The 121,896-nt window shown below is 37.5% G+C and overlaps 10 protein-coding genes across 16 annotated transcripts in view; 4 read left to right on the top strand and 6 right to left on the bottom strand.

Annotated features, from left to right (window-relative positions):
* Positions 1 to 4,794: 4,794 nt before the first annotated feature.
* mrpl18 (mitochondrial ribosomal protein L18) lies at positions 4,795 to 6,242 on the top strand. The gene is made up of 4 exons (XM_079892860.1): positions 4,795 to 5,087; positions 5,422 to 5,590; positions 5,758 to 5,992; positions 6,100 to 6,242. Exons 1-4 carry the CDS (start codon positions 4,991 to 4,993, stop codon positions 6,169 to 6,171), a joined length of 573 nt encoding a protein of 190 aa, XP_079748986.1. The 5' UTR covers positions 4,795 to 4,990; the 3' UTR covers positions 6,172 to 6,242.
* Positions 6,243 to 7,514: 1,272 nt separating this feature from the next.
* Positions 7,515 to 23,421, bottom strand: LOC307171303 (protein phosphatase Slingshot homolog 3). Its single transcript, XM_079892839.1, has 16 exons — positions 23,233 to 23,421; positions 19,489 to 19,604; positions 18,434 to 18,471; positions 18,146 to 18,329; positions 17,346 to 17,461; positions 16,759 to 16,827; positions 16,251 to 16,316; positions 15,672 to 15,948; positions 12,244 to 12,372; positions 12,105 to 12,151; positions 11,843 to 11,989; positions 11,417 to 11,617; positions 10,323 to 10,479; positions 10,119 to 10,211; positions 9,885 to 9,983; positions 7,515 to 9,776 (listed from the first exon to the last, which is right to left on the bottom strand). Exons 2-16 carry the CDS (start codon positions 19,534 to 19,536, stop codon positions 9,642 to 9,644), a joined length of 1,806 nt encoding a protein of 601 aa, XP_079748965.1. The 5' UTR covers positions 19,537 to 19,604; positions 23,233 to 23,421; the 3' UTR covers positions 7,515 to 9,641.
* Positions 23,422 to 25,853: 2,432 nt separating this feature from the next.
* srpx2 (sushi-repeat containing protein X-linked 2) lies at positions 25,854 to 33,644 on the top strand. Its single transcript, XM_079892843.1, has 10 exons — positions 25,854 to 26,079; positions 29,399 to 29,479; positions 29,552 to 29,743; positions 29,892 to 30,068; positions 30,206 to 30,329; positions 30,424 to 30,545; positions 30,889 to 31,068; positions 31,319 to 31,452; positions 31,540 to 31,661; positions 32,629 to 33,644. Exons 1-10 carry the CDS (start codon positions 26,010 to 26,012, stop codon positions 32,807 to 32,809), a joined length of 1,383 nt encoding a protein of 460 aa, XP_079748969.1. The 5' UTR covers positions 25,854 to 26,009; the 3' UTR covers positions 32,810 to 33,644.
* On the bottom strand, positions 33,111 to 41,541 carry sytl4 (synaptotagmin-like 4). Of its 3 annotated transcripts, XM_079892837.1 has the most exons (18): positions 41,315 to 41,541; positions 40,069 to 40,133; positions 39,636 to 39,773; positions 39,095 to 39,310; positions 38,638 to 38,747; positions 38,293 to 38,407; positions 37,359 to 37,493; positions 37,184 to 37,280; positions 36,975 to 37,071; positions 36,478 to 36,578; positions 36,275 to 36,370; positions 35,907 to 36,085; positions 35,641 to 35,731; positions 35,040 to 35,201; positions 34,825 to 34,936; positions 34,633 to 34,741; positions 34,332 to 34,543; positions 33,111 to 33,727 (listed from the first exon to the last, which is right to left on the bottom strand). In XM_079892837.1, exons 3-18 carry the CDS (start codon positions 39,749 to 39,751, stop codon positions 33,585 to 33,587), a joined length of 2,091 nt encoding a protein of 696 aa, XP_079748963.1. In that variant the 5' UTR covers positions 39,752 to 39,773; positions 40,069 to 40,133; positions 41,315 to 41,541; the 3' UTR covers positions 33,111 to 33,584. The 3 variants fall into 3 exon arrangements, with proteins under 3 accessions (XP_079748963.1, XP_079748962.1, XP_079748964.1); XM_079892836.1 differs by lacking the exon at positions 40,069 to 40,133 and having other exon boundaries at positions 41,315 to 41,527; XM_079892838.1 differs by lacking the exon at positions 40,069 to 40,133 and having other exon boundaries at positions 33,580 to 33,727; positions 36,332 to 36,370; positions 41,315 to 41,527.
* A 538-nt stretch (positions 41,542 to 42,079) lies between these two features.
* Positions 42,080 to 45,211, bottom strand: trmt12 (tRNA methyltransferase 12 homolog). Of its 2 annotated transcripts, none has more exons than XM_079893157.1 (7): positions 45,027 to 45,211; positions 44,626 to 44,794; positions 44,330 to 44,528; positions 43,996 to 44,146; positions 43,812 to 43,921; positions 43,565 to 43,722; positions 42,080 to 43,329 (listed from the first exon to the last, which is right to left on the bottom strand). In XM_079893157.1, exons 1-7 carry the CDS (start codon positions 45,077 to 45,079, stop codon positions 42,952 to 42,954), a joined length of 1,218 nt encoding a protein of 405 aa, XP_079749283.1. In that variant the 5' UTR covers positions 45,080 to 45,211; the 3' UTR covers positions 42,080 to 42,951. The 2 variants fall into 2 exon arrangements, with proteins under 2 accessions (XP_079749283.1, XP_079749284.1); XM_079893158.1 differs by lacking the exon at positions 45,027 to 45,211 and adding an exon at positions 44,866 to 45,018 and having other exon boundaries at positions 42,086 to 43,329.
* A 23-nt stretch (positions 45,212 to 45,234) lies between these two features.
* Positions 45,235 to 47,064, top strand: rnaseh2c (ribonuclease H2, subunit C). 3 transcript variants are annotated; one of them, XM_079893161.1, is made up of 6 exons: positions 45,235 to 45,315; positions 45,408 to 45,572; positions 46,158 to 46,311; positions 46,394 to 46,506; positions 46,599 to 46,718; positions 46,842 to 47,064. In XM_079893161.1, the coding sequence occupies exons 3-6, from the start codon at positions 46,158 to 46,160 to the stop codon at positions 46,863 to 46,865; spliced, it is 411 nt and encodes a 136-aa protein (XP_079749287.1). In that variant the 5' UTR covers positions 45,235 to 45,315; positions 45,408 to 45,572; the 3' UTR covers positions 46,866 to 47,064. The 3 variants fall into 3 exon arrangements, with proteins under 3 accessions (XP_079749287.1, XP_079749286.1, XP_079749288.1); XM_079893160.1 differs by lacking the exons at positions 45,235 to 45,315; positions 45,408 to 45,572 and adding an exon at positions 45,598 to 45,695; XM_079893162.1 differs by lacking the exons at positions 45,235 to 45,315; positions 45,408 to 45,572 and adding an exon at positions 45,786 to 45,925.
* Positions 46,878 to 51,174, bottom strand: zbtb3 (zinc finger and BTB domain containing 3). Its single transcript, XM_079893156.1, has 2 exons — positions 50,742 to 51,174; positions 46,878 to 50,576 (listed from the first exon to the last, which is right to left on the bottom strand). Exon 2 carries the CDS (start codon positions 50,561 to 50,563, stop codon positions 48,839 to 48,841), a length of 1,725 nt encoding a protein of 574 aa, XP_079749282.1. The 5' UTR covers positions 50,564 to 50,576; positions 50,742 to 51,174; the 3' UTR covers positions 46,878 to 48,838.
* Positions 51,175 to 51,890: 716 nt separating this feature from the next.
* Positions 51,891 to 54,694, top strand: lsm11 (LSM11, U7 small nuclear RNA associated). The gene is made up of 4 exons (XM_079892903.1): positions 51,891 to 52,379; positions 52,520 to 52,659; positions 52,745 to 52,828; positions 53,004 to 54,694. Exons 1-4 carry the CDS (start codon positions 51,926 to 51,928, stop codon positions 53,301 to 53,303), a joined length of 978 nt encoding a protein of 325 aa, XP_079749029.1. The 5' UTR covers positions 51,891 to 51,925; the 3' UTR covers positions 53,304 to 54,694.
* Positions 54,507 to 70,307, bottom strand: clint1a (clathrin interactor 1a). Of its 2 annotated transcripts, none has more exons than XM_079892901.1 (12): positions 70,086 to 70,307; positions 66,024 to 66,128; positions 65,779 to 65,875; positions 65,592 to 65,700; positions 65,313 to 65,477; positions 64,085 to 64,268; positions 63,618 to 63,834; positions 63,301 to 63,385; positions 61,189 to 61,266; positions 59,168 to 59,439; positions 57,200 to 57,380; positions 54,507 to 56,182 (listed from the first exon to the last, which is right to left on the bottom strand). In XM_079892901.1, exons 1-12 carry the CDS (start codon positions 70,124 to 70,126, stop codon positions 55,845 to 55,847), a joined length of 1,872 nt encoding a protein of 623 aa, XP_079749027.1. In that variant the 5' UTR covers positions 70,127 to 70,307; the 3' UTR covers positions 54,507 to 55,844. The 2 variants fall into 2 exon arrangements, with proteins under 2 accessions (XP_079749027.1, XP_079749028.1); XM_079892902.1 differs by having other exon boundaries at positions 57,200 to 57,371.
* A 44,932-nt stretch (positions 70,308 to 115,239) lies between these two features.
* The window catches only part of ebf1a (EBF transcription factor 1a), a 126,627-nt gene continuing 119,970 nt past the window's right edge, over positions 115,240 to 121,896 (bottom strand). Inside the window, exons 13-16 of the mRNA XM_079893025.1 lie at positions 121,286 to 121,465; positions 119,926 to 120,120; positions 118,841 to 118,909; positions 115,240 to 115,735 (exon numbers count right to left, since the gene is read on the bottom strand). Of these exons, the coding sequence (XP_079749151.1) occupies positions 118,842 to 118,909; positions 119,926 to 120,120; positions 121,286 to 121,465 (443 nt within the window). The 3' untranslated portion in view covers positions 115,240 to 115,735; position 118,841. The remainder of the gene's footprint in view (positions 115,736 to 118,840; positions 118,910 to 119,925; positions 120,121 to 121,285; positions 121,466 to 121,896) is intronic.

Here is a 121,896-nt window from a genome sequence, read left to right as displayed (position 1 = left end):
TCAGTGGTTTCTGAACTCTATGCTTAGTGTAAAGCCAGTCCAGATTTTTTTCTTGACCCTTGTGGCCATTCCATGTACTGCAACAGCAATATTTATCAACACTATTTGTAGGTAACAAATGATCAACTTCTGTCTTTTTAAAGAACATTCAAATAACTGGAAACAATGCTGTAATAATAAGATAACAAATATTATCTGTGGTATCTGTCAGAAGCTAAGTAGCAATAAAGCACATGAGACAGGAGTAGCAAACTTCATCCATCTTGTTTAGGCCTACTCTTCAATTCCGTTCTCACAAACATATATTCACGATATAATTCACTTACGAACACATTATCATTCCTATCCATTGTGTTATAATTCTACTAATTGGAGAGGAGATAATTGGAAAGAGCTGGAAAGTGCTTGAATCACTCAGGTTAGTATAACATTTTAAGCAACAAAGTCTACTTTTCAGTTTCTGATTTTAGTAGGCTATCTGCTATGTGAACAGTATCAAATTTTGTTGTTTAAACTTGGGTAAAAAATTACGCTTATTTATTTTAGAATAATGAGAATAATTTCATAAAAATGAAAAGTATTTTAAGTATTTAAGTTTATTTTTTTTAAATATTAGTTCACCCCCAAGAGACAATTAGCCTACATTTAAATTCTAGAAGAGGACATCTATTTAAAACTCCCTCTTTTCACCCTAAATCTTATTCGTAGCAGATTTCTGTATTTAAGTTTCTAAACTTAAAAAGTGTGAGGAAAACATCACAGCTTTGTTCAAAGAGAAAGAGAAAGAAATCCTCAAACAGGTGGTCTAACTTGAAGGCACTCAGTGAGACATACTGCCACTCAGAGGACATGGGCAAAACTGGGCTTTGTTCATCTATTGATCGCAGGGGCGTTGCTAGAATGTTCACAAGAGTCAGTTGAATGTTGTCTTTTAAAGGTTGTTATTGATCGTTGAACACCACTAGATTTATTATCCACATTATACGATAGGACATATGTTTACATTGTTTGACAGGTTGCGGAGTGTATGTGCATGCTGATGGCTGAATATGCAGAGGTTAACCTCCATTTTTTAAATCTTCATGTTTTCTCTTGTAAGCAGAATATGAATCACATTTTTCCTGAAGTGACACTGTGTTTTGTGTGTGTAGGTGTGCGCTCTGACATTTCAAACAGAGCTGAGGATGTGTGGTGATGTGGGAGGCTGTGTCACTTTTTTTTTTTTCTTCACCCACACCATCATCTACACAGTCGAACCATGTCTGGGTAACCATTGTGGAATCCCTGTTGCATAGCAACACATCTCCAACACATTCCAGACAAGTGTTACTTCTGTTTTGCAGCTGCCATATTCAAGTCTCTCCTCGGTATCGCTCGTTCTTTCACTGTAGGCATGATGAAATGCTGAGCACTTTAACAAGAAAACATTAAGACCTTGGTTCACCACAAATTTCATATGTCAATCAAATATTATGAATGGCATTTAAGGCACATTGATTGCACTTGCAAGTGTGGTAAGTGACCTTGTTGTGAATAACTGTGTTATTTATCTCATTCTTCCTAGTACTGACTGAAGTTGATTTATATCAAGATAGGCATGTGTTCTCATAGGGAGACTGTCAATCAGTTTGAGAGAGCCAGAGAGTGCTCATCAGATATCATCATGGTGAAGAAGAAAGATCTATCTGTCTGTCTATCTGTCTGTCTGTCTGTCTGTCTGTCTGTCTGTCTATCTGTCTATTTAGCATGTGTTTTTAATTTCTTACTGTGGGTGATTTGAAAGTGGTTATATTATAATTGTTTCTGTCAGGACCACTACCGTCAAATATGATTGACAATTAGCATACAGTTTGGATTGGCGGTATGGTTCCGTTCTGAGCGAGAACTCCCTGCGCATCCATGCAGCCGCATGGATAAGAGCAGGGAGAGCAGCAATAACCCCCCTTGGGGTAAACAGAACAGAACCAACATGAAAATTTGCAAATATATTTAATTCAAGATTTTAAAAGTACAACATATTCGATAATTGTTCTGATTCAAGGGGAATCAGAATGTCAAATCCTGACTGGAGGAGGGTAATTAGCTCCTGAGAACGCGATCGCTGCTGATAACACTGAAGGAGCTTATTATGTATACGGTGATAGGTGTCGTATTCCTATAGGTAGATGTGGATCAGCTGATGCGAGCTTGACTAACGTGACCTGCCAGAACTAACGCTACGCTTGATTTATTCAAATTTTGAATTATTTTTTATTTTATTGTAAAGCATTAGTAATTCTGATGTGTTATTTGTCAATTGTTTTTCTCAGACACTTTGGTACATATATTTATATATCTTTATATATATCTTTATATATATATATATATATATATATATATATATATATATATATATATAGTTTTTATCTTTTTTTTATTTTATTTGAAATGGAAGTGCTTTCTCCAGCTCTGCTCGCAAATTGTCTGTGGGTTTGCTGTCAGATTTGATATTAAATCCCCCATCCTTAAATAACAGCCTCTTAGCAAAGCGTGCATTACACTGTGACACAATCAAAACAATCCAAGCTGAAATGTGCCACGCAAACTATAGGGATCAAACTGGAATGATCAGGTGCCTTAGAATGATCAGGTGATACAGGTGATGTCTCTCTTTTAAGTCGCTCGTTTTGTAGTCACAGTAACTGAGCAAACCAGTTTTCTGATCATCATCATTGACTTGGATGGTCATGTTGATGCATTCATTTAACATAAAAAAATTGTGGAAGATTAGATGTTTTTAAAAGGTTTTTTTTTTTTTTTTTACGTTTTTTTGTACAGTGATGGGGATGTGAGTGAGTTTTTAAAGTTAATGTATGTTTTTAAAGTACACTATAGAAATTAATACTTGTATTCAGCAAGGATGCATTAAATTGATAAAATATGACAGTAAAGACTTTTCCATGATTACAAAACATATAGTTCAAATAAATACGTTCTTATAAGCATATTAGAGTGATGTGACACTGAAGAATGGCTGCTGAAAATTCAGCTTTGCCATTACAGGAATAAAGTACATTTTTTTAAATATATTAAAATAGAAAAGAGTTTTAAATTGTAATATAGTTCACAATATGATACCGTATTTTGATTAAATAAATGCAGCCTTGTTGAGCAGAAGAGACTTTAAAGAAACCAAACATTAAAAAATCTTACCAACCCCAAGCTTTTGAATGGTAGTGTACATGTACATCAAGTACTTTTATCTTAAAGAAAATGTGATTTCTCATGATGTGGCAACTTTAATTCTAAGGTATGTTCTAAAACATTTTTTGGTAAAAAATATAAATATTTTAAATCCTATAATAAAATGTGTTGTCACGTTGCTTTCAATTTTGCTCAAAAGCACAGTTTGTATTCAACAATCTTTCTTTAGTTCTGCACCAACCTTGACATTTTTGTATCTAATGAGTCCATTGACTTTCATTTTAGTTCTGTCAATATGAAGCAGTGGAGCAGGTAGCAGACAAGGTTTGTGCTTGTGTGAATAATAGCCTTCTGGATATGGATACACACATCACATCCAGGTTACTGACTTGGGCTGTGTTTCCCAAAAGCATTGTGAGCCCAAGTGGATCGTGAGGCCATTGCCACCCAAGCTCTTTACAATCGACTGAGCTCACAATGCTTTTGGGAAACCCAGCCCTGAATGCAGGAATATTTCATTCTATTCTTTTATTTCCAGTTTAGGCTCTCAACATTATTACAATAGTGAGTTATATTTTATTTTGCTTTGAATGTGCAGTAGTAAAGTGTTTGTGTTTGGTCCTTTGGGTTGGATATTCACATAGGTTTAATTTATATGGGACAGAGAAATATTATTTCATTAACAATCTCTATTGGTGTATGAAAAGGGGATGCATTTTAATAAAAAAAAAAAAACTATTTAGAGGAGTGTAAAGTCGTGATTTGCACACCTGCGCATACCCCTCCCCAAAAAGGATTCTAATGGCCTGAAGGAGAATATGGGCAAAGAAGTGCTCATTGCTGAGAGCAAGAATTTGGGTTACAGGAACATTCTTGTTCAATTAGCTAGAGAACCATTTATTTTATGTTGGGGCACAGTCTCTTTACAGCATGCTAAAAGTGCAGCACAAACAAATTGGCCAAATTAAAATGGCAAGCCATGCAGAAAATCCCTTAATGTCCGGAGGTGAGACCACCACTGCCTGAAAATGTAGGAGGGGGCTACAAGAAGCTGTGTTGATCGGAGGCGAAAAATAGTTTAATTTGACCTATATTCTTTAAATAATCTTCACCAACAGGTGTAAGAGTAACGTTATGTTGATTCACACGGTTCATCACAAATTATTATTAATCAAAATTAATGAATAAACATTTTATTTATCATTTATTAAATGAGACGTGTGAATGTAGGCCTACTTAACCTTGATTTCAACTTAATTTGCTATGTCAAATACAGTACATGTTTAACATGTATATTTAATATACGCAATAGTAGCCTACCTGTACCCCAGACAGGAATACCATGATATTACCATAATACATGGCCAAAAAAACATGATGGCACGGTAGACGTCGGATGAAGGTTTATTTTCCAGGATAAAGTGTACTAGTGCCATCTTGTGGACAGCATGATCTGAATACCCTCCCATTTTTTTTTATAAATTGTGGTTTAGGACATGAAAGAACTTTTCATTGTAATACATTAACTTTCCTTCTTATGTAAAAATAAAAATAAAAAATGGTTTCATTGTTATTTTCATTCATTTAAGGGTTTCTAAGCGGAACCCATGTGAAGCCCAAAGTTTTTTTTCCCGGAAACACGGAACATTTTTCGTGTGACATCAAAATGGCTGCGTACTAGAGAGTGGTTAAATTCTATTAATACAAAAACTAAGGGTCATGGTATCTCCGTTTGTATAGAAACAACTATAATTTGTCACCACAATTTAAGTTATTTTTTTTATTGTTACTTTTTTGCAGTTGTCAAATGGCTTTGTTCACTGATGTCTGTCGTAGTGTTCGCACGCTGTTAGGTCAATGTCAGAGATCTGCGACTGCAGCGGCGTGGATTCGTTGTCAGTTGTGTAAGTAACTGTAATTATCTTGACCCTTAAAATAATTCATTATTTACTCTCTGCTGGATGTGTATGTTAAACTATACTGGCGACAAAATGGCAGTAGATGTGGAGATACGCAATCTGCTCTCTAAAAACTGAGTATCGTTTGTGTTTGGGATCAGAAGCAAATAAAATAACAACTAAAGGAAACAGCTGGAGATTCGATATGTGTGATACAGACGGAAATGTAACCTTCTGTATCACATATTGATTGCTTGAATTAGAAGAATGGCTGGAACCTCTCAAGGGATCTGAAGATTTATTTAAAAAATGATGCTCATGATGTGTCTCTTTCCACCAGCTCGGAAATACAGTCAGGCGGCACCTGATCCAGAACCAGTGGTTAGTGATAATGAAGCCATCAATAAAACATTTGTTAACCGAAACCCAAGAAACCTGGAACAGATGGCCCTTGCAGTAAAGGATCGAGGCTGGGCAACAGTGTGGCCCTCTAGAGAGTATTATCACAGGTTTGTAAGCATCCCAATTGTTTGAAATGGTTTAAAAGAATAGGCCTAGATGTAATTAGTAAAACATGCTGAGCACACCCTTCTAACAGCATCGTAATAGTATCTTCCAGATACAAACATAGTTGTACACTGACATGTATATTTAACGTATGCCTTACCTTTCTCAGGTTGGTGTTCAGGCGCACGCAGCATCACATCACAGCTGAGGTGTTCTCAAGTGACTCAATAGTTCCTGTGCTGTCTTGCTCCACGAAGGAGTGGGCATTGAAGCGCGAGCTGGGCTCCACACGGTCTGTAGCGGCTTGCCGTGCCGTAGGTGATGTGCTTGCTCAGCGGTGTCGCGAAGCAGGCATCACACGTATTGTTTATCGTGAGATACCGTGGAAGTTTCGTTCGGAGGCGGTGAGTCATTGAATGCACTTCTGCTTTGAGTCTTCAAATATTATACATTGATGGCTAGTTATTGATTTAAGTGCATATACTGATATATGCCTTTTCTCCCTCTTCAGAATCAGACGTTCTGGACCGCCATGAAAGAGGGTGGTGTCGCGCTTGGTGAACCAAGGCGAAAATTCATTTAATTTTTTTTTATTATTATTACTATCCTGAATAGTGGCTTCTTCTGTAAATATAAATACTCTCATCTTTCAAACTGTGTGTTCATTGAGTCAATTACAGTTCCATGCAGCAATTAGACTATTTGGATAGTCGAGTAATTGATTTTTAGTTTGATTCAAATCTATTGAAAAATTATTCAGTTGCATTTTAATTTTCCAAATGTATTTTAGGCAAGCAAAAGAATGGCATACTGTTTAGTAGTGTCATTTGTACACTACCATGAAAAATTTGGGGTCAGTAACATTTTCTTTTTCTTATATATATATATATATATAAAATACATTTTTCTTTTATTTGACAAGAATGTATTAAACTGATCTAAAATGATAGGAAAGCCATTTATAATGGGACGAAAATGTATTTAAAATAAAATAATCATAGCACGATTTCCACAAAAATATTAAAGCTGTGTTAGGCAACTGTTTTCAACTACCAATAAGAAAATGTTTCTTGAGCATCAAATCAGCATATTAGAATGATTTCTGAAGGATCATGTGACACTGAAGACTGAAGGAGTAATAATGCTGAAAATTCAACTTTTCCATGACAGAAATAAATTCTATTCATAAAAATAGAAAACAGTTAAATTGTAAAAATATTTCCACAACATTGCTGCTTTAACTGTATTTTTGCTCAAATAAATGCAGCCTTAGTGAGCAAAAGACTTATTTCAAAAAAAACATTAAATTACATATTTTAAAATAATGTGTGGAACTATAAATCTGCACTCCATTTGACCAACACAAACAGTTAATTATTTGTTATATTTTAAGATGGATGTGCAGATGTACTTGCTAGATTGTGATCAATCCACCACCTCAGATTTTTGCCTGGATGCAATATGTGTCCAAGTAACAAAACAAAAAAAGTTTTTTGCACAGTTTACAGCTTAGTTCTATTGTTTCTGTCACATTCTCTTGATTGCTGATCTTTCACTCAGTGCACGTGTCATTTGGATTAAAACTAAAAACATTAACTATTACGTGATTTATGTATAACGAGTGGTTTCTACATTATTACAGGAAGGCAGTACAGTAATCATGTTTTCTGTGCGCAAATATCTGAAGTGCACACCCAGAAAGCTATACCTCCCAGGCAGTGCACAACTAGCCTATTAAATTGAGTTCTCTTTCATGTCTTGCGCTTGAACTGACAAATTCACACATATGTTCTATTGTTTGAATCAAAGATATTTCCAGTAATATCTGTAAAACACTAGTTTATATATACTTTTACAGTAGCATTATGAAGAATAGAAATCTCTTAAAACCTGAAACACAAATTGATGCAAAAACAATGACATTGTCAATTAGATGTCTCAAGCTCCCGTTATAAATTCAATTTAATTTTTAAAGCACAGACAACCTTGTATATCAAATCAAAAAGATACATGTTAAAGTCATAAATAGAAAAAAAGCAACAGCAACTTTGACTTGATATTTAACGCCATCTGATACCAACAATGGAACTGAGTTGCATTAGAATAAAATTATCACTGTTTTTGATGTTGATAAGGCATGGCACATTATACATTAGGTGAGGAAAATCAGCACTTTGAAGGCTGTGGGTTATCATTGATCACGAACACACAATTTAAGACATTCTTGTGGAAAATAACTGCAAAACCAGTGGTGTCTCAATACTAAGAACATTCCACAACATAACTTTGGTTTCACAACATTGGCACTTTGTGCAATGACTATACACATTTCAACAAATGTTTTACAGCAGATTGTATATATACTTTATACATACAGGACTCGTGCTTCACAAAGACAGGCTTACATAAAGAACAAACAGCATGCATACAGTCATGAGACATCATGCAAAGACACAAATCAACCACCCCTATAGCTAAAGACACGTGTTATGTAGGAGTTAGTTGTGTTAGTTTTAACTGCATGAATATTAAAACCAACAAAAGTAGTTATTTTTATAAACTAAAGGCAATGAACCATCATGCAGAATGAATAAACAAATCAAATAAGTGTGGCACATTAACATTTTTAAGGAAAATACTCAGGTCTCTTCTCAGGTTTTGTTTCCTGCATACTATACAGGTTAAAAAACAAATATTAGACAACATCCGTTTAATTGAAAAAGACGTGAAAAATAGCTCCAAATTTTAAAAATATGCCAGACACCTTAATGATATAACAACATCTGTCTAGTAACTCAAAAGCTTGGGGTCAGTAAGATCTTTTTTTTCTTTTCTGAATGAAGTCTCTCATCAAGCCTGCAATTATTTGATCAAAAATACAATAAAAACAGTAATATTGAGCAATATATTATTATGATCTAAAGTAATATTTTAAATAATATTTTTATATACGTTTTAAAATGTAATGCATTCCGGTGATGACAAGTTGAATTTTCAGCCCCATTACTCAACTCTTAAGTGTCACATGTTCCTTCAGAAATCATTCTAATATGCTGATTTGCTGCTCAATAAACATTTATTTTTATTATCAATGTTTAAAACAAGTTATGTTGCGTTTATGGAAACCATGGAATACATATATATATATATATATATATATATATATATATATATATATAGTAACATTATGTCTTTAGTGTCACTTTCAAATTATTTAATAAAAAGCTACTAATTTCTTAAAAACGAAAAAAATCTTACTGACCCAAAACTTTTGAACGGTAGTTTACATGGAATACTAAAAGGTTTAATCCTTGATTGCTTTCTCAACACTTTTTCAACTACTGATCTCCACAGAGGCAATATAAAGCTTCACATTCATTGAGAGGAAACAGCTATAAAGTGGATTATTGCATAGGACTCCTAAAATGAGTGAGATCACACTCTTATTAAGAACAACATGAAACGATATAAGAGGATTGTTCGTGTTTCTGTATAATGAGAAATAACAGCAAAAAAAAAAAAAAAAAAAGTCCACTCAATCTATAATTCCATATTAAAATGTGAAGTAAACTGAATTTTATGGCTCAGTATGAAGGTGCAAAGGATACAGAAATATCAAAAGGCACAACGTGACAATTAGAATGATAATGCTCTGAGGAAAACGGTTCCTTTATCAATACTCACTTGACAATGGGTGGCTGACAGAGACCAGCTGTTGTAGATATTTAACAATCCAACTGAAACTGACCACAGATTAAGAGTTTTGGGATAGATGGGCAGGTATGGGAAAATTGGTAAGATATCTATTGATATGTAACCATGTGCTTTTGTATGTGTTGCCTCCAAGCGAAGTTATTTAAAAATACAGCAACTATATGAACAGATTCCCTCTGAGTCTTCAAAGAACTTGGAATGATACAATCAGAAGGCTAAGACTTGTGTGCAAGAGTGTCCTTTATATTAGCATCACTATTTGTGATCCTTTTCCTCACCTTATCACTTTTTTATTCCTGCCTCTCCATATTTCTTAACACGACCCCTTTTTTAAGCGCTTCAGAGACCGGCTTCATCCTGATTTGTGTTCTGTGACTGTCTGCAGCTTGGTCCAGGGGAAACATCAACATGTGTTTTCTGATGAGTCAAGCCCCTTCTTCCGTGACTCCGCCTTCGTTGCGCAGGAGAATATCTCTGACAAACAGGAATTCTTTAGTTAATGATTGCTTGCATGAGATTTGACTTGTTTGTTTTCACATATCGATATCAATAAATGCTGCATTCCAGACCTTTTCCTCTCACCTCTTTTTCGATCCTGTCTCTGTCTTCATCGTCAAGCTGAATAGACTGCATAAGAGAAAACAAATCCATCCTGCCACTTCTGCTGGGGCTGGATGACACCTAGGAAATTAAGATTTGCAGACATTTAAAAAAAAAAAAAAACATTATTTATAATATTAAATAAATCCACATTTAAAACTCTTTAAAATGGTCAAATGTAATAAATGTAACTTGTCTGCCTCTGTCGGGTCTAACCTTATCACTTTCTTGAATGGTAATAAGTGGGTTGGATATGGCTGTCTCTGCCCCATGTGTATCAGGAACACTCTCGTCAAATTGCTCAAAGACCTGAGAATGGGACAGCCATAGAAATAAACATACCCCTGATTAAACCGATTTGAAAACTAAAGAGATACTGAAAAGCATCAAAAGTCACTGTTATAAAACACATCTCCTTACATCCGTCTCCTCTTCACTGCTTTGCTCTTCTTCTGGGCTGTCTGATTCTTCCTCTTTCTGTTCATGTTCACTCCCTGTGGCTGTTTCGTTGTGGACAGACGGCTGACGCACATCTGACTTGGACTTCCTCCTCCAGAGGGCACTGTGGCGCTGTTTACTGTAAAGCACATTGCAATGTTTGGAATTAAATATAGTACTGCTAACTATATAAAAAAAAAAAGACTGCAGTTGACATTACTGCCATTTCATTCTACACATTGGAAATTGAAGGTCAAATTAAATGCACTAAATTGTCGCATAATATGCTGCAAAAAAGCCTCTACAAATGTGTCTATGGATGGGTATATTAAACACTTGTAGGAAATCTATTGTGTAAATATATAGTCATGTAGTCATCCGTTTATGCTTCAGTATGTTTCAGGATCCAGTATCTAGAGAGTCGTGTAATATATGCACTACCATTCAAAAGTTTGGGGTCAGTAAGAGTTTTTTTTTTTTTTTTTAAAGAAATAATTATGCAGGAATGCAATTAAATTGAATAAATAAAAAGTGACAGTAAAGACATGTTACAAAAGATTCCTATTTCAAATAAAAAGCTGTTCTTATGAACTTTCTATTTATCCATCACTGGTTCCACAAAATTATTAAGCATCATAACTGTTTTCAACATAGATAATAAAATTTCTGAAGGATCATGTGACACACTGGGGAGTGAAGTATTAGCTGCTGAAAATTCAGCTTAGTAGTCACAGGCATAAATTACATTTTAAAATATATTTAAATAGAAAACCGTTATTTTAAATTGTAACAATATATAATGTATTTTTGATCAAATAAATGCAACCTTGGTGAGTGAGAGACTTCTTTCAAGACCTCAAACTTACTTTTTGAGAGGAGTGTGTATCTGCACTATTCAGTTCCCTTATTTACACACATGGTTGAACAACAATAAACCAGACTTGATTTGACTTGTCTGTAACTGAACATCCATTGAGAAACTACACAAGTGGGAAAGTGTCTGTATTTGTGTGTGAATGCTTGTTTGCATGAATGCACCAATCTCAGTACAGCACCATAATGAAAGCGTAAGTCACCTGGCACTGAGGATGCCACTATACGTATGCAGCTGTTTGAGGAAACCTTCGTTGGGCTGCACTATAGGCCGTCTTTCTCTCACGTGGATGAGGGCTTGGTCTAAAGTCCAGCCCTGCTGCTTCATCAGGAAAGCAATTACTGTGGAGGCAGAGCGAGAGACGCCCATCTTACAATGCACCAGTACGGCCTGTCCACTCTTCCTGTATCATCATCAGTACGAAACAATGACATAAAACGTTAGTGTGAGAGAGAGAGCGCACAAAGACATACTCTTAATAATTTTCATAGGGGGTTAAGTATACCATACTGCACGTGTGTCTAAATATAATTTTAAGAGAAGTATCAGTGTAGGAGGTCTGCACACAGAAAAAAACTAAATGCAAGCCAACCATAAACAAAAATAAGGAAGTGTGTGTGTTGAGCACCTTGCTTCATTGATGAACGTGTATGTGTTTTTCCAGTGTGAGAGTAGGTCAGTCGCCTCCACATCGTAAACTCTAATATTCATATAGGTGAAGCATTCTGGGAAAAAGTTGTCAATCTCCATAGTAACATTCAGGATGTAGCCCACACTACCGAAAAGAAAAAAAGGTATTTTTATTCATCCGCTGCAGAAAATCTTAATTTAATAAGAATAACTAAACTATTTTAAAGTATTTTAATCATATTTAAATGTAATCTGTATACTTGTTCTTCTGTAGTTCTTCAGAGTTGGCAGCATTCCATTCTGAACCCTTTTTGGGGGAAAAACAAAACAAATAAATGACAGTGTATGTTTGAAACAACAGTATAATGGATTAGACAGAAGACAAATGTCATCACTCACCAAGTAAAGGTAGTCCAATATTCTGGAAGGTTTGTCCATCTGTGCCATCGTGACCATCATCTCGTTGTCAATATACTCCTTGTAGTCCTTCATGTCTATGCCTATTCTGGACTCCAGGGCTGTTCGTACCTACAAACACACAGAAAAAGTGTCTGTAGCTCACCGGCTATTGTTGGACGCAAGCAACCCTAAAGTCATGGGTTTATGTTATACATTATTTTAAAAGGCAAGTCACATGACATACTGTACAATGCTTACAAACATCAAATCAAGCTGCTCACTAAAAGATGCCTGAATGTTATATGTTCATACCACGAAGATTCTCTGGATAAGACAGCAAGCCCAGACACATTAACCTTGAGTAAGTTCTAGAATAAGAGAGTCTTTAAAAGGTGTGTCTTCAGGCTTACACTACCGTTCTAATGTTTGTGGTCGGTGAGATTCTTTTTGCTTCTTTGAAAGAAATTAATAGTTTTATTCAGCATTGACACATTCAATTTACTTAAACTTTCTATTTATTCAAAGAATCCTGAAAAATATAAAATGTACAAAAATTGAGAAGCATATCTGTTTCTAGCATTGATATAAGAAACGTTCCTTTAGCAAAAAAAGAGGATGATGATTTCTGAAGAATCATGACACTGAAGACTGGAGTAATGGCTGCTTAAAAAAAAAAAAAAAAAAAAAAAAAAAAAAATCCAGCTTTTGGCATCACAAGAATATATCGCACACGCACGCACACTATTTTATTATTACATATAACTTTTTTTTTTATTGTAATATTTCACAATATTACTGTTTTTTGACTGCACTTATGGTCAAATAAATGCAGCCTTGGTGAGCATAAGAGACTTCTTTGAAAAACAATTTAAAAAAAATCTTAACGGGTTTTGAACAATAGTGTACTTTGATTAACTTTAAAGAGGCCATATTAAACATAGTCCAAGCAGACAAAAACAAAAGTGTCGTTCAGAAATCATCATGTTTGTGACGTCACTATTTTACCAAGGTCTCTGGTCATTTCAGTACAGCTTACATACTGTGTGGCACATTTCAATGTAATATGGCTCACAATGTCACAATGAAATCCTGGCTTTGCAAAGCAGCAGTTGTTGAAGGATGGACAGCAAACCCACAACTCCGTAAAGTAAACATTGTTGCATACATATGCAAAGAGGTTAAGCAATAGGTTAACCAATCATAACAGATGTCATTTTCATACATAAGATCTTAAAGTAAACATTTACAACCCATTTGACTTGTATTGTATGTAGTGCTGTCAATCGATAAAAAAAATAAAAAAATAAAAATAAAATAAATTAAAATCGTTTTTAAAATATACAACAAAGACAGTATATTTTAAATAATTGTTTACCGGCATCTTTTTATGAAAGAAGGCCATTATCACTAATACTAATACAGCTACTAATGTCTCGATGAAAATAATTCCCCCCCCCCCCCCCATGTAAAATGTATTTTTTTACATTTATTAAAGGAGAACTCCGGTCAATTTTAACATTGAGCTCATTTTTTTGTACATTTGGAGTGCTGTCAATACAGAGAACAACGACAAAAATCGGTGTTGCCTACACCGAGTTATTCTATTTTTAAAATTTGCACCCTGTTGACTTCAATAGGGCAAGTAGTAAGCCTGCTTTTTAGCCTCTTAACATCCTTTAAGTGTCATTACAAGTGCACAGAAAATGTGAGTGATTCCTTCCGAGTGAACACGGGTGGATCTGACTGCAGTAGATGTTAGAGATATTAATAAAAACGAAGTTAATTCAGCCAGCGCTCATACCTTTGTTTACATCCTGTTTTCGGTGGAAGGCCATAGTAATCGATTGTCGAGTTCACGCGCATAGGTTTAGTTACCAATGATCACGCGCGTGAACTCGACAATCGATTACTATGGCGTTCCACCGAAAACAGGATGTAAACAAAGGTATGAGCGCTGGCTGAATTAACTTCGTTTTTATTAATATCTCTAACATCTACTGCAGTCAGATCCACCCGTGTTCACTCGGAAGGAATCACTCACATTTTCTGTGCACTTGTAATGACACTTAAAGGATGTTAAGAGGCTAAAAAGCAGGCTTACTACTTGCCCTATTGAAGTCAACAGGGTGCAAATTTTAAAAATAGAATAACTCGGTGTAGGCAACACCGTTTTTTGTCGTTGTTCTCTGTATTGACAGCACTCCAAATGTACAAAAAAATGAGCTCAATGTTAAAATTGACCGGAGTTCTCCTTTAAGTTCCAAAAAATATATCAACTTTTAATTTAAAGGAACTGTATGTAAGATTGTGGCCAAAACTGGTACTGCAATCACTTTCAAATTACTGTAGAGCGGTGTATCCCCTCCCCCTCCCCCTGACTCGAGGTTGCCAGATAGGCTGCAGGATCCAGCAGGAACGTTTGTAGCTGCACTGCAGCTATGGTAACTAGAGCAGAGCTGGCAACCCGGATGCTGAAACACAACTGACTTCATGATTGGTAGATAGGTGGAGGGTGGGGCATCAGGCCAAAACACAACATGACAACATCAACATCAGTTGAGGGCTGCAACTAACACTTTTAAATGACAATATCCTGGCCGGACTACTGTTGTCAGTGATATAAGTATTTGAAATGAACATGATTTCTTAATGTCTAGTGACATATCAGGGCCATTTTATGATTAATTGAAATACATTTTTTACATACAGCTCCTTTAAATTAACTTAAAACAATCCTCACATAAACCAATAATAAACGTCATATTTACCTTTGAAGTTATCAAACAGTCTGCGCTGCATAAATTATAAATTAAATCCTTATTAAAGCTACAAAAGTTCTTTAGTCGAGAGCAGGGAGTCATTTTTTCTGTTCACTTTGTTCTTTGATTAACTTTACTGACAGACAGCATTTGTGGCTGCTGTCACTTTAAGACCTGCCGCTGCTGCACGGATCTCACACGCGTCTCATTCCCTCACAACTCTTTACGTTGATTTAAGACTTTATTTAACCCATTTAAGACTGCTCTTTTGAGGATACTCGACAAAGCGGACATTTTGGCATAAATGTGTGTGTTATTGTTCGTTCAAGAGCGAAAGAGAACTTGATTCTGGCGTGCGCATTCTCTTTTGTCTTATCGCTTGAATGGTTTAAAAGCATCTGCATGAATAAGAGCGTGATCATATAATGTAACGCTAGCCAAAGGATGGCAGAAAATACGGATGCTGCGTTAAATATTTTAACGTGTTAAACTGGACAAAGATTTAAATCGCATGCGTTAACGTTGACAGCACTAGTTATATGACATAATACAATCGAAATATAGGGTGGAACTGATTGGATCATAAAAATGGGTCTATAGGTGATTGGAGGGAGATCATCATGGGATGATGTTTCAAAGGCAGAGAACAGATGCTCTCTTTCATTTTACCTGCTTTGAGGTAATGTTTTCCAAGTCCTCAGTTCTCATGATATCTCGTAGTTGGGCTTTGATCTCCCTCTCCACTGACTCCCGATTGGACGCTGAATTTCTTACGGTGTACTTCCTGACTGACTCCAGGCCAGTCATAGCCCCCCATTCATTAAGGCAGTGCTGGTCAGATTCCACATGTTCTCTGTAATGTTGTGCCCACTCCAGCCCGCAGCCAGGTATGACAGCTCCACGCACAGCCCGTTCACAGCAGCCATGCAGCGCCTGCAACACTGACCTAGTGCAAAGTGAGAGTATCACAGGACAGAGAGTTGTGAACAAGCAATCGACAAACCACAGACACATTTTTAACGTTCACAGAGCAAATTGGGAGACTTTATAAAGTTGTCTAGCAGGGCGCATGTGTTGACTGACTAATAGCCAGAAGAGAGACAGTTAAAGCAATAGAATATAAAATAGCATTATAATTGACAACAAAGAATTAAGTGCGTGTAGGCTGCAAGACCAAAGTTGCATTGCATATTGTTGTTAGTTGAGGAAATTGGTAGTTTCCTCAGCACTTCCTGCTTTAAAACTTACCACATCGTCTGAATGGACACAGGCTTAAAGATTCGTGTCACTTCTGCAGACGTCACACTGAAACCTCTGTAACAGAACAAGTGAAGCAAACTGTCAGAAAAGCAGAACCCTGAGGCTCAGGCTTTAACTGTGTATACAGTTCTGCTGAACTGTGCAGATAAAATATAAAGTGAACTTTTGATTGAAAACATTGTTTACATTTTATGATTTTATATCTATTTACATTGCTAATAACAGCCATGCTTCAATGTCTGAAATGTCGACAGTTTCCTAATTTTCGAAAGAAACAAAACCTTTGTCCTTGAGCTCAATTCACTTTACAAACCAACCGCATGAAACGTGAAACTTGAGATTGATGATAAGATAATGATTTCAAGATTACTCTTTCATAGTACTATAATTCAACTTTTAAAATCCCATACAGTAAATGTCATGTTATGCCTTTATTATCATATGTTTGCACTTATGGTTTCTGTCTGGTCAGAATGATTCAGTTTTATGGTCTTACCCATCTCCATCTAGGTAAACCTGTGTGTCACTCCATATTGGCAAGACAAGACCAATAGTGCACTCATCACTAAGGAAGAGTAAAAAAACAACAAAAAAAAACAATGAGTGAGACACATATCTTAACAGCCTTGCTGAAATATAATGTAAATTTTAATGTAAAACAGTTTATATTTAACGGGATAGTTCAGCCAAACTGAAAACTCTCATTATTTACTCGTCCTGATGTTGATGCAAAACAATTTTACTTTCTTTTGTGAGACACAAAAGAAATGTCTAACTGTTTTTGTCCATACAGGTTTGGAATGTCATGAGGGTGAGTAAATGATGACAGAATAAAATTTTTGGGGGTGAACTATCCCATTAAAACGGCAACATTTGTAAAAAATCTGCACATTCCCATTCCAGCCTACTTGAATCATTTGTGTTTGTGAACTGAGGTTATCAAAAATGCAATAATATTTAGGCTGTAAATCTGAGATATACAAATATTTAACATGTCACACATACAATTGAATATTTATGGATTTATCTCTAATGAAATAAAAGCTTCTGATGATGACTTGATAATATGGTTTATAAACCTACCTGTTTGAGCCTGGAAAGTCCATACCAAGTACTAGGCTCTCCTGTTTTTTGTCAAGTGTGCCTACTATAAGCAAATATCTCAATCTGACTGGGCTCGACGACTCCAAACGCACAGCCTGAGGCAGGGAAAAAGAGAACTTCAGGGTTAATGTATTTAAATGAGACACAGAAGTCTGAGCTGGATTCATTAGAAACATTTTAAATTACACAGCAATTAAAAAGAGATTTTTTTGCATCATTACAATTCAAGCACAGCACTCATGCATGGCTATATAAGACATGCTGTTTTTTAATAAACAGATTTACTCAGTAAATTGTATTGTGTAACCGTGTTCAAAAACAAAGTCAAAGCAAAGCGGTTTATTGTCATTTCTGCATAACAGAAAATGTAACAAACAGAAGTGTCTCCAGAAACCACATTGCAGAACATGTGACGTTACTTATGTTAAACATAGTGTCTAATAGACACGGACAGTAAGAACAAGCACTTCTATAAATTAGTCTGAAACAGACAATAACTAGAGTAAATGCATAAGGTAGCAATATATCTACATGCTTTGATCAACACATTTCCATTATTTTCCAGTCATTTGTGATTATAAAAATCATTTTATAGAGGTTATGCTTACAAAGAGCAATTTCTAGTTGATGATATAAAGAAATTCATATTCTATATAGATTTTTTTATTTTCTATTAATTCCAATCACTTTTATAGGCCTCAAAATTACAATTTTGAAAACTTTTCCATGACCATAGAAAGGCAGTGTAGTAAAACAAGTGTGGTTTGGGGGATCCTAACCAGTTTGACTGTGTCCTCTGGTCGTAGTAACGAAATCATTGCATGCAAATGTCTGCGCTGAGTGTCAGAGGCTCGGCCTCCTTGCCTAGGACCAAGTAGAGGGGGTACGGTTTCTTCGTGTAATCCCTCCCTCTCCCCCTCTTCCACCAGGAGCACTGCCCCCTTGACCAGGGCGAAACTTTCTCTGGTGTACGGAAATGAAAAATTAATCAGCAACGCATTTCTAGAGGAAACACTATATACACTAAAATACACATGAATGATTAAAGCTGTATCAGGAACCTTCACCTTTTCTGAAGTCTTCCTTGTCTTGGGATAGGCTCATCCTTGAAAATAAAATTAAGTGGATTACAATATATTAAACTAGAAGTAAAGTAACATCATAACTCTAAGATTTAGCCTACCCAGGGAACGGTCGGTGATGTTAAAAATGGGTGGTGGGTGAATTGATTATGTAATGCACTTAATTGCAAACAGAGACCGGTAGATTCTGCTTGACTCCTTTGGATCATCTGACACAGTAAGTGCTATTTGCCAAAATGGCTAAATAAAAACTTGCACTTTTAAGCCTTTTTTCTCACCCATAACTCATTCTGAGATGAGCGACTGGGGGAAAATAGAAAAAAAGGAAAACACAATGACAAGGCGTTTTGACAAAAATTGTAATGCAGTGAGAGTATGATAAGACACTGAGGAAGCTCATTCTAAAGATGATTAAGGGAGAAACAGATAGAGTGTGAGAAGACAGAGAGAAGGACACCAAAGAGGCTGTTATCAGTGTTTCTATGGAATGAAAGAGGAGACAGTAACATTACCTGTTATGTGACTGACGTGTCCAGACAGAGACAAGTAGAAAAAGAAGAGAGGGGGTGGAAAGGAGGAGCAATGAGGTTGTACATTAAAAATCCGGTGAGACTTTACTCTAAATAGACTGAACATAGGGTGTTATAGAAGAAGATACATAGTATGCACGGGTTATGGGTGAAAAAGGAATCTTATGTTAGATAATAAATACAACGCCTAACACACAATCAAAAGAGACAGAATGATTAATGGACAGCAATAAAAGTTATCAGGCACTTGGTTCTTGGCTCTTTAGCAGAATCCTCACATAATTCTGGGGCTTTTTTTGGAACAGTGTGAAATGGATTTTCAGATTCACAGGAAGTTTGGGAAGAGTTTGGAATGCTACCAAGAAGACATTCTTCCTAAATATACATCAATTTGTGTGCAGAAAAAGGTGTAGAGTAACTAGACACACATGGAGGGAGTGGGAGTACGGTTAAAGAACATGTGGAGAACTGCAACTGAAAATTTCTGTTTTTAGACGCAATAAAACTCACCGGTGTCGTGCAAATGGATGGCGTTCTGTGCAAGGTCAGCAAAGCCATTCCACAGCCAGGTATCCTGCTTTAACACCAGCAGACGAGTCAGAGCAGCTCAACAGAATGAAGGTTTACTGGGTTGAGTAGAAAGAAAAAAAAACAAATGACACAATGTATGATGCACGGTACCAAGTGCAAAGATGTGATACTGAATCAAGACTGTTTAAAGTGCAACTAGACTGAATTACTATAAAGTAGGGCCGATACTGATTTTAATAAACAACTATTGGCTGATTCTGATACCGATATTTGTCACTTGCTCTCTTATTTTAACTTTTAAATTCACTTAATATTCAATAATATTATTGATCTGACTGCACTGACGCTGTTGTATGAGAACTGAACTGAGCCAGACGATGACATCTTTTTTTTTTTTTTTGCAGAACTGCTTTATAGATGAAATGAACTAATTTAATAATTCATGACCTTTACACTGGAACTGAATCAACACTGAACTGACTTCAGCTGAACAAGAGCCGAAATGCATTATTTTTCTGTTATCACTGTAACGCCTCGTTCACACGGGGCATCAGCGTCAACGCTGCCCATTGACTTTGAATGGGTGACGTCAAGCGTTGCCGAAAAGAATTGTGGATCCGTCGGCGGCGCTTCACTGGCGTTGCTCGCGGCAGAAGTTGAGAATTTTTCATCTTCTGCCGCGAGCAACGCCAGTGAAGCGCCGCCGACGGAAGCGTCAGCCAATCAGATCGCTCTATGCAAATACAGTAGCCAGGCGGCAGCCAATCACGTTCATCCTGTTCAAGAGCAGCAAACTGAGGATACATTTTCAAATGGAGGAGAAACGAATTATTGCGGTGGGCAATCACCCGGTCCTTTATGACCATTGAATGACAATGAAGCTTGTTGTTGAGTTCCTGTCTAATTTCATTGGCTGACGCTGCTATGACCATGGCGTCAGTGCCAAACTTCAGCCACGCCTTCCGTCAAGCGTTGACGCTGACGCCCCGTGTGAACTCACCGTAAAGCTGCTTTGAAACTATCTGTATTGTATAAAGCGCTATATAAATAAAGGTTACTTGACTTGAGTCATTAAGATTATTATTTTGATCATGCTTTAAATTAGCAAAGTTCAAAAATGCATGCATTAGGTATAGCCTACTAGTTTGGATTGGATTGGATCCATTTAACATTCAACAGGCCAACACAAATAAATAAATACAACAGAACAAAGAAGCATATAAAATAAACAGTGTTTTTCAGGCAGGTCTAACAGTAGTTTTCAGGTACAGAAATAGAGTAAGCACATGTAAAATATATTCTTCATATACATGAATCCTTATTAAAGTTACAAAAGTAATTTAGTCAAGAGCAAAGATGTTTGATTAACATTAAAACAGACAGCAGTGCAACTGAAATATTAGGCTGCAGTCACTTTAAAGGGATACTCCACTTTTTTTGGAAATAGGCTCATTTTACAACTCCCCCAGAGTTAAACAGTTGAGTTTTACCATTTTCGAATCCCTCCGGGTCTGGCGGTACCACTTTTAGCATAGCTTAGCATAGATCATTGAATCGGACAAGACCATTAGCATCTCTCTCAAAAAAAGGCGTAATGATATGACGCAGCGCCTGAAAATAGTCGACCCTATAGTCTACCGAGCTGGGGACTATTTTCAGGCACTGCGTCATATCATTACGCCTGCTGGACCCATGGTACGGCAGCAAAGTTTCTTGATTATTACGCAGGAATGAGAGTATAGTTCCTAGCCATATCAGCCTAGAAAATCGCTACTTTTCATTTTCCGTCGGTCTTAGTACACGATGTAACTATAGAAGAGTCAAGTTTTAAATAGGAAAAATATCGAAACTCTTTGGTCATTTTTTTTTTGAGAGATGCTAATAGTCTTGTCCGATTCAATGATCTATGCTAAGCTATGCTAAAAGTGGTACCGCCAGACCCGGAGTTCGGCTGAATGGATTCGAAAACGGTAAAACTCAACTGTTTAACTCTGGGGGAGTTGTAAAATGAGCCTATTTCCAAAAAAAGTGGAGTATCCCTTTAAGAGCTGCACGGATTCAGTATACTGTTACACATGCGTTTTATTTCTCAACTATTTACATTAATTTAAGACATAATGACATTAAGACATACAATTTTGTGTGAATTGGAAGTAGTGAAAGAGAACTCAATTCAGTATTTGCGTACTGTCTAAAAATAATTGATTTTTTTTATTTATTTTTTTGCGCTTGAACATTTAAATTTGCATGTCTTAAAAACATGTGCAAAGAATAAACTTTCGTGAAGATGCAGCACTGGCCCAATTGGGACAGTGACAGTTCCGTCAATTGTCCCGAGCATTGTTCACGTTGTTCACGCTGGTCACCAGGCAGTCCTTATTGTCAAGCCCAACTGTTTTTTGTGCAGATGTGATTTTCTTAGCAAGTATTTAATTATTTTACCCAGAGAAAATTTTTTGCTTACGCAAAAGATCGGCCGATAAATATTGAAGGTCGATGCATTTTTACTATAAAGCAGACTCAGAATCTGTTAAAATCCACATGTGGGTTTTGGCCTCTTATATGCAGTAATTTATAATTCAAGTCAGAGAAAGGAGATGGTTAACCTTCAGAAAGTGTTTATTATCAACCGAAGGGAATTTTATTTGAGCTGTGTATTTAGTGTTTGCAGTTATGTACATGGTTACAAATTCAGATGTCAATAAAGATGTCGCTTAGAGGGGCTAGCTAGTTTGGATTCAAATACTGGTTTGTGGATACTGATATGATGACAAATTTCTCACAAATGTAGCACTGCAACTTGAAAATGAAAATAACTTTATTATTATTATTCATCGAATGAAAATTTTGAAACGCAAAATGTGGGACACAGCTAGATAAGTTCATAAATTAAAATTATAATTAATCAAAACAATTTTAGAATTTAAGTTGAAAGTTTTTACTAAAATTAATTGAATGTAAATTAAATTGACTGTGGAAATAATGACATTGTAGTATTTAATTGTTAGACTGTTTCAGATTGTTAATGTGAGAATTGAGAAGGTCAAGACATCTAAAGTGGAACAGGCCAAAATCACCATAGAATTTTGATAGGCTATAAAATGTCTTAAAGTCTTAAAACTAAATAAACAAATGGGATTTGTGCTTCTAATGTTTAAAAAAAATTCGAGGGACTCACAAGTGTAACGTATTCGTTGAATGTGCCATAAATTCCCAACACATAACTAAATCATGTAATTTAACAGATAACCGAAATTAAACAGCCAAATGGTTCTGCGGTCTAAGATGGAGACATGCCGTGAAATTGTTTTTGCCATATCCTTGACACATCACAAAAAAGCTCATGTAAACCCACACACTCTGAAATATCACAAGATATCAAAATATCTGCTCGAAGTGTTGAATATGTGTATGAAGCTGTAATTATAGCGTAATGTGCGCGTCATATTGATACAGTCGGCAATGCTCACGCATTTAACATACTGTTTTACGAGGCAAACTTAGAATCTCTGCATGATAGATATTTCAGTTTCACCGCTGCCTTGAAAAATGAATCGATAAATTATGCCACATACCTAATATACCGCTGATTTGTCGGTCTGTAGACTAATGCTTATGCTTATGGAGCTCCAACACAGCTGTTTTAAACAACAAGACTCGAGGCTTGTCATTGTCAGTTCCTTAAGAAAAGCAAAGGAGGGCGGACATGAAGAGTTCGCTTACCTGCCGCGTTGAAACGCTTCGGAATTACAAGGATTCCCTCTTATATGAATCTTCCTCAATAAATCGTGTTAGTTATTTTAATCCCATGACCACAACTTTTACATTGGTCCAAAATACATTTAAAGGGGAAGGCAGAGCACTGTTTCACGAAACCAGGAAGACATATTCTCGGCCGAGAAAAGTAAATGTGCCCTTAAATGGAGAGGCGGATCGGGAGTAATTCGTCTATTAAAGAGACAGTGACATTTCTTGAAAACTAAAAAAAAAAAAAAAAAAAAGATGAACTGATTCAACCTTTAATTTGGTTGGTAAATAAGAGATACAAATCTATATGTTCAAGTCTTGTTTTGGTTAGCCTGCAGAAGGGTTTTGCAGCAGTAGCCTACAAGATCTGCATATTAAATAAAAATACGTTGTTGACTAAAGATTCTGTTAAGAAATAAAATTGCAGCTAATTATTTCTTCGCCATTCCCACATTAAAATGTATAAATCCACCATTGGCTAAGTAGCCTAAATGTTGAAAGCTTGCTTTTCTATTCTCTTTTTTAAAATCTATAGAACATTTGTCACATCGCACAGCAGTTTTTACATAAATGCAACATATTGTGAAATGTAATTGCTGGGAGAAACACTAACAAGAAGTGTTTACATAATATGTTTATTGTTAACACAGCACCCTCCTCATCTTGCAATTGCCGTCATTTTGCTGCCAACATCTCTATTGTGTAAATGTCATAAATTCTCTATTGCATAGCAGAGTGTATACTACTTTATACAACAGTTATTTTCAGACATTGAATTTTATTGGCAGATAAAGAATGTCAAGAATGTCAGTTTGTGCGCTAGTGGTGGGGATTTCTACAGTTTACATGTGCCAGTAGGTGGCGCGTGATTTTAGCTGAAATTATGTAACGTTAGCCTAATACACTCTAGTGACAAATATTCAAAGTGTATTGTGACAAATCGAACACTTCCAAACTTCTGCTTGAAATATGACCTCAGCATTCACAAATAGACACACACAACGAATGATGATGAAAGTACTGAATTTACATTTTGTTATTTTCTCTAATTCAAGAAGTGTTGGTCAGCCAGTTTTCTGTTCTTTGAACTAGCTATGCTCAACCTAAGGATGAACAACTGCTGTGATATGGAGAGATTTGTTAATGTTCCTTTTTGTTTGTGTTGTTGAAGCATAATAATAAAAAAAAGAAGAAAAAAAAAGAAAAAAGAAGTGTTGGTCAGCCAGGTAACTCCGCCCCTTCCGATACACAGCAAATGGGTGGAGCTTACGTCTAGCTCCTCCTCGCTAGACGTCCAGCGAGGAGGAGCGAATGCAATTTGGGCCTAATGGGATAACCCAGACCAGAGCAGTTGAAATTTTGTTAAACAGCTCTGACCAAATCCACAACTCTATCCCTCCACCCCATTAGACGTCCAGAGAGGAGCTGAAAGTCATTTGACTCTGCAGTGAGTATAACACTTAAAATTCCACACTTCTTCTGGGTTTTTTCCCCCAGTTAAATGGGTTTCTCAGAAGCGGAAGCTTCATGGGTAAACTTCTAGCGTTGAATGAGAGACTACATTAAATATATTTTTTTGTGTTCCCAATTTCTCAAATAGCAAAAGAAAAACTCCACAAGCGTGTTTTCACAACTTTCAAAAGGAGTAAAAAATAAAATAAAAAAAGAGATATAACAGCAGTAAGAAGAGAGAAAGATGTCAAATTTACCATCACTCCCACAGCCGTTGTAAACACCCTCATAGCAGCGTTAACTGACTAACTTTTTGTGATTTAATGCAAAGGTAATATAATACTAAGTTTAGTGTTATAAATGTATATATACATACATTACAAAAAATATATATATATAAAAAACTTTGCAGGATTTAGGATGCTGACGTTAAAATGGCATCATGAATCGCAGTCTGTGAAAAGATTTTATTTTTTACAGTCTATGGAAAAGGTCTGCAAACATCCGAGTGGAATTCTTGTTGCGCTTTTCACTGATTATTAACATTATTTATACTACAAAAAAATTATGTGATATCTTCTAAGTAGTTTCACTTATTCAACCGATTCGTTCAAAACACTGATTCATCCAGGAATGACGCCACTCACTGTACTCTACTGAACTGAATTCAGGCGTGAATAGTTGATTACTGTCAAATAGACTGCATGAGTAGGCTAATGAGATTGAAATGTAGGCCTATCCAGTTCATGAAATTAGTAAATAATAACTCCGTGAATTATTAAATTCGATCATGAAAACACCATGAAACATGCCACTGGGGGCCTTTTGTCTCAGTTCAAGGGTCTCATTTTATTTATTTATTTTCTAAATAAAAACGATATATTTTACCCTACATTTAAATGAATTACTTTACCTTACCAACACTGAGGTATGTTTGTTTATTTTTCTGTCACTACAGCGTGGAAAACACATTTTTCAATTAAGAAATTAGCAAACATTCACAGATCTAAAGTAATATTTTGGTAATACCAACCTCAAGAAATAAGATCATTGAACAGCAGCGCCACCGTCCGTCCAAATGCTTAATACACAGAAGAGTTGCAAGTCCGACTAGTGGAAGAAATTTGCGCTGAGCTGTAGATACGCCAGTCTCTGGAAGGCTGCGTGGGATTCACTGCTTGAGACTAAACTCTGTCAAGAGTTAGTTATCCGAACGATTTCTTTGGAAATAGCAGAATTTTTCTCAAGTAAAGATCTACTTTCAACATTTGTATTCATATTTCCATCTGACATCCAATGCAATGATCAAATTTATTACTCTTTTTGTTGAATTGTGCATCATTTATCAGACTCTGGGTGATATCACTGAAGGTGAGAGATCTTTATTTTCTCTTTCTATACGAAACAATAATCTTCACTGGATGAGTTATTTTTGTACATAACTTGTGCTTTCTCAACCTGTATTTCGTTCGTTAAGCAGCAATAGGGTTCAAATGAAGAACAGCTGTGATTTTGTTTACCTTTACATTTGACTTTACGGACTATCAGGTCTTAGTTGAAAAATGGAGATTTTATTTTAGTTTGTAGGAACGAATTAATTGGATAGTATGTAGGCTAAATTGTCAAACTAAATAACTTTTTAAAAGTTATTTGTGTGTTGTGGCCGTGCTCGTTTTCCCAAGCCATTGATTATCAAAGCTCAAATGCCATTCAGTTGCGCACTAGATTTCTTGAATGATTCAGAATCATAAATGATTCAGACTCCAGGGTGAATGAAATTTTGACGTACTTGGTCAACTGAGCTGTTTGAACAAAACATAGACACAAACATACTTTGTTACATCCATTAAGCGTTTAATGTAGCCAGAAACATATGATTAACATGTTCACTATTTGATGTATGATGTCCATACTGTCTAAGCAGTTGTAGGCTAATTATAACTCAGTGACCCAGTAAATGACTGAGTGTGAGCTCACCATCTGTGACAGGGCCCTAATTTGACCTATTAAAGGAAGAACTTTAACTATATGTCAACTATATGGGTTGATTGTCCCACTGTGGGGGCATAAATAAAATAAAACATAAATAAATCAAAGTCTTGCCATGTATGCTATGCATGCATGTGAACTTATTAACCGAAACAAATAACATGCTCATAAATATGTATCGTCATTTTGCATATTTACGTTATTTTATGTGATTAAAAGTGGGTAATGTGAGTAAAGTGGTTTGGCTTTCTGCACAGTTCCAAATAGTTTGTGAAAATGAGAACAACATTTTCCTCACAAATTAGGAAAGCCACTACATAATGTTTTCCAGGTAGGGTAAGGCAGACTGGGTATTGACAAATGCTGAGTCACAGTCTTGGTATGATACAACGATGTAGACAGCTGCAGTCAGTCTCCATGAGTATGAATTCTACATTTATATATTTAACATAATTTAGTCCATCATAAGTCTGGCCATCTGTCCAGGACTCCAGGGTGTTTTCACTATGGCCCAGGACTCTGGGATAAGCTCCAGCATCCCGGCAACATAGGACAAGCAGTTTGGAAATTGGATGGATGGATATTTGAAATGAGATCCCTCTAGGCCTGGCAACAACTTTGCATACTGTTATCCTCTTTCCATACACATCATTGGCTTAGATTCAGTTTTTCTTTTGCTCAGACATGTCTCAATTTTTACCACGAAGAAGAAAACAGTGATTTGTTGGGATCAGGGAGAGTACATTGAACTACTTATTGAGTACTTTTTATTGGTTGCAAGAATACATACCATAACTCAATAATTATCCATCCATTTTCTATATTTGCTTGTCCTAGGTATGGTCACTGTTAGTCTTTCCTGGCCAAAGGCAGGGAAACACCCTAGGGTGGCCAGCTCAATAATTGAATATTACACTTAAAAAGTAATAACTACCTTCTTGCAGAGTTCTCACAGTCATGGGTAACCTGGAAATATGTGGGAATTTTAGGCCTAAAACTTTTTCATACATGGTAGGGCTCGACATTCAGCCTGTACATCAGTCATTTACTTGTCTGAATAAAAAAAGTTACTTTTCTGGGAAAACAAAAAGGATTTGTCTGTGTGTGTGGTGTAAATGTAATTTTATTCTGAAGCAATATTCTTATCAGTGTTCTATCAGCTCTTACTTAGCCTACTTAAATCAGTATATTTGTGATATTTGCCCCCATAAATTGGTTTACAGGGCATATTTTACCTTTTTAAAGGGATTTTCTTTCCTAAACTTATTGATTGTGTCACCTTTTATATAAAGTTCTTACATTTTATTGATAAATTCAATTAATAAAACCAAATAGAATCAGTATAAAGAATATCCATATTTCCCTGCAGAGGAAACACAAAAGCTGGTTAGTAGCAAAAGCAAAATACTGCAGTATGTTTCAGTTTCTGTGAGTTTCTTTGCATGTGTGCTTCCATTCATTTGTTTTGGTTTCTCCTCTCATACAGATACAGCTTGCGCAAGCTTCAACTGGTGCAAACTTGTTAGCGTCAATACATTATCTATTACCAATCGCATTGAATGTAATAAAATTAGAATCATTCTTGCCCAAAAAGGGGGCAAAAATATTCTTGGAAATATTTCCATACAGTGCTCGACATTAACACTTGTCTGCTAGGGAACCACCAAAACTTTTTGGGCAAGAATGATTCTAATTTTATTACATTCAATGTGTAAACGCGATTGGTAATAGATAATAGAAACCAAAACAAATGAATTCAAGCACACATGCAAAGAAACTCACAGAAACAGAACAGATATATATATATATATAATATATATATATATACACACACACACTCAGCCACTCCAGTGTTTACTAAAACTTTGGTATTTGGAATATAGCTGAAATAAAATAATAAATTAAAAACTTAAACTAAAATAAAAAATAAATTAAAGGTAAACAGGGATATTTTTAATAAAAATGATAAACAACAAAATTACTAAAAGTAAATTTAAAATGAAAGTTGAAAATATAAAAACAAAAGCTAATTTGAAACATTAACAAATACTGTAATAGTATACATGTAAATACTAAAGTTCTAAAATAACACTGAGCTCCTCCAAAATATTTTTGTCATAATAACTCCTCCCAGTAAGACAATCTTTATAAAATGACTTTCAAAGATCCTAATCCAGTAAACAGACTTGGAAACCATGAATTGGCTGAATCTTCAGTTTTCTGTGTGCAGGGTGCAGCAACTTTTGGCAAACATGTTTTTGGCATTGGTTGAAACAGTTCTGTCCTAGATTTCAGTTGATGCTGATACATACTGTACAGTATTGAACTTTGGTTGCTTCTCAGAATATTTTTTTTCCTGTAATAAGCTTATTTTTAGGGAATGCTCACAGTTATAGACTAAAAAAAAAAAGTTCCCCCAAAGAGTTTTAAAGGTTTATGTATGTGAAACCGGAAAAAAAGTGTGTGAGAGGAAAGAATGATGATGGTGGATGTGGTGCATGGAAACAAAAACAGGGGTGGTCGGGGATCTTTTTCTGTAGCGCTGGGACTGCAGGATACTGATGATGCAGCTGATTTGCTGCTGTGATGTGCCGGCCAATATTTTGACTCAATCTTTTGGAAGGTGACTTTTTGAAAATGTTTAGAGATCAAAGCCCAAAATCTAGTTTTACTTCAGGTTTTATTTTATGTTTCCTGTCAGGCTCAGCGTCTGCCTACCATGACACCAATGAAGTTGTGCATGAGGACGAGACTTACTACCCCCCTCAGCTGGACTACAAACGTAAGCACTTTCACAAATGAAACAGTATGACTAATAGTGAAATGCTACAGTTAATTTTTTTTTTGCCATCAGATCCACAGTGGTGCCATACACTTAAGCTATCCAACGGGGAAGTGTCCTGTTCTTCCCCTCGAGGCGGGCGCTACCAGAGCACGCTTGGAACTCGCTGTCAGCTCTCCTGTGATCGAGGATATAAACGGCTGGGGCGATCATCTGTGCAATGCATGCCCAGTCGCCGCTGGTCTGGAACCGCTGTCTGTCGAAGTAAGTACTTAAAAGGTGTCAAAATAATTGTACCACAGAAACTAGTCCTTTGATTAAGAAAAAAACATGTATTAGGCAGCTGCTGCAGAGTACTTGACAATCTGTCCTTACTTGAACCATGTGTTTATATTATGTCTGAATCTCTCAGAGGTGCGTTGTCATGTTCTGCCTCTGATTGACCACGGTATGTACAGTTGCACCCGTGGTTTTGTGGTAGACTCCAGGTGTGACTATACCTGCTATGAAGGCTACCAGATTGAGGGAGATCGCTACCGTATGTGCCAGGAAGAGGGGAAATGGAGCGGCACAGAACCGACGTGTGCAGGTACAGCAAAGTCATCTATTTGGAAATCTAGTCTAATGTATTTAGTTTCCAAATGCCATTATTTTGGCCAATTTCTCCAGTTCTCCCAAATCAGAGAGAAGACGTTGTAATATTTAATAAAAATTGCATTGTTTCAGATCATGACCCCCCCAAACTGAAATGTCCTTTGTCCAGAGTGAAGGTAGCAGAACCAGGAAAACTAACTGTCGTGGTTTCCTGGGAGCGTCCTGTTGCTAAGGATACAGCTGACAGAACACTGCAGTATGTGTATCACATTTTATGAAAGCCATCCAACTTCCTCTACTGTATGTTAAATAGGCTACCTATAAATGACCTTTTTGTCATCCCTCATCAGGGTCTTGCGAAATGGACAGGAGTCTGGGTCCGACTTTCCAGAAGGAATACATGTGATTCGATATAAAGCCTACGACCAGGCTCGCAACGCAGCGACTTGCAAGTTTACTGTGCATGTTGAAGGTAAAGCCAGCATAGAACTTTGATTTGCTTCTGTTTCACAGTGTTAAAGGGACAGTTCACTTAAAAATTAAAATTGTGTCATCATTTAATCACCCTCATGTTGTTGTTTTTCTTCCGTGGAACAAAAATAATGGACCTCACTGACTTTCATTATATGGGCAAAAAGCACCGAGACATTTTTCTAAATTTTGTGTTCCACAGAGGAAAAAGTCATGAGAAATGATGACAGAATTTTTATTTTTGGGTGAACTATCCATTTAACTATAATCAATATTATTAAAATATGACTAGAAAAAGTAAAAACAGTGGTAAATTCCCTAAAGTGAAATATTCTTTCCTTCAGTGAGAAGGTGTCCAAAGCTAAAGCCGCCTATGCATGGCTACCTGATATGCTCATCTGATGGCAATAATTATGGGGCTATATGTGAATACCATTGTGATCCTGGCTTTGAAAGGACAGGTTTTGCGACACGTGTTTGTCAGCTCAACCGCAGCTGGTCCGATGAGGCTGCCCAGTGTGTATGTGAGTATGTGGTTTAGCTTAAGTGTGTTTTTAAGTGAAATGCATATATAAATTCAAATAGTAAAATAGAACATACATGCATACACACACACATATATACCAACCCCAAACATTTGAACGGTAGTTTAGAAATAATTTATATAAAAATTATATAAATTATTTCATTACATAGTGATTGAAATTGCATATAAAATATTTGATTGTAAAACATTTTTCTCCAAGTATGTGAAATGTTTGCTTTTTCTTGTAGTAATGGCGATAAAAACAGATGTCAGGTCTGCTGGTGCTCTGCTTGACCAGTTTTATGAAAAGAGAAAGCTTCTTGTTGTATCTACTCCAGATAATGCTAACCAGAACTACAGGCTTCAGAACATTATGCTACAGGTAATATGGATACTTCTTTCACTCTAACAAACAATCAGAGGAAAGAAGAGTGTTCAACTATATGATTGTGGGAATGTTCTGAGACAGAAAGCTGAGTGTGGTCTGGATCTGCGACATGTGACCGTGATTGAGCTGTTAGGAACTCCACCTCGCGAAGTGGGACGCATCAAAGAACAGCGTCTAGAGCCTGAGGTCATAGAGGGTCTTAGGTAACTCACTATCTACAGCAGTGTTTACATGTTAAATACCATTATATTTAACTATTGTATTTGCAACTGCAATATTACAAAAAAAAAAGTCAACATGGAATTTGGAATGCACTGATCATAATTTTTCATGGCCGATGTTTTTTTTGTTTGTTTTTTTCCAAGCAAATTTATTTGTCATTTATTTACTCTATTACAGGCCAAACTACCTTTATACAAAAAAAAAAAAAAAAATCTGTAGCCATTTGAAATTAGAGGCAACCACTGCATTTTAATCACGATCTAAACAAAGAGGCTACACACGTAACATGAGCAGTTGTTTTTGATTTAAATTTAATTATATAATTTCAAGATTTAAAGCAAAAACAGAATGGTCTGACTTCAGATTTGTGAGATTATGCTACATAAAACACCTGCACCAAACAAAAACAGCAGACAGACTGAATAAAACTGCAAATTATCTGTCAGTAGGTGGCGCTTATATAGCGCTTCCTTGGTTACCGCTGTACACAAAGCAGCTTCCAATATTTCGAGCATCACAAACAGTGAGCTTGCAGTGCCTGGTACTCTTTGCGTCCATCTTCAGCAAGTCCCGACTCTGGCCTGAGTACATTTTGGCAAATGATTGCAATGCAATTTACACTATCAGTCAGTTTCCAGTTGATACAATCAAGATCCCATTACTTGTTTTGTCACTGAATATCCTTTTTCAAATAAAATGGGGTGCAAAATGGATTTCATGCTGACTTTATGTTTGGGCAGAGACATATTGGCCACATTGGTCTAATTTCTATTCAAGACCTGGTCTTATTTTTATACAAGCCACATAACAGTTTTGGACAAGACACTTTCGCAACGTTTTGCAACAACAGTGACTATACTGAAGGAAATCATTTTGCTGATGCTCTGTACTATGAATGTATTCTTTCAATCTAAAAGAGGTAAATGTTTGTTTTTTTGTATGTAACAGACAGGCACTGCATATCTCGACAGCCTATTTCACCATGGTGTTGCTGGATGAATACGGTGTTGACCGGGAGCGCTTTGTTAACCCCACCACCTCTGATGAGCTCTACTCGTATGTAGAGGAGTACCTCCTCACTGAGGAGGAGCGAGAGAGACTGGAGATGAACAGGGACTTCTGTGACTGACCTCGATCTGATCAACTCCAGATCTATGTGGGGGCATGGTGATGATGTGGGTGGGAGTTTTCCTTATTGCGGTTGGTCATCAGGATGCATGCACCCCCTGAGCCTGTTTCCTAGACAAATAGTCACTTGAAACCACATATTGTAGCCATTATTAATAGAGAATCACAGCTGGAAATGTGATTTAATTTGGAACTGGTTTTAATCTGCAAGTGGGAAAACTGCCAGGCAGGGTTGCAAAAGAAACATATTCTGAGGAAAAATAATTTTAACCATCTATAATCGAGTGCACAGCACACAATGTGGATTCTTAAAAATATTTAATATTTATTAAATGCAAGTATTTCTATGTAGCTCCTAAAAATAATGTGCTCACGGAGTAAATCTGCATTATGTCATTAAAATACATTGTGTTAAAATATGTGAAACATTTTGGGCCATGCATCAAGTGCACATTTAAAACCAAAGTGTTATTCAAATAAAACATTTACTGTGTCCAAAGGTTTATTTTAGAACAGAATTCAAATGTTGTTGTATTTGAAAACATCCATTCAGCTGCAATGTTTATAGGAAATAAATACAATTAACATATACACATCGCATATTTCCACATCATTATTTTTGAACTGCCTTGAATGTTTAAAATATAAAAGATGCATTCACCTAAAAAAGTCTTTAAAATATTACAGGGATGCACAGCTGTAACAGAAACACACAAGCGTTGTGGAATGTGTAAACCTCTGTCCTGATCATGGCCTGGGGGGATTGCACAATATCCTTACTTGACTTTTCCCATGGATGAGCGCAGTGGAAGAGTGCCCTCTGCCCAAGAGTCGGGGTACTGCATCATCTTTTTCCACAGCATGATCTCCTCCCCTGTGGAGTCTGCCACCCACTCGTCATTTCCTTCCTTGACAGTCGCTGTGCAAACATCAGCTTCAGATGACTTGAATATTTGTATTCAGCAAAGATGAAATCAATTGATCAATTTATCCATTTTTTTTTTATAAATTACAAATTGTAATTTATACAATGTTGAAAACGGCAGCACAACCATTTTCAACATTGATAGGAACAAGAAAAGTTTCTTGAGCACCAAATCAACATATTAGAATGATTTCTGAAGGATATTGTGAAACTGATGACTGGAGTAATGATGCTGAAAATTCAGCTTTGCAATTACAGGAAAAAATATAGCATTTTAAAATACATTTAAAACAGAAAAGAGTTCATTTTTACTTTATTTTTGATCCAATAAATGAAGCCTTAGTGAAAATTAGAGCCTTCTATCAAAAACATTAACTTCTTATGGCAGACTTTTGTATGGCAGTGTATACATTATCAACTCAAGTTTTATTAATATCAATAAAAATTGACAAAAAAAACAAAACAAAACACCTGGATGGTGTAACAGGGACACTTCTTAATTTGGTGTCTGCAGTTGGTGAATCCAATAATTCAATCAACGTTAAAGGCTTCTGTATTGATTTCAACTCAAGGAATATGAAGCAACAGATTCTCCTACCTGCTCCCAAGCTGAGGCGAACTCCTCCCAGGAAGTCGTTGCTGGACAGGGTCTCTCTGTCCCAGACAGTGAGCTCCAGACACATGTCCTTCAGCTGCTCCAGACTCAGATTTTTATACACAAATGTGTGGTTGTAATTTGGGTTCTTTGTCTTCTTCACAACTGGAGTCTTCTTCTTTGAGGAAGACTTGCTCTTTGATGGCAGCAGATACCTGAGGGGCAGAATTATCGGCAAAAATAAACAAAAACAAAAAAAGTCCTTTAAAATTGGGTAGAGGGAATGAAACAGATGTTTGCAAACCCTTTCACAAAGGAATCACATGTGCCTCCAGCTCTCATGGCTGTCAGATGTTTGGCCTCTTTGATCAACACATGCAGCTCAGCACCATCTGCGGGTTTGGTCTTTTTCCCTTTATTGGAGAAAAGAGGCATCATTTACTATGTAACACTAGCTAAAGATTTTAATAGATAAGTTAACTGTGTGTTTCCTCACCTTTTCCATTAGAGTCCTCTGTATGTGTCTTATTTGCTGTGACATATTTAAGTGAAATCACCAGCTCTCCTTTGTATTGATCGAATGGAGATGATGCTAAATGGGCAGCTGCCTATGAAGACACGCAGGAAAAAAACGTAAAGGGAATATGAAAAAAAACAATTTTAGAGCAGTGACATTTCTGTGGCATCAAAACAACCATAAAAGTGTATTACCTTTCCTCTAAGAGCCATACACTCTACAACTGCCGAGTCAATGTCATGGCTATCCAGCGGTACCTCCACCTCACCCAGAAAGGCATTGTGGCCAAAACGGTCATAGTGCCAAACAGAGAGTTGTAGTGTGCGAGTCATCAGCTGGGTGCGGCTGATGGAATACTAACACAAACGAGCACAAGACAGCTTGTCAAGATGAAATGTTTTTTTAAAAGTAAGAGGTTGCCATGATGGAGCTTTAGCCAGTTTGTTTAATCTGTTTGTGTGAACTGCACATGTTGTTTATTCTAGATTAAAACGAGGCAAGCATAAAAACTAATATTTGTCTCGCTGTGACTCCCTGATAAGTGTACTTATCTTCTGTGTCAATATCAAGCCCATTCGAAACTAGATGTTAGTGTGCAGGGTTGTAATTACCTGCCGTTAAAGCATTACATATAGACATAAGTGTTACTCAGTGGTATCAGTTTCTGATAGTATTTCTTGTTCCAAGCCATGAAAAATTGTTATTTTTGGGAGTTTAGTTTAGTTTATCAGGGAATCAGTGTATTTAAAATGATACTTTTTAAAAAATACTATCTGACAGAAATTGAAACAATACCTTCAGTGTTTCCTTAAAACTGGGGTTGATGTTATGTTTGATGGAAGTTTTCTTCTTGCTCTTGTCTGGGAGGAGGTAAGCCTTGACGTATCTGTGGAAAGGAATCAACCAATTCAGGGAGTTTAGCAGACTGAGTCATTTTCCCTCTGTAATGGGGAAACCCAATGGAATGATTCACGGGTGGAAAATTATTATTCTTGGAAGGCAGTAAAGAACTGAGACCCTCTTAAGAAATCACTTCATAGGCTGTGTGGAGGCCCACTTACGGGTTGCACTTCTTTTTTGCTGCATCAGCATAAGCCAGCCCTTTACATTCATGAACCACAATAGACAGGCTCTGGCTGGACTCATCGTAGCTGAGAGAGAAGACAATATCTCCACTCACTTCCACACGGTCATAGTCTCCTGCTTCACTGTACACACTCATCATACTGCCAAGAGTGCTCTGTGGAATAAGAAATAAACAAAAAGCTGCCCAGCACATTCAAGTGTCTAATATTTCATTTTATTTAGTTTAGACAAATTTAAACTATAAATAAACTGCACTTTATCTTGATAAGTTTATTATTAATAATTTCTTTTAAAATGTAATAATATTCATAAATAAAATATTATTTAAATTAAGGTAGATTACCCTTGAGCCTCCAAGACTTCCCAAGCTTTTACCAAATTTCTGCCTGTGTATATTCACCAAATTATCAATATCTTCCTCCTCCTCCTCATCTTCCTCCTGATAAAACAATTCATGCATGCCAATCAGGTCACTTTAGATTGCACATGTGAAGAATACAGTGCAAACATTTTAAATTGTTTGAACTTTATTCTTAATTAACTCACAGCATTAAGGCCAGGAACGGACTTGCTTCTATCTCTCATAGATGGCGCAGCGATTTCTGTTTCATCTTCATGTAAATCGAGTGTGGAGGCTGGTTTAATATCTATGAGAAAACAGTGTTTGCCCATTTAAAAGAATGAAAAAATAAATGTACTACCATTCAAAAGTTTGGGGTCAGTAAGATTTTGTAATGTTTTTGAAAGAAGTCTAGTTTATTTAATCATAAATACAGCTAAAACTATAATATTGTGAAATATTATCATTTAAAATAACCGTAATGTAATATATTTCTGTGATTTTCACAGAATTTTCAGCATCAGTATATTTTTTCAGGTTTGATGAAAGTAAGTTAAAAACAACAGCATTTATTTGAAATAGAAATCTTTTGTAACATTATAACTGTCTTTGCTGTCACTTTCAATTCTTATTCAAATCTATTTTTTTTAAAAACTGACCCCAGATTTTTTAAAAGTATTGTATACTCAAAATATAACCTTACCTGACAGTTTGTGCACTCTTCTGACACTTTTCTTGAAAAGCCCATCCACGTCACGCAAAGAGTCAGAGCAGGAGTTCATGTGATGAATTAATGAGGCCTTATTTTGGTGGGAAGATGGTGGAAAATTCATGGGAATAGGTGACACATAAGCAGAATTAGGAGAGAAAAAGCACATGGCTAAACTGGGTAAAGTATGAATAAACGCTTACTGTCTCAGTGGTAGAGGGGCTTTCACTGTTACTGGGGGCCATCAGGATGGGCACAGCAGAGTCTGTGGGACTAGTCTTGGCTGTCAGTTCCTCTTTTCTAGAAGCAAATCAGAGGCTTGCATCACACTTCTACATCACAAGTCATGGATCTCTGTGCCTCTGGCTAAGATCTTACCTCTGCATTGAGGGGGTATTGTGGGGGGATTCAGTCTCAGTGCGACTGCTGCACAGACTGGCTTTTTCTATTGATTCTGTGTCGCTACGTTGTTGCTCTCGCACATCAAGTCCCTCATAAGCCTCAAGAGGTGAGCTGAGAGAAAGAAACAGGGTCAAGCACAGATGCTAGACAGAGCTGGCATCCTAATAAATCACATTCAAACACCTCAACCACTGTGATACTGGCATCAAAAGATTAGAGTACACTCTCAGATAAAAATATATTTTTTATTCCTTCCTTACCGTCAAGTTCCAAAAAGGACGCTAAAAGCACCATAAAAGTGGTCCATATGACTATATTACCTGATAAGTTCTCAAATCAAAGGTTGGACATTTATATTATCAAATGCATTTGTTTTTGTGTCTCGCAACCAAATATCATTAAATAAAACTGCACCTATTGGAGTTTGACAGCCTGCGGAGACTTGTACAGAAAAGATCTGTGAAGATCTTGTTGTCCCCACAAAGATACCAATATCCTAAATCCTTGACCGTATAGGGACATTTTTTGGTCCCCATGAGGAAAACAGCTTATGGATCATACTAACTGATGTTTTTTTGAAAATGTAAAAATGCAGAACGTTTTCTGTGAGGGTTGTGATTAGGAGTAGGTTAGAGTAAGGGGAAAGAATGTACAATATAAAAATCATTATCTATAGAAAGTCCCCATAAAACATGAAAACATGAAACAGCATTCAGGTTTGTACTTATATAAGGATGAATAATTAACACAGAAATAGTCTGTGTGACCTTTAATGGACCAGAGTGATATCACAATAATTGGAATATAGTAAATATTTTTTTATGAAATTGTAAATATTCAAAAGAAGAACATTACACTGTTCAATCAGTAGAAACATGAGACTGTATAAATAGTGCTGATGACGACACACCTCTTATTTGCTAGAGCGACGTCCTTTAGTCTTGGTTTGGGCACAGGTACAGCTTGGCTGGAATTCAAGTCAGCTCTGTTTAACAGCATTTCCCCAGCTGTCTCTTTCTTTTTACCTAAAACAGAGAGATGTAAATTTCAAAATGGGGAAGTAAGAGGTGTATAATGATTAATCTCAAAACACTGCCAGCCATTATTCTCTAAAGTAAACCAGATCATTATTCCTCTCTCTTTTCCTCTTCGTGAACACAGACAAAGAAAATCTACTTTCCACCCTTTATAAAAACAGAAAGAGTAGGTTCACATTGCTCTATCCGAATGTCTGGCATCTGCTTCCTGTACTCACTCAGAGGCCTCTTCCTGAGGGAAACTCGGACTAAGTCATGTCCAGGAGCTGCAGAGAAGCGGTTAACCCTCTCGTCATAGAACCAGTCTCCGGTGCTCATCTTCAGATCTCTAAGAGAGAGAGAGAGAGAGACAGAGAGACAGAGAGAGAGAGAGAGAGAGAGAGAGAGAGAGAGAGAGAGAGAGAGAGAGAGAGAGAGAGAGAGAGAGAGAGAGAGAGAGAGAGAGAGAGAGAGAGAGAGAGAGAGAGAGAGAGAGAGAGAGAGAGAGAGAGAGAGAGAGAGAGAGAGAGAGAGAGAGAGAGAGAAAAACCTGAAGTTGAGTTTCTGTTGAACATTAACCTTTTCCATTAAGCAAGGGCCTCATTTTCCAGTCTAATGTGCCTCTTAATGACAGGTTTTTTTTAATGGACTGAAGCCAAAGAGAAGGATGCTGGGAGGCATGGGGTACACACTCACATCTCTTTGGCACACACTGTGCACACCCAAGATCCGTTGGGTCGAACTGATTGGCATTTTCTGCAAACCTGATGTTTGCATACTCTGCATTGGCTGCCGTTGCCGGTCAGAAGGCCCATGGGCTCTTGGCAGCGGCCACAGCTGCGTTCACTGTATTTCCCACTGCCACGCTTCGCACCCTTTCTTCTGGTTTCCAGCAACTCGGATTTCAGCTTTCTAAGAGCACACAAATTATTTGCCTGACACAACATCCTTTCCATGAATAGGGTACAAAATAGGCTACAATTTCTGATGTATGTGATTTTATTTTTCTAGCAGTACACATTAAATCAATTTAATGTCCTTGCTGAATAAAAGCATTCATACTGACAAACTTTTGAACGGTAAAAAAAAAAAAAAAAAAGAGTAAAAAAACAGATATCAATTTGATTTGTAAAACATTTTAAGACCCGAAAATGATTTATTGCTATTTTAAGCAGTCTATTTTAAATAAATAGTTTTATTTTAATCTGCATTTCAAGAACACAACAGTGACACTCACTTCACACGCAGATCCTCCAAGCGCCTGAGCTCCTCATCCCGCCGAAGGACCTCTAGTATAAATTCTTGCTCCGAGTCGGTCAGGAAGGACACGTTGATCTCCATGTTCTGCACCATCCTCAAGAGTCAAGCCCTGCTTCTAAGGAATAGTAAAAAAAAAAAAAGACTTTGTATGCATTAAGTCAACAGAATATATTATGTCAACACAAATGCAAATTACAGAAACTCGTAAAACCACCTGCAAAAATTTACTAAGGAACATACCAGTGTCGCACACAGATAGAAGCCAGAGAATAAGACATTTGCTTTTCAGAGATGAAGAGAAGAGACTAATATATATAATGAGAGTGTTACACAAATAAAGGAAGCCCTGCTGTTTGTAAAAAGGGAGGAGACCTGGACACAGGGCAGAACTGACAAATAAAGGGAGTGACCTTTCTCAGTGCCTTCACGCAGTGTCTGTCAGTGTCAGTGGCTCTTCAACACCTCTCTGCAGGAGCTGAGTAATTAAACAAGCACAAGGACACACTGTGACATGCAGCTCAACATGCAAATTAGCTGGTTACCAATGAGCCAATATCACAACAGGGAAGCAGAGATATTCCTATCCCTGTATCTACCACATAAATCAAGTATAAGCATATTAACATTAATAAATCATTTTTTAAAGCCAAGCAAATGTATTTATTTTGCAAAAATAAATTGGTACTTCTCACCATGTTCTTACTGAAAGGACGAAAATAATTCTCTGGTGGGAAGACATGGCTAGAGAGCATGAGAACCTTGTTTTGATTTGTCACTGTAAAATTATGGACAGCAAATCAATAAATTTTATGTTGTTTGAGATTAAATAGCTAAAGGCCAACCGAGTGTGGGAAAAGGGGCCCAAGCACTGGAATGTCATCAGGAAAAGAGGAAAACAACAGACAGCCAGCTTATCACAAGAATTACCACCCTTTAAGGACACACAACCATGGGTGGAGAGCTTTAATAAACCTTTTTTAAACGAGGCACTTATGATGATTATTACTCGAAAGCCTTGTAAATGCCCTTTGAGCTCAACTGATGGAAAAAGTGTGAAAAAAACCCCAAAACAAATTCAATAACCTTCAATTACAACTGGGTTGGTCTGTATCCAAAACAAATGACCCTCTGTGGCAAACTTTTTCCTCATTCTTTGAGGAAAATAGAAAGGATTAAAGTGAGCACCACTAATGGCAACTTCCTCCAGCTATACTGATAAAGATCAGGGCTGCGTTTCCCAAGAACATTGTAAACATAAGTTGATCGTAGGACCAATGCTTTTGGGAAATGCAGCCCTGAAGGATCTGTGCTGCTCTAACACATGGACCACACACACAAGAACATTACATTCACTTAACTAAATAATCCAACATTACATGTAAAAAGAGTCCGATATTAAACATAAATTTGTAAAAACAAACAATAGGAAAATAAAATACAAATGTAACCACACGTTAAGATCTTAGGGGGAAAGGATAAAATAAACATCGTTCGTGACAATATCAACAACTGAAAAACTCTCGTTGTATCTTATAGGGAAGTGTTATTCTAAGGTAGAATATAAACAAAAAGTGTAATACAGTTTGTCGCATATTAAATAGATCTATAACATCTCTAGCAAAATCTTCAAAAACCTGTTTTCAAATTTTCACTTACCAATGGCGCAGGATTTTCCCACTCTCTTTCTCTCGTGTCCTTCTCCGTGCGAGCTCACTGACTTCCAGCTTTGCCAAACAAACGTCGCGTCCCGGAACAAAAGTTTGCAGTCTCACTGGAGCTCTGTCTGCGCGTCAGATAAACTGGAAGAGACCAAGCAACAGGTGCGCGTCCACGATGCGCGCAGACGTCAGCGTGGAATCCATGGACAAAAATCACATATTCGTGAGGGAGGTTATTGTTCTTCAGCGTTTTAAGATTTTAAAACCCTTCAGACCAAATTTGTTATTCCACTAAACCAAAAAAAAAAAAAAAAAAAAAAAAAAAAAAAAAAAATCACTTGATATTTAATCTTCTCCAATATAGAAATTTTGCCTAAAAACCAACAAAAAAAAAGTATGCACAGCTATTTTTTAAATTATTTTCATGTCCATTAAAATGGACACCAGGACTAAGCAACATAAAATACATCATATTTAACTTATGAACTAGAGCTTAAACAAATACATTGTTAATTCGTTCCGAAGATTTTGACAATGCAATATGAAAAAAGGGTAAGATGATAGGATGAAATATAGTTTGAGTCTTTTTGTTGCTTGCAGTGGATGAATCTATGTATGTGTCTATGTCTGTGTGTACTTGCTGGTTGATTTGATAAATATGATTGTGTGCATTGTCATATCAATGCATTAGTGTATGTGGAGTGTGTTGCTGTGTATTCACTCAATTCACATTCACTTTCAGTCACTCACTAAAACCAATGGAAAAGTGAATTACATTTTATAGTCACTTTGAGGACAAATAAAATCATATTTATCACACACACACACAAGCAAAATATATTACATACATTAGTATAACCCTACATTTCAATGGGATAGAAAAAGAAAGAGCATCCGAAAGTTTGGGGTCAGTATGATTTTTTAAGATACTTAATCAGCGAGGCATTAAATTTAACAAAAGTGACAGTAAAGACTTGTATAATGTTACAAAACATTTCTGTGTTATAAAAATACCATTTCCTTTGAACTTTACATTAATCCGTAAGAGAATTGCAGTTTCCAGAACAAAATCAAGCAGCAAAACCGTTTTCCACATTGATAATAAGAAATGATTTCCAAAGGATCAAGTGACACTGTACACTGCAGTAATGGCTGCTGAAAATTCAGCTTTTTTTTATTATAGATATATAATATATAGAAAACTATTATTTCAAAATGCAGTAGAAAAAGAAAATACTGTATTGTGATCAAATCAGTGCAGCCTTGGTGAGCATAAAGACTTTATTTTAACATTAAAAAAAAATCTTAACCCCAAACCTTTGAATGGTAGTGTATATTATACAATTATTTGTTAGTATTGGGGAAATTCCATATAAACAAAATAAATATTGAAGGTTTCTTGTAAAATAATAATTGATGTTGCTCTTTATGAATTTCTGTCACCAGATTTTAAAACGTTTTTTCTTTTTTTAATATTATTATTCTTTAAAATGATTACAAAACATTTTAAATCAATTTGCATTTTAAACACACAAAAAAATAGATGGTGAAAAATCAGCAATCAGAGGGTTAAATTGACTAGAGCTAATTACAGACAGAGGGTCTTTCAACTTTATACATGAGTGGATGTGTTTATCAGAGAGGCTTACACTCTAAGTCCAGAACCACATGACTGATATGTGGTGCGTATGTTTTGACATGCTCTATGTGCTTAATATTTGTCTTCCATTCACTTCCAGTGATGTCTAACAAGAGTGTACAGATGCGTCTGGCTGTGTCTGAAGCCCAAGCAGTCCATACTTGCATATCTCTCTGGATGGAAGAGTCTTTATCAACATCTATAGCAGATGGATGTTCAGGTGGTTTATGGTGCAAAGGTGTTGTGACATTGTGGTGAATATGCAGTATTCCTCCAGTGCCTCTCTTTAGCAGACGACACGCCACCGGCCAACCCTCCTCTGAACTTGGTATGAGGCCCAAATTCACTCGATCAGCAAGATCACTTAAAGGTAGCTAAAAAGGATGTGCAAATGTTTATTTATTCAACTGCCCAGATTTGTGGTATCACATATTGAGACAAAAATATATATATATACTTTCTATTGCCCAATCAACTGATTCTCTTCCACAACAACAACAACAACAAAAAATATTAGTAGGTGAAATATTATCTGAAATATAAGTAGGTGAAATTAAGATAATGACAATCAGCACTTTTGTATCTCAGTGTACAAGCTGTTATCCTCACCTGCCTGTTGTCTCCTTGATGGATAGTGCAGCGGTCGGACACACCATTGATCTGTAGGTTTCTTTGAAGGGCCTTCACTGCATCTGGGTTCCATTCACAGGCATGCACATGAGCAGCCTTAGCATGTACCAGATATGGAAGAGTGAAGTAGCCAATCCCTGGACAATGGAGTAAAATATGGTCATACATCTCAGGTGATAAAAACCATTCCAACTCTAAAATGGTAAACACACAGCATTGCTTTTACCTGCATACAAGTCAACCACAGTCTCTCCAATACAGCTAAAGGAAGCTATTCTGAGCTTCTCTGTGATATTTCCAGAAGAGAACATGCACTTGGTGACATCAAACTCGTACCTGAAATTTCAGACAGATTAATTCATTTTAATATTCATTTATTTCTTCAGATAACGTGGCAACTTATGGGTTACCTAATATGGTTATCGATGCGTGTCACATAGCTGCTGTCTCCTAAAAGCAGTGTCACTATAGGTGTGCGGTAACCATCATGGGAAATTTTTTTAATTTGTGCTAAACGTTTGACTCCCAGCGCCAGGGCAACAGCAGTCCAGAATTCAGATCCTAAAACAAATAAAAAGTAAGAACATATTTGAAAATATTTTGCATGTAATCAGACATTTTAGTTCATTGCTATAAAATATTATTCTGGGATAAATTAAATGTTAATAGAGGGTATACAATCTAATAATTTTATTTAAAAAACTGGACCTACAGAGGGTCAGGTATTCATAACTTATCACCCACCAATTTCTTTCCATATTGCATTAGAGAAGCAGCCTTCACTAAACAGGACAAGATCTCCGTGGCATTGCCATCGGCTAGGAATGTCTCTCTCCAGATCCTCACTCCATGTTTTCCCTTTAGAAACCAGAAAGGACTGTGCAGTCTCTGCAAGCCTCTTATGGAAAGATTTAACTTTCTCCTTCTTTGATAATGGAGGAGCCTAAAAAAAGCAGGTATACAGTATACTGAGGTTCAGATGTTCATGTCCAGTGACTTGGGAGCAAACATATCTTAAATAACTGTCAGTGCTTATGTACCTGGATATCAACAATTTCACAAAAGCTGTCCTGTGCAACATGTTCCTTTAGTGCCACCAGATCAAGCTGTGCCAGAACAGATGCTACGACTGGAAGGGTTACAGTCCCATCTGAGTGTTTCTGTGCACAGTACATGCGGTCCAGAACACCTTGTGACAGTAGGTATTTTCTGAAAAATGCATGTTATTACACCAGCAAGATATCAAAATAGACACAGAAACGTATAACTGCTAAACTAACCATAATATAACCATGGTATTTGTAGTAAAACTGTGGTTAAACAAATGGTAATTAATCCACCAAACAAACACGGTTACTACACTTTTACTATAATAAAACCATGGTCAATTTCCGTAAGGGGAAAATATACCACAGAGAGCAACTATTTGTTCGCAGCCTACCTGTACAGTTGTGCATGACGTTGCGGCACTTTTAAACACGGAATTACAAACATTTTCCACAGGATGCGTTAGTAAAACGATCAAAATATATCATCTAATTAATTATCTACCAAACTCATACGAGGGTTCACCAAACCCGTATTTTAACCTAAGGACACACATTCGCCTTAAAGAAACATCGTTCCTAGTCGCTTGTTGTGAGTTCCTAGTAGGAACATTATGAGTGTTGCACTTGTAGAGCGCTTGGAAATCATGTTGGAAATGGTGCATATGATGTGATTTAACAGAGGTTATTGAAAGTTGTGTTGTGTATCTGTTTCTCTCGGATTGTTTTATATGCGTTGTAATTGTAAAAGTTATTAAATAATGCTGTCTTTTAAGTCATCATCCGACTAACGTTACACCACCGAAACGGTAGATGGCACAATACTTTGGATTTTACCGCGAAAAACATCCGTCTGGTGACGAAGAAATGCAGCCCGTCCAATCACAGTAAACGAATCTTTCCCATGTGACACTTTATAAACATTGTGGCAAGCGAGCAAGGTAAGATATCTGCAATCAGAAGTATGTAGGAAATTATATATCCGTTTTACCATATCCTTTTTATAGGTTTACAGAGGGTCAGTTCGGGCAACACTGATATAAACTACTTTTAATAATAAAATGGTGTAAATTAATCATAATTAATTGGTAATCCTTCTTCCCCTGGCATTTGATGTATTGTCATTTCGAGAAAAAAAAAAAAAAAAAACTCAAAATAGGAATGTTAAAGGTACAACGGAAAATTGTGTTATAATGGATCCTGGCTTGTCATTGAACAGATTTTAATAGGCTTTTCCACAAAGCATGAAACACGAAACAGTTAATGAAACGGGTGTCCTAATGTAAAATGTTAGGTAACGTACAACAATAACAAACCATTTTTATGGCCAACATTTTTTTTTAATAACACATTATATAATACATTTAAAAGGCGTCTGACAACTTGGCCTCCCAAAAATGAAAGAAAATACCCTTGTCCTGACTCCTGACAACATAGTTGAACCTTCCAGCTACAATGCCCTGGTCTCACTTATATAAGACAGTTCAATCCTAGTCACCTGTGCCTAACACACTTTGTTTTACTAGATGTCAGTGAACAGTTGCGTTACGTCTATCCGGCTTGATTCCCTCAAGCAAGCTGACAAACCAGAGATCCACCTGTTACCTTGTGAAATAGAGCATGATGGACCTGCTGAAGTCTTCAAGTTCTTTAATCCCACTGTGAAGGAACGCAAACACGGTTAGTCAAATACCACTGCACGGCTCGAGAATGAAACGCATTAAAGCTCTCCACCCAATAAAAATGACATTGTGTTTTGCAGAAACAACAGTGTCATTCAGAGGTCGAGGGCTGAAGGGTCAGGAATTGCATTGTCCACAAGGATACACAGGACTAGTGCTGAAAGAGGTCCAAAAGCCTGCGTCCGATCAAGAGGTGACCTGACCTGCACTTTTCTTTGGAATTCACAAATATGAACTACTAAATAACAGATTATTAACAGAAATTGTTTTGGCATTTGCTTTTAGGACAGAATAGTTAAAGTTTCTTCAGTGTTCCATAATTTCACATACTGGAACTTGGAGACACCTCCTACATCTGATGATGGAGTTGTGATGGCTATGGCATGGCCTCAGCTCGCAGAAGCGGTGAGTAACTCTTGATAACCACTTATTTACGTAATTAGAATCCGATGGACTAAAAACCATTTTCTCTCAATTGAATTAAAATCTCTAAAATATTAACTTCTAAATCAATACTTCTTTCTGCAGATGCACAGACCAGTGGACGAATGATAGCGGAAAATGTTTTATTCTGGATACCTGCTTCTTCTCAAGTACATTGTTACAGTTAAACAAATGTGAAAATTATTCTTTGCTGGAAGTCAGAACAACTAACTCACTGGGCTGTGGTATTGACCACCGTTTTACCAAACTGATATTGATGTATGAGTGTCACAATGTAATATGACTATTAAAATTTTGTTTTATTGTTTACCTTGTGCAAACTTTTACTTTCGTCATATATTTGTCCATTATTTATCAGTAAATATTAAATTTCGGGGATTTTTTTAACGTTTTTGATGAAAGTCTCTTATGCTCACCAAGGCATTTTTTTTTTTTTGTTATCAAAAAAAAAACAAAAAAACATTGTGAAATATTATTACAATTTAAAAGAACTGCTTTATTTTAAAATGTAATTTATTCCCGTTTTGGCAGAGCTGAATATTCAGCATCCTTACTCTACAGTCTTCAGTCACATGATCCTTGAGAAATCATTCTGATATGCTGATTTGGTGCTTAAGAAACATTACTATCTGCTTAATGTTTTTGTAGAAAACATAAATTGTTTCAGGAGTTCAAAAAAAAAAAAAAAAGTTCAAAAGGAAACAATTTATTTGAAATAGAAATTACTGCAAATGGTTACATTATAAATGTCTTTACTGTCACTTTTGAGCAATTTAAAGTGTCCTTCACGACTAAAAGGACAGTTTTTTTACTGACACCAAACTTTTGAATGGTAATGTAGTTCTCTACATTTTTTACAACAAATAAATGGACCGATCCCAAAAGCACTGAAAGCTGGTTTTAATTTATAGTACCTGCAAGAAATGTTTCACCATCTTTCACTCTCAAACAAAAATGCACACAACACATACATACACAGAAAAACTCTTCCTTTTAGTGAGACAGTGCCCCTATTATGCTATTTTAAAGGTTCCTAATTTGTTTTGGAGGTCTCCTACAGTAGATTTACATGTATCCAAGGTCAAAAACACTTTCATTTTCTTATATGCGTTGCACATCACCTCATTTCTCAAAGAGTCTGAAAATGGTTCGATCGAAGATTCAGTCTCTCTAAACCCCTCCTTTCCACAAGCCTACTCTGCTCTGATTGGCCAGATGGCCCAGTCTGTTGTGATTTGCCTACCACTTACAGCGCATATCAGAAACGAAATGCCTATTGCCATATCCTAATTTCAGCTCTGGAGGCTTCCTCAGGGCTTGATACACAGTGATACGAACAATGGCATTGTTTTTTCTGTATCAGTTCCAGCGTGAGTCCTGATCCTTTTGAAGTGAATGTAAAGTGGTTTTGCAGAGCTGAAAACAGCGTCTTCTCGATATGTCGACAACACGAACCAAACTTTTCCAGGCCTCAGCTACAACTACAGTGTTGGATGGCAGGACAAAGTAGATGTCGTTCACAGGTAGCCAATGAAGACCATAGGCTGAAAATATTACATTGTTATGAAGGTATATAACAGAAAGTGAAACTGGAATTAATAAGTAATATTTGAAAAGCATGATAGGGGGACTTGAATGCTTATCTCTTGATATACCAATATACCAAAAACATAACATTTTAAAATGCAAAACACCATCATGAATGGCAATTAACTATTAAAAGGTTTTAATATACTACGACTGTGTGCTGGAACCAATCTTGGTCAAGTCGAATTTACTTTTCTTTTTATAAAAACAATTAATGAAGATTAAAACCAGGTTGTGCAACAATACAAATATCAAGGACATGTATAACTAGTGAATTGACAACAAAAACCTTGTTTTTGTTACATTGGTTCTGTTTGTATGTGGCATGGAAGCAGTCAGGTGGATTCCTTTCCAAAGCGTTTACTGTTTTGAGGGATGAGCCACAAATGTATAGACGTGGCAATTTATGTTTTTGTGACATTTGCAAAACCTTCACCAGGATTTTGTGTCATTTTCTAAATGACCAGTTAAGAAGATTGGACCACAATCAATGGCTACGTCTGGGGAGGATGAGGATGAGGAGGAAGAGGAGGAGGAGGAGGCAGCGGCGGTGATGGTGGATGGTCCGACTCAACTCTGCTGCGTTTGACTGGCAGGTCGTGATCATGTGCTTTTCTGATGTGCCTGTACAAGTCTCCAGACTGTGTGTAACTGCGGTAACAGTAGCTGCACTCATACGGTCGTTCCCTGGTGTGCACAATGGCGTGTCTCCTCAGGGTGTAAGCACAGGAAAAGGTCTTTCCACAAGTGTTACAAGTAGGCACATCCTCCATGTAACTCCCAAGGGAGTCGTGAAAATCCTCGAGGTACATGGTCTGTTGCTCCGGGTGGGAATTGGCAGGAAAAAGGGATGACGGCAAGCCAGCGGTTTCGGCTGCAGAAGGATTTGGACCTTGCGGTGAAGGAGGGAAAGAAAGGGGTTCTTGATGGGGAAGATGAGTTAATGGGTGTGCTGTTATAAATTGAGTATCAGTGAGCTCCTCGACATCATGGTTGCTGTCGTCATAATCGTCCCCATCGTCTAAATCTTCATTTATTCTTGGGCCATTATCCATGACCACCGTCTCCTCTGTGTCATCAGACTCTTCATCAGAAATCACAATGGCCTCTACTTTCACTTCAAAGCTCTCTTCATTTTCCTCCCCTGACGTTTGTGAAAGACTTCCTCCCCTAAAGTTTCGCGAAAGTTTATGCTTATTTTGCATTCTACTTGTATTGGACGAAGCGTTCTCATGTCTCCTTTCGTTTTGGCTCTGAATGTGCTGTGATGACCCTGGATTCCCAGAACTTTTATTCTGGACTTGGGGTTTTAGTATTTGAGACGGCATGAAAACACTAGGTTCATGTTCTTGGGCAGCGCTGGTGTTGTCCACATTGCTCAGAGCCACGGCAGTGGCTACAACAGGTTGAGTCTCTGTCTGAATTAGTTCTGTTGTACTGCACGGACTTGAAAGTGCAGACTCAAGGCTAGCAGACCGTGCCGATATTCTTGTTTTGTCAGGTCTAGGCGATGAGCGATATGTGGATGGTCCTGAACAAGAATTACTAACAGCTGGTAGCAAATCCATTCCCGGTTGGGTGGTGTCTGCCATCTCTGACCTCTCCACGCTGTGTGTGAGGAGGTTAGCCATCCCTGCTTGTGTTTCAGCCTTGGTATTGATATAAAGTGACATTTGTTGGCTCGACTGATGAAAATGTTCTAGTCCTCCATCTCTTCCTGTTTCTGCACCAGGTACGTCTTTTCTAGGCGAGCCGTCAAGCCCTCCAGGTTTAGCAGACTCATTTGCTCCAACTTCTACTCTTGTGCTATCCGCCTCAGCCAATCCTCGACCCTGAAGTCTTCTCTTACAAACTCGCACCACATCATTCATATGTAAGAAGCTGGCTGCGGCGAGCACGTCCTCAGGAGGGGGGTGGGTCGCTAATTGCAGTACTCCTTCATACATGAAATCAAGAAGGAGTCCAAAGGCTTGAGGGGTCACGATATCTCCATTAATAGTGACTGTCTCTCTGTGTGGACCTCCGTTGACTGTGCTGGTATTTCCCATTGACTGATCTGAGTAAAACATATGGAAGAAAGGGGAGAAAGAGGCCAACACAGCACGGTGGGCTCCGAAACGAGTCGGGCCGACCTGCACGGTGCAGTCACATAGGAAACCTTGCAGACGCTGAGAGCGCAGGCTGGCCAAGAGCTGCTGACCATGTTCTGGGAACTCCATTTCTACTGACAACCTAGTAAAATCAGTATTCATTAATGTTATTCTCCAGAAGATGTATTGTATTGTTAATAAGCAGTTTATGCAGTGCATATATCGATAAAATATATTAAAATATCCATTATAATATGATTAAATTCATAATGTTAGCATCTACTAGTTAAGATGAAATGTTTCTTACAGAAATGTCCAGAGTAATGACAAAGTCCCCACGTCCGCTTTAACATCTGCTGCTTTGACGCACCATCACGTTTGCTTTATTGATCCACTGACATTCTCTTGATATCAACAGTTGTTCACTAATCCATGTCAGCAAATGTATATACTTCAATTCTTAAGGAATAAAACTAATTCATAGTCTTCGTGTATTCTTCACACAACATCTTTCTATGATGGGTTAGTACAGCAAACCTTCTCCGGAGCACCGAATATAACATCGAAAGCGTGACACATATCCTTAAAATATCTTCTAGCCAAGAGGACAACCAGTGGTTTATTGTTTCTCTGTAAGTGAAGACCAATGTGTGAATTTTTAAAACGTATACGCGATACGGGAGTGTTTTCCTTTAGGACAATACATGACGAACACACACTTCTACATGTAGTATGTTCAGCATGTATGTGCAAGCGTGCTCTGCCACCTACTGACGAGGAGGAAGACGAAAGAGGAAGCAGCGTTTGTTCTGTGATTGCAGCAACAAACAAAAAGAAAACATTTTCTAGGCAGTTAAATTAACATGATGTTATTATTATTATTTATTTGTATTACCCATAGGAGGGAAAAAAAAATCACATATCACAAATCAGTCTGATTTTTGTTTAATTGAGTTGCTAGTATAGTTTTTATCAATATTTTGAATTAGCTTTTATTTTTATATTATCCGTTTTTATTTTAATTTTAGTTAAAGTTTTAGTAATGTTGTTGTGATTTAGTCATTTTATTAGTTATTGGTTTTTTTTAAATCTATATCTATAGTTTTTATTCATTTTTATTTCCATTTTAGTCTAGTGCATGAGAAATGTTGCCATGGCAACTATAGCTTAAATAAAACAAGTTTAATTTTTTTAATTTTTTTTAAGTTTAACGTTTATTTTATTTTAAGTAACGAAATTATTTAATGTTTTTAGTTTTAACTATAAACTTTAGTTTGAACTAGTTTTAACTATTATTCACCAGTAAAAGTATTTTACTAATATATTAGTATAACTATGACTATTACTATTATTACTATTACTATTACTATTAATAATAGTATTTACTATTACAGGAAACATTTACGTCAAGGATGGTTTTCGTCGGTAGCTTCACACACTGATAAGTTAACTTACCCATGATTCTCCGCACAGTCTGCCGCTTATTCAAAAATGGAGGAGAGTGAGAGAGAGTCAGAAAGTGAGCGCTGCTCAGCACCTTCCCAAACATCTGAACAGCAAACCGCTTCCGAGACCTCCGGCCAAAAGCTAGAGACTGGCGAAGAGGATATCGAAACTAAGTTGGATATCAGTTCGGATAAGTTTGACCCATTACTCGCTCTATATTCCCCGAAAGTGCCACTGCCTTACCCCAATATCAAGTGCTTTAACAACATAGCAGAATATGAGAGCTTTATGAAAGGTGGTCGAGGCCGAGCGAAACCCGAAAATGTGGAGAAAAGACTCCGAAAAGCACAGAAAGGTAAAGCAGACCCGGAGAGGATAGAGAGGCTGAAGAAACTCATGGTGAACAACCCGGTTGAGGAGGAGGAGGGAGAGGGAAGCGGAGTCAAGCGACCGCCTCGACACCGAAAAGCGGCCAAAAATGTGCTTACCAGAATGCCACGTACGTTTCTCTCTTTACTGTCTATGTTAGAAGACAATAGTAAACACTAAACTGTGAATTCTCAACCAAAAGTGTGCTAGGTGAGTTCTTCTTAGTGTTGTCTTGGTAGGTAGCTCACTAGGTTGTGTCTATCTTTGCAGTGCATACAGGCAGTCCATTAGGAGAGCTTAATAGGTGCGTCCAGGAGAAAATCAGAGTCAAAGTTCACATCAGGACCTTTAAAGGGCTCCGGGGAGTGTGTTCTGGCTTTGTGGTGGCATTTGATAAGTTCTGGAACCTGGTAAGTATTAAAGTACCTTTACTCATTATTGTCATCATTACTAATAAATGTTTATCCCATTTTTTTTTTAATCCTCTGGTGCCAGGCGATGGTAGATGTGGATGAAACGTACAGGGAGCCCCTTTTGGGACAAGCTCTTTATCACGAGAAAGCACTTACTGTCACAAGGGTAATTCATTTGAATGTTTTAATATACACATGAATATTACGAATAACCACGTCAAATCTTGATTGAAGTTATAATAGAAAAATAACCCTTTTTTTGTTCTGTGGTTTATACTGTATGTTTACACTCTTCAATATAATTATATTGTTTATAAATCTAATAAAATTTTCTATTACAGCTATTTGAAAAACTGAAAGTTCAAGAGACTGTGGCCCTCAGTGCGGTTGAGAGGAAAGGAGGACATAACCTCTTAAAGCCAGACCCTTCTCAACTCGGAGACCAAACCAGGAGGAGAACCGATCCCAAACATACCCAGGAAAGTTCCGAACTCTCCGAGAAAGACAGGAGTACGTCAAAAGTGACACAACAATCTGAAAGCAAGCCTAAAGAGAAGTATGGGAGAGTGCACACGCGTCATGTCAATCAGCTTTTTATACGAGGAGAAAACATTCTTCTTGTAAACGTACAACAGGACTAAATACTGTCCTTATGAAATATTAGTTTACTTTTTTTTTTGGGAAGTCTCAATGAAAGGTTTCTTAATATGAGTGTATCATATTGATATGTATATCATCAGGTGAAAAGAATATGTTAAAAATGTAGAGTAAAAAACTCTTTAATTTTGGTTGGTTTATGAGCTAATGTCACATGTTTGTTTTTACTTTCAATGACCACTAGGGGGAAGTAAGACACTGATTCGTTGCAAGCTTTGACATTGCACATTTAGTCTTATTTTTGTTACACATTTTTATAAATTATCAAGTGGGAAATGGAAATATATTTAACAAATCATTACTGCTATTCATTTCACTGCTCGGTTAAAATTAAAGTAATTTATCAATCTCACTAAAACTCTAGGCCCGTCAATACACTCTTATTTTAATGTCAAACTGAAAGACTGTTCTATTAGACATTTATCTCTTTTAATGTAAAAAATTGCAGTTGGATTTCTCCATGGATTTCATAAAATAGTATAAATGGGTTAATTGAGCTTTTTGAGGTTGGAAATTGCATGTGGCACTCAAGGCTTTTTGTCTTGACATGTTTGAATGTTATTTTTCCCTTTCTGCATATTTTAGCCTTACATTACTCATATCATGAAAGTATAAACACACTTTCTCTTCACTTTAAATCTTAAGAGTTCCTTGTGATTTTACTTAGTTACATGTACATATAAATGTTTTATATCATGTTATGCTTTACAACACTTGATGTTCTATATTTCTTAATGCAACTAATCAAGCCACGAAAATCTCAGTATCTTTACCCACTCTATATTTATGAGGAAAAGTCCAACATTTTCTTGCATATTTATAAAATCACCATTGGCACTGGCTAGGGGAACATGTTTTCAGATTGAAAGTAGATATAATGACTCGGTAGGATACAGAATTATTCTGCACTAAGCATTTAAAAATAAATACATAGACACTGGAACTGTAGCCAGTTTCCTTGTCCTACATTAAGATCAAGTTCCTTATTAGTTAAATGTGACTCATTCATTTAATGCCAATTTAAAAGTTCACTGGAAAAGGATCCAGTGGAAATGGGACATGTGGCTGTTCTGCTTTCATCCTATTAATGCATGCAAAGTTAACATTTGAAGTCAGGTCCTAGGAGGATGACTATTTTTAAGACATGAGATTGATTAGGGGATAAAAACAAGCAAAACAATGAAAATGGAAATCAATTCTTTATTGTCATTCATAAAAGTACAATCAAGTCATTGTATGAAATTGAAAACATTAAACATTCTCAGTGGAAGAAAGATTTTCGTTTTTTGTTGCTTGCTGTAGATTTGCATAAACATATAGTGTTTCCAGTAACACTCCCCAACCAAACAGACCTGACTATAAAAAACTAAACCAACCCGTCAGGGGGACAAAAGTAACAAGAAAGGAAGAATTTGGTCATTCTGCTTGTAAAACGCCTCAGAATGGAAGAGAGGGGCTCGGTTAGCGTTAGCAGACACTGGACAGAAACAGATGATATTGACAATACAGTGATGGTCCTCTGGATACAGCATCCAACTCAGTGCTACCAGGGTTTACAAACACACAGCCTCACCCTACACTCAGCATGAGCAGACCTGCATAAAAATACAAACCCATATCAGGTTCAGATATATATCCTTTAGTTACCCAAACTCTTCCTTATAAGTTAACCATGCAAAAACATAAAATAAAACAAAAGTGTGTGCATATATGTGCACCACTGTATATGTATCTTCTTTAACAGTACTTTTAATAAATACTGTACTTTTCATATTGTCTAAAGAATTTTTTTAGTAAGGCTGACAGGCACCATGTGTTCTAACGACAGATTTTGCATTTTCATAAAGATGCAAAGTAGATCAGATTACACATTTACTATTTAAGGCCACAAAGGTTTTGATTTGGAGTTGTAATTCTATCATCTTGATGTTAGAGTACTTCATTTCTCTTCAGAAAATGGTTAAAATCAAATACAAAATGGCAAAGTGATCACAAGCTTTACTCCATACAAAAATCCTCACCGTCATAATTCGTTAATCATGGAACTCAATAACTTATTGTCTGCGCGCACAACTATTTACAGGTTATCATCTTAAGGCAGAGTAGAGGAAAGGCCAGAATTGATTATTAGGATTTTTCTACTGCATTAGAAACCCAAATATTTCCTGGGTTAAATTAACAAGCTATATAAGAGGATAAGGTCAATCAGAGTCATTCACTATCATCACATTCCTTAAAGCGATATCCCGACGCCATGGAAACGTGGGACGTGCGTGAGTGTGTGTGTGCAATGACTGAAATGATTCTCAGAACAAACCAGCCACCCTCAACAGGGCTCCTTGGTACAGCTGATCAGAAGAACATCGAAAATAATATAATCATCCAGTTGAACATCAGCATCATTTGAACAAACATTTCCTGTGAGGCTTTATTTGACATCTTTCAAGTAGTCTTTGTCTTCTAGCTCTTCATAGCTTCTTCATGGTCACATCTCCTGAAAGATTGTTCACTTAATACTTCGCAATTCATTTCCCAAAGTTGGCAAAATCTGCAAAGGCATCTTGTTTAGGCTGTCCCATGGCAGGGTTCATCCCCATTCCCGTACCCATGCTTCCTGGCATCCCCATGGCAGCTGTAGTAGACATACCCATGTTCATATTCATTCCCATCATGCCCTGATTGACTGGCATCCCTCCCATGGGTGGCATGGACATGGCATTACCTGTCATGCCAGGCTGCATGCCCATGTTCATTCCTCCCATCATGATGTTGGTGGGCGGTCTGACCATTGTAGTGGCAGGCTGCATGCCCAGGTTCATTCCAGCAAAGCCCTGAGTCATCATATTGACCGGAGTCGGAACTCCTATTGCAGGATACAGAAAAAATTAAAAATAAAATCCATTAAAATAATCAGAATCTTTTTATTTTAGGTCCTCAATTGTTTTTGGTGTATAAAATGTCTGATTAAATGTGTTGTGTTTGTTTTTTGTTTTTTAATACACTACCGTTCAAATGTTTTGGAACGGTAAGACTTTTAAAAATGTTTTTGAAAGAAGTCTTTTATGCTGACAAAGGTTGCATTTATTTGATCAAAAATACAGTAATAACATATTATTATCAATGTCGAAAACAGATAATTTTATTAATATTTAATATTACTGCTTAATATTTTTGTAGAAACTGATTTTTGTTCAGGATTCTTTCTTGAATACAAAGTAAAACAAAACAGCAATTATTTTAAATAGAACATTTTTGTAACATTATAAAATGTATTTACTGTCATTGCTACTATGTATGATTTTTATTTTATTTTTATCTTATTTGGAAAAATGTAAACATATTAATTGAAAATGCCATAAGAAGGTTTCAAACTAACAGTAATGTTCCTGATTCTGATCAAATTTCCTAAATTTAATTTTTATAGCATAAAGCTTTATTTATATAGCACCTTTTAAAAACTAAAGAGGAAAAATAGAACAAAAAGAATAAGAAAATAAACATGGCAAATTGCTTTCTTCATCTCATTCTGGTTTTTATATATCATTGCTTTCTCATTTTAACTTTTCCTCATCCCATACAGACTCCTAATTTTTGTAACTTTTTTGAGCTCATTTAATTTACTGAACTCCATATTCAATCCTTTCGCAGACACTCAACACCAGTGTCTATATCATGGGTGTCCAAACTCAGTCCTGGAGGGCCACTGTCCTGCAGAGTTTAGCTCCAACTTGCATCAACAAACCTGCCAGGAAGTTTCTAGTATGCCTAATAAGATCATGCCATGATTAGCTGGGTCAGGTCTGTTTAATTTGGGTTGGAGTTGAACTCTGCTGGACAGTGGTCCTTCAGGAGCAGGATTGGCCCAGGTATATATGCTTACCATGCTGCATCATGTTAAGTGTGGGTTGAGAAGGTTTGGGTGGCTGCATGCCAGGGCCAAGGAAGTCCAAGCTTATGTCTACATTAGAGTTGGACCAGGTGGAAGGCACAGACCCTTTGGGATTGGGCTTCTGGGTCATCGGTTGCTGGGGCATCAGTGGGCCCCCCATAGTCTGCAGTGGCTGCAAAGACCAAAAGAAAAGTCAGTCAGTTTTAGGACAAACCATTTATGACAGCACCCATATGATCAAAAACAATGTTTCTTCTGATTTTGTTGAGATGATACTGTTCTGCTGCAATTCAAGCATGGTAATTAAAATTCTCCGATGGCCATGAATGTTTGCCAGTGGCAGAATGACACAAGTCAGAGAAGATGAAAGGCAGTATTAATACTACAGAACATTGCACTGTGGTCTGTCAGGGTTATCAAGACTCTTGAGCTATACAAGACAGAAATGCTGGTTGAGAGGCATTGTCTTCCCCTAAAATTATTTCAGCATGTTAAAATGCATCTCAAGTCCCTCTAATTATGGGGGGATGGGGGGTGCTTTTTTCTTTAGCCAAACAAAACTTGCCATTTTTAAAGTAGGTCAGGCTTTTAGCATGCAAATATTATCTTTGAGCAAGGCTTTTGTTTCAATTTAATGGTTTTCTGACTTAAACTTGTTCCTCCTCATTCTGCCATTCTCTGTGATGGGCGTCCCAAGGGGACGGGGTTGATGGGTAATGAGGAGGGGGCGGGTGGAAAATTGTGCCGATGCTGCGTGTTAACCCTCGCTCGTTTCGCTTTCATGTTGCCTGCTCTCTAAACCGCTGGCTCTGAACCTTGGCCAGAATTGTCTTTTCTTGCGTAAATAGTGTTTAGTGTGCAGTTCCACTTAGATGAGCTGCATTAAGTACTCCACAGATGGGGGATCTGAATGAAAACCACATCTATGTGCAATACAGGCTCTACATCACTAGGTTTCATCTTGATTCTTTGTGCTGTAAACATAACGTTGAGGGATGGCAATACACCAAAGTCTAAATTGGGTGTGATACCTAATAAAATGCATAGGTACAGATTTGTAAGTTAGGCTAAAACTATGCATACAATGACTCTGCCTAATCAAATGTATTATGGCTTATATGTATTATTTTTGTGGGGTTAATGTATTACTATTAGCACTGAGGCAATTTTTGTACTCCTAAAATTTGACTAAATAAACTTCCAGTCAATATACACATTTAAAATGTAAACTACCATTCAAATGTTTGGGGTCTGTAAGTTTTTTTTTAATGTTTTGGATAGAGGTCTCTTCTGCTCACCCAGGCTGCATTTATTTGATCAAATACAGTAAAATTTTAATTTATTATTACAATTTAAAATAACTGTTTTCTATTTGAATACATTTTTTAATGTTATTGATTCCTGAGATGGCAAAGCTGGATTTTAGGCGTCATTATTCCAGTCTTCAGTGTCACATGATCCTTCAGAAATCATTCTAATATGCTGATTTGCTGCTCAAGAAACATTTTTTAATTATCAATGTTGAAAACAGCTTAATATTTTTGTGGAAATCAAACCATGATACATTTTTTCGGTATACTTTTACTGTCACTTTTGATAAATTTAATGCGAAATTATATATATATATATACAGTGTGTGTATGTATACATATATATATATTTCATACATATATCATTTCGCATTAAATTGATCAAAAGTGACAGTAAAAGTGTATTTATATATATATATATATATATATATATAGATATTGATGTAAACTAAAAGCTACTTACTATTAAAAAATTAACAAGCTCAACTGGAGCTTCAATAACAAAGAAAAGTGGGAAAGAAAACTGTGCTCTTTAAAGCTTTTCATGGAGTCCTGAACTAAAAGATCATGACTGTATGATGTATCAAGTACTCTTTCTTCATATTATATAGATAGATACATTGAGGGAAATCTCAAAGCCAGCAGGCACCTGTGATTTGGACGTTGGCATGCCAATGGTCTGAGAGCTGGTCATGGAGAAGTTCATGCTTTGGGAGGTGCTGAAGTTAGTGGTCTGGGAGGAGCCCATTAGGTCAAAAAGGTCAGATGAGGGTGCCATGGATGCAGGAGCAGGGGCCACCTGCAGACCTGAGAAAAGGTCTATTCCTACAGAGTTGACAGGCTGGGCTGCCGGGACGGCTGGTTGGGCTGCAGGAAAAGCGTTCCAATCCCCAAAGTCTCCATTTCCACTAGGCGCTGGGGCTGAGGAAACACAAAAGTCTCTGATGAAATGGTGCGCAGAGAAGCACAAATATTATAGAGAGCTCAAGTATCACAAGAGGAAGCTGTAATAGTTCTGTAGCTTTTTGATCAAAAGGCATATTTGTGCATCCAAAATATTGCTTCACATCAGGCTTTATCATCAAGCAAATAAAACAGAGGATTTGCATGCAAATGAGCAACACAAAATATAGAGAAATGTAAGAGAACCAGTAATGAAATGATCAGGGCACTGAGGATGCATGAATATCAAACGAATCTCAGACTCTCAGTCACTTCAGCTCTGTCCCAGAAATGCAGAGGGTAATGTGTCACACCCAACAAGAGCTGAAATGTGTCTTTACTCATTAGCTTTTAGCACAGCAGCCCACCATATGGCTGCCTCCTCCTTTCACTATTTAAGAGCTTTCTGCTTGGAGTATTTCATAAACAGGCAGCTGAGGATGGCAAACTCTGGTCCAGCAGGGAAAAAAAAACAGCCTTCTGTTATATTCCCAGAACTATATTTAAATAATCATATAAAAAACACACACACATATCACCACTTTGTGTCCTTCAAGTTGTCTCCCTTAAGGCTTTCATTTTAACATGCGAGTTTAAGTAGAAAAAAAATATAGAGACTTACTTTGCCACCACCCCCCACCCACCCAAAAAAAAAACTTTTTCTGTTGGTGTATCTTTTAAAGAGCATTATGGTTACAGTCAAGTTCTACAAAATGTATCCAGATTTTCTGGTTACTAGTTCTGATATTATTAGTAAGGGTGCTTTAAATATTGTGCTAGACTGTTAGACAGTTTGCACAATAAAATCTTCTCAGAGTAGTTATGCATTTAAATTCATCCCCTTCAAAGCACTACTGTTAAAGCTATGTACATTCAGACGGACATAGCATATTTTTAAGTTGAAATATCTTAAGTTTAAGATAGTCTAACTTTTAAAACAAGACCTCAGTGCTCAGTTCCATTCAGTTCCACTATGTCCAGCTGTTTCTGTCTTGTGTAAACTGTCTTGAGAAACATGTTTGATTGGGGTCATGTGAACCCATAACCTGCCTAATTATACAGTTTTCTTGAGACCAATTAACTGACTTGTCATTTAGGAAACACACTGACGTCAGTTTTGAAAATACCATTCAAATGTTTGGGGTTGGTAAGATTTTTTTTTTTACGTTTAAAAAACAAAGAAAAGAAAAAAAAGTCTCATGCTCACCAAGGCTGCGTTTATTTGATCAAAAATACAGTGAAACAGTAAACTTGCGAAATATTATTACAATAATAATGTTTCATTTGAATATATTTTAAAATGTAATTTATTCCTGTGATGCAAAGCTGAATTTTCAGCATCATTATTAAAGTCTTCAGTGTCACATGATCTTTCAGAAATGATTCAAATAAACTGATTTGCTGCTCAAAAAATATTTCTTATCAAAGTTGAAAACACTTGTGCTGCTTATTATTTTGGTGGAAACCATAATACTTTTTTTGTCAGATTTCTTTGATGAATAGAAAGTTCAAAAGAACAGCATTTATTTGAAATAGAAATCTTTTGAAAAGTTTTTACAGTCACTTTTTATCAATTTAATGAGGCCATGCTGAAAAAAACTAATAATGTTTTACTGACCCAAACTTTTGAACAGTAGTGTATGTTGTAGTAAGAAGATGTAAAAATAAGAAAGAGTTTCAGGTTGAATTTTTGACCTGATAGTGTGTTAAGAGGTTATATAAACATACCAGCTGATGATGGAAGAGTGGCTGCAGCTGCAGAAGAAGAGAAATCAGCAAAACCTCCAATCAGGTCAGAGTTTAAACCTAGAATGAAAGACAGTGGTTCAATTATGACATTCTAGATTTGCAAAACATATCAATTCCTCACTAATCTCCTAAGAAAAAGACAAAAATAAGAAACATCTGTTGGCGTCTGTAATGGACATACACACTCTGAGTGTGTAACTCACGTTACATTCCAGCAGCCTGTGGCTGGACTTATGTAGAGGAGGAAAGATGCAGCTCTTTGAATGGTGGAGGAGGGAACAGGACAGTTAGGATGAGAGCTAAACATCTGCTCGGCACTACACATCCACCAGGGACCGTTTTGACATCTGGCCACAGTGACTATATGCTTCAGCAGGCAGCAGGAGCGCAGGAGAGTACATATGCTAAACTTCTCTGTGCACCCCTCCTTTTCAGCGGGATACATCCATGCTGCCAAACTAATGGCATAACGCTTCTTTCTACTTTCAGTTATCTCCTCATCCATTCTTCATGAACATCAAGTACAGCTTGAACGACTACTAGGCCTGCTACGATAGTCTGTGTTACCGGTGTACAGAAGCAACACCGGCTACATCACATGCCCACCGTGGCACCACCCCCACCGTCGATTTGATTTTTTAATATAAAATCCTTTAGTTCAGTTAGAGAACAGACACTATTAAACTGAACATGTCTGCTTAATAAGTCGTGAGCCGAACAAGAATCGCAGCACATGAGAGTGAGGAGCTGACTAACAAGGTGACTGCAGAATATTTGGTGTCAAAGCGAAATGTAAAACCGCCTGTTTTAGCGAATTTGTCATTGCACTGTTTTGGTGTTGTGTTTTTCATTGAGAATAATAGGCTAATGAACTGCAATCCGCCCCAAAAATGAAACTAATGCGCACGGCCGCACGTGTCCACGGGTGCAGAGCGAGCAGAACAGGGAAAGCGTTTTCAGTTCATTCCTATGGAAAAACGCTTGTTCTATTCTAGGGATGAGTCACGATTTTCAAATATTCGATTAGTTGATTTTATTATAGAATATCGAATAGGTTGTGCGATTATTGTCTTTAAAAATAAGTTTTAGGTTCTGATGCGGTCGTGACACGTTCATGTAACCAGAGGGTGGCGAGATGCCAATAACGCATCTAAAAGCTGTCAATCAAGTCTCAGACAACAGAAGAAGAAACATTGTCTCACAGTAGCCTATACATGCATGTGTGTGTGCATGTGGGGGAGGGGTGCGAATTTCAAATAATAATCGAATGATACCCAGTGATCTTCGAATATTAGTTTTGTTTTCAAATTAGTGCCAATTCGGGCGGATTGCTTTATTGGTTAGTTCATTAGCCTATTATTCTTAATGAACAGTGCTCCTTATGGCATTATGATTGCCAGTGCGGATGCGCACATTTTACGTTTGCCTTTAAATTAGCGATTTCAAAAAACCCGCCGGTGACACCGGTATTACCGGTGTTGTCACACATCGATTAACCGGTGGGAAAATATCCTCATCGTCACATCCCTAACGACTAGTCATTATTAGTATTAATACAGAAAAGTAGTTTGACAGAAATGTTTACCTTATGCAAATGACTCAAAATATGTATGAGCATTCTTCTATTCATGAAAAGTCCAATTATGTGTTGTAGGATAGTGCAAGATTCATGCTGTTTGCTAATGTTGCAAAAACAGTCATGTCCTGCTTGCCTGTAGTCTCTGTCAGGTCTTTTAGGGCGATAATTGAGCATACATTCAGGGTGGTTTGAATTTGTTTGTCTTGAACACAGACCATCTCATTTGTCAGCAGCATTGGTGTGGTTTTCTTACAACATGTTTTGTGACCATAAAGCACTCTTTGGATTTATTTTTACTTTAGTGACTTGAGGCAGAACTAATCGACCAGTTGGTGCAACCCTACTTCCATTAGGGATGAACCCTTCAATATTACTCCTCCCAAGCATCCCACAGTGAATTGTTCTTGCATGTTCAATTGTTGAGGTAGTGCTGAACCACAAAGCAAATAAATGAGAATTAAAAAATCTAAAATATTTTCCTCTGCTAAAACCCAAAGATGTTATACTGTCACCTGTGGAGGCTGGTTGAGCAGGTACAGGATCTGCCGAGAACAAGTCCACCAGACCAGAACTGGGCTGGTTCACTGCTGATGTGGTCTACAGCAACAAAGAGAGGACAAACTGAAAACACTCTTAACATCTACCACAAGATGTCAGTGTAGAGTCTAAGTTTTTTTAAATACAAGTTTAACATTTAATTTTTGTGCTATTTACTAACAAACCTCTAGTTGAAGTTGCATATTTGACGAGTCCAAGTGCCAGAGAGGTTTAATTATACAGGAAAAAGACTAGTGCTAGTAGCTATTGTTTCGTTGCAGTGTTTCTCTACCTGGCTTGTGTTTGAGTCAGTGGAGGGTTTATCGCCAGTGTAACGCGCAGCTGCTCCCAGGTCTATAGTTTTGGATGGAACACCTCTCTTACGAGTGGCAGTGGTCTCCGTGGCCTGGACGATCTGGACGCTTTTTGTTGTCACCGTCTCTTCATCTTTAAATTCGGATTTCCCCGTCTGCCCGTTTCGCGTTCCCCGACGGTCCTCATCTGCCTCACTATACAGAGGAGATAAAGTCAAGTCAAGTCAAGTCAGATTACAAACAAAATGCTTTCTTTCTTTGAGAACAAGTAGACAAAACACAATCAGTCCATGACACAATCAGTTCAAAATGTTATAAACAGCTGTCAACAATTTGTTCATTTAATTAGTTATAACATTTATGCTATTTGTGTTTCAAAAAAAAAAGAGAAAAGGTGTTTCCAGGTGATTGAGACGGGAAGGTGAGACGGCCTGGGGGTCCTGACCTGAATCTGTCAGGCGAGTCGTCCCTGTCTTTTTTGCGGAACATGTTGATTGTGTCATCAATGGTGCTTCCAATCTTATCGCTGATCTCTCCCAGTTTCTCACTGAAAGGGAAAGCCCCCTTGCTTTTGTCCCAGTCTTCATCCCATTTCGAGCGTGATTCTCTGAAATCAAACCTGTCCTCCGCTGCAGAATGCATAAACAGGATAGCAGTGTGTTATGCTATATACACATATTATAAAGTCAAGCTTCATTTAGAATTAATATTTGACAATAAGGAATAAAAGGGTGAATCTCATGTCTAGGTCATATTTCACCCAAACTCACTGATATATTTTTATGACAACTAAGCACATTTTCCCGACCCAATTCAAATTACTATGTTTTCTTTTGAGGTTGTTTGTAATTTCCATTATTCTAAATGGTGATTCTTATTAGAATTAAATTATTTAATAAGCATTAATGAAAGTTAATACAATACATATTACCAGGTTATGATAAATACTTAATTTAATTAATATACACATTTTTTTGTTAATTGTACTTTTTATGAAGGGGTGCTTAATTGTCATGAAGGCTTAATGTTGTTATGCAAAATATAATTTCATTTAGTTATTTTCAGGGGGTGGGGTGAAATATGACCCGGTATAAGATTCACACACAAACACTCAATATCAATGTGAAGAGAAGAGAGATGAGGCTGTAAAGCTTCAACTTAGGTATATTCTGTGACTGTACTGTGGTTACATTACTGGATAAATTTGCAAGCCACCATCTCAAAATCACATATTTCACATATATAATATATAATCACATATATATGTGGTTTCATCCAACTTTAAAAGGTAAAATGACTGTCAAACTAAAACAAGATACCAAATTAAATCTGAAACAGCCATTACAAATCATGCATTGCATTTTTTCCTTCCCAATCAAGGACATCAAAACTATAATTTATGCTGTCATGTGAAAAAGCAGCTATGCCAGGTATCAAAATAAAGCTACAGTACAGTTCACTCATCTGGCAAAGCAAACCCTTCAGGGATAATTACAGTGGAGAGGAGACAGGGGACATCTTTGTTTTCAGATAGTCCCTTTTAGATAAATTCCTTATGATAAATGTGTTTGCTGTGTGGGATAAATCACCTTGTATACCTTTATAAACATGATGGGGAGGACAGTGTGTGTGTGCGCATGTATAAGACCTAGAAAAGGAAGTTAGGGACTTACAGTATCTGAAACCCGACATACTGTCAGAGGACACGCCTATATACTTGTCCCTGTTCTTCTTGGCTTTCTTCCTCTCCTCTCTCAATCTGTCATCATCCTGGACAAACTCTAGCATCTCCTTTACCTTCTGACGCACATTGATACCCTGGTCTTTGCCATTCTCATCTGAAACACAAAGCCCATTCATCCATCATTTTTCAATATCTTTGAGACATCAAACAGTGTGCATGGAAGATAAAAAAAATTATATAAGCTCTTGCCTTTGTGCAGTTCACTCACCTACACAATGATAGCTTTCAATTGAACGCAAGTCATACAGGTGCTCTCTTGCACTCGTGACCACCCGTTCAGATCCATTTCTAATCAGATACGCCAGCAGCAGTAAAGACTGAGGTAGAAAGAACAGTAAAGTTCAGGACCGATTACAGCAAAACAAAACTCCTGTATCGTCATCAGTAAAGCATACCTTGTAAACTCTTCTCCAGTTTTTCTTGTTGTCTTTCAGCATTCTAGTCCACAGCATATTCATTACCTCAGGAAACTGCTCGTACATGAACGTAGCCCTGAATTGAAACCAAAGATAGGCAAAGCTTGGCTTAGCATTCTCCATATCGTAAATATGTGTAACTGCTGACAGGTTCAGAGTCAAGATAAAGTTCACAGAAAGCATGCAGAGAAGTCACAAATAAACCATCAAAAAACCCCACTTGCCTGGCGATCTCCCCCATTAACTGTCCAGAGGGTCCCCATGGGTCGTCATTGGTGGCTTCTCGAACTTTAGACTCAGTTTCAGTATAGTTCATCACAACATTGGTTCTGTGAGAAAGAGATTAAAACAAAACAAAAAAAAAGCCTTTCAGTTAAGTCTTTATTCAGAGTGATTGAGTGATAATCTGCAGGAAAGCACCTTTCAGCAAAGGCTAAATATTACTAATATTACTTAAATGGCATTATATTATCTTGATAAATCAGTAGTACAAATTATTTGAGACTGAAAAAAAATTGTGAGACTGAGCAGACTGTTGCACAGGTGCCTTCATTAATCATCTGCATTAGGTGATCTTTGTTATAGGTACTTTAAATGGATGTCCATAAAGTTGATTCTGTTTCACATCTAGTTTAATCCTTTAGTTGAACAAGATGGCAATTATATTAAAGGGGATGTCTAATGCTATTTCATGCATTCTGACTTATTTAGGCTACACTGTTAAATAGTTGGATTCTCATGCTAAACATGGCCAAAGTTAAAAAAAAAAACGAGTTTCTTCAGGGTACTTATAGGTTTCGTAAAGTTTTTATGGCCCTGTATGATGTAATAAAGGGGGGCATTCCTTGTATGGGCACTTCTGCCGGAAGAGCGGGCCGGGCACACACATCAACCAGAGCGAGAGCAAGAGCAAAGCCCATCAACGTGCTTCGTTCAAGTTACGGAAGTCGTCGGCAGCGCTGCCCGGCACGTATTGTTTATTGTTAAATCAACAGTGATTATAAATAAACAGAAAAACCACATCCTATTCAAACCATATATATATATATATATATATATATATATATATATATATATATATATAGTGAGTAACCATTTTAAAAATCCCCAAAGGTTGCATAACTAGTTCCAGTGAAAACTTTTCATTTCCTATTAAAAAAGGAACAGACCAGTTAGGACAGTTATTCAAATAATCAAATCTCAGACCACACCTTCATTCGAATAGCAGATGGTGGTAAGCAGCAAAGCAGGGCACCAAAAGCTCTTATTATGTGAAACCAGTTTAGTACTAGAGGGACATTAACAGAGTAAAGAGTGGTTATACAAGACACACAAGATCTCAGTATATGGGAGGGGTGTAGGACAGGCTCTCTGAGAATAGAGGGTGGATCAAATAAAAAGCACCATATGAGGTCCTCAATCTTTCCTACTCCTAGATTGTTTGTGGTTTTAATAAAGACAACGTCTAGAAAATGTCTCAGTTTACAGCCTATTGAAAAAATACCTGGGTATTGTCTTGCTCAATGGAAGAGTAAACTGCAAAAATAAAATAAAAACTCCCTACATTCTATTCTCCTTGTTTATTCAAGGTTTAATCAGATAGATTACACAATCACCTAGACAAAGATAGAATAAAAATGATGAAAGAAAGAGTAAAACAGATAAATACTGTAATTAACTTTGGCATAGTTTGAGTTGATAAAAAATAGGTCAAGACATACGTTTGCTTTTGCTTGCAGGGTGCAATCATTTACTCCTCCAGAAAAATTTGGGGAAAACAAGAGTGTCTTAATTCTTCAAAAACACACCAAACCCGGTCAGCTGCATTAACTGGTGATTTCACAGCTTAAGGACAATGCTTTGATTTTTATTTCAGGTACTACTGAAATTCTTTCCACAGTTATTTGATCCCTGTGGTAAGTGATAAATACTATCCACTATGCTAAATACTAAAGCACTAAAGTCTTCCTGTGTCATCTCAGAACTTTCACACCATTTTGGAACAAGCTGTTCATTGCTTTACCAGCATGAAGCTAAATTCCACACACTTCATCAGTTCACCCATGGGTAAGCTTGGCAAATCGTCTGTAAAAAGGTCAGACTGATGGAGATGACAGACTGATTTTGGAGGCAACAGCTTGCTACATTGTTTTCAAAGTTGCTCTGTAAAAACAAGAAATGACAATGTTTTTTTTTTTTTTGGTTATTTTGCAGGTCATGATGAAAAGTGATGGTATTGATACTTTCTTAATACTCAGTGTCATCCAGCATATAAGATATAGGCTTTTTGCTTCTCCAATAATTAATTGTAGTCTCTATTAAGTAGCTACACCCTTCAACTTACAACAACATCAGCTGATTTATTATATTATCACATAGTTACAAAGCTGAAAAGAACGTGTAAATGACACAGTATCAGGGACGTACGCAGTTAGGCAACACCCAAACGTTTATGCAAACTCATATTTGTGAATTAAAGCCTTCAGTAACCATTTTTCTGTACTGTCAGAGAAGGATAATAAAAAAACTCAGGTTGAGAGTTGCACAATAACCTCTTTAATGATCATCATACTGTATGTCATTCTTGTAGCTAAACGCATTCTCACCAATTTTCTGTTGAATAAAAGTTGCAAAAGCCATTTTGGTTCTTCAATCGCAGTAAACAGACAGCCCAACTCTGAGATGCACAAGTCTACAAAAATAAAATCAAAGTGTAGTCTGTGACTATAACCGGCTGTTCATTTTATGAAGGGGATTTGATTTGTCATTGACCGTGGCACTTCTCAAGACAAACATAATTTTGAATAGCTGTACTTGCCTTTTGATCAACCTCATAAACTTTTCATAAGACAGCAGTTGTGGCTGTGTGCAAGACAGACAGCACAGCTAGAACAGAGTTTAACCTTTAAATGGTTTCTGAGATAGTGAATGGGCCTAATTTCTGAGGAAAAAAAATTAAAATTGAAAATTCTTGCAAATGGAATATTGGAGTACTATGAAAAATGATTAAACTGTGCACATCATTATTTTATTTTTAATTAATGTGCCCTCATAATTTATCAAAATAATGTCCCCTCCCTCTTGCAGTGACATCTCTTCTCTTCTCTGATGATGCGTTTACTGGCGTGTGGGCGGGGCAACCTGTCACTCACATGAGATCACAACAATAGCAAACCACAACCATCCAATCAATTCCCAATAGACAAAAACAAGCTCTGCCCTAAATTTGTTCTTGTCAGAGAAGCTAATTCACTTGGATATGCGTCTCAATAGGGAAGAAAAAACGATCGCAACCTCCATTTCATGAAAGAGGGTTCCAGCAAATACTTAGGTCAAGTAATGACTTAGTATAAAAAGTGGCATCAGCCTAAAATTTTGATGTAAAAGCAAACATGACAGCATGTCTTACTGGACTAAACCACTGAAAGTGCAGAATGCCACTAACCTCAAAGTAAATGCTTATCTTTTAAATGTTATTTTCATGGGACAAACAAACTGTAAAATGTATTATAAACTCATTATATTTTTTAACAGAAACATAACACTGAATTATTTAGTTGGAATTTTTTTCTTGAAAAAAAAAAAAATTCCAGTTTCAGTCTAACTTCAGGTTTCAGTCTAACTTCAGGAGTTTCCATAAAACTCATGGGCTCCAATATAGCTACGCTACGCATGCATCTTTATACTTACAGCCTTTCTAACAGAATTACAACCAGACAGTGTAAACAGTTTGACAATTAATCAGCAAAGGACACCACACAAATATGGCCAATTATTCGCTTTTCATATCAGGCTAACTGATTAGCTTAAACAATGCCTGAAAATAGCTGTCAAATATGAAAGTTATGGTCACTCCAATGCAAGTACTATACTTTTAAATAATTTTCTCATTCATAATGTTAACAGACGACACGTTAGTTTGGTGTGAAAAGCACTATTAAAAACAAGCACCGTGTTTTGACAGTCAACACAAGTTTAGCAACTGTCATAAAATTAGCCACTGAGTTCAAAGAAACGAAGTTTGAGGGAATCGTTTGTCTTGTAAACAAAACAAAGCCGTGATGAACAAGTGAAAACGTCTGATAAAGTATAGTAACCGACTGGAAAACTACTGTTCTATATAACGTTACGCTGTCGACTTTTAAGGGGACAACAAAGCTGTAGTTAGCTACTGTGCTAGCTCCTGTCTCGAGAGTGTGTGACGTCAATGAGTGCGTACGTGTCTCATTTTCAACAGGTATGAGACAAGACACCAAAATACTTAAGAAAACATTCACAATACTCACGCTTTATCAACCAGCTCCCTCACTTTCCACATATTCAACATCTTGGCTGTGTTGTTGTGTCTTTCGGTCGCGAAAAAAGGTGTTCCAGCCCTTGAAATCCGCTGGTCGCGCCAGTCGAGCTGTCACGACAGCCAAAGCATGAACTCTAAAGTTCCGCTGCTTCAGGCAGCGATGAAGGAGAGCAGGCCAGACAGGTTACTACGGAAATGCTCCGTCACCTACGGAAATTTCGTAAGTAAGCTGCTTCAGCACAACGCTACATCCTTGATGAGGATATGACACACAAACCACAACCTTCCAGAAGAGGTCAGTGAATGAGTATAAAGTTTTAAATTATAAATAAACCATAAATGTTCACCCAAAAAACACAGAAAATTCTGTCAATTTTACACACCCTAAAGTTTTTCCAAACCTTTGAATTTCTTTCATCTGCTGAACACAAAAAATATATATTTTGAAGAAGATGCATGGTTAACAAACAGCTAAGATAGACCCCAATGACTTCCATTGTATGGGGGAAAAATAATTATGGAAGTCAATGGGGTCCATCAACTGTTTGGTTAGCCTACTGACATTCTTCAAAATATATTCTTTTGTGTTTGGAACAACATGACTGAATTTACAATTTTGGCTGAATTTTGGGGTATACCCCTTTCAGTTCAGAATTAAATTGGGAAAATTACTTGTGATTCAGTTCTCAAATGTGAATTGAAGTTGGCCTACCAAAGCAGAATTGCAATTTTAATGTGAATTTAAACAGGGAGAATTAAAAGAGGCACTTTGTCACAATGTCATGAAACATGTCATAAATTAATCAGAAATTTGATTATGTTTGTTGTAACATTTTTGCTGATTTATGTATTGGTTTATGTGTCATTTAAATTACTATGAAAAGCCTATAAAGGGCTTTACAGAGCACTGTTGAAATGCTGAAAATATTTTTGGAGCCAAGACTTTATGTACCTAAACTTAATAAACATGCAAACACAGTATAAATAATAATACAAAAAACTGAAAAATATTCAAGTGAAAGTATGAAAATATGTTCATATGTATATCTGTATGGCACTGCCAATTTTATTAGTCACATCAGTCAAGTATGAGACATTAACATGGTAGAAAGGAGTAAGTTTCTGGATGTCAGCTCCAATAGGTAATCCATTTCTCAGGAGCTGAGATGCCAAGACTTTGTGTGTTCTGGTAGATGGGCCATCTTAGTGACGGGTGAAAATGGAGGCCCTTCCACAACTGACAGCCCCCTGGGATAGAGGAGAGCCTCTCATGGAAAACAAGCATTAGGGGCTTCTTGCACACTTTAAAGAAATAAATAAATAAATGAGGAAAAAAACAATGAAGAACATCACAGGAAACTGACAAAAAGAACCTATTTTACAAAAACATAGCATGACAAGAGACAGCACTTAACGTCCCCAAATGCACTACACCCATGGGAACTGCTTCAATTACTGCTGCAAGTTCAATGAAGAAAACCACAGGCAGTCTGACTATCTTTATTTGAAAGATCGAGCCTATGAAAGAAATGCATTCAGAACCGAATAGCCTACTTCAGAAAACATTTTCCTTGGGACACTAAGATGCATCTTAGACAGTGGTAACACTTTACAATTAGGTCCAATATTAATGCATTAACTAACAACAATGAACAATACATTTGTTACAGTGTTTTTTTTATCTTTAACATTAACCTTAGTTAATGAAAATACAACTATTCATAAATCTAATGTATTAGTAAATGCTGAAATTAACATTAACTAAGATTAATAAATGCTTTAGAAGATATTTTGCATTGTTAGTTCGTGTTAATTAAAACACTCTTAAAAGAAAAGGTTATAGAACCTTAAAGTGTTTTATCAGGCACTTCAAATAGCTTAGTTTTAATTCATTTTTTATTTTTATTTTTATTTTATATGAATTAAACAGCTGTTAAACATGACAGTATTTTATATATATATAAAGAGAGAGAGAGAGAGAGAGAGAGAGAGAGAGAGATGATCAATTAGTCAATAAGTTGCTTTTACTCATCAGTTAAGCAATTTCAACTTTTTTATGTTATACAAGATTCACAGATTTTTTTAAAAATCCGTTTAGTGTAATTAAAGTTTAAATTACTTAAAAATCCAAGTTGATTGTACTTAAAAAATTAAGTGTTGTTGAATGTAATATAGGCCTATGTATATGTTTATACAACAGTATGAATACATGCAGTCATCTATATTTTCAAAAACTGATATAGTCAATTGCATGCAATGTAAATGTCATTATCAGTTGAATAAAGGGGTCCTATTATGCCCTTTCACAAAGTCTTGGTTTTGTTTTTGGGGTATAATATGTGACCCTGACCACAAAACCAGTCACATGGGTCAATTTTCTAAAATTGAGATGTATACATCATCTGAAAGCTGAATAAATAAGCTTTCCATTGATGTATGGTTTGTTAGGACAGGACAATATTTGTCCGAGAGACAACTATTTGAAAATCTGGAATCTGATGGTGCAAAAAAACTGAAACATTGAGAAAATTGCCTTTAAAGTTGTCCACTTATGTTCACGATTGTGCTGCATTTACTCACAAAAATAAATGTTTTATATATTTATGTTAGGAAATTTACAAAATATCTTCATGGAACATATTTGACTTAATATTGTAATGGCATAAAAGAAAAATCAATAATTTTTACCCATACAATGTATTGTTGGCTTTTGCCACAAAAAATATACCCATGCTACTTGTGACTGGTTTTGTGATCCATGGTCACATATGTTTTCATGCTTGATTGTTCAAAAAACGCATTATTTCTCACACACACTTGTTCATTACATTATTATACAGCTCCTCTCTATCTCCAGTCTGGTTGAACTCGTCATTTTAGATTAAGCCCCTCCTTATGAAATACAAAATGTGATGTGATTGGTTAGCCCAGTGTGTTTTGTGATTGGCTGCACTTTATGGAAATGTCACCATAACCGCAAGCTCTACTCAGAAGTAAATATTAAGGATGGCGACAATTTCAAACCATTTCGGGCTTGATTCAGACCCTGACAATGTTAACGAACAAGAGGATTGTGCTGAACGGATGTCAAGCGCAGACTTTGCAAGCACGGATTTCACAGGACGTTTCAGAGTGTTTTTTTATGTTATCCACCATTTAATCATATTTGTCGGAAAACTATGGTAATACAAACAATCGATCACAAAAATCATAGATAATATTCCTAAGGGGTGGTGAAGTCTTACAAAAGCAAGAGCTTACAAAAGTAAACACTATCAATTCTGTAATGTTAGTTAGCAGGCGGGCGGAGGCAAAACTTTGCCCTTCGTTTACATCATAGCAGTCATAGCAAATACATAAAGCTTAGAATTGGAACTGTTAATAGAAAACACAACTACAAATAATAAGACATACTTACAAGTTTTATCCATAAACAACAGATTGTCCAGACAAAATGGGAATGGCTGCGTCTTTCAGGAGAAGCTTTTGAGCATATAGCCTGCATTGTACTCTGTCTGTCTGCTGTTCTTCGTAAAATGTGCATCGCACAGGCAAACGTTGAGGTTATAATGTTCAGGAACAGTGTTAAAAATACATTGTTCATCTTCAAAGTTCATCAGGACAAACTTTTTCCGGGGTGGAAAAAACAGCGACAACACTCCTCATTTTCTTTAGCGCAGCTCAACTATGCCTCGCCAACTTTTTTGTGTATTCCGTGGGCGGGGATTATTTAAATGAGGAACATTGTGACTTCATAAGATCCGGAAAAAGTGTGTTGTAGTCCAAACGAGCCGTTCGTTAGTTCTTGAAAAGTGGATTCTGTTAAGTAGAACATCTCCCTTTGGAGTAGACTTTGAGCTTTGTAATATTGCAGATCTTTTTTATGCTCAAACAGCAACATTACACACTAACTTAAGTTGAAAAAGCATAATATGTCTCCTTTAAAAATAGCTGTAAAAGTATTATTAAAATATAAACTATACTACTGAGAAATGTTGTAAGTGGGTAAATATGTTATGGTTGTTGATTTTATTTTGGCTCTAGATATAAGCAAAGTGATATTAATGAAATTAAAATAAATATTACAGCAGTAACAGTGGAAATGTCAATTCCATGGACTTCAAAGTGAAACCTGAAATGGACATATTTTGGCTGTGTTTAAAGGCCTCATTGTCTAAAATGGTCCATGGAATGTTTTGCCTTGCTTACTATGATATTTGATGTCCCAAAATCAACATTCAAATTTGAAAAGAAAGTTTTTACTGATGGAATTAAGTCTAATTTTTGGCCAAAAATAAATGATGGGAGGAAAATTGTATTTTCTTATCATTATCCAGAACAATGGCATGATGTGAACCAAACTGCCAGTAGGGGGCACTGTCACACCACATAAACAATTTTCTCTCTTTACCTTATCGTCATATGTAAAGCCTTAGTCATATTTCATTCAGTATGTTTCAGGTTGTTATAATTATAAACACCCTGAACTGTGGTGGTGCAATAATAGTTGGTGAATAGGTGCAATAATAGCCTACCTATTTGTAATTATAGATAATAGCATATAATTAGCACAATGTTTGCAGAGCTTGGCAAGACACACTGAACTGTATTTAGATGAGGTTTTACGGCACTGTATAAACCACACCATCTTAACAGAGTATCATCAGCATTATGAGCTCTGTCTCAACTTCATCTTATAATTACTGTCCCAAAACTGGCTCACAACACACACACACACACACACATGCGCGCACACACACACAAACACAGTGCATCCTGGTGGAAAAGCAGAAGTGACCTGTCATGCAGAGAGAGGTCAGATGATGGATGACGTGTGGGTGGTTCTATCGCTTGGGAAAAAGACCCAGGGGCTGACTGTGGCCTGTGCAAGGGCCAACAATAACATCCTTAAATAAAACAGCATGAAAAGAGTCCCCATATCCCATAGTCAGTCCAGTGCAGGACTAAGCAATGATGGAGCAAGAGCTGTAAAATTAGAGCAAATGCCACAAACAATGAACATTGTTTTGTAATGGCATTGTAAAAGGGGAAAAACCCAACTATGCTGAGTTTCTGCAGATTGGAAACATGTGTGGTGAATAAAATAAATAAATAGAAATGTTAGATTTCCCACTCCCACTCTGAAATGATGTGCTGACCACATTTTCATGGGAAACACTACAGCATAAACTGTGGAAATGAACTGATCATTGTCCCAAGGTTTTATTTTATTAAAGGCAGTTTTCACTGGATTATTGAGCCTGCAACGTGATTATAAACAGCATTTTGTTTAACAATTGTAACAGGAGTGATAGAACGTTGCAATGCTGCATGTCAATATTATTGCATAACATGTCTTTTAAGGGGTGTTAATCATTGTAATCAACATATTTATTTGTGTCACTCCTGAGTATTACAGTAAACAAACACATACTCATTATTGTAAATCACCTATCTCTTACACATACAGCATGATACAAACTCCTGGCATAGAAAGAGTTAAAATTCACTCAGCGCTTTAGTCCAATTCCCAACATGTTCCTGTCATTTTTGTGCCCATGACACATTGTGTTCTGAAGCAGAAAGCATCTGCTCTTTTATGGGCAAATTCAATTAGTACTTAAGCTGAATAAAAAAAGAGAAGTCAACATCTGGAGCCGTTACATGTTAATGTAATAAACTGGAAAAAAGGTAAGATAGGGGAGTATTGCGGTGTAAAATGTTCAAGGACGTTGGGCTCAGCGATACGTCTTTGCATGCCAAAAGTTTATTCAGCTGTAAAGAAAGGGTTAAATGGGAGATGTCATGTTTATAGAGACCCCAGAGAAGAAAGACAACCTAAAAAAATACTATTATTAAGAAAACTGGTGTATGGGGTTTGGATGTGAAATCACTTTCATTCTCACACCCCCACACACCCCCATTCACTAAAAAAAGAAAACCCAACAGACTGTGGTATTACTGGCGTGAGGAAAAGGAAAGATTTCATAGTAGAAAAACTAAGGGGAATTGAGATAAGGCAAGCAAACAAGACCCAGCTGTGGAAAGGTACCGTTGGCAAGGCTCCAGAGAGGACGGGGAGAGATTCATCTACACCCACAACCATTAGTTAATTAGTCCATAAGGTGATATTACACCTATCCAACAATGAATGCATAATCTCTATCATCCTTGAGCATTAAACAAATGAATCGCAGAACAAAAGGGAAACATACCACAAATAAGAACTCTATCATGTTATAAAGATTTTGTGCAATGCTTTGTGGCAAACATTGAGTACAGAGTTAAAAACACACGGGAAAAGTGTGAATGATGTCACTCGAATCTTGTTGGTTTCACATAAACGGCAGGGTTTTATTGAGCCAAAGAAATAAAGATAGTCAGTTGCAGTTAGGAAATACGGGTTCACTGAGCTAGGTTTACTGGAGACGCTGTGCCAGGCTACAATTAGACATGTTCTCTACTCGGAAAATATTTAAAAGCGAGTGCGAAGAACATGGGGGGGCTTTATTCATGAATAGTTTATGTTTATTTAGTATGAATTCGCATATAAAAAGTGTTGTTGGAAGGCTTCGTTAATTCTGAATACCGTATCCACTTTCCTCAATGTTGGCACCGTAAATTAGGCCTTCAATTTGTAATGCAGTTGCTAATAAGTATATAAAACAGAACTCGGAGTAATTCTCTGCACTGACCTCTCTGCTTCTGATAAAATTGCTATAATATACACATCCACATGTCCTACATCTATGTATTTTTCTAAGAAGACCACACTTTAGCCGTGGACTGCACTTGCAAAGGTGTCAGAAACAGTGTGAGAAATAGCATTCCGCCTTCATCATCACGAATAAGCAAATTTGATGTCAAGTTTGAAGTCAAGACTCCATGATGGATGCACAGTCTAGCACCACCTCAATAATGGTGACTTGATCGGTTCAAGGTTAAAAGAGTTAGCTTAGGCCACACTGAATTTGACCATCCCTCTCCAACTTTTTTTTTCTCCCGTTATCAGCACATCCCTTCATTGGTCTTCATTTCCCTCTGCAAACTTATGAAAATGCTCCGAGATGATTAACACAGACTTAATGACCTGCAAAAACAACAGTGGCTCGTGAGTTTCTTCAATTTGCCGTTGCCCACCTCCCTCCCCCATATAAGGGAACAATATACCCCTGCCTTGCTCTCATAAGGATTCATTACCCTGCTCTGAGATTTCCAGGCCAGGCGAGGGAAGCGTTATTTCCCCTGTGTTGGCTCTCACATTGGCAGGGCCATTACTCTTAACACTCCTGCAAAGGGGCTAATGGGGCAGCTTTACTGACAGAGAAGAGGAAGGGGAGGAAGAGAGGGAGGGGGTGGGTGGGTGAGAAAGGGCTAAGATGATATGGTAATCAGAGAGGGAAGGGATTTGGGAATTCCGAGTGCATGGAAGAAGTGGGAATGAGAAGTAAAAAATTTAATTTGTTGAACTTGGGCCAAAATTACAAAGCTTGAAAAATGAGATAATGAGGCAAACTATCGTTCCATTTATGCCCATGATTACAAAAAAAAACAAAAAAAAAAAACATTAATTCAGTTTAATGTAGTTCTGTAATGTGGATACTCGTTTACTCTTTGTAAATGACAATGTTGAATGGTGGAAGGTGCTAAAAGGTGAATGGGAAAGTAGCAAATGATTACATTCAAACATGTAATACTGTTCCCATTGTAAGTAGACCATCTCAGTTCCAGAACGAGGAGACATTAAGGTTGTTTTAACCATGCTACAGTGAGCAGCCCCTGCCAATATCCAAGATCTACTACTATTACAGGTCCAACAGAGTGCAGGGCAATTACAGGGGCAATTAAACTCGAACTTGGAGATATAGATTGGTGGGGACCCCAAACACTGCAAGCATCCGAGGCATCAAAACAGAATAAATGCTGGGGTCAAAAGTCTGCCTTGGCAAGGTCAAACACTTAAAACCAAAAAATGGAAAGACAAACACTGCAGAAATGCAATAATATAAATTAACCCCAAAACATAAACAGTTCCAATATGTGATGCAGAAATAATTCACTGTTCTTGCCACATAAAAACAGCTCTTTGAGAAACTGAAAGATGTTAGGATCAGATTATTTAGTTTATGGCATATCTCATTTGCTTGATTGCTTGTATCATCGCAAAATGTAATGCTAAATGCAAATAAAGCATCAAGATAATAAGATATTATATCCATCATGATTTTCTATAATGCTGCTTTGAAACAATGTGTATTGTGAATTGAAAATCAATAAGTTGATTTTATTTGGTACAACTATTAAAAGTGAATAAAGTTAATAGAATGATAGATAGACTTATTTATTTTGACATTAGACAGCAGTGTAAACCTTTACCAAATTCACTTAAAACCTTAGAGAATAAGAGAATAACTGAAAGCCAATTAAACCCAAATAAATAGTATCTGTATATATACATATATACAGATGTGTTTGAAGGCATAGATACAGTCAGCGTTGGGAAAAGTTACTTTTAAAAGTAATGCATTACAATATTGTGTTGCTAAGTTACATTTTATGGAAAGTAGTGTGTTACATTTAATTACAATAAAACTGGAATGTCTTAAAGGTTAAGTCTATTTGGATCAATGTAAAATAAGGCCGAACAATTCAGTATGACACTGAAACTTCTTTTCATGTACTAAAGTGATAGATGTATTGTTATGAGCTCACAAAAACTGTAGAAATTTTGATTTCAATCTTAGATGTCTAAGATCATCCTTCCAGAGTCTTCTGTCATTTTAATGTAAAATCTGTGTCTGTGAAAAAAGGCAAGGCACTAATATTATTTAAGTCCTCTGGTTCCTTGGTGCATAATGTCACAGTCTCCCACAATGCATTGCTGAGTACGGTGCCCTTGACTTCCCCCAGTCCACAGTCTCAGCCAATCAGCCGCCTCCTCCAGGGACCAAACCTCATTAACTGCTTACAGAAAGATATTCTCTATTTAATTGCTCCTCTTAATAGACCCGAGTAGCATGGAGGAGTGACAGCTGTATACATACATGCACACACACTCACAAAAACGCCACAATTCCATGTACAAATTCTTCAAGAGATAATAATTCATATAACTTAAATGCATTGTATAAGAGAAGAAAGTGTGAAGAATCTCGATCCAGAGTGGTTTTGACTACTGAAGTCTTCAAACAACTAGTCCTCCACAAACCATAATCCTAAATTCACAGGCCCCATTTGGCAGTCATTCCGTTAATCCCATCCCGTCTGATTTGCAGGAAAAGATACAGGGGAGATGTGGGAAATAAGTTACAGCTCTCATTCCGCCTGCCTTTGGGACGACAGCTTACAGAAGGCTGACATTTGGGAAACTGGGCTGTAATTGCTTTTTGTGTATTAAAGAGAAGTGTCATGGCCAAAGACAGAGAGAGCTCGCCTGTATCCCACAAGAGACCCCATCCCATGAATGCCTTCATCCTATGCCTTTCGTTAAGAAGATCCTTGCACATTTCCCAATTTCCAAACAAAAGAGGAATTAAGGGCCTATTGGCGAGGTGGTAAACAGGGGGAGTCTTTGTGGAGGCACACATGGGACAGGAGAGCTGCATTGTCTCTATGCACTCATTGTTTGTCTGTAGTCACAATGAAGCTGTGAGTCAGTCTGGCAGTCAAAGCCAAGGTCAGACCTGAGGAGAGGCAGGGCTCTAGGGGCGCAGCGATGTTAAACGCCCTCGTTTTAAACACACTGTACTGCCTCTCTCAAGCACAGATGGGGAGAGTGGAGAAACGTAAACTGTCCCAGGTGGAAGGTAAAAAGCTATGTAATTATGTACTGTATGTAGCATGACAACATATCATGATTCTGTGGTGTATGTAAAGGTACACGCAGAGGTCCAGGCCTTTGTGTCTGCAAATAAATTTTCACTCATTTACAACGACACACTGATTCATGTTTACGCACTTGACTTCTGGCACCAACATATTTAATGCAGAATGCAATATGCATTTTTAAAAGATATTTTTTGAGAGTCTTGAAATATAGTATTTCCTATACACTGCAGAAATAATTATGTATATTTTCTTTAGGTATTTTGCATTGTTTTTCAGTAAAAATGTTTTTAAAGAATGTCTTCTTACTCCGTTGCATATTTTTTGTTTAAAGCACAAATCTAATTAAGTGAGGTTTATGCATAAAACGAGAAAAATAAAATGTTTTGTCTATTTTTGGTCAATTAAACATGTGACCCTGGATCACAAAACCAGTCACAAGTCGCACGGGTATATTTGTGGCAATAGCCAACAATACATTGTATGGGTCAAAATTATCGATTTTTCTTTTATGCCAAAAATTATTAGGATATTAAGTAAAGATTATGTTCCATAAAGATATTTTGTAAATTTCCTACTGTAAATATATAAAACATTTATTTTTGTAAGTGAATGCAGCACAATCGCGAACATAAATGGACAACTTTAAAGGAGATTTTCTCAATGTTTAGATTTTTTTGCACCCTCAGATTCCAGATTTTCAAATAGTTTTATCTCGGCCAAATATTGTCCTACCCTAACAAACCATACATCAATTTATTCAGCTTTCAGGTGATATATAAATCTCAATTTCAAATTTCATTGACTGGTTTTGTGGTCCAGGGTCACATACAGTATGTATATAAAGGGTGACCTCTTTATATGAATATGTGGTGTATTACTTTTTTCTGGTAAACTTTTTCCAATATTTTCTTTATCAAACCATGCAAGCATTCTCCTCATCTCCCAGCTTGATCATATCACATCTATTATAATACGCATCATTATAAGAGCATCAGAATGTTATCGTATAACTCCAGACTTCACTTTATATCAGTAGTCTCTGAGCTGTGGAAAACAATTGGCTTCCATTTACTTCTCATTACAGACAAGGGAATGGATTTGTTTGTTAGGTTTTCTGCTCTCTGAATGACTTTAATTGTCTTCAGCTTGTCTATTTGTTTACTTCTATACCTCCACTCTTTCTGCTAAAAGTAAGATGGAGAAAAAGCCTTAAACACTAATAAAGAAACAGATGAAGGCATGCATGCTGACTGTGACTGATGATGGTGTTCTTCAGGCCTATATGAGGCTGATTTTACATATAGAAGCAACTAAGGCTATTGGACTTGAAGAATCCTAAATTATCAGCAAAGACAAAACCTCAGACCAAAGGTTTTGCAGACTATTTGGTTTTCAATGGTCAGAGCAATCTGCTCTCTGAATTAAACAAATATGATTTCAATTAGGAAGAGGTGAATTAATAGGGACATAATGAAATGTAAGGGGCAGAAGAAATTAACCTCATATTTAATCACTGTCACAAAAAAAAACTGAAAATGACAAAACTCTGTCCCATGACTCTGCACAGACTGGAAAGATGCTTGTGACAGGTTGCAGTAATCTTGGGAGATTATCTGGCATAGTGGTAATTAGTACAAAAACCATCGCAAACAATTACGTGAACACATTCCGCATCAACAACCAGTCATGTTGTGAGCATGGGAAATTTAATCAATTCATCTTTCTTCTATAGGGATTTTTAACACTTAGCAATTGAAAAGACCTCTGAGAGACGTCTACGCCTGAATGACCACTGAACGTGAATATTTATAATAGGACTGGATTATCTTTTTATTGTTTTAGGAAGCCCTAAAGACTATATACATAAGCATTTTTTTTCTTTTCATTTTGGATTGTTGGAATAAACAAAGGTGTCTGAGGTGTCACATACTGACATATACATTACCATTCAAAAAGAAATGAATATTCAGCAAGCATACATTAAATTGTTTAAAGTGAAAATAACGACTTTTATATTGTTACAAAAAAGATTTCTTTAAAATAATAGAATATTCATCGAAGAATCTTGAAAAAAATGATCACTGTTTCTACAAAAATATTAAGCAGCAAAACTGATTTCAACATTGATAGCAATAAGAAATGTTTCTTGAGCACCAAATCATCATAGAATGATTTCTGAAGGATCATGTGTCACTGAAGACTGGAGTATTGATGCCGAAAATTCAGCTTTGCCATCACAAGAATAAATGACATTTAAAAATATATATTCAAATAAAACAGTTCTATTGCAATAATATTTCACAATATTACTGTTTTTACTGTATTTTGGATCAAATAAATGCAGACTTGGTGCACATAAAAGATATTTCTTTCAAAAACATTACTGACCCCTAACTTTGGAATGATATGTATAATATACTTGCATGCTGACTGGCTCAATACACTTTTCTACCATCAAAGTTTCCCATTTCTTCCTGCAAAATTCTTCTGAAGATTTTCTGAAACATCTAATGTACTCAAATAACTGATGTGGACATCAGAGATCAGTCAACATCCATTGTTAATTGTGTCAAGCCTTTGTTGTGGCATTAATGGAGAGATTGAGAACGCGAGGAAGAGGTGGTGACCTGCCATGCATGCATGTCTGAAAGCACGTTGAATACAGCCCCACAAGCTGCTCCATATCTATTTACATAATTTACCCACTGCACCCATATGCTAGCAGGACAAACGCCATTGTTCCTGTGAGGGCCGTCTGAACACTCCTTCTGTGTTCCAGTCTTTGGAGAACACACAGGGAGAGGCTGCCGGGTCATGATTAGCTATTCTGCTACTCCTCCCAAACAGCAGCCCAGCTAATGCTGTTTTTGTCCATCTGTATTACCAAGGAGGAACTGGCCCCTAAATGCCACTGATAAGTATACAAGTGCAAAATCGGATCAGCAACTCTCTCTCTCTCTCTCTCTCTCTCTCTCTCTCTCTCTCTCTCTCTCTCTCTCTCACACACACACACACACACACACACACACACACACACACACACACACACACACACACACACACACACGCATGCACACACCCCCACACACACACACTCTCTTTCGTTTTCTCCTTATGTCCTCAACGGGACTCGGGGCCTCTAAACAAGTGTCGTCCCCGGTGGCAGTTGGTGGCAAAGGGCTCAGTGGTTGTCACCGCTCAAAGAAGGTTGACTGGGACAGGCTCCAGCCCCCGAGAAGGAATACATTCCCTCTGTTTTACAAAGCAGCACAGATTAGGCCCATTGAAGAGGGAACACAACTATAGAAAGACCAAAGTATAGATGGCTTAAATAAGTGAGGGTAATGTATATGATTAAATAAGAATTTGAAAGGCCCACACAAACTCAAATGTCCAAAACTGGGCAATATGCAAAGCACTATATAGCCTAGTTATCACACCTAAGTATTTTTTTCTTTAGTCTTATGTAAATGTTATTTTTCCCCTATACAAAACTGAACTAATTCTTAGAACATGCACACTAAAAAACAAACAAACAATAAATAAATAAATTGGAGGGGTTTTTGAAAGATGTTGAACAGTTAGCATTATTTATTTGTTTGTTTGTTTGTTTGTTTGTAAATAATTACTTATAATATTTATAATAAATGTGGGTCACACAAAAAGATAAAAAATTCTGAAAAGTGAGTTGATAGTAACATTTATACAAAATAAACGTATATATACAATCCAAAATGAATACAATTGTACTATAAAAATATTATATTAGCCTACTTTATAAATTAAACATTTTAAAGTAAACAAACTATTCTTAAATAAATAAATAAATAAATGTTGAGCAGAGAGCATTATTTATTTATTTATTTATTTATTTATAAATAATTACTTATAATATTTATAATAAATGTATCATGTCATCCAAAAAGATAAAAGATGCTGAAAAGTTAAAATTGTTTATTTATTTATTAATAAATAATATTTTAAAATAATTTAATTCATTATAAATAACTAAATAAATAAATAAATAATGCTTACTGTCCACTATCTTTTATTTTTCTTTGACCCTTGGATGACATGATCACATCAAGCCAAAAGAGGGCAGCATAGAGCCACTGGGAAACGTCATCGTCTGATCAGACTGTGTTTCTTAAATTGAGCGCTTGAATACAATTGTGGTAGTTCATCAATGGATTTTACTACACGCTGAGGTGAATTGTGAGTGTATCGGACACTTGACAGCCTACTGCAACTGAATTGTGCATGTTGATTGCTAATAGCCTACTCAATGACATGCATAATCACAAAAATAAATATATAGCCTAAAGAATCAAACATAGGCTATACTATAATGAAACAATGTCAATAAATGTCCTAACACGTTACAACATATTCTGCCAACGATGGTGTAAAATGATGTTTCAGATCAACTCAAACAAAAAACAAAACAAAAACACTTTTTTTAATGTGATAGCCTTTTGCACAATGAAAATAATTTCAGATTACTTTTAAGAAGAGTAGATCAGCCTTTGCAATGCAGCATGTTGCTTTTTGATATACATTTAGCCTACACAACATCCAAAATATATTATGCACTTTTTTGAGTTTAATATTATTGTCACATAACAGCCAATAAAATATTTTGTATATATATAAGTGTATTGGCAATAAACAATATTCCTAGCATTGCATTTCCATTATTTTCCACTAAACTAAGTGAAGTTGAGAGCTTATTACAAACAAACAAACTGAAATAAACCAAAACAAACGATCATGTATGTATCATCTGAGAAAAGTATTTATTTGTTACCGCAATAATGTGAATTATAGGTCTAAAATATGTTGTTATTCAAATGGAGAAATAAATCTACTCCTGATGTTTTGTTCAGCGCTTTAATAAAAACAGGGAAATATTTGGTGCAGAGACAAAGAATCCCATGTCAGCATCTTTAGTTAGCCTATGGCACGTCTGGGTGAGGGCATGATGGGGCAGGGGCTCCTGCAGATGACAGATCAGTCGAGATGGAAACATTATTCTGGAGACATTTATGGACCATGTGTGGCAGTCGGCATTGTTTATGTTCTCCCTCTGTAGCGAACAGAGAAGTCATATTTGACTTGCGTGCAGCACAACATCATACAATTTTAATGACTCTTAAGTATCACATTTTCCTCCCCATTCTTTTCGAAACGAAACGGCTTTATATGCATCAGCGACACTTGTTGGTTTGTGGTGACATTTTTATAATTCCAGCCAGGGTTCTGCTATTTATTTACGTGCACTGGACCTTTTTAGTTGAAAAATGGCGCAATCATGCCACGGCATAATCGCTGGCATTTCAGAACGCTGACAGATTTTAAGTGCCCATGCGCCACCAGAGCTCCATGTAGTGCAAATTGTGGTTTGTTTGTTTGTTGTCGGTAGTTGTAGGTCGGTAGGTTCAGTTAAAATGGTCTTCAAGATTATGCCACAATATCTGTTCTCAGCCTCATATGACCTCCTAATGCCACATAATGTCAAGTAGTTTAACATAAAAATATTGTGTTTGAATAAATACTGCACGCACTGTACAGATATAGGCCTATTCAAATTTAAAACCTATACACCATAAAAAAAATATATATATTCATGATTTGTTACAATTTTTTTTTTTGTCAAACCAATTTAGATAATTCATGCATTTTTCAGATTACATAACATTTTGAGTATCTGTTGATTAGTTGATCTCCTTCATTGTATTAACTAAAAAAAAGTAGTTCAATGAACTCAAAATTTTAAGGCAACCAGGTTACTTTTTGAAAGTTCAGGCAGGCCTTCGTCTTCAGGCAGGAATTGCAGATCCGATACCCTCGGATTATGCACTACGGACGGGGCCTACGCCAAATGACTTTGTATATTATCAGCTTGCTGAGCTGTCAATAAATGTACGGTTTATTGAAATAATTCTCCCGAGTCTTTCTGGTAGAACTAGCAGGTGTTGTCCTCTGAGATGAACACAAAGCTAAAAAAAAACTGCAAAACTCTTTCTAAGTGCTGTATTTCTTTCATATGAGTGAAGGCTAACAAGGTCAACAGGTTCAGGTGCTGTGCTACAAGCACAGGTAATGGCTGGACTCAGCACAGTTATGGATGTTTTTCAGTTGAGTCAGCCAGCAATGGATAAGGATGGGACAAATGCCCCTTCAAAAATAGCAGGGGGCAGCTGGTGTGTACAGTCTTTCAGCAGACCCCTCCCGGGCCAGGACATAGGGGCTGGTACATTAACTCTGGTCCTGCACGGCCTCTCCTCAACACTTTTGGGCCAACACTTTAAAGGTTAATGTGGACCCCAAGGTTTCACCCAGTCGTCTCCCATTACGGCCCTGCAACAGTATGGGTTACAAAATCGCTCCCAGTTGACAAGGAGGAGTACTTGTGTACCCTTGGTGAGACATGGAAATCATTTACGCCCATTAGCTCCCTGCCCCAACATGCTGTAGCGAGCCAGAACAGCGCTCATAATGTATTAATGCTTACTAATTCATTTGATATGCCCTTACAAGTCTGTCCCTGAAGCCCACCTGCATTTACTTGTGTGGTAACAATGCATATAAGCATGTTGTGTGATTTAAAGAATCAAAATGGTTTTGAAGAGACTATACATGTCAGAATAAGTTTCACAATAAGTTTAACATTTAACATTTATTAATAATCATATATATATATATATATATATATATATAAATATATATATATATATATATATATATATATATATATATGCTACTATGTATATAGTGATTACACATAATCACTATATAATAATCATTTAATTTTATAACATTTTTATTTAAATGGTTTTGAAGTCTATATACATCACAGCAAAATGCTATGATGCATCTATACGCACATTAAATATATATTTACAATCAGTACATAGTTGTATTCAAATTAATTACTTTTTTAAAAATATTATAATAATTTATAAAACAATAATATTCAGATCTGGTGACAGTGGAGGCCATGGGAGATGTTCAACTTCACTTTCATGTTCATCAAACCACTCTGTCACCAGTCTTGCTGTGTGCACTGGTGCATTATCGTCCTGATACACGGCACCACCTTCAGGGTACAATGTCTGAACCATTAAATGCACATGGTCCTCCTCATTGGTTTGGTTTTCCTTGGCAGTGATGCGCCCATCTAGCACAAGTAGTGGGCCTAGGGAATGCCATGATATTGCAGCCCAAACCATCACCGATCCACCCCTGTGCTTCACTCTGGGTAGCAACAGTTGGGGTGGTAAGCTTCTTTGGGGCTTCTCCATACCGTAACTCCCACAGATGTGGGAAAGACAGTGAAGGTGGACTCATGAGAGGACAATGAATCATTTATATTTTAATTCCTTCCTTTTAACATTGTCCAAGGTTTCCTCGGCTGGCACCATTGAAATCAACTTTTGGCATTGACACGAGTGACCAAAGCTTTGGCTATAGCAGCCTGATCATGAAGACTGACTCCGTAGAGCTCCCGGCGAGTCAAGGTGCACATTTAGTTCTGCAGTGATTTGGGCAGCTGTGTTTTTTTGTTGTTATTTGGATACAATCTAGGTTAGATATCCCTTTCAGACAGCTTCCTCTTGTGTCGACAGTTATTCTTGTTGGATGTGGTGGTGTGCTGACATTACCCTGGATACTGTGGCTCTCGATACACCACAAAGATTGCTGTCCTGGTCACAGATGAGACAGCAAGATATGCACCAACAATTTGTCCTCTTTCGAACTCGAGTGTTTCCCATTATGTTGTGTGAATTGCAATATTTTATGTACAGCTGTGCTATTGCTCTGTTAATTCAACCTTCACACTCTGCTCTTTCCAATGGAATGTAAAATCAGGGAAGATTGGCCACCGGGACGTGCATATATAGGCATGAAACTTCCAATATTATTGGCCAGTGTTTCAGTGTCATTGTCCAACCCCTGTATATGCAGGCAGCCCTAACACCCCTATCAGGCTAATTGAGACGTATTTGCTCAACAGTTGTGTGTTCTCATGCTGCCAGCAGATGTCCCTTGGTACAGGGTTTCGCCATGTTTGACAGGCTGGCTATTCGCCTGTCAGTCAGAGCAGGATTTAGCTTTGCTCCCCCTTCATTTGTGCCCTCACGGTGAGCCAGCTATCAAGAACCGCTCTTTTTAAAACTTTGTTTGGAGTAGTGAGGCCACATGTGTCTCTGCGCCACTGACAAACTATGTGCAAGTGGTGACTGAGCTATCATGACAAAGACATTACCCAAAAGCCCCCATACTTTATATCCGACAGCCAATGTCATCATGACGTGTTTCAAAGCAGCTGTCTCTCTTATACCACTGCAATGACTATAGGGTAAAAAATTGGGAAGAGAAAAAACATGCAGAGCATGGCACTCTGGGATTGGATTTAATCCATTATCATGAGTTTCCATTTGTAATATTGGCAATATTTGACTCAGATCATGCAATGTTTTATTTACTCAGTGAAGCCTGTTTTACTTTTTTTTTGATTACCTTGCATTGCTGCTTGGCAAGCGTTAATTTTTTACGGTGACTTCAACATTTCTAAAAAAAACAACAACTAAATAACATATATAGCATATATAGCAATAACAGATTTGTCTCTTTCTCTCTGTTTCGTTCTTGTGCCAATGTTTACTCTTTGACACTGGAAAAAAACCCCAATATCATAAGGTTCTTATTACTGGTATGATTCTAGAAGGTAAACATGGAACACTTGTTTATTGGAGAACTTAAACTTTATTTTAAATCAACATATTTTGGTTCACGGCCATGACGAATTTCCTTGTAAATGACAACAAGCACAGCCTTCATTCAAGTTCACCAAATGTTGCTAGTTTTAGGGTTGTGCGCCATGCAGGATTGAATTTGAATTTAAAAGGCATTCTCAATTCAATTCTGAATGGCACACAGCACTAAAATTTGAAACATTTGTTGACTGGTGAACATGATTTGAATTGAGGTAGCAGAAATGAGAATTGCAATTCACTTTTCAATCTAAGTAAGTAAAATAAAAATAAACAGAGATTCAAAGAAATTCATAACTGGAAAAGCAAAGTTGATCAAGATCTTGGATGGATGGATGAATAGTTTGAATGGCCACCTATATATCCATTTCTATTTAGTTTATTCATTGATCATTTTTTTAAATAAAATTTAAAATTTAATTCAGAATGCATTACCTGTCATGATTTTTTTTAAATTGCAAGTTAGAAAATTCCTCTTTCTGTCATTCACATACAACTCCCTGTGGGGTGTGCCCAATTCAATTCAAAATCACACTCATTCTTTTGAATTTCACACAACCCTGGTTTACCTCATCTACTTCTGGTTTGCTACTTGCATGCGCATTTGACGAAATCGCAAGAGAATAACGTTCCAAGCTTCTGGTATGAATCTCTCAATATATGTTTGTCTCTGTTGGCAGAGAGTTGGGGTCATGTGGGCATTTATGTAACTCTACCTGACATTGCCGATACAGTGATGTATTGTTAAGGTGAGGCCTACACTAGAATGTGTTGACAGGGCCAGTAGTGGATTTTACAACATCTCAGGCAAGAGCTTCCTGTAAAAACAAAGCTCTTAAGCAGCCAATTTATGGTTCCTTCGCAATCTGGAGTAATGCCTATTTCTCTTGTTACCGTGGCAGTGAGCCTCTGGCATACGCTGCGTTGTGTTTGAATGGTAGAAACATACATGACTTCATTGTGCGGTGATACAGTGAGCTGCCCGTGGCAGAACAGCAACGGAACGAGAGCAGAGGAAGATCTCAATTCCGTCCTATGGCATGAATAATGCTGCTGAATGGAAGAGCCAGATGTTTATTTAATGGAGGACCTCGCAAAACCCACCAGAGTGCTTCTATTATTCTAAAGCCCTTAACCCGGGGCCCTTCAATACGGTTTAAACAGTTTAAACATTCATCAAACTGCAATCAGCATTCTGAAGAGGCAGATGAAACACCGACGGACAAAATTAGACGCAATGTCTTTCATTAAAACACTGGATGTATTCTGTAAAACAAAGTGGATGTATGATGAACTGAAACGAATACAAAGCGAGAAAATGCCCCAGTCGAATTCCTTCCATTAAAGTCAAATCTGTCTTTTGCTCCCCTTCTCTGTTTTTCTCTCGCCCCTCCCCCTTTCTTTGTTTCCACTAACTCTTTGTTTCCAAATCTCTCATTCCCCGTGTTTGATTTGCAGCTACTATGGCCGCGATTGTTGTAAATTGGGACTTTTTTGGGAAACAAAGCAGTTTAAATGACCTGACAAAGTTCATTCAGGTGCCTCCATGTCATTCACTCCCATTCGATAACATCAGCCCGCTTCTCATTTATGTGGGACGTTCACACTGTGTTTTCATTGGCCGGGCATCCGGCCAGTGCCAGTGGAATTATGGACAGGTGTCGCAAGCAACTTCTGTCTCTCCTGCCTTTCCTGTTTTTCCCATGAGGACAGCTGGATTCTGCAGACTAGACACTGAACAGAGGTTAACTGCAGTGACCTTAGAGGGCACAACAACCTGCATCTTACAGAGTTGGACCTCAGGGACCTGTGGGAGTTTTATGTGCATCTGGTATTGAAGTCGTCGGGCCGTGTGACTGGAGTGATGCAGACTATTAGATGGAACTGATCACAATATGCTTAAGGCACAATTGTAAACACATTAAACTCATTTTGAACTTTAGTCAGTTAGTAACTGGTCTGTGTGTAATAGTTCAACAAAGTAAAGAAAATGGGAAAATGTCACAACTTGCTTGTTTATTCCTTGTCTTTGAGCATCATTAGCACACATTGGTTTATCTAATGTACACACACTCACACACACGTATGCATTTTTATCTAAACGAGTGCATACCATAGATTCACCCTCACATCATACCCATAAAAGAAAAATGTTTTGCATTTTTAGAATATTAAACTGAATAGCCCCCCCATTTTTTTTATAAATTCTGTGTACAATTTTGTCCACAAACAGACATTTGTTTTATCTATCTATCTATCTATCTATCTATCTATCTATCTATCTATCTATCTATCTATCTATCTATCTATCTATCTATCTATCTATCTATCTATCTATCTATCTATCTATCTATCTATCTATCTATCTATCTATCTATCTATCTATCTATCTATCTAGATTATAGTCTTTTTACATTTTTCATTTAGTTTAACACTCCTCCTCACACATACGCCACGTTTCCAATAAAGTTACAAGACAGAGGGAGGAAAACGGGAAACAGATGTGAGTGAGCAAAAAAGGAATGAACATGTTAATCACATAAAGGAGGAGATAAAACAGCACTGACAAACATCACATCTTGATAAGGCATTTGTATGACTGTGTGTTGCATAAGTACAAATCAACCTTGGTCTAACACATGCTCCCCGGGTGGAGGTGATGTAGCGAGTATGTGATTGGCAATAAAGAAACGTGGTCGTGGCAGTGCATGTCTTGTTCTCCTGACAGCCAGAGCACTGTTTGCACGGCCGGGGGTGAGACTCAGATGCGTGGCCCGACTCAGACAAGCCTGCAAATGCAGAGAGAGAATCCCACCATTTTCTGATAATGATGTGCTGTATTTTCTCAGCTGTCTGTGCCTGCTCTCTAAATGTTTTTTTTTTCTATATGACAGATAAGCGCAGTGAACTAAAAGGCTGTTTAAAGCTGTCAGGACCTGACAACCATTACCCTCTCATTTACATGTCTCTAAGCATGCTCCATCAGGAAGACTCACAATTCCGAAGCACCTTCTTTAATAAACTACACCTTTCCCTCTTGCTCCAATTATTTGCTACTTTCTCAGCTTGGTAACAAGAGATCATGTCTATGAGGGATGAGCAAAATACAGAATTTATTAAGTGAAATAGTGCCAATTCTTTAGTGGGAACTGAATATGCCACACCTCACAGGATGTAGAACAAGAATAAACAGAAGTGAGTTTACTGATATGCGATTCAAGACATTAAACAGTCACACAACAGAGGACTTTAATGAGTATGTATAATCTAATCTAATCTAGTCTAATATAATATAATCTTATGAAACTGCACAATTATATATAGAGTATTTTAATAGTATGAGTATGAGAAATTCATTTCAACACATTTCTCATTAGGAGTTTGAGCAAAAGAGTTGGAGAGAAAGAATAGGTGCGTTCCATTCGACCGTAAGTGGACTGTGAAGTGGACTTCACAGGGTATTCCGCCATCTTAAGTGAGATTCCAATCCGAAGGGAGCGAACTTGTTCAGTTCGAAGGGCACTGCGCACGGCATAGGGAATAAGGGAACATCGATACATCACTTCACAGGAAGTGGAGAGCGATGATCACCCAACTGTCATTGCACGCACCACGTCATCACCAGTAACGGTCATAACTAACGATGGAGGAGTTTACGTATGTGTGTAATGATTCAAACATTTCACCATTGTTATACAAATGACAGTATTTTTAACGGTTATTGAATATTACATATACTATTTTTGATGATTAGAATTTACCTAAGTGAATGCAGCCAGCTTAGCTAGTTTGTGAAGTAAAGTGATATTTTAAATGTGATAGTAAATAAAAATTAAAATATGAATGTAGTCCTATATTTATGTTATCATTATCTGCGCGACCTCGTCGTTGACTTTCTTTGATGACGTTTGCAGGGCATTCCAAATGAGCGGTCAGTGAAGTCCACTTCAACTGATATACCGTGCTCAGGGAGTAGGGAGCAGTGCACACTGCGTAGGGACGCACCTATAGATTTTAAGAAAGAAATATTGTATGTGACCTTAAATTTCTTTAAAGGCCAAGACTGTGCTGCAATAATATTGACTGCTAACTTTGATCAAATATTCACTGCTGGAATCTGTAGTAATAGATCATAGTGTCTAATGAGCCAAACCTCGATAATGCATCATGCATTGACACATCTTTTTGGCTGTGGATGAGGGCATCAAGATGGAGTAAATGCCTGTTCACCCTAAGGATGAACTATAGCTGTAATGTTTTAATAATCATTCAAATTCTATGAGAATAGGAAAGTCCACACCAAAAATATTACGATAATGGCACAGAGGAACGATATTGTTGGAATCACTCAATATCTTTGAATGATTTTTGATTTTTCTAGAATGATTTTTCTCCAGCTGATGAAAAGTAAAAACACTGACAGCCAATCAGAATCTACCTGGCTTTAAAGAGCTTGAGTATTTAAAGAAGCAGATGACATAATTGCAGCAGTAATAAACAGAGCATTATTGTGCATTGGTGTGGATACTAATATAGTTATAGTTATCTTTATAGTTATTGTAGTGTGAATGGGCCTTAAGTGTGTTAGAATATCTGGCTAATGTAGAGTGTCATTCAGAATGAGTTTGGTTAATAAATTCATAGTGCCCATTAGAGCTATATTTGTACTTTAAAGTGTTAGTTCACCCAAAAATGAAAATTCTGTCAGTAATTACTCACCCTCATGTTGTTCCAACCCCGTAAGACTTTCATTCATCTTCGGAACACAAATTAAGATATTTTTGATGAAATCTGAGAGCTGGCTCACTCCTTCATAGGCTGCTAGGTAATTGCATTTGCCGGCCCAGAAAAGTTAGTAAAGACATCGTTAAAATAGTCCAAGTGACTACAGAGGCTCAACCTTAAGTTTATCAAGCAACGTGAATTATACTTTTTGTGCGCAAAAATAAATAAATAACGACTTTATTCAACTAATCATTTTCTTATGTGCGGGCCTCTGATGTGAGTTTACGTAGTGTAACAGCGCAGCGCTTCTGGGTTGTACGTCAGAACGTAGGCTCACTATTGGCCAGCATCAAACACATGACCAGCGTCGGCCAATAGTGAGCCTACGTTCTGACGTACAACCCAGAAGCGCTGCGCTGTTACACTACGTGAACTCACTCAGTTTCACTTGTTTTTTTTACAAAAAGTATTCTCGTCGCTATTTTAACTATTTAACTATTTTAACAATGTCTTTACTAACTTTTCTGGGCCGGCAGATGGAATTATCTAGAGTGAGCCAGCTCTCAGATTTCATCAAAAATATCTTAATTTGTGTTCCGAAGATGAGCGAAAGCCTTACGGGGTTGGAACAACATGAGGGTGAGTAATTACTGACAGAATTTTCATCTTTGGCTGAACTAACCCTTTAAGATGAAGAAGCTTATGAAAAGTTTTCTTGCCAAAGTCACCCCACTTCTGCAGCACATACAGGTCTGACATAAATAACACCTGCCCTGTCTCTGTGACGGATGATTGGATATAATCGGAAAAATATGACGGGGTGCACAAAACACCTTGACAATAAAGTATAAACAGTAGTTATATCTGGCCAGTGCACTGCAGGGCACTCTTTTGAAGAGACATTACTGAGTTTGTTGCATAAACTTTTTGTGTTGAGATCCTTCTGCTGCTCTCACTGTAATCGCCCTTAGACTAATATTGGATCAAATCGTGCCTCTTCTTCCTCTGTGACCTTCAGCCTCCTCATATTCTCTAACGCTGCAGCCCACCCCTCGTTGCTTGTGTTTCCATCTTGACAGGTCCGTGGTGTGAGTCGGAGGGTTGTGCCTCCTGCCTGGAGCCCTCTATCTCCTCACAGAAGCAGCTGTTTTCACACAACTGTATCATCCTCTTGGGCTCCGGTGGGACTCCATGCAGCATCGTTAATCACAGCACCTCGTGCCTTCCTGGAGCTGAACCTCTTCTGCGGCACCATCCATCATAAAAAAGCAGAGTATGTGCTTTGGATTTTCAGAAATAAATTGAGACACTACAAGAAAGGAAAAAAAAAATGCAATTAAGGAAGGTGTTTGGCCTATCATTCACAGGCTAACGGTTCAAAATCCAAGATCAGGGTTTTACTCTTCTTTGCTTTTGATCCAATCAGTCAGATGAAAATTGATAAAGAGAAGACCGAATGAAAAAATATGAAACATGTGGTTTGCATTGGAGTCTTACTGTAATGAGCAGAAGTTTTGGCCAAGGTTGAGGATTGACTGCGCCTGGTTTGGCTGGTTTTCCTGCTGCAGGAAAAAGTATGTGAACTTTTAGATTTACCTGCATTTCAATATAAATTGGATAAAAAGGATTTCAAAAGGAATGCAAATACGGTGTAATATACGGTGGCAAAGAGAGTTGATATATGTTAAATGATATATATACACTCACCTAAAGGGTTATTAGGAACACCATACTAATATTGTGTTTGACCCCCTTTCGCCTTCAGAACTGCCTTAATTCTACGTGGCATTGATTCAACAAGGTGCTGAAAGCATTCTTTAGAAATGTTGGCCCATATTGATAGGATAGCATCTTGCAGTTGATGGAGATTTGTGGGATGCACATCCAGGGCACGAAGCTCCCGTTCCACCACATCCCAAAGATGCTCTATTGGGTTGAGATCTGGTGACTGTGGGGGCCATTTTAGTACAGTGAACTCATTGTCATTTTCAAGAAACTAATTTGAAATGATTCGAGCTTTGTGACATGGTGCATTATCCTGCTGGAAGTAGCCATCAGAGGATGGGTACATGGTGGTCATAAAGGGATGGACATGGTCAGAAACAATGCTCAGGTAGGCCGTGGCATTTAAACGATGCCCAATTGGCACTAAGGGGCCTAAAGTGTGCCAAGAAAACATCCCCCACACCATTACACCACCACCACCAGCCTGCACAGTGGTAACAAGGCATGATGGATCCATGTTCTCATTCTGTTTACGCCAAATTCTGACTCTACCATCTGAATGTCTCAACAGAAATCGAGACTCATCAGACCAGGCAACATTTTTCCAGTCTTCAACTGTCCAATTTTGGTGAGCTCGTGCAAATTGTAGTCTCTTTTTCCTATTTGTAGTGGAGATGAGTGGTACCCGGTGGGGTCTTCTGCTGTTGTAGCCCATCCGCCTCAAGGTTGTGCGTGTTGTGGCTTCACAAATGCTTTGCTGCATACCTCGGTTGTAACGAGGTTCTGGTTGCTCTTCTATCAGCTTGAATCAGTCGGCCCATTCTCCTCTGACCTCTAGCGTCAACAAGGCATTTTCGCCCACAGGACTGCCGCATACTGGATGTTTTTCCCTTTTCACACCATTCTTTGTAAACCCTAGAAATGGTTGTGCATGAAAATCCCAGTAACCGGACAGATTGTGAAATACTCAGACCGGCCCGTCTGGCACCAACAACCACGCCACGCTCAAAATTGCTTAAATCACCTTTCTTTCCCATTCTGACATTCAGTTTGGAGTTCAGGAGATTGTCTTGACCAGGACCACACCCCTAAATGCATTGAAGCAACTGCCATGTGATTGGTTGATTAGATAATTGCATTAATGAGAAATTGAACAGGTGTTCCTAATAATCCTTTAGGTGAGTGTATATATGCTCTCAACGCAACCAAATTCAGAAACATGCTGCAGATACTCACAGCGCACATACGATCAGGATGTTAAAGTAAACAAAAAACTCACCTTTCAGGTGATCGTCAACACCACTGATGAGTAGACATTGAACAATAAGCACGTCCCAGCCAGATTCATCACTTTTTGGGGTCCCCTTGAAACATTTCCATTGTGGTCTGTGCACTGTGTGCAGCGTGTTTCTGCATTTGGTTGCGTTGTGAGCAATTGCAGCACATGTGTTGTCAAACTGATGAAGATGTTTTCTTAATTTACTGGTGTTTTTTTCTATTTGCATGTGTTTTCTTCAGTTGCAGTGGCTCTCTCGGCCACTGTATAATAGGCTTTAAAAAAATCGAAGAGATTCAAAGATATTCACTGAAAACATTTGCGAGTGAAAAGTAGTAGTGTCTGATTTCATGAAAGAATAATTTGTCCAATCTTTACATTGAATCAGTTGTTTGTTTACAAAACCATTCTGAAAGATTAGTTCACAAATTTGATGTAATCTTCATCAAAGTCTGCTAAAACAAATAGCAAACAATGACATTTTCATGTCTTTATTGAACACACCATGTAAAGATTCACAGTGCAAAAATATGTCAACCCTTTGATCTAATAACTGGTTGGCGCTCTTTAGGCGACAATAACATTTACCTAACGTTTCCTGTAATTGCAGGTCAGACTTGTGCATCATTCAGGAGGGTTTTCTGCACCATTTCTTTTCACAAAACTTGGTTTATTCCTGTGCTTTGGGTAACTGTCTTGTTGCATCACCCAACTTCTGTTGAGTGTCAATTGGTGGACAGATGGCCTTACATTTTCCTGCAAAATATCCTGATAAACTTGTTCTGTCGATGATAGCAAGCTGTCCAGGCCCTGAGGCAACAAGCAGCCACAAACCATCATAGCCCCTCCATCTACTGTAGTACTTTATAGTTGTGATGAGATGTTTGTGTGCTGAGCCTTTTTCTTTTATAAAACAACCTTTGGTTTCATCTATCCACAGAATACTTGAAATATAAAAAACATAAAATCCTTTACATCATACGTATTCTGCACTATGATCTATCAGTCAACTTTGCAGGACGCCCACTCCTATGGAGAGCAGCAACAATGCTGAACTTTCTCCACTTATGTATAGTTTGTCTTACCATAGACATAAAGACTTTTTCCTGCAACTGTATAGGCACTATTATCCTAGGTCTAAACTGTTTTGATATATGGGGTCAGTAAGATTTCTTAATGTTTTTGAAAGAAGTTTCCTATGTTCACCTATGCTGCATTTATTTGATCAAAACAAACAAACAAACAAACAAACAAAAAACACAGTCCCCCACCTGGGACCATCGTTCCTACAGCTCCACCAGGCTTCCTCGTCCCTCCGGCTCTGCCTTGATCAGCTGTCATTCTGCCATTGCGATGGACTTACGGGCCTTCGTCTGGTCCCTCCACCTCTTTGGCTCTGTCGGGCTCCACCTTCCCTCTGGCTCTACCTCAGTCCTTGGGCACACCAGCTCCGCCTCAGTCCTCCGGCACCTTGGCTTCGCCTCGGCCGCTCATTCCCGTCTCCAGGAGCTTCTGTGTCACCCAGTCTCTTTGGCTCCTCTACTCCGCCTGGGTCTCCAACACCATGGGCTCCATCTTGGTCGGTCGTCCCCCTGGTTCTGCCTGTCAAGACTCCACCATGGCTTCTCCGTGGGCTTACATCCTGGGGGTTCCACCCTGGCTCCTCCTGTTGACTCTTCCCTGGCTTCCTTCGCCGCCCGTCTCCTCCCTGGATTCTCTCACCGGTGTCTCCACCCTGGTTCCTATGGTTGCTCAGTGGTCCAGTCATGCGCCCACCTCCTAAGCCCCCACCCCCCTCCTCTGTTGGACTCTTTGTATTTTTTATGTCTGCTATTAATATGGCACAAGGTTGACCTTCTTGATGTTACAGGTATCTGTGTCTGTTTATGTTTTGGGTGGGTTTGACATGTGCTTTAGTTCAGTTTCCTGTGTTTCAGTTTCATTAATTAATTTGCTCTGGTATTTAAGCCCTGTGTTTTGTTCTGTTCATTGTCCGTTCTCATCAATATGACAATATGCTGATTTCAAATACAAAACTGATCTGCACGCAGTAGTTTAGTTTGCGGGTCTGGATTGGTAGATTATTCCTTGATAGCTCATCAGAATTTGTGTGATATCTTTGCTTTGGATAAAGTTGAACTCTCTGTTCTCGTGTTTAGTATTCATGCTGGCAAATAATCCTCTGATCTTTACTGAGGAAAGACAGAGGTTGAGGATTTTGCTGTTGATAGCAAAAGAAGAGATAATGTATGCTGAGTGTATGCCTTGAAGACATGGGCAGCAGGGAAATGTGGAAATGGGTAATGAATTTCTCATTAAGTCCTGGTTAAGGTGGAGTAATGAAGGGCAGATATTGTGTAATTATCTGTCTACATTATTCTCATAGTAAAGTGTTCCAATGCATTAATTGCAAATTGACCATGATAAGGAGAGGCAAAATAAGGGCAATTTTCATGCGCCATTAATAATACGCAATATCAGCGAGAGTAAGTCATCTTAGCAGTGCATGTTACATGTAGATGAACATTAGATTCATATTTTTTTTCACAAAAAAATTTGTTTATCACTGAGAATCTTTCTTCTGCATGTTAATTAGCAATGCCCTGTTTGTGAATGAGTTGTTGTCAATTAATGACTGTTTAGTCCAGTTCACTGAATCATTATTAGGTAAACTATTCCTGTAGGTTTATGAGAAGCCTTCACCTGGCTTGCCTGGCCAAGAGGTCCTTATTTTACAAACTCTGATTAGTTGACATTTCACTTTAATCTTGAGCTCAGAGAAGGTTCTATCACTCTAAGAGAGGGAGAAAAAATAGCACAGCGAGTTGATTGAAAGTACATTGACAATATTTTTTTCAACACATGTTAACTTGTTCAACATGAACATCTTAGCCAGTTCCTACAAAACACTTTAATGGACCTTTCATACAAATGGCCACATCATTTGCTTGGACCACAAATGTGATATAATAACTCAGTCAGTTGAGATGTTAGTGAAAATGAACTCCAGCCCGTCCTAATATCAGACTTACAATTACAGGAGATTACAAGAGAATTATTTCCACATGTTCTCAATAAAAATGCTATAATCTCTCTCTCCCAGCACATTAAGGTACTTTTGTTTGGCATTCAGTAGAGAGAGAGAGAGAGAGAGAGAGAGAGAGAGAGAGAGAGAGAGAGAGAGAGAGAGAGAGAGAGAGAGAGAGAGAGAGAGAGAGAGAGAGAGAGAGAGAGAGAGAGAGAGAGAGAGAGAGAGAGAGAGAGGCAGACAGAGAAAAGGAGGGTGAGGTGTATGGAGAACATACTGAGTGACAGACTAATATAGCATGTTACTATCATAATTATAGCTCACAGATTTATGTAGTGTTGGAAAAATCAGTAAATATCAAATATAGTTCTGACATGTGTTTTAGAAGGGGATTTGGCTGAGCTGTCTGTAAGCACAGTTTCTAGCACACTAGGAATCTCACTCAGCAGCTCTAGATCAAATTGTGCACATTTAAATCACTGTTCGCAACAGAAAACTATCATTTTAAAAAATGCAGGTACAGTGGCCCAAAAAGTATCTAAATGTTATTGCAGTAGACATATACAACAAAATGGAAAACCCATGCAACGTATTTCTAATGAATAAATAAATAAATATTAATAAGTTTGTATGCTTTCAAAATATATAAGGTTTTTTACACTCATTGGTTCTTAAATGTGACATTTAAAAAAGAAAGGAAAAGTTCAGAAAATGAAATTCAAACATTTCACGAGTGACTTAAGTGTCCTAAATACTTTCTGGGGCCACTCACTGTAAGTCCATCTCTAAGTTTTATGTATTTGCTGTTATCTTAATACCCCATTCAGATACAATTTCTCAACAGTCTATAACAAAAACAAAGACTGTCTCCAGAGCACATCAACATCAGGACAAGCATCCTGAGGAAGAACAAAAAATAAAAACAAACACTTCCACATCCATATCAAAAGGAAGTTTAACTTACGGACTTTATAGATTTAAAGAGGTATGGAGAGAGTTATCGATAGACAAAAGACTAAATATGCAGCACACAAGAAATTGATCCTATTGGCCATTGTGTGTGCGCTGACCATGGGCAACTCTGTCCATCTGGCTGAAATACAAGACAAACTTCATAGAAGGGCCAGGAAAAACAGGTCACTCCTGATGAGAAAACACAACCCGTTCTCATACCCAAGGCGTCACTTTCAACCATGCTTCAATATCTGACGCTCAAAGCACCCTTTAGCGTCCATATGAGACGCATAACCCTACCACATACCTAAACCTACCCAACCGAAGCGTCACATATTGACGCTAAAGGGTGCTTTGAGCGTCAGATATTGACGCTTCCGAAAGCGTCAGTTACATGACGCCTAAACCTACCCATAACCGAAGCGTCACATATGGACGCTAAAGGGTGCTTTGAGCGTCAGATATTGAAGCATGGTTGAAAGTGACAAAAAGTGACGCCTTAGGTATGAGAATGTGTTGGAAAACAGCACTGACAAAGAGCGTTCTCATTGCGCTTCACTGCTGTTAGTATGTTGTTCCTCAATAGAGACTGCAATGCTTTGTTTCACTCGATTTCTATGACTGTGAGTTGAGTCTGCGAGTGGGTGTGTCAGTAATACCAGCAGCTTTCATAAAGGAAGTACATTTAAGTTAGTTCAGCAAAAGTGCATAGAAATAGGAGCCTGATTCCCCTCCGTTAGTATGCACTGTAACAGCTATATTTATTACAGAGGGAAAAATACATAACACCGGTCATATGACAAAGCAGCAAGCATTCACATGACCTTAATGGTGCTGTGAGTTTCAATTCCAAAAGCATGTGTTTCAAATATAGATAGTTGTTTTAAGTTTTTCAATTCTGCTGTCAAACAATTTGGTTGTGTTTTAAAATGTAATTGTGGAACTGAAATGTCGAAACCAAAACATCACTATGGTTTGGGTTTCTAATGTTTCTAATTTGTTAAAATATGCTGAGTGAATGACAAAAGTTTAACTTAAGCAAGCCAAGAAAAACACATCAGACACTGGTCCGCGGCGGGACAGAATTTCTTTTAGAGGGATAATCAATGTATCCTTTGTTGCTGGTGAAAGGAAAGAGAGCATTGTCAAATACATATAGGGTATTTTTTTTACAAGAAGCATGACTTTTAAAATATTCCCTTGAGCACTTTACAAGATGGAGGTTCAAAAATAGACGTAGAGTACTACTTCACAGGCAAGGACCACCGGAGCATCTGGCAAAATCATGCATATGAAACACAAACCTTCGTACTGCACAAGAAAATGTGAAACTGAAGCGGTCAATCTAGGGGTCGCATTTTTATGTGAGAAGCGAGAAAATGATACACAGAGTACTATGACATACATGAGAAACTGAACCCAATGTTGTGTGAAATAGAGAATCGTAACGTGTTTAACGATTCTGGTTCTGTAACAGTTCCATTAACGATTATTTTAGTTATTTTAGGAACAAATATTGGAATTCGATTCTGATTATGATATGTGTTTGATTCATTACAAAGAACCAACTCATTAGAGTCATACATTCTGGAACTGAACCACACTGGCTATGCATTATATATTTGATTCACTAAAAAGAAGTGAAGAGTTATTCGTATGGGACACGGACTATAGTGTTTTGACCATAAGAACCAGCTCATAGACATTTGTTCGGGAATCAAACTACACTGGTTGCACTTTTGAGTCAGGAAAAATAACTGTTCATCAATTCTTTACTGAAGGAAACTCAGAGAGTTTTAGTGTGATATTTCATCTGCATTGGCGGAACAATGCATCTGCGTGAACAGTTCCGCAATCTATTTTTCTTTAATCTTCAATCTTTAATGAATCCGAAAAAAGTGAGGAAAGAGAGAGGCAGAATGACAGATGACTGCTTCATACGACACAGTGGCCTGGCTAAGCTCAGGACTACTGAGGGGATTTAGCGTGGCTGTTAATGTGTGTGTGGCAGCTTGTTACAGGCTCTTTGAGGAAGCTGTAGGTCTGAGAGAGGCCAGAGTGTTTCATACCTGCCTCCCACCCAATGCCCCCTGCTCCATCTCTCTATCCAGCGCAGAACAACGGCCTCTTACATCGCTGGACTTTCTCACCTTCCTGAGCCCAATACAAACAGAGCGCAATGTGGAAAAAAAATCCCCTTTTCCCAAGAGTGCGCAAGAGAGAGCTTCACCAGATGTTTATAAACCATAACTTTGAAATATGGCACAAAAATGCTTACAGGCTGTCATGTTGCGTTAATACTGAGAGGACGACAAAAAAAAAAAAAAAAAAAAAGGTCTAATTATTTCCAGATGAGGATCTCTCTCTCTCTCTCTTTCTCATGTTGGAACGCGAGGAGTGTCCAAACTTCATAAATCTGAAATATGTGCTGCGCTCTCCATTTTTTTGCTTCCTCTGGATGCCCCCCACCCAGCCAAAAAAGAAAGAATGAAGAAGAAAAACACAGAATGGAAGTGGGCTACAGAGAGCTTGGCCTCGGGGGTGGGGGTAGGTGGAAGAGTTACTGCCCTCGAGTTCATTATAAAACTCAGCTCAGAGTGTTTGCCTTTCTGAGCAGTTTCCTCATGCTGTGAATCGGCGGTGGAAAGAATCTAACGTTTATCATCATTTTGATGAAAATAAATCCATAAAGCATGTAAAATCGGCTCATTTTGGCACCACTTTCACTCACCATTCACTCCAAGACGAAAAAAGCCAACGAACGGTCCACAAAAAAAGTGCCAAACAGCAGCGTGGCGACGAGTATGTAGTTTTACAACTGTACTGCATAGTGCCTGTGAGACTCGAACCTGGCTTCCCGCTCATTGGAACTCAGAATAAAGGTGAAGGGCATCAACAGCACACTGTAAAGCCCGCAGGGCATTTGGACAACATGATTAGATTGAGCCCAATAGTACAGCCAAGACGTCAGAATGATGGAGAAACACGCAGTTGACCTGCAGGTCTGGAAGCCATTAGACAAGTTTGAGGCAACACTACACCACACACAGAGCGCTACTGCCTCCATAATAGCCGTGGGTGTTCGATATCATATTTTCCCACCTTTTTCATTATATTTTAGGCCCTTCTTTGTGTCAGGGTTACCTGCATGTGTGTTTAAAATCTGTCAGTGACCTAACAGATAATAGCTCTAGTGTGTGATAATAACAGTTGTATTATTCTCACCTTCTCTCCGTTATGCACATATACACACGGATAAACAAGCACACAGCGACTACATCGCACCTCGCTGTTTACTGAGGTTCTGAAGTGCCAAATTCATGTCCTCATATAATGATTCCCAGAGCTCCAAAGTCATGGAGAATCCCCATTATCCTATCTCCCTCCCCGCAGATGAACTCATTCACAAAAAGGTCCATATCACACTGTGCATGCGGACAAACTGGAAGGCATTACCTCGAAACAGTACAGAACTGTATATGCCCTGAGGACACGAGCAAGAGCTTCTTCAACACAACCAACACACACTTGATCGTAATTGGGATACGTACATAAATTAGATCTGCAGAGTTTCCTCCCCCCGGACATAAGTTCCTTGGTCCTTGAGATTAAGCACTCATCTCCGTATTGACATGTTTGTGCGGCTGTAGGTGTTTCGATTTAAGCCCAATCGATTCCTTTAAGTATCTAATATAAGGAAGGCAGGCCGTAAACACGTCAAATTAGCGGTAATGAATAGCGCCGCACAAGTAGAAGGGGCTGTCGAAGCCCATACGAGGGACAATACATTAGGAAGAGTTATATGTGCCTGCCCTCTCAAGCACACAGGGTTAAACGGCGCCTTGGCAGCCTCCGCTCCAAAGTGGATAGGGCTGTGCGGTGGTCACACACTGTTTCATTGGCTGGGGTACAACACCAACAAGCAGAAATTAATGGGAATCTGTAGCTGATTTTAGTGGGCAACAGGGCCTGTAAACAGGAGGCTTTCACAAGCCCTCCAGCCCAGAGGAGATGAGCCAGGAGCGGGGTATGAGCACGCCAAGACGGAGCACGGGGGTGGTGGCGAGGATGGATGTGTGGATGGAAAGATAGATATTTCACAATCACATACACACACACATGAAGCGGAGATGGATGGACGGACATGTAAACTATGAGGCCTGTATAAAGATGCAAAAAAAGACAGACGGAGAGAAACAGGGGCAACGAGGAAGAGAAAACAAACGCGCGTATTTATTTTCCTCTCACCGTATTTATAAAACAAGGAAAACCGGCCCGCTTTAATAAACCATAATTCCTTTCGCAAGGTTTTGTATATTGATACAAGAACAGCTGGGGCATGTTTTGTCTTGATGTCATGGTTCGTAGATAGATAAGACAGAATCACATTCACTACATCTGTCCTTGAGATTTACGTTTGTACGAATTCAGCATTTAAATACAGAACTGTTTCATTAAATTGTAAATCTTCCATCACTGATACACAACATTAATCACCAATTAGCTTGTCTTGTGACTCTGCAGTTCTGTCATTATAGTATAATGGCACTTAATGATGCTTGGGAAACGTAATTAAAAGAAAAGAATACATAACATGGGAAATCACTACAAAGCATCAATCAATGTGTCTCTGTCAATGGAGAATCCTGTCAAATGAACACACTTCCGTTCTGACCCCATTAAGAACAAATCAAGGGCTGATTTGGTCCATGTCCAAATGTCACACAGAATCGGTGCTCAACACGACAGTGATCATTTATTTTGCCAATATAGTGCTCAGTTGGGACGCTCACATGGAAGCATCGGACAGGACACAAGTAAACTATTTTTTAAAAGGTTTAAAAGGATAGTTCTCATGAGAATTCAGTCATTATGTATGTCTCTGTGTTTTATTGGTTTATACATTGGTTCCCTTTTGAAGAGAAAAATATTTTGAAGCCCCTCACCTCCATGCACCCACATAAAGACGCTCTCAGACGTGACTTTGTTTGCAAAATCCTATAAGATTTATTTAAAGCATTATAATTAATACAGTATCACACTGGTCTCTCTTCATTACCCACCGTTGTACTGGTGTATATGAGGGTGAGATACGCTTCAGTCATATATTTTCTTGTATGGAGGTTGTCTACTGGACAAAGTCCAAAATCCATTTGTCCTGGGTGTCAGAAGTTGAGTGAGTGCTTGGAGTACGTCAGAAATATAACGGGGCATCAGTTTACTGTCAGAAATGATGTCGTATCGCACAGCGCCACATCCGGTGTAGCCGGCAGCTTCACTGATTATAATGGGTTCTGTTTGCTACAGGTGTTTGGTGTGACGTTTAAAGCAGATTCGTTGTTTTACATTTACCTGGCACTGGCAGTCCTTTCACAAACTCGTCCATGCTTAGTGCAGAACCATGCATCATTCATTTATATCTTTTTCACGGCTCCCTGCAATCCTCAATTCTGATTCTTCAATCGCGCCATCTAGCTCAATAATAGGAAATAAGAGGGAATAAAATATGTCATATTAATATTTTGTCTACTTATTAGTGGTAAAATTTCGCAGTGGGGTTTTGAATCACCCTGAAGAGGTTTCTTTTGCATAACAATCTTTTGGACCCCATTGACTTTCATTTTATGGTTAAAAACATTCTTCAAAATACCTGCTTTTGTATGCAAAAGCAAGAAAGTCAGAGAAAATTATTACTTTTTTTGGGGGGGTGGGGGGGGGTGGGTGGGTGAACTGTCCCTTTAAGAGTTCTGTCATCACATGTAGCTGTTATGGAATATGTTTAGTTGATGAAGGTTATAAGAGGTCACTCAGATCGATCAGTTATCAGAAAATCCAAAGATCCCCGATGCGTAATGCACTCCTGTAAATGCACATGCTCTATTAGCTTTGTGGATTTATCGTGGTGTCCCTGTCCATTTATCTCCTTTATGATGTTGTAATCATAACCACACATTGTGATAAATAATTACTGTCATGGAATAAACAGCTAAACACACCGATACCTGTACTAATGGCTCCACATTCATAATTCAGCTATCTCACTCCTCTGCCACTCTGCAGTCAATTTACTGAATCACAGCCAATTGGCAGCCGCAGCAGGAGGTGAGAATAGCCAGAGCAATCAAACGAACAGTAATATATGCAGGTTTGTCTAACAGAGTTCACGTTGCCTCATTCTCTGTGGTGCCACCTGTGATATCTAAACGGCTAAATGCAGCCTCCGTCATCCATTAGGTCCCTCCGACCCTCTCATTAGTCCTACTCACAGCAAATTACCCGCAGCAATTAGAATAAATATCAAACACAACAAGCGCCACCGCGAGCCCCGGCCACAGCACATTCGGGTTCACGCTGGAACACCTACTGTGGGTGTTCTGATTAAGGTGAAACTTACATCAAAGCCCCACAGTGCAGCTTAGGTAAAACACAGTGTTAAATGGACAGTGCCACCACTGTATTTCTGTGCAGTTAGGATTGAACCTTTTGCATTGTATAATACAGAGACTGTGAGTAAAATTAAAGCGGTAGAGTTGCAATCACTATAGCCATAGACTGCCCTTTACTAGCCAGTACCAGATCAGTAAATGTTAAAGAATATGAAAAGTAAAGGTAAAAGACTGGAAAAGCTCTCATTAAATGCCTGAATCAGAACATAAGCAAATCAGATTGCAAGTCTTTGTTGGTTATATACTCATTGAATATTTTGGTGCTTCTATATACTTTTGTAAGTCTTTCGTAAGATCATAAGACATACACTACTGTTCAAAATTTGGGTTGAATTTCTTTAATTTAACATCTTTCATTTCTTTTTTTAAAAAGAAATTAAAAGCAACTCAACTATCTTCAACATTGAAAATAAATGTTTCTTGGGCAACAAATCAGCATATTAGAATGATTTCTGATGGATCAACACTGAAGACTGGAGTAATGATGCTGGAAATTTAGATTTGCCATCATAGGAATAAATTATATTTTTCAATTAAAATGTTAAAAAAGTTATTTAAAATTGTAATAATAATTCACGAAATGACTGTTGGTGAGCATAAGAGACTTCTTTCAAAAACATTTAAAAATCTTACTGAATCGAAAGTTTTGAATGGTATAGTATGATAGTTGACCGTAGATGATCGTCAACGTGAGCACGATCAAACACGTCTAGCGTGTGCTTGCATTGAAAACAATGGAAAAGCAGCGTTCTGTGTGAATGGCCCCTTCAAGATTCTTTTGCAATTTGGACAAAATGAGGGGAATGAGGGGAAGTTAATCGGTAAATTTCTCAAACAAATCTATCATATGACTTCAGAAGAGCTTGAAAGCTTCTACCTGCATTTATTGCAATAATATGCAGAAGCGCGACCAGTACATTCTTTAAAAACAAGTTGGTGAGTACATGATGACATAATTTTCCTTCTTGGGTGAATTATTTCTTAAAATGTATAAAACTACACAGATTACATGTCCTGCATACGTAGGTGATGCAGTGGAGCATGCGACTCAGACTTCAAACTGCTGAAGATGGACTCTGATGTGCAGGATATGAAGTAAATCCTGATTTATGCTTTTGCCCTTTATCCGAGAGCATGTTAATAGCAGTAAATCTCCTGTCATGTCTAGAGGGAACTGTCTACAATGCAAAAAAATCTGAAAGGCTTTTGCAAATCAAGCCTATATCAGAATTGGCCATAATAGACAAACATGCATTAGTATGAATATGACTGTTTAGAATATTAACCTAGAGAAAAACATATATTAGGACTTAACATAGAAAGCCTTAAATGAAAATGACAATAAACACTCTAAAATGATGTAAACAGTCATTGTCTATAACCACGTTCACACAGCAGCAGAATACTGTTGACAGTCCTGGTTCCGTTCACACATTTCAGTGATTTACGAGAGTGACAACAGAACTCACACCAGTAAAATGTTTTGTAATGTACTGTGAATAGAAGAACCATACTAAACAACTAGTTTGGTCATGTCATACAGTGCAACATAGTTCAGATTTTTGTGTTTAAAAATGAAATGGAAAGGAACGCAGGCTCTTGCAGCACATTTTTAAAAGGGGCCATTCTCAGAGAAAGTGTTTTTTAATTCTACTGGGTTGCTTTTCAATGTGATCTAGACTGACAAGTTTGACTTTTGCGGTCTTGTCTGGCATCTATTTCAGCGAACCACGCAATGACACGGGTAAAATAAGCTCAAGGTTTAAAAAATGCATCTCTAGTGCATCTAAGTCTTTATTAATCCATAATCTGCCCCTGTAATCATAATTGTGTATAAAAAAGATAAAGTGCTTGCGGTTTTACTGCCTCTTAGAAACTGCAGTGATATACATATTGGTACGTATTTTACGTTTTGCCAAAATTTTGCCACAGGTAAGCTACGTTTTTTTGGTCAGCTGTGTGGTCCGCACATAAAACACTGTCGGTTAATTCAGATTTGACGGATGAACTTGCGTCGTCTCAACTGTGATAAGACTCACCAGTGTTACAGATGTCTTCTTCTTCTTCTGGTGTTTTTTGGCGGATACATATAACAATATATAGGCTAATAAAATGCAACAAACACTGACTTTGTAATGTAGCCTATGCTTGAAACTGAAACTTCGTATTGAAAAACATGTGAACAATGATTTCAAGCTGTCTTTATTTCACAGCCATGATACTCCCATGCATCCAATTCAATTCTACCTCCAAAAGGGAATTGTCACTCATCATTTGGAGCCAAATGTTTTGACAATACATGTCCTTTATGAGTCAACAGTGGAGTCATGTAAAGGACATTTGAGTTTGCATAGGCTGCATTATTGTGTCCCTCTTGTGTGTGAAGTGTCTCTGTGCCTGAAGAGGCCCCAGGGCTGAAACACAGTCCCAAACCCCTCCTGCCCCTTATTCCCCACATCCCACTATCCCCATGGCTCGGCCTGCAGTGTTTTTGTGTTGCGATGACAGGCCTGCGTCTCCCAGGAGGGCCACCCCCCAACCTGTACCCCCACGCTCAGGTACCAGGCAGCATTTCCTTCCCTCTTTTGGCGCCTTCCCGCATCGGTTCGAACATCCCTCTCTGATCTCTGGTATCTCTCTGTGGACTATGAGGACCCTCTCACTCGCTCGCTCTCCGTTTCTCTCTGTATTGTGTCCTCTCCTTCTCTCTTGTGGCTTTTTATTCATTCAAATTTTTTCCTCTTTTCAGTTCGCCGTCTTTGTCTTGCGCTTTCCTTGTTTTCTCCTTTTCTCCGTTCTCCCCAAACTCCCCAGTGGGACCCCTGTTTTCCCTCTCAAAGATGCCTTTCAGCTCTCCTCTCCCCCTCTATCCCTGCTCATGGGAAGAGCTGGAGACGATCTGCTTTATTTATTAATTTATTTATTTGGTTTGGGCTGAGGTAGATCCTGCATGTATTAGTCTTTATCTTAAGGTATAATCTGAAATGTTTTTGAGCAAGTATCTGTGCAGTAAAGAACATTCCCTGCATGACTAATAATTACATGCACCTATGTTTACAATATGATATATTCATATACAAATTATATTATATTAATATTATATAGTATTATGTACTAACATATGATTTACATAATATTAGTATTATATAGTAGTTTGTATTCATATACAAACTATATCATATTTATAGTATTATGTATTAATATACAAATTATATGGATGGATTGATGGATAGATAGATGGATAATTCATTATTTAAACTCTCCACATTATCTGATCTTTGGTATCCACATTCTTTTTATTGCTCTTATTGTACACCCACAATTTTCTTATTTGTGACCATTTATATTTCTTCCAATGAATTTTAAGAGAAACAAGGCGCTACTTAAATGACACAAAACTGCGAACTGAAAGGGCAACCACTGAGAAATATAAATTTTCCTCTGGGTGCTTAATACTCATGCTCTGATGTGTCAGCTTTATAAGTGCCATATAAAAATAATCAGCTCACTCATTAACACTGGAAGAGGCTGATTTGCTCTATAGAGTTTCTGTCTGCGAATGTCAACAATGACAAGTGGAGAGAGATGCGCACACACCTCTGTTCAAATTGTCATCTATCACTCATTCCTGTGCATTAGCTTCCAGACAGTCTTCCCCTGGGATCAGTGACGAAGAGAGAGTGAGCAGAGTGACAGAAAGAGAGAAAAAGACACAGTAAGAGAGAAAGAGAGAGAGAGAACGAGAAGGGGACATAAGTAATCCTTCACTTGTGATGTTTAATGTTCAAAGAGGGCTTTGTTTGCTAAGTGCCTCACTGCAGGGTGTGGACTGAAGGTTTGGGGCGAGGGGGGTGGCCATGTCTCTCAATAATCCATTAGCTAATGGCTATCCAAAGCTCTGCCATCTTAAGGCAACTGGCTGAATAAAAATACTGACATAATTAGCGACTCTAAAACACTGAGACATTAGGAACCAGGTGGTAATTCAATGAATTCAAAGATCAGACTTTTATACATATAGGCCTTATTATCATTATAAATCAGCATTACCGCATGTCACAAGCTGATTGGACTCCTGCAGCCAATGAGATTGCCTCTTCAACATTTAAACAGTCTGGTTAATTGTTTGTTGTAAGATATTCCTACGATGTGCTATCAAAATTCTTCTGAAACCCTCCACCTTCCCCAGCTCCACCTGTCTGTCTGCTTTGGAATTTACGTATGTCGCAGCAGCAGCAACATGTCTTACATGCTCACAACAGTGTGTCTGTATATCTGTTAGCAGTAGCAAGTTCAGCAGATCTAAAGCCTTATTTATAAAAGTGCGTACGCATAGATTTGATCTTAGAGTGTGCGTACGCTAAAATCCACGCCAAAGTTCATATTTATAAAAAATGGTCTTTGACATGGAAAAGTGCTTAAGCGCCACTTCAGGGTCTAAGCAGACGTACACACTTTCACTTGTGGCAGAGAGTTGGAGTACTGAAGGTATTTGAAAATCTAAGCAATTCTTGCTGCTCAACATTGTCAAGTAAAAGATTTGGACGTTGTTATATATTAATGACATTAATGACAAACCATTCAGCAGCGCACTATTTCAAGATCATTTGAGATTTATAAATTACACTTCTGGAAGAGAGGCGTATGCACGTTTTTTGTGCGTATGCTGGTTCTCTAAATCACACATACGCACATTTGAGAAATGATCGTAAGATCAAATGTAGGACACTTTCTATGCAACATTTTATAAATGAGGCCCCTATACCAAGACCAAATACATTAACATTGCTATTTTCAATAACATGTTAAAACTATTCAGAGTTGTCATGATTTAAGTTTTTTTATTTGCCAGTCTTCAAGGAGCTATTCCTACTTGATCTAACATTATTCTTTGCATAATATATTGAGGTTTATTCACTCACATTACATAAAAGTTTTGATTAATAAAACAGTTCATTTAAATGCCCTCACATAAATCACATTTTTACATGTGCATCATAAATTATAATCTACTACAGAATTATAATATACTCTTTCAGATCATTTGTGGTCTTTTCTTTACTTTAACAAACAGACAACTAACGATTCAGGCCTTAAAACACCAGCGATCCCCACTGAAACAACAGGCCGTGTTTTGATTTAATGGCTAATGATATTAACGATTCAAACTTGCATTTCACTAATGTTTCAGGGTCATGTGAAGCTCTCTTTCAAGCCCTGTGCCCTCATGCAATCGGGTCAGCAGAATCCTGTCAGTGACTTTTACAAGCTAATCAGATCAAGAGCATCTTAAATTAAATATGCAAAGTAAAAAAAAAAGAAAAGAGATTAATTTTTGCTGATGACTGTAAATGCAAATGATGAGTCAATTAAATGCAATGCACAGTTCAATTAATAAGTTGAGGAGCCCATCATTAACATGTTTTCCTACATTCATTATGCTTTCAGGTATATAATAATTTAATGAATGGGGCTAATTAAAATGTGCTACTTTAAGGGGAATTGGCGGGTTGGGGTAGAAAGAAAGTGGGCTGGGCCCAATGAGAGATAGCTCCCCGGAGATAACAAACAATCAGACATCTGTTGGCGATAAGATGGCACAAAAATAACATGCTGGGTATATCTATGATCCTAACATGCCCCCAAAACACCTGCTTCTGGAAGAAAAGCTCAAGGAAGACAAAAAAAATCACAGACAAGAAGTAACTTTAATTTAATATTGTGAACTTTGAAAAGTTATTTTACAGCTTTCATCAAAAATGATAACAATCTATACAGTAGTTTTTGTCTTGAGTTTGCCTATCAACAGAACGGTTCAGTGTGTATCCAGTCAAAAAAAAAAAAAAAAAGAAACAAACAAAGAATAGGAGGCAGAAAAAAAGGAGACCATCTTTTTGGTTCGAGTCTTGTGTCCTACAAATGCTTGTCGTTTTATAATAAGTCCATCCTAATCATTGCGACGGAGCTGCTGACAAAGTAACCAATGTGTAACAGCCACATATGGAAAGAAAAACATCATGAAAGCTCAATCATCAGTCATTTCTGATAAAAAGTCCTCACACAAACCCCAAATCAGCATATTAAAAGCCATTTTCGGTTAGATGGCAGAGTGCAGACATACATTACAGGAGACAGCACTTAAACCATTCATAAAAGAGCCCTGAAGACCGATCATCGAGGGCCGATTCGGCTGACAGTAGATTTAGACACAGCGTTAGACTGGGAGTCAGCAGCATGTCAGCTCTGGGGGCAAGGCGTTGTGCTCTGATATCGAGTCACTTTGCTCAGGGTGAGAAATACGTGAACGGTACCTTACAGAGTGCTGCAGCACGAACAACACACCACGACCCAGAACATGCAGGTTCACATGCACCTCCAGCTAAAGTGAACGTCCCCTCCGAGCCAACGGTGACACTGTAGAATATGGCTTTGAGCTTCTACCCCTCTCGTGAACGCAGCAGAGATAAACGAATGAAAAAAAGGCAGACTTTAGCTTTAAATTAATGAGAAAGTGCAACCCATCCCACCAGCAACACATAAAATATGAATCATATAATCTCTCTTTATATTCCTTCAAGTTCCCTTTCATTTTCCTTCATAAACAAACAACAGAAAAAGGACAAATAATTCATTTAACCCTCCTCGCTTTAGGTAAAACAGACCGATTTGTGCTTTTTTTCCCGGAAAGAAATCCCTTAAGGAACTCTGTGGCTACTGTTATTGGTGATGGTGGTTGTGAAGTCTGTACAAGTGATTGTACGCTTATGGGTTTGCATTGTTAAGGCATCTATACTGCTGGTACTGATAAGCGTGAGAGAGAGAAAATGGAATAGACAGATTTATAAGCAGGCATAAATAATCAGATAAATAAAAGACGAAAGAAAAGACGAAAAAGAACGTAGATTAAAACTTCATCAAAGACGTCCTCCAAGGTTTGACACGCAAAATAAAACCATCACTCTCAGAGAAGAGCCCATGCATATTATTACAATAGTACAGGTTCTGTAAGCCTTTAAAGAAAAAGATATAGATTTATATATTCATCATTTATATATTTATATATATATATCATTTGTAAAAAACAAACAAACAAACAAAAAAAATCTACATAACTAAATGCTGTGAGATGCTACTTTTTTGCCATACATTAAAAAATTCCAAAAGGAAAACAATTGCTTTTTAACTTACAAATTATACAAAAATAGACAATGGCTTTTTTATGAATGGAACTTAAAAAATTGGAAGCTTGACATGATACAAACATGGACCTAAATGCAGACAAAAACATTGACAATAAACACAAGGCCGGTGTTTAAAGCGAACATATGGACAAATAATCACTAAAAACCTTCCACAATCAAAGTAACGTTGGGGAGAAAAGAATATACAAAATCTGGATATACATACATTATTTATATGGATATTTTACAGAGACTCCCCTCTTTTTTGTCCAGAATCCTTGATTTGTGTTTGCTGAAGTTTGAGAGATTTTGTGTAACTTGTGAAATGAACCGATCATCAGTGTTATTATGAGCTGCCTTAAGCCATTCTGAGATAAATACAAATAAAACAAAGACTTTGGCAACAGAAAGTATATGTACAAAAATAGACGACTACCAAAGTTAGCCAATCAAACTGCTGTATGTTGGGTGTTTGACACATTTGGAAAGCATTCTTCATACAGTGCTGTCTAAACATGAAAATACTTTGCTAATTCAAGTCATGTCCCCCCAAAACAAGCCAAAGAAACACACAAAGAGAGAGAGAGAGAAAAAAAAACGGGTTGTTCTAACAGTCGGCTCTGAAATAATATTCCTCTTACACTTCATTTAACCTATATCCTTCACTCGTGAACACAGCAAACCAAACACGGTAAAATTTATATAATCACAGTTTCATTTTTTCATAGACAAAGCAAAAACAAAAAAATCATCACATTCTTTGAGCACATAAAATTAAACGTTTTTTTTTTATTTTATTAAATGGCATGGCAACTGAGGGCGTTTTCCTTCAGTCCATCTGTTTACTGCATATCTCTGCTCTATTTAGCAGCAAATATTTGCATGAACATAAATACTGATTTGTTGTGGTAATTAGGTTGCTTTTTCTTCTCTTTGAGGACGGATCTGGACATTGAAAAATTACAGCATGACAGCATTTAATAACTCTTAAATAACTTTCCTACATCATAGCCATCCAAACCGGCTGGTACCCAGATGCTTCATATGACTCTTCACAAAAAATAACAACAGGGAAGTGAGTATGGCGCTACTATTTCATTTAGTAAGAAAACAAACAAGATTATGGCAAACTAGTTGTTGGCTTCTCTCTGGGACAAAAAAAAAACCCCTCCCCTCTTCTTTTCTGTGTTCAAGCAGTTGGCCTAAATGTTCTCATTTGGATTTTGCACTAATGTGTCTGTTTGTATAAAAACTGGTCAGTATTAACAGAGATCTGTGCCGTTGACAGTCACTGTTCTCAGGAACATTACGGATTCACCCGCTCCTAAAGTGTCATGTTTGTGTGATACAGTCTGTAAAAAAGGCATGTGATCATTTAATTCATCAAAATGAATATGAATAAAATGATAAAGAAATCCATCCCTCCTTTATGCATGGGTAAAACACAGGGGGGGAAAAGTCCTTCGGTAAAGCAGTCCAAAAATTAGCTTAAAAACAAAAGCAAACAAACACTTTCTTCCCATAAAATGAGATTCCTTTGTCAAAAGGCCTGAGTTTTAAAAGTTCAGTTTTCATGTCTCCTCCACCAGAAATTGCCTTCAGCTCAGACCGTAGAGTCTCTGGCGAGAGCTGAAATCAAATGTGCCTCTTCAGCAGCCCAGGAGCCCCTACATGGGAGGAACAATCATCCCTGGGATCACTAGTCATGAGGAGAGAGAGAGAGAGAGAGAGAGAGGAGGAGGATAAGACATGGTTTCATATGTCATGCAACAATCCCAAAAGAAAAGCATCTGGAGAGCATGTCTTATTCAAACGATATGAACAAATAAGACTGTTTTCTTGTGTTACAGTCAACCTGGCAAAGAAAGAAAGAAAGAAAGAGGGTGTTTGAAATACTGTACTGCTTTGTGCTGACTTATCAATCAATATATGTCTGAAAATTACAATAAGTTCAGTGTTATTTTTATACACAATTATAGTTTATTAATATTTTAAATTTTGAGTTTCATTTTAATTTTAGATCTTTTTTTTTATAATTATGTTGCAATCTTTTTTTTATTTTTTTTTATTCAGTTTTCATTTGTTCAGTTTTACTTTTATTTCTAGTCATTTTAGTGCTTCAACTTATCAAACTTATTTCAGTTACTTGTAGAACTAATACTAATTTTCATTTAGTTTTGTTTAGTAAGATAAATATGCCTACTTTCAAAGTTAGAATGTCCAGCACCATGGGCGGACATGTTGGGACATGTAGGTCAAACTGACAAAACGAGCACAGGAAAATCTGAACCAAGTCATGTGACCCACATACTGCAAACTGATAACACTATTGGATGAAAAATTCTTTCTCATGCCTCCTACAAGAGGACTAAACAGTATGCAACGTGCACAACAGGATACATGTTTACGGGTTAAATAAATAGTTCAGTCATGAAACTCTAACCAAGCGCTGATTGGTCCACTGTGGCATTAGCCAACCAGACGTACTTCCTAATCTATGGAACCATATATTGCGATCGCCCTGCTGCGCCATTATGAAATATTCTGTTTAACCCTCCTCCTCCCCAGCACCACCTGTAAAGATCTGCTTTGTTTTTATATATATTCTTGCAGCAGCATGTCTTTTATGTATGTTATTTTAATTCTCAGCCAATAATTGCTGGTTAAATAATTCACTCCGAGAGTTTGGAATCACTCCGTGATTGAAATAGTTTTAAAGTAAATCTATGCTAAGAAATGGAGGAGTTTAAAGAAAAAGCACATGGATCACATCTAAACAACCGGGTAGAAATATGGCTTCAATCAGCTGAAGGAGGGACAGAGAGACTAAACGAATGCAGAAGTATATCCCATAATTCACTGTGCTTTCGATCACACTGAAGCTGTACATTAATCAGAAGGATGTACAATTCCCTGCGAGTGGGTGAGGATAATCTTTATTCTGTATGATCCACCTAAGGTTGCAGGTCGTCCGTGTTTAATTGGAGTCATTGTCAGGATAAATAGTGACTTGCTTTACAGGCTGTATATCAGTCTCCCCATCAGGGAGCCATTATATGAACAATTCATCAATCCAATTAGTGATAACACTATAGGACGGCTTTGCAACGCATTAGCTAATGCTTCTCTCCCGTGAGGACAAAGCTCCACGGGTTCGGAGGAGACGTTCAGGATATTCTTACAGTCGGAGGGACTTTTCATTTACATCAAGAGCGTAGAGGACAAACTCGGAGCGCTAAAAAGAGTATGTATGCTGTTGTTAGCTATTTATACTCTTAAAAATTACTTTCATTGGTGTAATCCAATCCAGACATTTTAAATAATATATTTGACTTGAATAAAAACAGGTCATTTAAAGCTGTTTTCATTTGACTGCGTGTTTCGATGAGCGACTGAGTGTTTCTTCCACGTGCCTATGGGGACCGACGCACATTTATGCAGACATCATTTTTTCAAGACAAATTACAAACAAACAGCTATGCTAATAAAAAGTGCATGCAGAGTATACATAGTCTGACCCAAATTAACGTGCTTGCCAACACTTAAACAAAAATAGCTTGAGCTTAGATAAATAATTTTTGTTCTCAAACACTAAACAATGTTCAGTCAAACGTTAGTATCACTTCTATTCATTATTGGCCAAGAGGAAGGACGTCCCATGAGCACCGAGCCGGGTTTCTCTCTCCATCGCTCTCCACATTCAGCAGGCCACATCACCGCACCAGATTTTTCATGTAACATATTGGCTTCCTATTGATTTCCTCTCCCTGGTCTCTCATCTCTAATTCCTGGGTTATTTCCTGAGTGTCTCTGCCTCATTTGAAATGGAAAAGAAATGAGTGGTGACCGACAATCGGTCATCGGGTCAGAGTGCTGAGTGCATATCAACATACGGAGAGGAAGCACTCCACGCTCGCAGATAAGAGATGTCTGCCTCAAACGCTCAATTACTTTAATATTGTCTCACTGTGGATGTCTAAATATTTCAGCTCAACACCCAGGGCCAAATGCTACGCAGAGTAATTGTCATAAATCAGAGGAAGCTGATTGTGGCTTTGTTTCAGATAACAGTTAACATATGTTTATATGGATGTCACATGAGTGTTTTTATGTAGCAGGCTACAGCTGAAAGCTAAAGAAATGTCCCAAGTATTTTCACCTTCAAAAAATCTTCATAAAAATAAATATATTATTTTTAGGATCACTAAGATTTTGTTTGAACTGCACATTTTCACCTTAGTATAAATAGTGTACTGTATATACACACGTTTATTTTGTTTTATTTAACAAAATGCCCAGGTTAACTGTATTACTGTGTTAATATATATATTTTTTTTCATTTTACAGTGAAGATAAGGATATTGTGTTGCATTACAGTAATGTGAATTTATGGGGAAATGTGTTTAATTCTTCAAAATAATGTCACAAAGCAAAATATCTTAATAAAAATGTGGGGTATTAATATCATCTGCACATTTCTTCTTGAGATTCGCCTTTTGGATTTTTAGATATTTTTATACTGATGAACTTATGGTTAGTTAACTGACTAACCCTTGTATTCTACACTCCACAGCCACAAGCAACTCTAAGGAGGACTTGACACAGGAAACAGGAAGTCAGACAGGAAACAAAACACATATGGCATGCCCTGCGAGACATGCAGCAGGCCCCTGGTGACCGAGCAGAAGTGAGGAGAATGAGGGAGGATGAAGGGAGAGGATGTTCTGACAGTCATGCTGATGGATGGCTTAATGGATAGAAAGAGAGGATGATGAAGAAAGAGTGTGAGACAGGTGTAACATACTTCAGGAAAAGGCCAGTCCCTGCAGGGAGCTGGCGGTGGAGTACTTGCTAGAGTCCACAAAAGATTGATCTACTGGAAGCAGAATGAGGAAGCAGGGGGAAGGGGAAGGAAGATGAAGGAAACAGAGAGAGAGAGTTATTATTTTTAAGTACAACAAGCGGAATTGGGTCAGAGAAGCAAATATAAAAACAGATTACCACAAGTTAGGGCAAACTGACAGCTGTCTATGTGTTAGAAGGTTGTAGATCAAACACTCGAGTGCTATTTCAAAACACGTGAGCTGCCTCACTGCCTACATAGGCAGCTGCCTTTTAACTGGAATGGAACCTCATAAGTGACTATTTGGAAAGCTTTACATAGGCACAGATTCCTTACGTCATATAAACATGGAAGACTTTTGAAAAAAGTATTTGGAACAGAGCGTTTACAGCACACATGAAAACAGTACATATATAGATAGTACCATTTAAAAGTTTGGGGTCAGTAAGATTTTGTACATTTTGAAGAAATTATTCCTTTTATTCAGCAATTGATCAAAAGTGACAGTAAAGACTTGGATTGTTGCAAAAGATTTCTATTTCAAATAAATATTTCAAAAAATATATATTACATTTTCCACGAAAATATTAAGCAACAAAACTGATTTCAACATTCATAATAATAAGAAATGTTTTTTGAGCATCAAATCAGCATATTAGAATGGTTTCTGAAGAATCGAGTGACACTGAAGACTGGAATAATGATGCTGAAAATTACAGGTTTGCATTACAGGAATATACATTTTACAATATATAATAATAGAAAACAATTTATTTTTAAATTAACTATTTAAAACTATTAATATTTCACAGTATTACCATTTTTCCTGTATTTTTAATCAAATGAATGCAGCCTTGGTGAGCATAAGAATTTTTTTTCTTATTGACCCAACTTCTTACTGACCCAAAACTTTCTATACACAAAACCTAAATATGCACCCTTCTCTTCATCACATTTGTGTATTTTAAGATTTAAACCTAATTCTTGACATTTGTGCTAGCGCTTTCTTGGATAGGTCAAGCTTTATATTCTGCTGCTCCACTCACCTTGGAGGCCGTTTCCGTTGGCGCTGGTGCAGGTGGGGGGCGGCGAGGTCTGAGGCCGCACGACTGGAGCAAAAGCGCTCTTCTGTTTGACTGCAGACACCATGTTGGCCGGAGAGAAAGAGAAGATGCCTGAGGAACTGCTGCAGTTGGAGGGAAGACTGGTGGAGGAGGCCATGGTGGGACTGGAAGGAACAACTGAGGGACAGGAATGAGCGAAAGAGGGAAATGGGTTTAGGATAGGTCAGAGCAAACCTCACAGTCCTACAGTGTACACAACGGATAGGGACCGAACACAGACCCATGAAATATTCGTGTAGTATAGGCAAATATTTATATAATGGGCACTGATGAAAATGTTAAAAGATTTTTTTGGGGGGGGAAAACAAACAGTAGCAATTTTCAGAAAGTGTTTTAAAAAAAGAAATTGTGAAAATGTATATGTAATATCAAATTATATATTTTTATAGTATTCTTTGACTGCACAAGTTCCACAGATCAACATCTTCTCCTCTCAGAACAACATTAGCGCTGGTCCCTCCCCTGCCCCGTCTCTACCGCCTCTCCTTTTGTCTATTAATACCCTAAGAGCATTTTCCCCCTCAACGATTTTACAATTACTCCTGTCGTATTTCAGCTGCTCTCTTATATCCTGCTCTACTTTTATTGTTGTTATTATTCTACACTTAAATTTTATGGCACTTTTCCAAGTAAATTCACCTGATAGTGTCATAATCCATTTATGAAGGCCTAACTAATCAATTAATGAAAATTGGAGCCCACAAAGCCTGCTCTCTCGCATTGATTGAAAGTGTCAGCGTGGAGTCAGTGAGCCTGTTAAAATACTTGTTAACATCTCGGAATCAAAGTACCGAAGTTGAATTGCTTCTCCTGCAATTAGTTTATTGATTTAATTAAGACGCTTTAATTTAGAAGCCGTGCGAGAAGATTGGTGCTATACGAATGGCTAAGCATTATAGACAGCATCTGATCATGGCTGAAGAAAAGGGAGGCTGGGATTATATTTCTGCTCTTAAAGAGACACACACAATTATAGCTATGACTGATCTAACTTATGTCTCTAGCCAAGGGGCACTTCATTTTTTTTTTTAGTGGGGGCTCCTGTTGCAGGACTGGCTCACTTGGTGGTCTGAGTGAAATATGATACAGGCATAAGATGTGTTAATGTTACTACAGTTTATGCTTAGCATGCAAGGACCCGTTTGGATGTTATATAAACATATATACACTACAGTAAATTTTTGAAAGAAGTCTCTTATGCTCACCAAGGTTGCATTGAGAAATAATATATATACACAGACTAATCACTTATGTGAATGCTCATATTTATGTCAGTACTCACTGGCATAAGGAGAGTTGGCAGCAGAGCCATTGAGGAAGTTGGGCGATCCTCCCAGCGTGGTCATGCCTGTGTTTCCGTATCCATTCATACTGGTTGAGACGGTACTGTAGCTACTCTGCTGGGGTGTTGTGCTGGGTACGTAACCGTGAGGAGATACACTGCTTGTGTTTCGACTGAAACCTGAAACACGCACACACCGGAATGAGAGGAGCCACACATGACAGAGAATATACAAAGACAGAGTAAATAAAGAAACAAACACAATCAGCTCCTGATCGCCATTGACTTTCATTGAATGGAAAAGAACACTGTGAGCATTTTGCTAAACATCTCCTTCTTTGTTACACGGTAGGAAGAAAGTCATACAGGTTTGGAATGACATGAGGGTGAATAATTGATGACAAATTTCATTTTTTGAGGTGAACTATTCCTTAAAAAAAGATCTGTGTCAGTAGCATATGGAGGCAGAGAGGACAGAAGGAGGATATGGACTATAAATATACATCAGGACATTAAACGCTGACATGGGTGAAAGCAGCAGGAAGTTCTCGCTCCAGGAGTCCCCGCTGTCTGGTACAAAGGCAGAGCTCATCTCTGCTCCGCTTGCTATT

The sequence above is a fragment of the Squalius cephalus genome, assembly GCF_949319135.1.
Source record: "Squalius cephalus genome assembly, chromosome: 14".
NCBI classification, from domain to species: domain Eukaryota; kingdom Metazoa; phylum Chordata; class Actinopteri; order Cypriniformes; family Leuciscidae; genus Squalius; species Squalius cephalus.
The sequence above is the reverse complement of the archived record's forward strand: the minus strand, read 5'-3'. Positions and strand labels throughout refer to the sequence as shown.

Excerpts from the sequence above, each read along its gene's own strand:
- mrpl18 (XM_079892860.1), top strand. The coding sequence starts at position 4,991 with ATGGCTTTGTTCACTGATGTCTGTCGTAGTGTTCGCACGCTGTTAGGT. Across the intron at positions 5,088-5,421 it reads GTGGATTCGTTGTCAGTTGT|CTCGGAAATACAGTCAGGCG; the intron begins GTAAGTAACTGT and ends TCTTTCCACCAG. Across the intron at positions 5,993-6,099 it reads GGAAGTTTCGTTCGGAGGCG|AATCAGACGTTCTGGACCGC; the intron begins GTGAGTCATTGA and ends CTCCCTCTTCAG.
- LOC307171303 (XM_079892839.1), bottom strand. The coding sequence starts at position 19,536 with ATGGCTTTGCTGACCTTGCACAGAACGCCATCCATTTGCACGACACCG. Across the intron at positions 15,949-16,250 it reads GTGTCCATTCAGACGATGTG|GTCAGTGTTGCAGGCGCTGC; the intron begins GTAAGTTTTAAA and ends ACTTTGCACTAG. Across the intron at positions 9,777-9,884 it reads GAGACAGGATCGAAAAAGAG|AGATATTCTCCTGCGCAACG; the intron begins GTGAGAGGAAAA and ends CCTGTTTGTCAG.
- srpx2 (XM_079892843.1), top strand. The coding sequence starts at position 26,010 with ATGATCAAATTTATTACTCTTTTTGTTGAATTGTGCATCATTTATCAG. Across the intron at positions 26,080-29,398 it reads TCTGGGTGATATCACTGAAG|GCTCAGCGTCTGCCTACCAT; the intron begins GTGAGAGATCTT and ends GTTTCCTGTCAG. Across the intron at positions 30,330-30,423 it reads ACAGCTGACAGAACACTGCA|GGTCTTGCGAAATGGACAGG; the intron begins GTATGTGTATCA and ends ATCCCTCATCAG.
- sytl4 (XM_079892837.1), bottom strand. The coding sequence starts at position 39,751 with ATGGTGCAGAACATGGAGATCAACGTGTCCTTCCTGACCGACTCGGAG. Across the intron at positions 37,072-37,183 it reads GCCCCTCTACCACTGAGACA|GCCTCATTAATTCATCACAT; the intron begins GTAAGCGTTTAT and ends CACCAAAATAAG. Across the intron at positions 33,728-34,331 it reads TCGCCTCAGCTTGGGAGCAG|CGACTGTCAAGGAAGGAAAT; the intron begins GTAGGAGAATCT and ends ATGTTTGCACAG.
- trmt12 (XM_079893157.1), bottom strand. The coding sequence starts at position 45,079 with ATGTTTGTAATTCCGTGTTTAAAAGTGCCGCAACGTCATGCACAACTG. Across the intron at positions 44,147-44,329 it reads TGCAATATGGAAAGAAATTG|GATCTGAATTCTGGACTGCT; the intron begins GTGGGTGATAAG and ends TATTTGTTTTAG. Across the intron at positions 43,330-43,564 it reads ATCAAGGAGACAACAGGCAG|CTACCTTTAAGTGATCTTGC; the intron begins GTGAGGATAACA and ends CATCCTTTTTAG.
- rnaseh2c (XM_079893160.1), top strand. Across the intron at positions 46,507-46,598 it reads AGCCTGCGTCCGATCAAGAG|GACAGAATAGTTAAAGTTTC; the intron begins GTGACCTGACCT and ends ATTTGCTTTTAG. Across the intron at positions 46,719-46,841 it reads GGCCTCAGCTCGCAGAAGCG|ATGCACAGACCAGTGGACGA; the intron begins GTGAGTAACTCT and ends TTCTTTCTGCAG.
- zbtb3 (XM_079893156.1), bottom strand. The coding sequence starts at position 50,563 with ATGGAGTTCCCAGAACATGGTCAGCAGCTCTTGGCCAGCCTGCGCTCT.
- lsm11 (XM_079892903.1), top strand. The coding sequence starts at position 51,926 with ATGGAGGAGAGTGAGAGAGAGTCAGAAAGTGAGCGCTGCTCAGCACCT. Across the intron at positions 52,380-52,519 it reads TGTGCTTACCAGAATGCCAC|TGCATACAGGCAGTCCATTA; the intron begins GTACGTTTCTCT and ends CTATCTTTGCAG. Across the intron at positions 52,829-53,003 it reads AAGCACTTACTGTCACAAGG|CTATTTGAAAAACTGAAAGT; the intron begins GTAATTCATTTG and ends TTTCTATTACAG.
- clint1a (XM_079892901.1), bottom strand. The coding sequence starts at position 70,126 with ATGTTGAATATGTGGAAAGTGAGGGAGCTGGTTGATAAAGC. Across the intron at positions 64,269-65,312 it reads TATGTCGGGTTTCAGATACT|CGGAGGACAGGTTTGATTTC; the intron begins GTAAGTCCCTAA and ends TGCATTCTGCAG. Across the intron at positions 57,381-59,167 it reads TGCCAACGTCCAAATCACAG|CCACTGCAGACTATGGGGGG; the intron begins GTGCCTGCTGGC and ends TGGTCTTTGCAG.